This window comes from Enoplosus armatus, chromosome 24, assembly GCF_043641665.1.
Source record: "Enoplosus armatus isolate fEnoArm2 chromosome 24, fEnoArm2.hap1, whole genome shotgun sequence".
In the NCBI taxonomy this organism is placed as follows: Eukaryota; Metazoa; Chordata; class Actinopteri; order Centrarchiformes; family Enoplosidae; genus Enoplosus; species Enoplosus armatus.
In genome coordinates this window covers 9,721,692-9,829,767 of record NC_092203.1, presented here as the reverse complement: position 1 = coordinate 9,829,767, position 108,076 = coordinate 9,721,692, and the positions used below count along the sequence as shown (strand labels likewise).

The 108,076-nt window shown below is 41.0% G+C and overlaps 5 protein-coding genes across 8 annotated transcripts; 3 read left to right on the top strand and 2 right to left on the bottom strand.

The window, feature by feature from the left end:
* Positions 1-6,180: 6,180 nt before the first annotated feature.
* LOC139306629 (nuclear receptor subfamily 4 group A member 2-like) lies at positions 6,181-10,669 on the bottom strand. Its single transcript, XM_070930530.1, has 6 exons — positions 9,821-10,669; positions 8,676-8,805; positions 8,406-8,572; positions 8,096-8,286; positions 7,737-7,915; positions 6,181-6,428 (listed from the first exon to the last, which is right to left on the bottom strand). The coding sequence occupies exons 1-6, from the start codon at positions 10,667-10,669 to the stop codon at positions 6,181-6,183; spliced, it is 1,764 nt and encodes a 587-aa protein (XP_070786631.1).
* Positions 10,670-11,931: 1,262 nt separating this feature from the next.
* On the top strand, positions 11,932-30,953 carry gpd2 (glycerol-3-phosphate dehydrogenase 2 (mitochondrial)). The gene is made up of 17 exons (XM_070930629.1): positions 11,932-12,033; positions 15,107-15,213; positions 18,935-19,106; positions 19,554-19,678; positions 19,765-19,862; positions 20,014-20,177; positions 22,550-22,714; positions 22,816-22,960; positions 23,660-23,853; positions 24,276-24,410; positions 24,485-24,660; positions 25,867-25,998; positions 26,084-26,242; positions 26,898-27,010; positions 27,236-27,314; positions 27,401-27,499; positions 30,141-30,953. The coding sequence occupies exons 2-17, from the start codon at positions 15,112-15,114 to the stop codon at positions 30,264-30,266; spliced, it is 2,184 nt and encodes a 727-aa protein (XP_070786730.1). The 5' UTR covers positions 11,932-12,033; positions 15,107-15,111; the 3' UTR covers positions 30,267-30,953.
* Positions 30,954-42,852: 11,899 nt separating this feature from the next.
* On the bottom strand, positions 42,853-58,475 carry LOC139306797 (fibronectin type III domain-containing protein 4-like). Its single transcript, XM_070930751.1, has 7 exons — positions 58,391-58,475; positions 50,684-50,799; positions 46,496-46,597; positions 44,625-44,727; positions 43,942-44,031; positions 43,681-43,850; positions 42,853-42,894 (listed from the first exon to the last, which is right to left on the bottom strand). The coding sequence occupies exons 1-7, from the start codon at positions 58,470-58,472 to the stop codon at positions 42,853-42,855; spliced, it is 705 nt and encodes a 234-aa protein (XP_070786852.1). The 5' UTR covers positions 58,473-58,475.
* A 21,531-nt stretch (positions 58,476-80,006) lies between these two features.
* On the top strand, positions 80,007-88,900 carry LOC139306518 (poly(rC)-binding protein 3-like). Of its 4 annotated transcripts, none has more exons than XM_070930398.1 (12): positions 80,007-80,081; positions 80,219-80,242; positions 80,333-80,365; positions 80,458-80,574; positions 81,933-82,064; positions 82,402-82,530; positions 83,750-83,824; positions 85,474-85,515; positions 86,548-86,626; positions 87,126-87,178; positions 87,929-88,098; positions 88,846-88,900. In XM_070930398.1, the coding sequence occupies exons 1-12, from the start codon at positions 80,007-80,009 to the stop codon at positions 88,898-88,900; spliced, it is 984 nt and encodes a 327-aa protein (XP_070786499.1). The 4 variants fall into 4 exon arrangements, with proteins under 4 accessions (XP_070786499.1, XP_070786498.1, XP_070786497.1 ...); XM_070930397.1 differs by having other exon boundaries at positions 83,750-83,893; positions 86,551-86,626; XM_070930396.1 differs by having other exon boundaries at positions 83,750-83,893.
* An 11,087-nt stretch (positions 88,901-99,987) lies between these two features.
* Positions 99,988-100,779, top strand: LOC139306873 (leucine-rich repeat-containing protein 3-like). Its single transcript, XM_070930836.1, has one exon. The coding sequence runs from the start codon at positions 99,988-99,990 to the stop codon at positions 100,777-100,779; it is 792 nt and encodes a 263-aa protein (XP_070786937.1).
* The last annotated feature ends 7,297 nt before the right edge of the window (positions 100,780-108,076 follow it).

The window sequence follows — 108,076 nt, the reverse complement described above, 5'->3', positions numbered from 1 at the left end:
ATGTGGTTTGCAGACAGGAACACACTGATGATAATAAATTTATATTTTACCAATATTTCTGTGACATTTTACGGACATTTTACTAATATCTTAACCAATATCTTTCGGATCAAGTAAAAAACACTGGCTACTACAACCATCCTGTATAATAGAAAGTGGAAGATTAAGTATTAATTAATGTATTATGGTATATGGTACAGTTTATGCATTTCCCATTGCAGTGTTGTAGATAACTACTGGTTCTGTCTGTGTGGATATGTGTTAAATATTTAAACGTATACAGCTGTACTATATGAGGCTTTATTGCATGAGGTAGGGATGAAAACATGTAGTTTCTTTCTCTAAAATTCAGTTTTCACCCCACAAATGTTTTCCATTTATGGCCGTTTGTGAACTTTACCTGTCCATCACTCTTTACAGGAATGCAGAGCTGATCCAGGAGCCTTCAGAGGCCTGAGCTCATCGCACCAGGCCTTCGGCTCTGAATGTAAACGTCCTCATAATCCTCAAACAAGCCCCTGAGTCCTCCGGAGCCTATAGCTTCATCCCCTGAACCACTCATTCCTCTTCAAACACTACCCTCAGCATCTTTTTTTTTTTGGAAAGGGAGAGATAGTTTGCGATAGACGGATAATGGAAATCTTTTTCAAGTGTTGTGTTTCGTCCTCCTCCCCCTCGGAGGCCACAGATTACTTTTCTTTTACATCTTCCTCAGTGGTGAGACTGTAAACTATTTCTTTCTCCTGACAGTTTGGCAGCTTTTCTTGCCCTGGTCTTCTTCTTTGCAATAGCACAAGTTAAAAAAAGTCTTCATCTTTAGTCATTTTGTCAAGACAAGTCATTTATTTACATATACACATTTATATACATATACACATATAGAAAGATTGCAGGTGCAAATGCCAAAGAATAAAAATGGTCTTTGAGAGATGATCTAAATGTTTCATGGGTTATACTCTTGTAAGAGTATAAGTAGTATTAAAGTATTAGATGGTTCCATAATTTGATTTCATACATCTACTTACTTATTACAAGGAGTACTACGTCGCCTGTGAAAACAGTTGTATAATGTCTTGAGTGTGTAATGTCTACAAAGTGCGTAAATGCATTGTGGGAAATGTAGGATGCATTTTTTTTTTCAAACTGCCCTGCACAACAAGTCATGAGGATGCCAAAGCCCAGGAACAGGTAGGTATGTTGGATACCTTGTTGGGTGTGAACGCTAAGACAGCCACTCAAATACTGTCACACACACGTGATAGACGGTGAATTAACAGTGTAATGAGTCGGTGTTTAATTCGGCGTGTATCTGATTCACCAACAGGCGCTTATTTTGGTGAGAAATCTTAACTTTTGAAACGGTTCGCGTGTCATTCCCACGGCCTTCTCCCACTAAAATAGATCAGCTATCTAACGGAGGCTGGTAGCGAGTTTAGGCGACAAAATCCAAAATGTAAAGTTTGTACGCAAATGCAGTTTATCTTTATGGATTAAATTGATGCCGAAGTGACAAGAACACTGTCGACATATGACGGCTTTTATCTTGTGTTTCTAGAGTTCTGTGTTTTTACGCACACGTAAAGATTTGTTAATATGTCATATTTCTTAAAGGGAGTTTGGCGTAAAAAAATCACCGGAGAGGGCAGCGACCTTTAGTTTAATTCAAACTGCTATATGTATATATTTTTTTAACGTTTTGTCACCACTACAGAAACACAAGATAACTGCTAAAGTTTGATCAGGTTGTCTGACATTGACTGCTATTAGTTATTGGTTTGATAATGTGTGTATTCTCGCTGATCAGGCTAATTATTAGCTAATTGTACATATCTGGTCAGGCTAAAGCTAAAGCACTTTTTTCCTGTTTCATGGAATTGAAAAATCAATTATGACGCTCCAAAATCTCAGTAACTGAGCTTGTTATATTATATAAATAACAGAACAGCTAAATCTTAAATCATAATGGAGAGAAAAAAGGAACCCCAGATAAACTAGCCCTGCTAAATGCTAACTAGCCTAGCTTGGCAGGGTAGCAGAACCTGCCGCTTCTGTAACTTTAGCCTCTGACTCTCGTGGAAATCACATGATTTCATGTGGTTAAGCTACTTTTAAATCATATATAAAAAATGTATTCAATCAAACATTAATTTATTAGCTAGGTAATTAGTTCAAATGTACAATATAAAGAAGAAAAAACATTTTTTCTTCAGCTATCATCAGTAGCCCAGTTAGCGCTGGCTGTTTATAAATAGCTTGAAGCTAACTCTGCCAAAGAGCATTTGTTTAGGAAAGTAATCAGTGGATTTTGTATGAAAACAGATTAGTATTTTGTCAGGATGAAGGGTCCACTTAGCAACTCTTTCTCTAAATCTTCCTGTCATCGAAACAACAGACATTAATTGGAAGGGATTAGAGTTCCTTATTTCTGAGGGTAAATCCTTCAGGGAGTCTCTCGGTTACAACTGAAATTAGCATTCTCTGCTAACAGCTAACAGTCGTCTAAACACTTGAATCAGTGGTTTGGATTATTTCAGCCCCGAGACAAAGGACAGAATACACACAGGATCCCAGGCGAGGCATCAACAACCTGAAATATCCCACTTCAGTTTTTTAACCCCGATCCAGAGCTAATTTATTAACAGGAGTTTGGTAATACAGTGCGGAAGGGATTTATCTTATCATATTATTAGAACAATCCACAACAAGCTTCTTTAGATACACAGTTTCTACTGGGAATGCTTATTTAGTTTTTGCTAAATTAACTTTGCCTGGTCTTATACATGTAGGCTCATTCAGCTGACTTTAGTCTTTACAGTTTCAGGGATAAAAGTGCTGTAATTATTTGTTTTCTCAAGATAACAAGCTATTTTTTTCCCATTGCATTGAGTGCAGCTTCAAAGGATCAGCTCTCTGCGCTGTTATGTTGCTTTTACACTTGGCTGTTCACTGGTTTACATTATGGCTGTTGTGTAAGAAGATAGATGAAGTAGATAAAGACAGTATTCCCAAAATAAATCTTTTATAAGTCAAACGTCTGCAGCTCAATGAATACAATCATCTCAACATAAAGATATGTAACTCTGATCCATTTTAACTTCACTAAACCCACATTATGTTTGAGGAATGTGGTATTGATTACTGGATTACTCAGAGTCACGTTTAAAAGGAGTATTGATGATTGAAAAACCTTGAAATAATGACAGCAGTTTAAAATGATGATGAAGACGAAACAATTTACGGAGACCAGACAATAAAACTTTAAAAGCTGTAAGAGTTATTATAATTGAAAAATGATGGTTTTTGTTGGATCTTGCTTTTATGCTTCAAAAAAAAGCGAAATCCCCCGTTTCTCATATAAATATTACAATTGATTGAAGAGTTTGGCTATTTTTCTTCCAGTGGATGTTGAAATTTAAGCGATTTATTAGCTCAAATTTACAAGAATGGATCACTCAAATGTTGTGTGTGACTGCCAACAAACTAATTTATAGCTACAACAACTAGCATCTGATGGGTAATCTGTAATAATCTGTAATGGATTACACGTTGAAAGTAACCGGGGGTCCCTGCCTATAAATCCGTCTTGATGCTCGCGGTCTCTGGGCTGCCGGTGATAAGGGTTAAGCTGTATTGAAGCTGGATGGATGCAGAGATCAAAGTCGGCGGTCAGAGCCTCAGAAAAACCCCACAGGTCGTGCTCTCGAGATAAAATACTTGATGCTGCTGCGCGGCCACAACCAGCCCGAGGGCCAGGAGGCCTCAGGACCCCCCTCCCTCAAAAAAAACAACCTGTTTCTGGTGCAAGTTGTTGAGTCAATCAGCAAGACCTTAACGGGGTGAAGATAGGTCTCTGTCCCTCCTGTATTTTTGATATCTTTAATATATATTTCCTATCGGTGCCTGTGATCAATAGCAGTGTCGCACATTACAATAATGACTTGGCAAAAGTATGTGGACACCCGAGCATTACACCCGTATGGGCCTGCTGCTGTACCGTCCTCCACTCTTCTGGTTTCAGTCTTTCCACCAGATGTCGGTACAAAAAGTGAGGTCCAAAACTGACGTTGGCTCCCAGTCGGCGTTCCTGTTCATCTCAAAGATGTAGGCCGGTCAAGTTCTTCAGAAACAGGAAATGGCCGTCCCCGTTGCCAACGGTTGCCAGAGGTGGAAGCACACTATTGTCTTAATTGAATAATGTTCACTGGAACTAGCCCACACCATGAGAGACAGTGGGGGAGCACAAATACATTTTGGCCATATTGTGTAGGTCATATGTGATGATCTTTAGTAGTAGTATCACAGTACAGCTCCTTTAATATTACTGTAGGATATTTGAAAATATCTCTCCTACTGTTTGTTATACTCATATGATGTTATATGTATAATTTTATTTATGTATTTTTACTCCCTGTCACTCCTAATATTTCTATATATCACACTGGAGTCACTTAATGAAGTGTTAATATCCACACCAGTAGAACTGCTGTAGCAGCTAGCAGCGTAGCTCTGCTGTGAAATGTGTGATATTGTATTATACCCTCTCTCTGCCTGTCAATCACCATCATCATCAGAATAAATTGGACGTTTCTCCGATACTGTTATCGATCCATTTCTATCTCGGCCAAGCAGCATTGAACTCCGCCTCCACTATTGATCTGCAGGCCTATTAAAACCTCCTTGGGAACATCATCCTATTTTTTTTTTCATGTAAGACCTTTTTCAAGCTGTAAAATCAATTATTTCTGCCAGATAGAAGAAGAAGAAAGAACATGTGACATTGTTGCTGAGAGTACAAATCAGCTGGGGTGATTCATAATGATTTCATTTCTCCCTGTTGATCTGATTTATGATTTAACACAGAATCGACACATATTTAGGCTGCTGTTTTAAGAGGTTGTTGTGTTTTACCTCTGTGATCCGCAGCTGTGTGTTCATGTATTTCCCTTGTTTGACTTTTCCTTGTGCAGATGCTGCATTCAGGGGGCTTTTATCTTTACTAACAGCTGCAGAAACGGACTTCTTTAATGCCAGATCTAACCAAAGGGCTGCAGAAATGTCAGGCAGCCAGCGGCCATAAAACACACACACACACACACACACTTTTTAATCTTCATGTCTTGCAAAATGATGAATGAAATCTGTCAGCTGTTCTGCCTTGTTGAAAAACCTCTCTGTTATATATTGAGGGTTACTTTGACCTTTGACCTTGACACACACATGCATGCATATGGAAATATGTAAATTACGGCCCTTCTGACAGCAGTTTGTTTGTTTGTTAATTGCTCTCCAAACGTTGCAAAGTATTAATAAAAGAAAAGTGAGAAATATGAAAACTTTTAATGCAAAAGTTGCCTGTTTCTTACTCATATTTCAAATTTGTGTGTGTGTATGTTTTGTTTTTCAGAATCTAAAATGTGTTCAAAAGCAACTTTTTGTTTAAGTTTCAAGGTTTTATGTGACAGCATCAAACTATTTTATTTTGTTAAGCCTATGGCTGCAGCAGTTTTAAAAGGTGGTGACTTTTAGACCACCTGCATGCAAAGTTACCAATATTTGACTTTAAAATAATTACTTGAAAGAGGCTTTTTATGTCAGGAAATGAATGTTATAAAAGTATAAAAAATATATATAAAAGTTTTTGATTGATATTCACGAGGAATAAATACAATATAAATATAATAGAATAAAGGAAATTGAAAGTTAAAAAAATGAAAATAAAAACGTAAATGAATCCAAGTCCAGCAACAGTAACGGTCATTTATTTATTAAAACATGGACAGTGACAGTTTACTCTGAGAACACAACAGTCTACAGAATATTAATATATTAATCACTAATATATGTTGTGAAAAAACCTAAACATGATGGGACACTCGTATCAAAGCCGCCTCTAAACAGACTGAGAAACAAATGTACAATGTGTTGAACAGGCTCTTTACCTGCCAAACATATAAAAATAAGATAAAGTAGGATTATAAATGAATTCCTCCTCCTGCAGGCGGCGATAAAATTGGTCCTTTTGGTCACAATTCTTCTTGTTTTGAGCAAAATGCCATTTAATAACTCAGTGTTAGATTTTTAAATGTTTTTATATGCAGTGCACAGATGTCCAGCTGTTAAAGCAGGTCTAACAGTGCCATCGCTGAGTAAAAACGTCCCCATGTGTATTCTCTTACGTCTCTAAAATGGCAACGTGTCGAGGAATAACTTATCTATTATTGCAGGCGGCGGCACCAGATCCTCCAGCTTCAGATAGAAAATCCTCTGCAGGCCTTGGATGCACAGAGTGCGGAGTTCACGCAGCTTTTCCAAAAGTCTGGACAAGTGGTTGGACCAGCAGCTCGAGGCTCCCTCGGCGTCCTTCAGGCACTGGACGATGTTGTTCTGCAGCTCCTCCACCTTCTTCGGCTCCTTCAGTCCGTGTCGCTCTGCAGTAGATCCGTAAGGCAGATTTCAAACAACGATATTAGATAATAAATAAACACGCAAGAAATGTTTTAAGAGGCCAAATTACCCGCGAAACGTTTAAATGAACAGCATGCAGCTGGTGAGAGATTATAAATGCTGCGTTCACTGTAAACTCAGAGAGCGTCAGTCTGGCATTTAAAGGCTTTTATTTTGAAATAACAACAAAACTAGCCTGACACAAAAAGTTTAATCTATATTGATTGATTGGTTTTATTTATGGATTATCAGACAGAGAAAAAAAAACGTACTTATTATCTAACTCATTATTTAAACTGTTCAATACTTTTAGCTAACGATTTCAACTGTTTATTCATTACTTTTAGCTAGGCTATATTTCATAATTTACACAAAACGTTTAGCTAATTATTTGAATTGTTTATCCATCATTATTAGCTAACTATTTCAACTGTTTATCCATCATTATTCGCTAACTATTTCAACTGTTTATTCATCACTTTTAGCTTACTATTTCAATCATCTATTCATTCGTTTTAGCTAGCTATTGTAACCATTTATCCACTGGCTAAATAAGTTAGCTAACTTTTAACCCTTACTTGTAGCTAATAGTTTCAACCATTTATCTTTATCTATTACTTTAGCTAACTACTTCTAACATTTATCCATTACTTATAAGTTAGCTAACTTTTAACCATTACTTGTAGCTAACATTTTCAACCATTTGTCCATCACTTTTAGCTAGCCTATATGCCAACTGTTTATCCATTGCTTTTAGCTAACTATTCCAACCGTTTATCTATTACTTATATATTAGCTAACTTTATCCATTACTTTAAGCTTTTTCAAGCATATTTATTCATTAGCTTTAGCTAATTTAACTGTATATTCATGACTTTTCGCTCCTTATTTCAACCAACCTCTGCTAGCTTGCTAACAAGTGTTGTTGCACTCTAAATTGCAACCCAAAGCTAGTGTTCAGGTGTTACAGCTAACTCAATATGTGTGGTTTAAAAAAAACACAAAATAAGACACACAAATAAAAACTACTTCCTGTAGCAAATGTACACTAGTGAGTTGTGATGTGTCCTACGTGATGTCCAGCCCATAAACGTTACATGTTGTTTACAGCCAAGAAAAATGTAGTTCTTCTCACTTTGAGCTGCATCTCTCTGCATAATTTTATCTGAAACATGGTCCATTTTATTAATTATTTCTATAAAATTAAAGTGCATCAGTGCATCAGTTGGAAATGACCCTCAGTGTAGCCAGAAATCATGAAGTGAGAACGTAAGTGTCTTTGAGCGTCTCACCGGTGACCAGGGCGAGGGTGCATATGCAGGAGAAGGTGGATACATCCAGGTTCATCTTCTGCAGATTAGCGGAGAATTCAACAATGCTGTCAATCCACTCCCCAAAACCCCGCAGGCACTGGAGCCGGTGCCACACCGACCCATCGCAGAAGATCAGCTTTCCCTCCTCCGGGTTGGATCTGAAACAGTATGACAGCTTGCGCTAAAAGTATAAAGCTGAAAGGCAGAGGTGTGTTTAAACTGCCTGGTTACACTTTAATGCACAAGAGTGGTGCAGAGGAACCTGCTGACACAAACTGGGGTCTCTCCAGCTGTTAACTGGAGACAGAGACGGAGGAGTCCCCTTGTGTGTTCTTTACCTGTACGACAGCCGCAAAACAAAGAGCTCCAGGAACGCCGAGTAGAAGAGGAGGTCTTGGTCGTGTTTGGGCAGGGAGGTAAAGCCCGGGATCTTCTGTGCCCAACCTTGAATCACCTCCATCGACCTGGTCAGGAGGTCATAAAACTGCCGCACGTGCTGAGCGTCGTCTCCAATGGGGCTTCCTGGACTCTCCTTGACCTAGTGAAAGGTCACCAGTGGGGTTACGTAGAAAAGATACGATCAGTTCCGGCTCTAACATGTCTTACATTACTTCTCATTTAATGGTAAAGCAATAAAACAATGCTCACAGTTCTTACTTTGAAGTAGTCGAGGAGAGAAGGTGGAGGGTTCGATTCCACATGCGCCCTGATGAGGGCGCTCAGGAGGGTGCTAACAGGTGAAGACGAGTCCGGAGCAGCTTTAGGTTTGGACGGCAGGCGACCCCTTCGACCTTTCAGACCGTCTGTCCTCACCACTGCAGAGCATGAGGAGAAACCGGAGACAGCTTTTGTTTTACTGTTGAACTCAATTCACCACTTTCTGACCCCTAATGTCAGATTCAGACGTTTAAGGTTTACCTTCTTTGACCATTCCCATGGCAAGGCACTTCTGGAAGCGACAATATTGGCATCGGTTCCTCCTGCGTTTGTCCACATGGCAACTTTTGGCGGCCAAACACACGTACTTTGCTTTTTTTTGTACTGTGCGCTGCAAGAAAGAAAGAAACGGATTTAGATATTTTACAGAGAACAAAAATATAATATCTGCACTTTAAACAGATGCTTATCAGGCTGAGGTGATGCATAAAGGTTACTTTGACATCAGTTTAGTTCTGAACCTCCTTCCCATCATATCTTCTTTTAAATCTGTGTTAAATACGATGTTTTTTAAGGGTTGTTTGGTTTACCGCGCACAGAACTGTCCGGGTATCCAAAAGAGAATCTTTTTTGGACACATTCTTTGCTACCAATTTAAACGGTGTCTTGAAAGAGCATTAAAGCACAATATTGGTCTTTGAAGAACCAGTATTGTACTGTTCACTCTGGCAACAAAGAGGAGATAGTCTAATCTTCAGTCTTTTAGTCGTTTTTTGGTAGCTCCTCGACCCATTTTTTTGACTTAAGTCAAAAGCCTTAAATGGTCCTTTGAAAATTAACAGCAGCACTCCTGCTCCTGTGGGCCATCTGAGGCACTATAAGGCATTCAGCAGGCGGACAGGGCAGTCTGGGTAAATACAGGGTCGTGGTCATTCATAATCTGGAGAGTCGCCCCCGGGAATCGCCTTCAGAGAGAAGAAGGCGAATGTTTTTATTCATGGCACGTTGGTGGCCATTTTCATACAGGACATTTGCCCCTAACAGGCGTGGGTCAAGAGACGAAAACGTGCATCTGAAGCACAATGTCCAATTTGAGGCCGGTCAGGGGTCCCAGTGGGAGTTTTACATTGTAGCTCATTACTCGGAAGTTATGGTTTAATTGGCGACATTGCGGCCATTCAGTCTTTTCTATATGTGGAGAGAAAAGTGAATATATCCATTTTAATAAGTCTGGTATTTTTTATGAAAGCAGGATCAGATATTGTTACAGGTGACATGCACTTCTTTCAACTGCGTTCATTTCAACTTTTCAGGATAATAAAGCTCATCCGCTCTCAGCTGCCTGCAAATATCCAAGTTGAAATTGCAGTTTTTCACTTTGAACTGAATTTGCGTGAAGAACAAACCTTGAAGAAACCCTTGCAGCCCTCACATGTGCGCACTCCGTAGTGCTGGCAGGCTGCGTTATCACCGCACACCGCGCACAGCCCCTCCGTGCTCAGCGGTCCTCGAGTGGGAGCAGAAGTCTGGTAGTCCATGAAGTGGTGGCCGTGGGCGAGCTGGAGAGGGTGAGGAAATCCCACTCCGGACTGCTTTCCCAGCGCAGTAGAGCCCAAAACCCCGGGGCTGTCCAGCGGCTGGTGCGCCCCGGCTGCGTCCAGGTTCATGGACACATGGAGAGATCCGTCAAATTTCATTTGGCAGGCGGACAAACTCTGACCGCCGTGCTGCGCGTGTTTGAGGGAGAACAGCGAGAATCTGGATAGTGTGTTTTTCCTGTGCGCCGCCGCCAAATAGTCTTGTCGAAAACTGTACAGAGAGCTTGAGTCCTCCCATATGTGTCCCGGTGGAGTTTGGAAGTTGGATGTGATGGGGGTGTGAGGCGACGGAGACCGGTAATAATAAACGGAGCCCGGGGAGGAGATCAGCTCGTCGGACTGGTGCGGGTGATGCTGATTCGGCTGATACCGCGGACACCCGTGCGCATCCTCCACCTTGACGCACGAAAGCTCCCCCTGCACCGGCATTTGGAAGAGACACTGGGGCTTCACGTCGTACCCGGAGCCATAAGTGTCACCCAAAGGGCCAAAACTGGGACTCGACGTTGCAGCTGAGATTTCACTGTTAGTGAGGTCCATGCTGAACTTGACAAACTCCGGGGTGAGGAAGTCGCAGCTGCGCTCTCCGCCGGCACTCTGAGAGGCCGGGCTGGCTCCTTGTGGAGAGGAGCCGCACTGGGTCTGGACACACGGCATGGCCCCTGCAAACACGGGCATAATGCAGTCAGTCCAAAGTGGACAAAGTAGGCAGATGCATAGGTTATTGTGCTTGTATCCGATATTAAACAGTGTATGATTTCTTTTTAGTTTTTCCGCTCAAATTCCCACTTGTTGAAAGACAGATATCACCTTAAGACTTTTTAAAATCAGACTTAAACGACTTGGACATCTTTTGCAGTACGCAGAACAACAGCACAGAGAACAGACTTTATTACCTTAAAGATTCAGTTGTCTTATTTTCCAGAGGATGTTGTTGCCCGCTAGACTTCGCCTGGTATGAAACAAAAAAAACCCATCAAGGCATCACTTGCAAGCTTTATACTGACATGCAACCTTTGATTTATTCATAAATGAATGGAGAAAAAGTAGAATATGTAATACCTCAAACGTCCATCCAGTGCAGGAGGACAGTGACAAGTAATCCCATCTCTGCAGTGTTGCGTGTGGTTTTATTAAAGCTTTAGCTGCGACCAGAAAAGTCCACTCGCTGTCTGGAGAGCAAAGGAAATGACTGTTCACTTCTCCCACTCTTGGCTTGCAGACTGGCTGCCAGTGACACCGACAATGTGCTTTTGTTTACGTGGTGCGCACTAGTGTGCCAAACCCATTACGCACAAGCCACAGAGGGGCGGGGTGGTCTCTCTCTCTCTCTCTCTCTCTCTCTCTGTGTGTGGGCACAGAAAGTGGTTCATGTAATTTGGAAATAATGCATGTGGCCCACTTTCTTGCAGTTTGCATCTTATGTAAGGAATTTTATTGCGATTAAAAAAAACAAAAAACTATCAAACTTAGGGGCTCCTACACAAAGCAGATGTATTTTGACACTGATGTGGAATAAGATTCAAAGCTGAGACTTTAAAGATAAGGATCATCTCCAACAGCTGTTCTTTAATCTGTGGTTGATGAGCATCATTTTACATCTTAACACACATGTTTAGTGGAAAGAAAAACTATATAAATCAGTCAGTCTATTTATATGTTATAGGCTTTTATTTTTTCTCCATGCCTCCTGTGCTGAAAGTCAGAGAAAGCGACAGCTGGTGGCACTTCTCCCTCTTTATTATTATCCTGAAGGAGGAGGATGGAGGGGAGCCTGGCGTTGTGCAATCTTAGCCTCAGTTTACGTCAACAACGCGACACCGCCTCCGCTCGAACACTATTGGACGAGCGAAGCCGAGTGCTGCGGTCCGATTGGCTCTCCGCGGCGTCGCTCCGGCCTGCTCAGCTTCCTGGTTGTAGCTGTCAAACACAGACTGTGGTTTGGATAACAACCGATGTCCTCAGTCGCCGCCCTGCATCGCCCCGAGCGAGTTTTAATCAGCCACAAAACAAGAAATCTTGTAAGTGGGGAATGTCTGTTGTGTCGCCGGGTGTTTTTCGGACATTTTGAAATCGACCTGATAGATTGATAGCCCTGTGTTTTTTGGCAAAGAGCCAAAAAGCAGAGCAACATCTGCGAGTTGATATGCTAGTATGACAACGGAGGAATAACCTCTCCTCTGTTGTTATAGCTAAGGACATGCCAAGTTAACGTGTGTATTTTGGTTATTTAAAACCGTAAAAACAGCTAAATTCTTCCTACAACGTTAGCCTCTTCCTGTTCAGGTGAAACGTTGTAACTCGTCTTTTTTAAAGAGCTTATTCGTGACTGTTAAGACGACGCTTGTTGCTGACATTTTAATCCACAGCAAGATGTCAGTTTTAAAATATCAGCAGCTTCCTCTTGTGTGGTGATAGACAAGGGAACAATATATCAATACAGCGACCTGGCATCATAAATCAATATACCACCACCTGCTGTTTAAACGTTTAAAGCAGGCCTGCTGTGTGGGAATTTGTCAATGCTACTAACGGTTATTCCCAGTTTTCCTCAGGAATCACACAGGCCTTAAAAAGAGTAAAATGTCAATGGACCTTCGCCATGTGTCAGCCCACATTTCAGCCCACATTTCAGCCAGGAAACCCCCCCTCCTCCTCTGCTGACTCATAGTGAGTCTGCAGGCTGATGTAAGTTAAATGTGGTGGTGATATAAAGTGTGAAGGAGGAGAAATAGTTTAACTTTCTGGTGATGTCACTGGCTTTGACAGTTTTGTGTTTCAGCTGGCTAAACTACACCCCTCAGCAAGTTCCAGTCTAACGGGTTCCTCAGGGCTAATTATTGTCATATTTGGCCTTTATAGTCTTCAGTAATGAGCAGCCGGTGGTATGACACTGAGTAGGTCACAAAGTTGGATATTGACTGGAATATTTCAATACTAGTGTTGTACTTATTTTACTTTGAGAAATACAAACAAAAACCTATTTCATTTAACTAAAGAAGGCAAATAAAAATGTTAAATAGTCTAAACCAGGGCTTTGTATTGAACCTTGATACTGGAAATGTGTTACGTGTAAGAGTATGAATCAGCCACTGCAATATATCGGCCAATGTTAGGTTTATTGCAGCTATATTGTTACAGGTGTACATGTCGACTGATACAAGAGAGGAAGAGGGATTTCCAACACGTCACCTATTTTTGGTTGGTCCTAAAAACACACTGAGTTTTGATATTTAGCCCTGACAGAAGGGGATCTTTCATATTACTAGCTGGTATTTTGCATTGATAATTTCTTTATCAGGGTTTTCATTCTTAGGCCTTGAAACAGCATCTATCCAACTAGTACGGGATGTTAAAACTGTCGCAAATATACTCTGTGAGGGCTATAATTATATATAAGTCACACAATGGAGCTCACGGCATAAGCATCTAACATATGCAGTTGTGATATACTAGTTTCAGATCTGTGGGGAAGCTGTTGAAAGAGGCTAATTTGCCTGAACCAAGGTGCACTTTAGTAATCGGACATCCCACGATCCTGCTGTGACAAATACTTTTATGTTGTTTTATGTTCGTGCAGTTTAACAGTTGTATTCAATGACATATTGTTGTTTATAATTCGGTCCAAAGTTGGCAGTAAAAATATGACACTAATTATTTATGCTAATATTAGCTGCCACAATAGCATTGTACTGGTAATAGGTCATTCGTTACACCAAACTGCTTATTGACATTTGTGCCATCTGTAGCTGCGTTTTATTAAAATGCATCAGAATCTGCTTCAGCGTATGCCTCTCCCTGGAAACCTTTATTCAAAGTGCCCAAACTTTTTCGGGCTGCCCCTGGTGGGAACTGAGGTCCTCGCCCTGCCAGAGCTGGTATCATGTTCAGCTCGTTATGGCACACAGGGTCATTATGAAAAGTGCAAACAGTATCCCGGCAGTTGCTGCACATTTGCTGTATGCTAGTTTTAATGTCCATCTTAAACAAGATAATGCTGCAGAGTTTAATTGCTGTGTGGTGGTCTGTAAATGTAATTTTGTTCTCTTTATCCCACGTGACAGTAAACTGAATATTTTCAGGTTTGCATTTTCAAGGTGTCACCTTGAACATTTCTCACTATTTTCTGACAATTTATTGACCAAATGGTTAACCGAGATAATATTTGGTCTATAAATTGACAGAAGAAAGTAAAGAATGAGACCAGAATGGGCCAGTTTCGTGAAGCCCAAAGTGATTCAAATTACTTGTTTTGTGCGACTGTCAATAACAAAAAAGTCACAAATATACTTCCATACATGACAAAGAAAAGCTGCAAATCCTCACATTTGACAACCCGGAACACGGGAATGTTGCCAATTAATTTTCTGTCAATCGACTAATCGATTAAGGACTTTATAATTTTATGTGACTAATGATCTGCATGCATCTCACAGAACAGCCACGTATTAAAGCGCAGTGAGTGAAATGTGAAATGATTTCGCAAAAGGTGCAGCTAACATTCATTTTCATCATTGATGAATCTGTCAGTTATTTATTTTTCAACTGATCAATTTGTCTGATCATGCTGTGTTTTTTTTAAATGGCAAAAATAATCACAAACGCTCATCACAAGTTACCATAGCGAGTGTGGTGTCCTCAAAGGAAACAGAAATTATTATTTGTGATTATTTAATGAGCAGTTACCTTTCAAATGAGAAAAATAAGTCCTTTTTTCTCTATTTTATATAATTTTAAACAGAATACTTTAGGTTTTTGGACTGTTGGATGGACAAAACAAGACATTTGAAGACGATGAATTGATAATCGACAACGAAACTAATCCTTAGCTGTAGCTCTAGACTAAATAAATCTGAGTAATGAAAGTTTCTCCTTATTTTGTGCAACAGGTGACTTAAGCACAGCATTCCTCTCCATGTAAACTTTTCTCTTGAGGTCTTTTAGCCTGACACGCAGCTTTTTGGACCCTCCCAACACCCTTACTTACTCCCTCTCTCTCTCAGGCTTGCATGCCTCCTTCACATGATGAAGTCCGAGCCTTGTAACCCGGGTGGCCCTGCCTCATCTCCTAACTGAACTTTACTTTCTCTGCAGAGCCGATGGCGTTCAGGAAGGCTCTGAAACGGACGGCGGTCCTCGGCGGCGGGGCAGTCGCCGCGGTGTTTGGCCTGTCACAGCTGATCGAGTACAGGAAGACGCAGGTAAGTTGATGAAAGGTGTTTGTGTGCTGTAAGAGACGACACAGCAAAAAAATGCTTAGTTTGTTGTTGCATGAGCACAGTCTGCAAGAAACTATAATGGCCTCCTGTATATGCTGTTGAGATGCTTGTCCACCCTGCAGGTGTAAAATTAATGGACAAACTTTTAATACTGAAAGGTTTTGGGCATGACAACAGTACAATATTAGGAATAGCATTTCCTTTGGCCTGAAAACAGTCTACTAAGCAGGGAGGGACTGTCTCTCAGGGCATGTCCTATCTAGATGTAGGAATGTGCTTCTTATTGTCTGCAACGTGTGTTTTCTTTTTTTTTTTATTGCTGCATGGCGGCAACTGGATCCTGAACTGCTCAGAAATGATGATAAAATGAACACATTTCTTTTAAACAGCAGGTTTTTTACATAGTTTTAAAACTCGTATTGAGCTAATCACCTATTATTGTTTTTCTTCCACTTCCTGGTCCAATAAAATGTATCTTGTTCATGAATTCTTATTAAGGAATTGAGGACAGGAAGTGTGGCTGTTTTCCTATTTGGTTGATTTGAAAAGACATTTTTGGAAATACGCTTATTGCCTTCCTTGCTGAGAGTTAGATGAGAAGATTGATACCACTCTCATGTCTGTATGGAACGTAAGAAACTAAGCCAGCAGCCTGTTAGCTTATCATGAAGACTGGAACCAGTTGCCAGGCAGCCAGTCAGACTACAGGAAATTACTGGTCCCAGCCAAGAAATAGTACGGCCCCAGTAAATCAGCAAATTGTTGTTTTTACACTTTTATTTTAAACATAGGTGCAGAGCCAGGCTAGCTGTTTCCCCCTGTTTCCAGTCTTTGTGCTAAGATAACTGGCTGTAGCTTCATGCTTTGCGTACAGATATGAGAGTGGTATCAATCCTCTCAGCAAGAAGGCGAATAAACGTATTTTTCCAAAATGTAGAACGTTTCCTTTTAATCTGACGGGGGGGAAGTAGTTTCTCTTAGTGACCGTTGCCATGGCAACACAGCTATACATCACTTAGCTCCTCGCCAAATTCATTTATTTTGAAGAAGTTTATGAATAAAGAGGAAAAACCTGTGTTGTGAGCACTGAACATGCCACACCTCACGTTAAGAAACATGTTTTTACCTCCATTTTGTTGTAACATTATATGTAAATTAAGATTTTAGGTGCATTTAGTTGTGTTTTTTAATCTGCTTATATATGTATGTGTGTGTATATATATATATATATATAGTAAACAGCGACACTTAAATCTGACTGTCTCATTCTTGACAATGTAGATGGACGGCAGCATAAACTTGAGGAATGTAGACAAAGCAGGTTCTTCCAGAACAATAGGTTGTAATGGTAGTTGAGGTCCGGTGTTAGCGCCTCGCCTCATGACCACTGGCCTTGAAAGACACCAGTGTTTGTCTCACCGTCGAGCCTCGAAACTCATCCGCTGGGCATCTTCATGAACACTTAAATAACCGCACGGCTCGGGTCCATTTGAGATGGACAAGCAGCTGTGGTCTCCCTGACCTCTGACCCGACGTAGGCCTATTTTTAGGCGTGCCTCACATCTACATGCCAGACTTTATTTGACTGTACAACCTAATGTGAACTTTGTTTTGTGTCCTGGCGCGATAACGTCTTCTCTTGCCCACCGTCGTCCTCCCAACCAAGCATGGATTGGTAAGCAAGAAGTCGACCCTGATGAAATATAATTATTTTCACAATAGTTTGTAATCATGCATGCCTCTAATCCCAGTAATTGCAATGCTGATGAGATGAATGTCCGTCTTGTCTCCTTTAGCAAGGGCATATGGCTTGGTGAAGTTTTCAAGACAGCGGCCGATTGGCTATTAGCATGGGCCTTGCCGTGCCATTCACTGACTTAACTTGATTACGGTGGGGGGGGCACTTAATTCTGTGGCGGTGTTTGTCTGTATGCATCATCAAAAATAGACAATGATTATATCATCGCCTTGTTTGCGACTGCAGACCTAAATTACAAACGCCTGCTTCTATTTGCAAGTCAAATGCCACGTTTGCTTCAAAGCAGCTTGATGCAATCATTTAGCTTGAACTGCTAAATAGAAAAATGAATAAATATTTCATTAGAAGTGATCGTATCAGAGGGGAGCTGGGCTTTTTTATTGCAGTTGTGATTATTTCTTTAAATTCATTATTTGTGCTAATCAAACAATGGATATAAGTGATGTTAAAAGATGGGAATGTGCTTTATTTTGTTGGTTTTGTTGAGTTGAGCAGCATGTTGCAGCAGGTAGTAACGCTTAGCAAACTTTCCTTTGCTACTAATCACACAGTTTTTTTTAGCAACACTTCACTTGAAAAGGAGACATCATGAGCACGTTATAATCTCACTTTTAATGCCACGATCAGCAAACCACATTTGTGCTACATGTTGTTGCCATGTCACTTCTTGTGGTAAATTAGGCGTTGGTGGCACAAGTATTCAGATTGATTACTCAAGTAAAACTAGCAAAGGAAACATACTCTGTTGTAAACTATATTTTTTATTATATATAAAGATATTTAAGCATTTAAGCATTTTGCAGTGTTATATCATTAAATATCACATTATTATTGCTGCATCACTGTGTATGCAGCATTTTCATGTTGTAGCTAGTATTAGTATTAACTACTTTATATACTGTTGGGTAGTTTAATGTATAACAAGGCATCGTATTTTGTTAAGCAAAAGGTAACTTGTAACTATAGCTGTAACTATAAAACTGAACGTGTACTTAAGTACGGTACTTATGAGTAAATGTCATTAGTTACATTATATTGCTGTAATTAGGAACAGTTATTAGTTAACAGTAATTGCTTTTTCAATCTAATTTATAAATGTTTTGTTAATGAAAAATGTATATTAGTGTAACATTAAAGTAATCAATAAACTGTTGGTATATATTTTAAGTACTTATTTCTAGACGTGGACCGATAAATCAGCTCATACGGCACACAGTTTGTGGGTATCACCCAATATCGGCTGCCCTTCAGACGAGCCAAAGATATCTTGGTTGCAATTATTTTAAAAGAAATACAATAAAAACAAATAGGGCAAGTTAATCCCTCTCTCTTTCCCACGTTTCTTATCTGTATCTCAACTGTCGCGATCCAAAAAAGACCCAAAAATAAATATTAATGTAGATTATTATCAAAAAAGTTTGTCTATATAAAATAATACATTTTAAATTAGCTTTTTTAAACTCACCTATCGGGCTATATTAAACTATTTTATCCAATGAGGAATCGTGATTTCTTGATCGAAATCAGTGGACATCACTCATACCTGCTTCTGTACATGCATTATACTCCATCCATTATATCACAATAATGCATATCATAAGAAAGCGCACAACCGTATGTGTTACAGTAATCACGCCAAATCAATAATGTATTAAAATGATTGCACGTCATCATGCATTATGTCACATGGAATTTTATGCGGTGATTATAATGCAGGAATAATGCATGAACACATTACGCTGGGAACGTTTGCTGTGTGCTTATAATGTGTCAAAATGCACCTCAAGGAAAGTGTTGCTATATTTTCTGACATTTGTGTTGTTTTTACAGAGAATTTAACATAGAAACCTGTAGTTATGCATGATTTAGAGAATGCAAATTAATCTTTAACTCCTTTTAAAAAGGTTATTGCGCTCACTGTATTTGCGCTTGTGTCACATCCAGGCTCGGTTAGCCCACGTGGCAGCAGAAGCGGAGCTGAGGGTTCCCTTTGCGGACGATCTTCCCTCTCGACAGGCCCAGCTCTCGGCGCTGCAGAGCGCTGAGGAGTTTGACGTTCTGGTCGTGGGAGGAGGAGCCACGGGTGTAGGATGTGCCTTAGACGCCGTCACGCGCAGTAAGCTCACTCCAAAGTACACCACTTCTTATAGGATGCAACAGTTTTCAAGCTCTATAAGGGTCCTTATTGAGTCATGATTGAAAGAGGTCCCTTCAATCATCCTAATTAATATCATGATAGTGATTCAACACTATCAATACAACTTGCCTTTACTTGTTACAGTCAGGAGCAAACTCTCTGTGGACTTTTTCCCCCCCAAGTACAAGCTCACAGGCTACATCCCGACCCATCTGATTGGTGAAATATGTTGGTGCTGCCTGACAGACACTACTCAGGGACGGTTTTTGTCATTTTTACACACAAGAAGAGTTTTTGTGATTCAGTTGGGTCAGTGCAGCAATAATAATGCTGCATTTTCTCATTCTTAATAATTTTAAGCTTTTTAGACACATTAACAGCAAACTGTGCAGGTATGTTGACTCGTCCTTTGTCTTTTTTTCCCAGACCTCAAGACTGCTCTCGTAGAGAGAAGCGATTTCTCTTCGGGGACGAGCAGTCGGAGCACCAAGCTAATCCACGGTGGAGTCCGCTATCTCCAGAAGGCCATCATGCAGTTAGACTATGAACAGGTTCCTCTTCATCCTCTTGTTTTTCTATGGTTTTATTTTGTTGCTCTTCTTCATCGTCATTGCCTTGTTCTCTCTACTTGGAACAGTACATGATGGTGAAAGAGGCCCTCCACGAGCGAGCCAACCTCCTTGAGATTGCACCTCACCTTTCTGCGCCACTACCCATCATGCTTCCTGTTTACAAGTAAGTGTCCGACTCATACAATGTGGAAAACGGGAAATAGCACAAACAAGCAGGTGATAATTGGCATATTCTATCTGGATGGAAAAGAAGTGTCAAAAAAGTGATGAAAGGGTCTTCACTATCTAATTTAATCACTGTGTTCATTTCCAAGATGGTGGCAGTTGCCTTACTACTGGGCAGGGATTAAGATGTACGACTTGGTGGCTGGGATCCAGTGCCTGAAGAGCAGCTACGTCCTCAGTAAGAGCAAGGCCTTGGAGCTCTTCCCCATGCTGAAGAAGGACAAGCTGGTGGGAGCCATCGTCTACTATGACGGTGAGTCGAGGCTTCGTCATGCTTTGTTGTGTGCCCCTTTTTTTGCTTTAAATTTTTATATAGACTCTGGCATGTGTGGACAGTAATCTAAAAGGCACGCTTCGTTTGTTGATTCATTACTCATCTCTTTATTTTCTGTAAACACGAACAAGGCAGCTGAGTCAGTCTTGTTGCTCTTTCCCTTCCCACTGTTTTCTGTCTTGTTCCTCTGCAGTGGCAATTAATTGGATCATTTAGCGATTAACTGATGAACGTTAGTATGAACTATAAGAGCATGATATAACACAGATATTGCAGATAAACATCCACAAATCTGCTTAGAAATCATAGAAAAAAGACATTCTTTATAACTGCAGAACTTGAGAATCATCACGTTTTTAGGTTTTCTTCAGTATCAAAGTAATCCAGTGATAGTTGTCTGTACATCCATGGTAACATTGCAAACAGGAACGGCGAATAGCAGATTCGGCTGACCAAATGTAAACAAATATTAGATAAAAAAACATTTTACTTCTCAGTTTTACTTTGATATAAGCTGCATCAAGTTTCTTAAAGCTTTTACACCTCCTGAGCCAAACAGCTGGAGTCTGGTAGCTCTTTTTATATAAATCAATGAGCCCAGGGAACATTGCAAAAATTACAATTAACAATGCAAATGGGAAAAACTAGTTTCTCAAGCGAATTCTGGTTCAGAATAAATTGTCATATGATAGAAATTGTGTAAAAATTGCATGATCAAGACAGATGATTACAGCCTAAAATAGGCCTCAGATGTAAATCTTGCCCCGTGGCCTTCACATCTCCACTGGTGCCTAACAAAATGTGTTGACAGGCTGGTAGGATGCCCTCTCTTCCCCGTGGCAGTAAAGGTTGCGTGTTCCCTGGATGGGTACGGGGGAGAACCAAACATATGCTGAGTGTCCAGCTGAGTGTGAGGAGCTTCGTGCCGCGGGCATCCTTTCCTTTCCGCCACCGAAAATAACAACTTTGTGTCCGCGGGTGATGTGTCTGTTACTGTAGGCTTCACCGAGTATCAGCTCGTCATGTCTAATGTTTTTCACATCTGATGCTACTCAAAGAGGCTTTTAATTATTTATTATTTATGGTATGCAACAGTCAGACAAAATGAAATATCCATCAAAATAGGCTGCATTTTGAAGGATGTAACTTGAACATTGTCGTTCCAAAATGAATTTCCTGCAGTTTTAAAAACATAACTCCATGTTTCAGAAGCAATTAGCTATCTTGAGAGCTTAATTTCCATGACAGTAATATTTTATTATTTATGCTTTTTAGCTATTGCAGTGTGAATATTGATATATAACTGGATTTACTACAGGCTGGAAAAAGGGAAGAGCATGTTCTTGGTGCAAAGCAGCATATGTTTGACTTCCACAATCCCCACCCACCCCCCCACCTGCCATCATCTGCTCTGAGAGGGGGGGACGGGGCCGGGATGGTGGAGGGGTGGGGCGTCTTTTCTCCAATTATGCCGTCTGGAACAATCACGCCGGTGACATTTCGAAATCTGACCTTCTCTCCCGGCGGTGTAGAGCGCAGAGGAGCGTCGAAGACGGTCGGACCGGCTGAGAAACAGCTATTTCTCCCGCTGTCGTGGTTACTGCTGCTCCTCCTGCTGCCGCCACCAACAGCAAAGCCTCTTGTTCTCTCACAAACGACTTATTTTGAATTGTCTGGGTGGTACATTTGTTTATACGACCTGAATGAGCTGGGAAGTGAAGTATGTTAATGCTGCAGGTACAGCAGACATGTCTCTTCCTGCGGTGCTAACACTTAGCAGGAATTCCACAGACAAAACGGAGCATTTAGGGTAAGACACTTAGAGATATTTAAAACCAGTCGTCAATGATCCCTTCCTCTCCTGTCTGGAGTCAACATTTAAATTTACATTTGAGACATTCTTGACATTCATGTAACTTAATGTCTGTTTCCTCAGTACAACCCTGTAAGATTGAGTTGTAGGATATGAACAGGATGTCGTGGCTATGAGCCTCTGCTGTAAATATTTTGGCATTGATAGATGTAGATATGGCAACTTGCATAAACTCTGGTAACCTGTGCACGAAGGAATCCACAGGAAGCAGTAGAATAAAGCTTCCCTGTGATAATTCACAGAAATCAGGAGGGGAGCCGTCGAATGCAGAAACATGAGAATATTAAATATGCTAAATATGTGCACAAGTTTCTAGTTTATGCTAGGCATAAAGACAGGAAGTGGCTTGATAAATACGTCAGAACATAAAACAGAACATTAATGGGCCACATACATTATTAATAAAGAGTGCTGAACATGTGATCCTCCAACATAATGACATATTTAACAGCAATATAATAATGTAATGCTCCTTCAGGGCAGCACAATGACGCCCGTATGAACCTGGCCATCGGCCTCACTGCCGCCCGCTACGGTGCCACCATGGCCAACTACACCGAGGTGGTCCGCCTGCTGAAGACCAAAGACCCACAGACCGGCATGGAGAAGGTGTGCGGCGCCCGCTGCAGGGACGCCATCACAGGTGAGGCGTGCAGTTTGTCTTTGCAGGCGTTTTATATAAAATGTCCCAGCGGTCTTTTTAATTCGATGGATGTTTTGTCCATCGTCATTTTCCTCTCACAGGACAGGAATTCGATGTGAAGGCCAAGTGTGTGATCAACGCCACCGGACCGTTCACAGACTCGCTGAGGAAGATGGACAACCAGGAGACCCAAAACATCTGCCAGCCCAGCGCAGGTGTTCACATCGTCATCCCCGGCTACTACAGGTGCGACATTATCACGCACGTACATAATTTCAGTTGTGGAGATTTACTGCTCATCAGGTTTTTGGCATTTCCAATACATAAACTGTGTTCTCTCTCATTCTTATGTATAAACACTAAGCTGGCGAAACTATTATCTGACCTATACTCACATGCGTAGGATGGTTAAGATACAGCAGAGCAATAGAGTGGTTTTGTTGAAGTCAGGAGGTTTTAAAGTTCAGCGAAGCTTATTGAGCGAAACCCGAGGGAGCGTGAGCCCTTTGAACAGCGGCAGAAATGCCAACCACCTAATTCTCTTCCTCCCTTTCTCTCGTCTTCCTCCCGTCGCTACCTTCCCCCTCCCTGCCTCCTCTTCCTCCCTCATATCTGTGTTTTTCCATTTGTGCGTCTTTTCTCCTCAATTTGTCCCTCTCCTTCTCACTTTTTGGTGCTACCTTTTTTCTTTCTTTTCCTCTCCTCAACACTTCCTACTTTTCTTCACACTTCTTCTTCTGCTGCATTGTTTCCTCACCTCTTCTTCATTCATTGTTCTCTTGCAAAAATGAAATGGATTCAAATAGAAATTAAATTCTAACATTAAAGATAGTAACAAATCAGACATAATAACAATGCTACTCCTGCTACCCCTACTTCTTCTTTTACTACTCTACTACTATTTGCAATAATGATATTATTATTCCTGTATTTTCTGGCCCACAGCCCCGACAACATGGGTCTGCTCGATCCAGCAACAAGCGACGGTCGTGTCATCTTCTTCCTGCCCTGGGAGAAGATGACCATCGCCGGGACGACCGACACGCCCACCAACGTGACGGCCCACCCCATCCCAGGCGAGGAAGACATCAACTTCATCCTGAGTGAGGTCCGCAACTACCTCAGCCCTGACGTGGAAGGTACGGGAGTCTTCTCTTGTCCATTTTGAGGAGCATGTGGCGGGTTTTCTTTTAATATTATTTTAGAGATCGCCTGTCAATCAAACAGTTTGGTTTGTTTAAGTGTAAAGAGCTGACGTGAAACTGGAATTTCTGGAGGTAAGAAAACCTCATTCAAAATCTCATTGACATTTGTTATAATTTAAATAACTAAAAATCCAGCCTGGGAACTAAAGAGACTAAGTACGTAATACTACAATAACTTGGACAGACAGGAGGTGACGTCAGGATATAGCTCGCCATGCTAACTGCTCATTTTCCCCCAAATAATCCTACAACATAAAACACTTCTTCTTGCCTCACAAGTCTAAAAGCAAACATAAACTAGAGTGAAATGAAAATGCAAAAACAGCAACATGTGATGGTGTTTGTGTCGCCTGCAGTGCGGCGAGGAGACGTGTTGGCAGCGTGGAGCGGCATCCGTCCCCTGGTGACCGACCCCGACTCCAAAGACACTCAGTCCATCTGCAGAAACCACATCGTCAGCATCAGCGACAGTGGACTGGTCACCATCGCTGGTCAGTTGGGTTGTTAGGATGAAGTTACTGCACCAGAGCTGTGCGTTACTAAGCTGCACATTCTGTGTGTCCAGGTGGGAAGTGGACCACATACAGGTCCATGGCTGAAGAGACTCTGGACGCAGCCATCAAAGCCCACAGCCTCTCAGCCCAGCCCTGCAAGACTGTGGGCCTGATGCTGGAGGGGGCCAAGGGCTGGACGCCGACCCTCTACATCCGCCTGGTGCAGGACTACGGACTGGAGAATGAGGTATAACACATGCTACATCACAGACCTTATTGTGCCATGAAATAGCTCCAGTCTAGCACCACAAATGGTCATTTTTTACATTTCTGTTTGAGATACGTGTTGAACTGTTGAACTATTTCTTTAAGAGCAGCCTCAGCAGCACGGCGACGCGTAGAGAAGAAAGTAAACCTTTAACTAGCGAACTGTACGCAGGACCAGACACACACCTGTAACAGCAGACACATCCACCGTCTTCCTCAGCAGCAGCAGAGCTGACATTAAAGCCGCCGCTGTAACAACGCTGACATTTCTGCTACACAAAAGACTGAACACACGTTGGAATGCACTGTATGCTGTACAATTTATCAATGGCATTAAGTAAGGGCGCATTGATTTACATCAGCTACACGCCATCTTTCCAATAATTAGGCTGTGCGTTTTCATTAAATCCAATAGGACATTGTTTCATGAAGAAAAAGTACTCGTGCGCCGAGTGCCTCCAGTATACTTACTCCTCATTAGAGGCATTCTGCACCGGCTCTGCTGTTCTCTCGAATATTCCTAAAAGGTCACTGTTGATATTTGGACAGCGTTTGCCCTTTCACATGATCGGCAAGCCGACGATCTGAATAGCAAATAGCCGTCTTGTGGTCTGTAAACATGTGACACATCATTGACAAAGTGGCGCTAACGCTTATCGCTTAACTCGTAAGAGGTGAAATCGATCATGTGAATACCAACGGCTGCCGCTACGACCTGCGCCGTCTAACCTGCGATGATTATGTTCAAAATAAAGCTCAGTAGTTGCAGTTCCTTCTTTAATTATTAAGAAAATGTTGTACTGCTACCTTTGTTACAGTTGTTAATAATTAATATCGTTCGCACACGCTGCAGTCCCAAGAGGGTTAAATGACAAACTGGATTTGCAGCCATTTTTGTAGTTTTTAGTGTGGAGCTGAAACAATTAGTTGATCGATAGAAAATTAAATCTAACAATAGTTTGAGTCATTTTTCATGATATTAGCAGAAAGAGACGGCCCACCTTTATTGTGAAACACCACGAGAGACCCTTAATCTGTTGTTTTATTTTGAAAATGGAGAATTTCTCTTGTAAGGTCATGTGACCAATTAATGGACCATAGAGAGAGATAAAGCATGGTATAGTATTGTACAAAAAGATGATATAACTATAACTTATGGTTATTATTTGTGTATTTCCGTGCACAGGTCGCTCAGCACCTGGTCGCCACGTACGGAGGAAAGGCGTTTGATGTGGCCAAGATGGCTCAGGTCACCGGGCAAAGATGGCCCATCGTGGGGAAAAGACTGGTGTCCGAGTTCCCTTACATCGAGGGCGAGGTAAAGCGGTATTTCATGCAAACAATGAATTGCCTCAAAGGCTCAAATGCTCCAGGTGTAGCTTCATGTGAGTCTTCTCTCTCAGGTGCTGTACGCCATCAAGGAGTACGCCTGCACAGCCACTGACGTTATCGCCCGACGAACGCGTTTGGGCTTCTTGAACGTGCAGGCGGCGGATGAAGCCCTCCCTCGCATCGTCCAGATCATGGGCAAAGAGCTGGACTGGAGTCAGGAGCGCAAGACGGTGTGGTTTTATTTTTAACAGTTTATTTTTATTTTTCACCTTTTCATATCATTAGTTTGTGTCATATTTTAAACCTGTTGGGTTTACGTAAAGCTTTAATCCCTGGTGGGTCCTGAACTCCTGCCAGTGTTTCTTTTTCACACAATGGAAAGGTCCACACCCTTCATCCCTTTAGAGGAGACGCTCTGCTTGTATGAAAGAGATGAAGTGATACGTGTGCGTGAAAACTGAACTCTCAGCTATTTTAAGCCGTTATTGTTAACCAGCTCAGGGAAGTCTTCCAGCTGCACTGTAAAAACACATCTGCCACATTCAATACATGCTTTTAGTAAAGTTTCACTTGTTTCACAGCTGTTGTCTTTACTTTCTCAGTCTGTGTTATGTAGGTTTTATAGTACACAACCAAGATTTAAAACAATAACTGTGTGTGGTTTGTTACAGGGTTCAGTTGCAGCAAGCTTGTGATAATTCTTGTTTTTATTCACTTACATTTTACTGTATACTCACCTCAAAGACGTGTTTTCCAGCTGTACACATGTAACTCTAAAGGCTTCTTGAGGGACAACAAGTCACTGTGGAAATGCTCTTGTGTATATCTTAAATGGTTAAAGAGAAAATTGTGATCAGTAAAGTTGATCTCTTCTGTTTCCTTCAGGCGGAGCTCGAAGCAGCTCGTAAGTTTTTGTACCATGAGATGGGCTACAGGTCTCGTTCTGAGCAGCTGACCAAGACGTCTGAGATCAACCTGGACTACCAGGAAGTAATCAGGTAATTATTACACCTCCTTTAATTCAAAGACATGCAAATCGACAACCTTTTAGTTCAGTAGAATTCTGTAGATGAGCTTTAACAAACTGATATTCATCAATGAGTATTGTGAAGCCAGCTGTCAAGGACCGTTGCTGGTTATTCAGTTTTCCTAAATGCTGTAGAATCAAATGTAAAGAAGTGACAGTGTTCATAATAATAATAATAATGATATCTGTGTTACAGATACAAGAAGCGTTTCCATAAGTTTGACAATGAGAGTAAAGGATTCATCACCACTGTTGACGTGCAGCAAGTTCTGGAAGTGAGTTGCCGTTCATCCCGTCCGTCTTCCATCTTCACACACTTATCTTCATTATATGTTATTGCTCTTGTTTTTCTTCTCTGCAGAGCATCAACGTCCACATTGACGAAAATGCGCTCCACGAAATCCTGAATGAGGTGGACCTCAACAAGAACGGACAAGTTGAAATTGATGAATTCCTGCAGGTACGTAACAGCAGACAGTGAAGACATCTGATAACTGATAATATTTCACTTTTTAGGAACAAACAACAAACAAAGTTCAAGTATCTTAATATTTGACATTTCATTTTAAAGCTTAGCTGTGAAATGAGCGTCACAGTGTTTCCTCAAGTTTGTAGAAATACATAAATGCATCAAAAATTAGAATTTCAGCTGTAAATAAAAGTTGTTGCATAATAAGCTGACAGACTGCAAATACAACAAAATAAAATGAAATTTAGAAGTGGAGTGATGTTACATATTTCTTAAAAAAAATAAGGAAACATAGCAGAAAATATCTCATTCCAGTGCTACAGCTACAAAATTAAATTAATAAATCCTAACAAAACAAGTATTATGTGCACTCTTGTTGAGTACCAAAACCTTATTTTCCTGAAACAAGAGAACAATCTCAATGTCAGCTTGTCTCCAGTGGAGCTCAACAGGTTGGATTAACAGCTAATTAAAATAGTTAATCATCAGTCGAAGCCTGAATTAGGTCTTTGTTGTACTGACTTCTTAAGTCAAAGTCAACAAGAGGAAAAACATCCCGTTTCAACCAGCTTCCAATCGAAATATGTTCATTTTAGAAAAGTTTGAAACATGTTGATCTGCATTCGAAACTGACAGATTTTCTTCCCGCACTGGTAAATTATTTCACTTGTTAGAAGTAAATAGGACTTTTGGGGGAAATTACTTAATAAAAAGGATGTTTTTGCAGAAAAGACTGAATCCAAAACTAACTGACAATAAAAGTAAACCGTATCTGAGCGCACAAATACAGTTTGGTGTGTGTGATGAGAGGAACCATTAATGCCTCTGTCAGCACCAGCAGAACAAACAGGGCTGAGGACATGAAGGCTGGATAATAACGCCACACAGTCTTTTTTAGGTATTTGTTTGTCTATACATACTTCAGTATTAAGTGTTTTTATTTTGTAGATATTTATTAACAATCTCTGGAAATAGGGGAAGTAAAAGCATCAAAACATCAAGCGTTAAGCCTTTCTCTTGTCTCTTACTCAGATAAAAACAACACATTCCTCCTCATACGTACTATAATGTCCTCCTGCAACACAAACTACCGCATCGTTAAAAAAAAAGACCGTTGTCCACCTGCGACGTGAGGACGGAAACAGAAGGTGTGAAGTCTTAACTCGACGAGACGGAGCTAATTAGAAAGGAGACTCTGTCAGCGACTCGTGTAATGAGGCCTGAAGTGTGTCCGAGGCTCCGGCGTCCGTCCGCCGCTAAATTACTTTCTCACTTGAGTCCAGAAAAGAGTCATTACAGGAGAGCCCGATGACAGTCTGTGATTTAGTCTTCATTAGTGGGCCGAGGAAACAAGCTGCTGGACGGCAAGTCAGCTTTTTATTGTTGGCTCTGTGACACGATTGAGTGAAGTGTTGAATCATGTCTGTCATGTTTATTATGATGCTGAATGTCTGTTTCTGTTTATGTTCCTGACCTGCGCGTGGATGATTTAGGGACAACAAACAGGTAGTGTACATACGCAGCACTGATGAGATACCAGTACTGTAACCATCTCGAGGGGGGAGGATTCCTCTCACATTAACTCAAAACTTTATTAAGTCCTCTGGTGAACAAAGATGTGGCTGAAGGGGGAAAAAAAACATCCAAGAAATGTTAAAGCTGCACTAGGAAACGTCCTGGTTTTAAACTGAGTTACCTGAAAAGATAAATGTGGTGATATGAAGTATCTTTCTTTCTGTCAACAATGAATTCATTCTACTAACAAGTGCTGTTATATTATATATATATATTTTTTAAATAAAATGTTAAAAAAAACAGATTCAAACACAAAAATAAAAATACTTCTATATCATTAATGATGTATTTATTAGCAGCAGTCATGCTGGCTTGTGATTTAATTGTGCAGTAATCCCCAACTGGAAATAGTCCCCTACAAATTCACTATTAACTCCTGTTTGAGGAACGTTTGCTAAAAACTACAGTGTTTTTGAAAAACTATTCAAGACGGCAGCATGAAAATACAAAATCCTGCGACTAAAAAGGCGTCAGTATGCTTAAAAGTGATTTGTAACTTTCCAACTGAATGACGTGAGACAGGAAGCAGAGTTTGAAGTTTTCTCTCCGTCACTTTAACCGAGTGGGACACCATGTTTGTCCAGATTAGTTTCAAGCATACTGACGCCTTAACAGTGGAGTCGGTTTTAAGATTTAAATCTTCAGTAAGAAGGAAAACACTTTGTTTGTTTTGGTCTCAGTGGAATTTGTTGACAGTGAGAAGAATATGGAATAACACCTTTCTTCTTCTTTAAAAACTGCTAAATAAAAAACGCCTGAGACGCTTTGCAGCAAAGAAAACGCAACAGGCTGGAGGGTGAAGAGCGCTTTCATATTTTTCTGCTTGTAGACGGTAGAATCTGCACAAAATGGCCGCCTAGTTCAGCTTTAACACACAGAGAAACACGGTTGGTGTCGGTTTCATTGTCTGCCTGTTAAAGTCCGGGATGTGAAGGTGATCGGACGGCTGTGAAGCCATCCGTTGTGGGTATTTTCGTGGTCGTACAGGTAATTATTTCGACCTGAGTTTGGTTTGACAGGTTAACCTTTCACTGTTTACCATCTTCTCCGTTTCCAGCTGATGAGCGCCGTGAAGAAGGGACAAGTGTCGGACAGCCGTCTCGCCATTCTGATGAAATCTGCAGAGGAAACTCTGGATAACAGAGGGCCGGTGACGGTGGACCGGAGCGGGGGCGGAGTCTGAGACGAGGAGGGTTTCAGGGACGCCAAGAAAACCTTCAGCGACTGGTCCCTTTTAAAGGTGGTGATGACAAAAAAAAAACAAAAGCGCCTCATGCAAAGGGCGCTATTTGAATGACAATAATGCAATCAAGCACACGGCGGGGTGAATTTGGCCAAATCAAGTGCAGACCAGCGTCACTCCTGAGTGTTTTGGGTGAAATAGTATCTAATGATTGAGGCTGGGGTTTGTTTTTCATGAAGTCGGAGGGTAGATCTGTCTGTCTGTCTGTCTGTCTTCTCAACGTCAGGTGCCTCTGATATTACACAGCGCACAATGTTCACTGTTTTATATTTCGTCTTTTAAAACAAACCGTTTTAAATCATGACGTTATCTCTGTAGTTTCTGCAACACTCCTTTTTAAACTTTGTTCACTTTTAACATAAATCGACGCTGATTGTTGAGGAGACACTGTCCTCAATGCGATGCAGCTTTTTTTTTCAGGTTGTGCTTTATTTCACAGGTGCATTGTTTTCTAATAATTCCCTAAAAGTTTCCTGGAAAGAACTTTGTAACCTGGAACCAATCATAGAGACAACAGAGACAGTGTTCACACAACCTATAGAGTCTTTTCCTTGTCTGCTTCCTTTAGGAGAGTTACAGAAAACATTGAGACCACTCTTTATGTCTGCACGGTAAGTATGTAGCTGGAGACGCCTGTTTAGCTTAGCATAAAGACTGGAAACGGGGGGAAACAGCTAGCCTGGGAAGGGGGAACAAAAGGGAGCCAGGCTAGCTGTTTCCCTCTGTTTCCAGCCTTTGTGCTAAGCTAAGCTAACGAACGGGTGGTTGTCGCTACATATTTATCGTACAGACACGAGAGTGGTCTCGATCTTTTCTGTAACTATTCGTCAGAAAATTACAGATTCTTTCCAGGACACTTTGTATGAATCATTTAAGAAAGTATGGACCCCAAGAGTGAAGCCTCCCCGTGAGTTGTTTCTGATCTTTGCGTGTTACGAGCACAAGTCAGGTAATATTTAAAAGTCTTTGGAGCTGGTCTGGGATAAGTGTGGGAGGACTCTTCCTGTCTACTGTGTTTTCCATAAATTGCACTACCAGCAAACTACTGATACTGAGGTTTACATGATGAGGTTTCCAGCTTTAGCGTTACTGATCACTTATACTGTTCTACCCTTTGTATATTTTTAATGATTTATTCTCTTGTCCTCGCGTCACTGCAGCTGTTTACAGACAGAAATACATTTTAATAATAATGCGTCACAAAAACAGGATTTCTAAGGGACTATGGTATGTTTTTTGAGGTGGATCGCATGCTACGTGTTAACTCTATCTAAATAATGTAAAGCAAAATCTTTATTTTTACAACGCGTGTTTTGAAGTGGTTTTATTTCCGTGCTCGTGGTCGAGAGACGAGAGAAAAATGCTTTATTAACTAACGCACATGATAATATATAATCCTGCATGTTAATATGTGAGAAAAATAAGACTTCGGCGTGGGCATTTTGCATCGCATGTTTTATCTTCAGCTTTTTGTGGTTTTTAGGGGTGAGACTGAGAGGCGGTGCACTGTATGAATGTATGATATGTGCCTTGATGTGCCTCAAATACGACACTTCTACATTTACCCTCTTTTTCATGATGCCACACTCCATGTTAAAGAAACACAGGAAATTATGTAAAGATATTTAAGGAACTGTTGTTGTAAGGAATAGTATTTAAACTATATTGTATGTCATTTATTTTATAACAGAGATCTGTTGGAAGAGGCATGCCGCCATGTTGGAGAGGTTAATTTGACTCGTAAGCTTGTTTACTTATTTTATGATCTGATAGTTCCCATTTTAAAGCAAACATTTTCCAGTTTTAACATGTTTTATTTAGGCAGTTAACATTTAAAGCCCCTGAAAGTGTATTTTCTCAACATGAACACACTTTCTTCTGCCAAAGCTACATCAGTTTGTGTTACTGTACAGTGGAGTAGTATTTTTGTTTTAGTTTGAGCTCCTGTCTCTGGTTTAAAGTTAAAGAGAAAGAAGTGAAATCAAGTTTTCAGGGGCTTTAAGAACTTGATGAAAGAAATTGTTTCGTAGTTTGGTTTTAATGCAGAGCTGTTTTTGGATCAAACGCCAAAAACATGAAAAAACTCAGGCAACGTATCAGGACCAGTGTCAAAAAATGAAAGCAAGTCCTTTTTATTTTGTTTTTTGTAATGTGGCAGCTTAGAAAAGGCTCTGAAACAGCATCGTAACACCCGAAAACTGAAAAATAAATAGATTATTGATTGTTGTCATTCCTCCAACATGTCATCTTCCTCTTTACGGGCCTCTGTTGAAGGTTTTATATTGTAAAAGAAGTGTGTGTGTATGTGTGTGTGCAGACTGTGCTTCCTTATTGCCTTCATGTTATGATTTATATTCAGATTTTCTATGGACTTCTTCTTATGCAGTAAACAGAATCATTCCATAGGTTTCCTCCCATGTACCGTCACTGTCTCACTGTGTATCAGTGTGTGGTCACATGGGGGTTCGGCTACAATACCTCGACACCGAGGACCCTTCAAACTGCCACCGCCGGCCCGTCAAGGATAGCTCATGGGCAGCGCGACTTAAATCCCGATGTTTGATTGTCTTCTTTGGATGAAATTACAGCTTTATCCAGGCTCAAAGAGAATCATGTTCCTCGTTCTTTTCTTCTTTTACTGTAAGAATACTGCGAGTCAGTCTTCGGGTAAAAAAGAAAACGAAAGCAATTATCTAATTAAATGTATCTGGTTGCTCACAGAGCTTTGTGTTTTGGTTTTTTTTCTGTTTCTTGTGTCATTCATACCTGACGTCATCACTTTCAGGACAGAAAGACGTCGACATGTTAACTGTACGTAGATGTTTTTTTTCTTTTTCTTGTAAAATTACAAAAAAAGTGTAAAAATCACTTATTTCTAGTGCTGAAATAAGAGATTCATCCATTTTCATGATGATTGATGAAGCGCTTTAAATGCCAGCTTCTTAACTGTGAAGATTTAAGATAAATGTAATATCTTTGGGTTTTGGATTGTTTGTGGGACAAAAGAAGTCATTCAAAGATGTCGCTTTATCATATTCTTCTCATATTATTGACAGATGAATCTATATTTAAAATAATGATTAGTTGCAGCACTACTTGTTTGTAATGTCATGTGTTAATGTAGTTTCCACACATCATTTTACATAATTAAAAGTATAATTTATATTTCATTTGTAGGCTTTTGTTTGGCTTATTGTAGATTCGTGTTATGGCTTTATTGCTTTTTAGATATTTTGATGCATCGAAGTTATTTCTTTTCTAAAAAAACAAAATGGATTTGTAGGTTTTTAAATGAAGAAAAAGTTTGACAGTCTTGCTGAGAGTGAGATGAGAAGATTTATCATTTATCTCATATTGATTAGTGAGCTTTAGATGCTGATTTAGTTACCTTTGGACGGAGCCATGCTAGCTGTTTCCCCCTGCTTCAAGTCTTTATGCTAAGCTAAGCTAACGTCTCGTGGCTGCAGCTTTATATTTGCCGTACAGACGTGAGAGAAACAAGTTAACAAGTGCATTTCCCAAAATATTAATGAGCACTTTAAGGACTTTTTGTCCATGTTGAGTGAGATGAAGAAATAATGTCTCTTTTTCTCAAATAACCTTAATTTTACTTGAACTTAAACCTCTCACTGCTGACCTCTATTGTTCAGAGTGAAAACCAGCAGCCGTAACTTTAAGTTAACAGTTTATCTTTATATAATGATGCAGGTGGATTCAGTGTCATATTAGGTGTTACCTTTCTGTCGTAGCTGTAAAACATTGGGTCAGGTTGCACCTCCCTCAGATCGGTTCTCACAAAGATAGAAGTACATGAAGACACACACACACACACACTGAACTTCCTCCAGTCGGCTGCCTGCAAACTGGCTGAAAAACAGCCTTTTCTCCTGAAAGGTCACAGCGAGATTTGAATGACAGCTTTAAGTCCTGCGCTCATATTACAATCTCCAGTGCAGGCGTCCGCAGAGCGCCGCCTTCCTGGGAAAAGGCCGGGAGAACGGGGAAGCAATTAATTGTAATGAATAATTGGACAAATCTGGTTGGCATATGACCGCTAATGCTCTTTTCTTTTTCCTTTCTTTTTTTTTTTTTTTTTTTATTCCTCTGGAGGATTAGGACGGTGATGCCAGCCACGCGAGGTGTCTGCCTGCACACTAATTGAATAGGGTGAGGATGATGGGGGTGGTGGTGTCAGCTACTCTCCCTCCGTTTCTTCTTCTTCTCCGTTTGTTTTTGAGCAAATCACCCGGATTATGTTGCAAATGCAAACCAGACGTCCTGAGTTCAAATTCCCCCAGAAGAAATGCTTGATTGACCTCTAGAGAAATGTTTTTTTTATTCAATTATCATGTATTTCCTTCAGAGAACATAATCCCTACATGATGCTGCTTCAAAGCCAGGGAGCGAGTGTAGACACAGGAAATACACAAAAAAAACTTTGTGGACTAAAATGGACAAATTTAAGGAATTAAGCCTGAAAAAATATCTGAAAACGCTGCCAGGTTTTCCACTTTCAACGCTGCATTCACAGAGACGCTAGTAGTTTTGTAGCCGCCTTTTCTTTTCTCGTTGCAAAAAGCAAAAAAAAAGCTTGAAAGCTACATTTTTAGAGCTCGGCACAACAGGTAATGTCGTAATTTGTGTGCATGAGGAGTTTGACAGGGACCCAGGATACCTTTTACCCCCCCCACCGACTAATCCGGCCTTGTCTTGCATGCGGTGGCAGCGTTAGCACCGTCCCCAGCCCGGGAGCTCGAGTGCCACCGTCAGTAATTAGAAAGTGGTGAGTGGAAATGATCGGCCTTTCTCCTGGTTTCCACAAACACGTTTGTCGCGAAAAATAATTATGTTTTGATGAGTTTTAATTAGAACTGTGAGAAAGAGCGCTGGGACCAGACGGCCCCCACAACAACTCGGCAAACCCCTCACTTATTGTGCTAATAATTACGGTAAATAAGATGATAATTAACTGGAGAAATTAATCACATCGACCTCTTGCAAGCAAGTAAAAGTTCAAATATTGATATGGGAGAGGGCAGGTGAGGGAGGCGACTGATTTAATATCAGTATTTGGTGTTATTTGTGCCTTTAATTGCTAGTGAAAGTCATTAAATAAGGAGGTTGTTTTTGAAACATGAAGCGCTAAAAGTCAAAAACTGATTCTCCAGGGTCTCAGACTTTAAGGTATCCAGACGTGAGAGAAAGAGTCACGAAATGCGCGATGAACCCTGAAAAATCTCCACTTTATGGGGTGAAATAATGGTTCAAACCTTTCCAGGCCACTCTTGAACCTCCTCTGGCCGAACAAAAAGCTATTTTAAAAGGTGTCCTGACATTTACCTGGGTCACTCATGGCCCTTTGTGCCTATCTGTGTGTGGACAGGAAGCTCTTTCAGCTGCATTTCAATGGACACCTGCCAATCAACCCAAACAAGGCGAGAATCTTCCTCAAACCCGAAGAACACTTTACTTTATTCTGGTCACTGCACTGTTGTTATTCATCTTATTTTTATTTTTATTCTTATTTTAGCTTTTATATTCTACTCATTTGTTATCAAAACAATAGCACCTTCAGACCACAGCAAATTCCTTGTAATGTATGTTACTTGGCAATAAACAGTTTCTGATTCTGATTCTGATTCTGAAGAAGAGGAACAAGAACATCAATATATCAGTGAGATTCCTGTAAAACAGAGGCTGTTTGTGTCCAGACAGCAGCTACAGTGTGTTTCATGACGGCAGCCAACTCATTCTGATTCCTCCTACGCAGTGAAAGTCTTCATGAAGAGCTTCCTCATCTGCGTCTTCGTCAGATTGTGGTTCTGCCTGGCAACAAAGCTCCCTTTCACCCTGAGTCATTCCCTTGAATGTCGCTGGCTTTGTTTGAGTGGGCTGAGATATGAGATATATCAGCTCATGTGTACTGCAATTATTTTATTTTGTACTGTTTTGATCTGTTTTATTATTATTGTTGTTGGGTATTTTATTCCATTTTGTTCAAGGTTCGTACAGCCTTTTAAGAGTGAGATTCAAGCACTTTTCAAGGACTTTCTTGGCACCTAAACCAAAACTTTCCACCTACAGTAAATACTTATTTTACCAGCTGTTCATATTAAATTTGATTGTATGTTTTGATCATGATTACTTAATGTTTGCTGAGACAAATATGATCGTTTCATTTCAAATATTAAAAGATTTGTGATTGTGTGGATGAAACACCAGACTGTCAACATCCAAACTTTCAAGACTTTGTACAAGTTTTAAACATTCTTTAGATGTGTTGTGTCCATGGCACAAGGTGTTAGATGCTGCTTTGTATGTTTTGGAGACATGGGTTCAATCCCCATGAACGGTAACCATAAGTTTATGGTGTTGGATATGTTGTCAGTTGTTTTGAGGCTGTGGGTTCAATCCCCACTTAAAGCTGTCAGATGCCCAAAAGAGAAAGTGAAAAGCTCTAAGAAAGAAAGGTAAAGTAACACAGAGCTAATGGCTCAGTGTGTTGGGGAACTGACCATAAATGAAAAGGTTGGGAGTTCAATCCCACCTCTAATTTGAGAACTTTTAAGTGAGGTGTCAGTGAATTTATAAACCAAACACCTAAAGTGAAGACATAAAAGCGCCCGGAGAACTAGTTCAAATGCGAAGGGGCCTCGGTGGTGCGGTGGGTTTGTCTGTGACCGTAAGACATCGGCGTTGGAGCTGGTGCAGTGTCCGGTTCGAATCCCCTTCGTGGCTGGGACCTGGAGCGTCACGACACGGGTGGTTGCATGAGTGGTGGCACGGGCGGTGAAATCGGGAGGGGGCCGTGTCCCCTCCCGAACTTTCCAGAGATAGACACGGGGGGTTATGAGGAATGTATTTTTAAAAAATGTGCTTTGCAACATACATTGAAAAAATATGGCCACTCCCCCCCACTTCCTGTTTCAATCATTTTTAAATGAGAATTGGGTGCTGGAGCACATGCTGCAAACATTTGGGTAAGTGTGATTGCATTTCAATTTACATGGACAAACAAATAAGATTCAACGTGTAGTTCTTTCATTAACTTGGAAATCATGTCGGTATGCATACTCAACTAACCAGGAACTACATTTAGCTAAGTTAGCATGCTTTAATCCCACATGTTCTATTGTTTGGCTAAAGCTAACATGCTAAGCCTCAGAGGCCTTGGAATTCAAAGGAACTCATTTACTTGAAAATTCAGGTTCACAAACATGGAAATAGAAAATTAAGACTGACTTGGTTTAAAGAGGAGGATTATTTCTTAGCGTTTACTTTCAATACCAACACTTTCTATCAATCAGACAACAACTCAAGCAAACAACTTTGAAAACATATACTGCCGTGTTTTAGTGTGTAACGTCAAATTTAACAAGTGACGAGCACCTGCAGCCAATTACCTGGACGATTGATAGATAATCAACTACATGAACGTTAAAGAGATTACACTCGTCAAACAAATCAAGCAAATCAGTTCCTTTCAATTCCAACAGCCAACAAGTCAATAAGTTTGATAAACAGCAGAAAATATCACTTTGGAGCTTAGCATGTTAGCTTTAGCAGAACAATGGAACATGTGGGATTAAAACATGCTAACTTAGCTAAATCTAACTCCTGGTTAGCTCAGTATGCATGCTGACATCATTTACAAGTTGATGAAAGAACTACACATTCAATCTTATTTCTTTGCACATGTAAATCAATTGAAATGCAATCGCGCTCACCCAAATGTTTGCAGCATGTGCCCCCGTCCTCTTCGCCTCCAGGCAAAATGGCCGACTGTCAAACAGGAAATGGGAGAGTCCAATTCTATTTATACTGGGGGGGAACCCAGACTGTACTAAGTGGGGTAGAGGACAGTCATCTGTTATTTGAATGATTTATTGTTTTTGTGTGAAAATATTGTACATGTGGATGAATTAAAGAAGAATAACTTTGCAAATTGGAGCACCTTCTGAAATGAGGGCCATTTGTTCCCTTTCAGTCAGAGACACTCACCACTGTCTCCTCCAGACCCTTCAGGTCCTCTCTGGCCCGCTCGCTCTGTTCATTCAGCAGTCTGGACAGAAAACACCAACGTTTACAAAACACACGAAGCATTGCATCAGATACTCATCAACAGCCGAGCAGTCAGCAGCACCTACATGAGTTTCTGTAGCTTTGCATCCTTCCTCCACCCTCCATGACTCTCTCCTGCTCTAACAACAGACCCTGGTTTAGACTGAGAGAGGAAGACAAGTGGCAATCAATAAAAGGCACCGACAACGGGCAGAATTAGAGTTCTTTGGCTCCTTCTGTGGCTATTAATGAAGTCCCACATTTAAATAGGGCTGATCTTGACTCCTCAAAAACCCGAGAGTGGAAAGTGACTTTGAACCCACAAGTTCACGACTTACATGCAGCAGCTTCACTTCACACACACTCTTCTTCTCCTCAACAGTCTCTCTTTGAAAATCTCTTGAGTGGAAATCAGTTGTTAGGTCATTATCTACAATAATGTTGGAACTACTGCTAACATGCTTTACTTTCCTACTGATAGCATGACATACTACAGTAGACATGGATATTAATACAGTAGAGATAGCTGCCTTGCATTGCACTACTCTTTTGGAACTGATGGACTTGTTGCTGTGATCTCCTGAACGTTCGTGGTTGATTATCGATCAATCATCCAGGTGTTGTCCTCAAACCTTTTCAATTTCATTTTAAGTGTTCAAAACTGTGTTCAACCCCACTCTAACATTATATTCTGTAAAGCTGACGAGGGCCAGATTAACTAAATAATAAGATTCATAATTTACAAGTTAATGAAAGAACTACACACACACACATCTTATTTAACTTTTGGTTGTTGTCAGACGTCTGCTTGAATCCATGTGAATGCAACATAAGTCAGTCTTATGAGCCAACTCAATCAGCTCAGAGTGTTAAAAGACTGACCTGACGTTCACTGTTTGTGGGTTCGATCCCTCCTCCAGTCTGAGAATTTTTAAGTTGGATGTCGAAAGGAAAAAGTTAAAAACTCTAAGAAACAATACTGAAATAACACAGATCAAATGGCTCAGTGTGTTTGGAAACTGACCCTAAATGGAAAGGTTGTGAGTTCAATCCCTTCTCTAATTTGATAACTTTTAAGTCAGAAGTTATGGCCGCCTGTCAAACAGGAAGTAGAAGAATCCAATTTAGTTCATACAGGGGGGGTACAAAGTATTTTTATTGTTGTTGAACATTATTAGATTAAATCAGGGTGTTTGTTTACTATGTTCTTCATCTTAGCTTCGGGTGTTAGCATGCTGGCACGTGCTGAGGGGGACATGAATGCCATCCAGTAGATGTTGAGATATTTCACAGGATAAGTGCAAAAAAACCCAACTTTAATGGGAATTATAACACTTTCTTGTGGGTGGTGCGGCACTTTAACCTTGTCTAAAACGTCTGTAGTGATATTACCGTACAGATCATATTGCACCTTTTAAACCCAAGCCCCTCGTTCTCACCCGTCACCACTTAATGACTTCTTTAAATGTCACCACGGAGGGTGCCGTTATATACGTCGGATTAAAATCTCATTAACTCAGAATGAGATCCTCCTGCAGCTGCAGGTACCTTCGGTCCAACGACGGTGAAGGCAGCACAACATGAAAGAAGGGGACTCAGTCAGAAGCACTTGATCGATCTTCTTCCCTCAATGTTACCCCCCCCCTCTTGTCACAAACTCCCTCGGAGCATCAGAGACGATGACGAGCCCCGGGCAAGCTGTGATATTTCAGTCTGTCGGCGAGGGTGACCTGCCCTTTACATCACCTCTCGCTGAGGATTCCTCCACCCATCCTTCACTTCCTTTTTTCTTTCCTGCTGAAAAGAGGGGGGAAAGAAAGAGAAAAAGGCCAAAAACAAAGAACGCAGAAACATATTTTACGTTAAACTGTGAAGGTCAAAGAGTGCCGGCGGTGTCTGAGTTCCTGTGACCTCTGACCCTGGAAGCCCTGAAGCTGCAGCTCATGTTCACTGTGGGGTGAACGGTGACATTTGCTTCTATTCAAATGAAGCTGAAATATATGCATACCTCCTCCACTTCTAATGGCATTGTTGCTCATCTGTTTTCCTGCTGATCACCTCCACCTGCAGGGGAAACCTGTGCTCCTTCACTGTGATATATGCGAATACAGAGGGAGGGGGCATAGAGCCACAGCAGGCTGGGGATGGATGACCAGGGGAAATATATGGAGTGGAAGTGAAACATTAAATCAGGTGGTTCTTTTGCAGAGAATTTTCTACAAATTATTCCTAAGATATGTGATCCCTATTGGAACACATATACAGGACCATGTTTTTTTTATGTTAGATTCGTTGAGGATTAAAAACTCGTACTTCTTCTCCTTGGAGTCAGTAAAATCTCCCATGATACACATATTTCTACATTCGGTGTGACTTACACTTCCCGAGAATATCATTTTCTTCGATGTCGCGGGTAAACGTCTTTAAATCCGCTTAGATATCATAGCAAAAAAGACGCTCCTTGAGTGACTGCAGAACTTGCCTGAGAATCGTCACGTTTTGAAGTTTTCTTCAGTATCGCGGTAAATCAGTGAGAGTTGTCTCTACATACATGAGTGCATTGCAAAAAGGAACTGCTAATAGCTAATTCGGCATACTTTTGACGGTGCCACGTTTTAGCATGTTAACAGATACAGGCTAAAATTAACTTGAAGCCCTAAAGTGAAGCCCACAGCTAACTCACTGACATCATGGCAACGTCATACTTCCTGTTTACATCTCCCAAAGCCCCCAAATCGTAATAACCCCAAGAATTTAACCTCATATATCCCACTGACATTCAATCTCGATTATCTATCTATCTGTCTGTCTTCTTGCAGGACACAACCTGCATCTGATAGAGTTCAGGCGCCATCTGTTGTCCAAAAACCACATAATATAATGTCACAACATATTGACAGTCTGTTCATTTCTGCACAAACAAACATTCAGTTAACATCCAGCATCATGAGTATTATTGATATCATATAAGTCACATTGTTTTTCAAGGGAAAAGAAAACAAATCACTGTATTTCTGACACAACTTTCAATATCAACAACAGTTCTTTCATTTTTATTCAATACAGTCAGAAATTATCGTCAGACACTTAAACTCTTTGCTTATGTATTACTGATGTAATATGGAGCAAAACAGATAATAAAAACAATATGTTCTTACTTTAAATTAAGCATTTTCAGACATCATGATGGTGTGAGGGGTTTTTCAGAGACTTATCCAAACCAGGAAATTAGAGGTTTTGGCATAAAAATCACCATAATAGTTTGTAAATATTGTTCCCCCCCCCCCCAGTACATTCAAGAACGAGCTGTCAGTGATAATAACCTCATCATCATGTGTGTGCGCAAACTGCTCACTGCTGAAATCTTGCAGCAACATCGCTAACACTACGTTTGACAGGACAAGAAACAGTGTCGTGACCTCATTTTTTGTCACCGAGTGCAGCTTTAATTCTAGTTAATTTGCGTTTACACCTGTATTTTTATGAGAAGATGTTTAGATGTTGAATTGTTTCAACATAAAAAGTCTTTAAGACAACCTAAAGATATTAAAATCAGCAACAACTCTTCAGTTATATTGACAGAATTTGCTAAATAGGTCTGATTTCTGGAAGATTTTAATGCAGGCTGTGACGTAAGTCATAAACATCATCAGTTTTATGAGTGAACATTTCGTCATTATTTTAAGACTTGAACTCATAATAAAAAACAATATAAAGTGACCAAACAAATCAATTTAATGATGAAATTATGAGTTGATTTAATCAAACTGACACCATCATCTCATACTGTACATTCAAATATCTGTTACACTTAAATCACTTTTCAATTTGAACACTTTTTCTATGTACATGTTCTAATTACATATAATACACTCCTTCAGATGTTAGTACTGTACATCTGATTATTGATTAGGAGACGAAAAGTGAATGATGAGGTGAAGAAAAACGTATAAATCGAGTCACTCTCAAACCAAAAGTTGTGATTCTGAAGTTACGTTTGATAGCAAATGTCAACAAAAACGCCCTGAACACCAACATAAAGGCGACATCCTCTCGACACACAGACCTTTTTGCAATTAATTTGAGGCGGACGGGACTTTGCCGACATGCTGGCAAATATTCACAATTCGAGAAACCGACATTTGTTTGTACAACAGGGGAACGAGCTTTGCTGCAGTTCAAAGTGCGTCGTGTTGTTCTGAAGTCCTCCACTTGAGTTCATTCATGCTGCAGGAGGCCAGTGATGCTGCAGTCTTCTGCCACTAGAGGGCAGCAGTCGTCCACTTCCTCCTCACTTTCCGCTTAATTAGATTTGTATGGACTGCTTCTTACTTGCCCATATTTTACAATAAATCAGACTCTCAGCCAGGTCTATAAATTATCTATTTGTCATGATAATCCCTCCGAAAGTGGCTCGCTCCACCCGTCCCGCGCTGTATGTCCCAAAAACCAACATCCACACTCTCTAGACTCTGATGATGCTGATGGAGGAGGAGGCTCTGTGGAGCTGGAAGAGAGAACACACATGAGTCATAAACAGAGAGGGATATCGCATATGTGAACGTGACTCATACACAGGAAGGCATGCGAGTGTGTGGGCCGCGTTCACATGCAGCGCCACGTGCCTGTCAAAGATTTACGAACTAATCAATGACCGGTGAATGTGCGAGAGTCTGACATTTAATGCACAAGTCTAGAAGCTCCCAGTGGGCGAAGCTAAAAATGTCAGAAATTTGAGATAATTCTCACTGTGAGGAGGAAGACGAGGGTCTCCTTGTTATCCAGGCAACCAGACATGAAATTAAGCATCTCGTTCTTGTTGTTGTTTTAAACTCATCGCTGCCAAAACAAGTTTTTAATAAATACTATTTCAACTTGATCCCGTCAACTTTAAAGCTGCTTAATAGAATACAGTATAAGAGGAAAACGCACTGAAGAAATTCCTTTGAGACGCAGCCCATTCATAATCTAAGTGTGGGAGAAGTTTGCCCTCAGAGCTCTCTTGCAGGATAAAGAGCAACAAAGTCCAAGCAGGGAGCAGGATGAGAACACCTTTCATCAGTGTATTTGTCGTGTGTCTTATTGAACCTGTTGACTGCTCCAGTCTACCCTCTCCCTCTCTCTCTGTTTCCAGCCTGGTTGTTTTATATTTAGCCATGATGGCAGCAGCTCCGGTTGCTAGGAGATGCTCTGATGCAACTACAAAGGCTCTTCAGAAGAAACAAAATACTCCTGGTACCCAAAGAATGATCGTGCATTATGGAGAAGAGCTGAAACAAAATGGAGGCGTCACCCTGCTGCTGCGTACGGCTCCGTTGTGGTAGATGGGCGAGCTGCCGGCTGAGGCGTTGTTGTAGTAGGAGGAGGTGGCGCGGACCAGCGGCCTCTTGGTTTTGTCCTTGGTGCTGCTGGAGTCGTTGTCTTTTATGATGTCGTACTGTCGGCAGAACAGGGCGATGACGGCTGAGGTGGAGGGAAAGTAAAGACAACGTCAGACACGCGCAAGAAAAGCAGATATTCTTACACTTACACACACACACTCATCCAGGCTGACCTGCCCACAGCAGCAGCACAGTGGTGATAATGAGCAGCTCTCCTGTCTGTAAGTGAGGAGTCATGCCCAGACCCTCCATCGCCGGCTCATCTGAGGACAAGTAAGCACTCAAACTTTATTAACAAGGACGAAAAAGAAGTCAATCCACACTAAAACCGAGCCAGTGCTAGCCGTTTCCCCCTGTTTCCAGTCTTTACGCTAAGCTAAGCTAACCGGCTGCTGGTTGTAGCTTCATACAGACGGGAGCGTCTGTTCTCCAGCTCTATATCATCTTAATATTAGGCACATTTATGTTCTCATCATCCACCTACAGACGTTACACTAAACTTATAATGAACCTACGGCCGCAAGTTTTCTTGACATCGATGTCTCCGCAGCGGCTGTATTTAAAATGTCCATCTCCCTTTGTACTACAAAGACAGCAGTTACATGAAAGTGGCATCGATCTTCTCCTCTAACTCTCAGCAAGAACGCCTGCAAGCTTTAATGATTTATTAGCTTTGTTAGCAAGGTCAAGAGGGCGGTTGTTCTGTCTTTTTGTAGTCAACAGGGAAAGAATTAGATTGATGGAGGTCGAACCTTCTGTGTATTTTTAATACTTTTCCTGCTTTTTCCTCTTTAAAAAAAAATCTAATTTCAAGTGATTAGTTGTGAGTCGTGTGTGTGTACGTGGGTTTATTTACGGTGGTCCAGGACTCCGGCTGGATAATGGTCACTCCTCTCCAGAGTCCTGAAGTGGACGGCCCGGCTGGGTTGGCTGTCACCATGCGGCCCAACAGACTGCACCTAAACACCCCCCCCCCCCCCCCCCCAAAAGAAGACAGAGGTCTTTAGGTGAAAGTGTGCCATACTCCTTATATTTTTTAAAGGAAATACTGAAGCTAACATGGAGCCATTTCATCACATTTTCTTCTTCTAATTCTGATTTACAGCTGAACACAAAACACGGAGTACACTCCCCGCTGACATTAACGGAGGATTATGTAACGATGACAAGAAACTGGCTCGCGAGGGTATATTTAGCGTGAAAATGGTGCTTTGGTTTTTGGCCGGGATCCTGAATGATCGTTGGAGGACGAACAGTAGACGCAGACTGCTTGGAAGATAACGGGGGGTGTAGATTTGAGCTAAAGGCTAATTTGGGGACCTTCTTTGGGACCCAAAATTGATGCTGCTTGCAAGAAATGAAAAAAACAAAGTCTGATGGTGCGTTTCTCATTCAAACAGAACATTGAGATATTTCCAGCAGCTACAGTTTGATAACAGAAAATGTGAAGTTCAACAATCACACAGGGAGAGAAATCCATCACAGAGGCACAATTACATCCACAAGAGGTCTCAGCCGCCGCTGTCTCCGCCTACACATCCAACCCAAAGGTTGAATGAGTTTTCTGTGGAGGTTGCTGCAGGTCGTTTGAGAAAAATGACTAACCAAGGCACTTCCTCACAAAATAAGTCCTTGAATTAATCTAAAAGTATGCAAAGGTTTGTCCTAAGTTGCAAATTCGGTCTCTGCAAACTGTCCTTGAGCAAAAACACCAAGCCCTAAACTACTAATCCTCTCACTCTGGACAATGATACAACTCTTCACCAAACTCCATAGGGAAATTCTCTTCTTTTTGTACCTCTCTTCTACAGGAAGGTCAGAGGTGGAAAGTCCAAATGTCAGCGCTCCCGGTGCTGGCGAGGCTTCTGTGCATTGCTCAATGACACTTCTGCAGGACATCTGCTTGCTGACGAGCACATTTAACCGAGTCCTCCAATTGAAGGACAATCTGTATCAGTCTATTAAGCTGTAATGGATTATGAAAAGTTTAATAGAGTCATGATAATGGAGTCACATTAGATACTCCTCCTTCAGAGAGTTGCTGTAGTTTGAGCTGCAGTTTGATTTATGAAACTTATTTATGAGCTATAATAACTAATAGATAAACCTTAAATAAAGTGTCTGTTAATTATCCACTGACATGAGGTTAATAAAATAAGAGCTCATTTCTAAAATGCAATTCATCATCAATGAAGTTCTGTAGAAAGTAAAATAAGTCCACTTGCTAGCTTTTTCCAGAGCTTTCAACATTTATAACAATGAATAAATGGTTTATAACACTTATAATTGTTTATGGATGTGTTTAAATCTACTGAAGACGTGTGAGTATATACAATGATGATTTTATAATGTGTTATAGAGCATTAATTAACTGTTTATACACCAGTTATGATCCTTAAATCTGTAAACAACTACATTACATAGTATTACAGTGCATTTTAAACCATCTAGTCATCGTCTATAAATGCCAATAACTACATTACAGTGTGTTATAAACGGTTAATTAGGGGCTGCTTATAAATGCTAATATTAGGGGGTAAAATAAATGAGTTCTGCTTGATTAATTATCATAACACATGTTTATTAATGAGTCATTAGCGCATTAACTTTTGCAAATGGCTGCAGTCTGAATGATCTAGTTATTAGCGCGAACGTTTATCCTTTATTAACCATTAATTAAGTCGCAGCTTATAAACCTGCAGGTGTGTGTGTGTGTGTGTGTGTCACCTGGACGCTGTAGTGTGTGTCCTCGTCCAGGTCCCACAGCACACACAAGCGGCTGGACGTGTTCACCTCTCGGATGGAGCGCTGCATCAGACCGTCCTGCCTCTGCAGACAAACACATGAATATTCACACTCATGCTCACACACTTAACATGTAACATGGAGGGAATTTAAATCGATGCATTTGTGTGAGTGTGACTCAAAGAGGCCGGGCTGTAAAAGGGTTAAGATAACCTCACGAAACACCATCATGCCCAATTTAGCCGCAGAATTAATTTGTTGAATCTATTCATCGTTATTTCTAGATTTAAAGACGTAATAAATGCAAATACAATCCCTGCTGTAACAAGCAGATTCTCCTCATATAAATTCAACTCAAACACTTCACTGTCCCACCGGGGGAAATTAGGTCTGCAGGCAAGGTAACGCCAGAAATCATCATTTGGAGGAAACAGAGAAACACATGTAGAGGCAGCGATACTCTGACTGCAGAGTCATTCCATGCATTGTTCATATCAAAATGCTGCTTATAGCCACTTATTTCTAGACAGGAATTACGAAAACAACAGCAGGAATCTTTAAAGTCGGAGTTTACAGCGGATGCTCAGTTGACTCTTTGTGAGTCGAGCCTGAAGCATCTGAGTGATCTTTCTTTGCACTTGAATCAAGCAATTTACACAGAGAAGACTTTCTAAAATCCATAATCACGTCTTGACATTGAAATCTAAAAGGGTTAACACCTGCCGAGCACTCCATTTATCTTCACAACGTGCTTTGTTCTGCTGTGTAAAAGTCTACCCAGCCAACGGTGGGTGTTAAAGTCTAAAGCTTTTGAATGAAGTTCCCCCGGTAAGTAAATGTGTCTGTTCAGCACTAAAAGCTGAAGAAGAGTCAATAAATAGACGGCTGGCAGGACGCTCGAGGCTCTCCAGATGTCTGAATCACCAGAGACTCAGCAGAGTCCAAGTGGTGTCTCCGCCTCGTCTGGCAGCACTCAAACATCACAATATATAAAATCTTTAAAGGGTTCAACTTAATCAATACTGAGCGACAACTGGCATTACCAAATCATGTGTCGTCTACTTTTAATACACGTGATACTTGTTGTATTTCCGTTATTACTACAAAAGAGCATTTACTGAATTTTAATCAATAACGAGAAGTATTAATATATCAAATGCCTTTTGCGGAGGAGGTGAAGCACTTTTTTTCAGCCCTGAGTCATGCCTGCCAGGTAACGGCAGGCCGCAGGCAAAAAAAAAGACTTGCTGCTGCTCTTTTAGCTCAATAGCTGCAAGTGGCAACATTTGATTTTTGCCTCTGTTTCATTATATTTTTCTTAATAAATGCCACTTTTTTAAGATTCCCTTTAAAGTTTTCCAGAGGCCTTATATGGGAGGAGTGTAGTGATTATATCAAACTGAAACTGATCAAATTTGGTGGAAAATACGCCATTTACCTTTGATGCAATGTCACTCATAAGGCAGGTGAATTGTAATGAGACAATTCAATTATTTTACTATAATGATGAACTTGTTAAATGAAAGGTTTTGCAGGTTTGTGGCACTTTCCCCAAAGAAAAGATCAGCGTGTCCTGTTTCCTTTTCAGTCGGGTAGATTTTAGCTTTTAGCTTGGTTAGTTATGGTTCGGCTGAGACAAGCTGATGCCGCTGAGACTTTTAAAAAAAGGTCGTAACCTCAGTAAAATGTGTCTCCAGAGCGGACTGACCCTGGAGTGTACAGGTGAAGACAAAGTTTGGTTACAGAGCTATTTTTAAGTCGGCGGCCTAATGCATTTGAGCAGTGAAGTGCAGCAGATAAACAAATCTCTTCTCTCTTCTTGTCACAGGCTGACAGTTTTCCTCTAGCAGCAGGTTAAGAAACCTCAGAGCACGCCTACAGTTTAAAACAGACACTATCTGCAGGCGCAGCATGGATTTATTTGATCAACGTCCACCCACACATACACATCAATCATCAATTAGCCTTGTGTTTGGGATAGTTTGGGATTTATGAATCAGAATAAGGATTATTAGGAGTTTGTGTGTGTCAGATATACAATCTCAAATTGGGTTACTTCCTCTCTGTGTGTGTGTTTGAAAGCGCTGTTGCATAATGTGTGAATCTCGGCAGCCGGAGCTCTGGGATTTGGAACAACTTCAGATGAGCGAAGAAACTCTTTGTCTGAGCAGATTCGCTCGTCCTGCTTCTCCTTCACAAACAGAAGGCTCAGCTTGTTACTGAAAGATAGTGTATATGAAGTAATCTCCTAAAGCAGACGGCATGTGGGTCCAAATCAAGCTTAAAGCCTGACATGGGATCACTGTTGAGTGCAGCACCTTTTATATAACCGCATTTCTTGAGATTCCTCCGCCCTTTTGTACGTTTACACCCTCATCCAGAGCAACTTTTGATGACTAACAGTAGAAAAAAAGGAGCTCAGTAGATAAAACCTCCTGCATGGATACCCGCTGCATATCTACCTGCTCCCATCACCTCCCCTATTAATATTTGAGCAAGGTTTTTACATAAGTGCTTTCTGAGGTTATGGCAGGAAATGTTTTACATCCCCATCCTCTGTTTTCTTGAAAATGCCACAAGGTTGATGGATTCTGAGTCAGACGTGAGGAGACTTAAAGAAAAAAAAGGAAAAGGAGTTGTTTGGCATCGCCGCCGCTGTGGATGTTCCTCCTGTGAGACGAGTCCCAGCCAAATAATTTCCACTAATGGAGACAACTCCCCCTCAGAGCTCAGCTAATGTCTGATTCTCCCTTTGCCAAACGGTGGGTGGTAAAAACTGATTAGAATGAACCAAGCTGAGAAACAGCCTGGGTTTCAAGAGATGTGAGACGGACAAGATGTGGTGATATATGTGGAGAATTAAATGAGAGTGGCTCTAGTGGCTCCCAAACAAGGGGTACAGGGTGTAGTGGCGGGGGGGGGGCATCCAATTTGAAAAATGATAAATTAGAAATGATATCCACATAGCCAGCAACAGTTAGCTAAAGGGAATTGCTTGAAATAATTAGCTTAAGTAGTGTACAAATGGTTGAAATATTAGCTAAAAGTAATGGATAAAATGTTAAGCTAGTTAGCTAACAGTAATGGATAAAAGGTTGAAATAGTTAGCTTAAACTAAGTGGTTGAAATAGTTAACTGTAATGGATAAAAGGTTGAAATAGTTAAAAATAATAGATAAAAGGTTGAAATAGTTAAAAATAATAGATAAATGGTTGAAATAGTTAAAAAATAATAGATAAATGGTTCAAGCAGTTAGCTAAAAGTAATGGATAAAATGTTAAGCTAGTTAGCTAACAGTAATGGATAAAAGGCTGAAATAGTTAGCTTAAACTAAGTGGTTGAAATAGTTAACTATAATGGATGAATGGCTGAGGTAGTTAGCTAAAGGTAATGGATAAATGGTAGTAATGGATAAAATGTTAAGCTAGTTAGCTAACAGTAATGAGTAAATGGTTGAAATAATTAGTTAAAAATAGATATATAAAGTCATGTATATGCAGTGAAATAGCTAAAACTATTGGATACAATACTAATTGGATACTTGCTGGAAACTTTTGTAATCAGGAGATTTGCTTTTCATTTAAAACTACCCGGGTCAACCAGCACCAATCCTTGACATTAACAAGCCTTTCAACAAGTTAAATGTTCATGAGCAAATCCCCTTGACATTCCCAAACTTTTAAAAGGAGACACCCCTCGTGATTCAAAGTGTCTTCGGGGTAAAATGCCGACTGCCCGCTGGCCTCGGGAATGACGCAGCGTTTTAAAAAAAATCCCTGTGGACAGCAGGACGAGAATCCACTCCTCGAGAGATGAAGACGACCACAAAAAATACATAATTCAACTTTGGAAAAGCTGTGCTATAGCCCTGAGCCTGGCAGCGATCCAACTTTTCTGGGCATTCAATTCATAATTTATATCCCTTCAATTTGTATCCCTTCAAAATTAATTGGCCTTTGAACAAATGAGCGTGCGGAGACAGAAAGGGTTACATCAGGGTAAATCTGACACGAGGCAGATTGACTGAGTCTAATGAGCAGCCTGACAAATTATTTTTCAAGCTTTTTGGGGATTAAACCAATTAAGAAAAATCAATCTTTGAGCTCAGATGCCATGCATGCTGATAGTAAATATTCACACACACACAGTCATGATACTACTTCACTGTACCTGCTGTGAGATGGCGTATCCAATGACAGTGTCTCCCTGAGGGACGTTCCAGGTCACCATGGCCGAGTGCGCCCTGAGCTGGGTCACCGATACATTCACCGGGGCTGCTGGCACGGCTGTTAACACACACACACACACACACACACATTTTTATTACTTCTTACGGACGGTCAGTTACACACTTTATAGTCTACACATCTAGTTTGCAAAGCATTCATGTCCTGCTGCAGCAAAGAAAACACAAAGACAACAGGAAACCTTGTTTCAACCCTGAAGCCAAATCAAAACAAAGAAATTCATAAAAGATTTCAAGTTCTCAGGAAAATTAATACATTAAAGATGAATAAACTGACATGAATAATGCACATCAGCCCCTGGCTTCTCCTAAAGACTGTTTTAACAAGTTTAACAAGTCTTTCTTCCATGTTATTGTTGCATTTTGTTTTATTTATCATGTCCTTCTATATATCTTACTTGTTGAGGCGTATATTGAATAAAATTGACTTGCCTGTCCTTGTGGAACAGGAAATCAGAGAAAGTCAAAGCACAAAATGGCTAATTGAACATCTGCAACTCAGCTACCAAGATACTCGTTTCATGCCACAAAGTATTGCTAATTGTCTAATCAAGTGGTTCCCAAACTGTGGGTCGGTGAAATACAATCTGCTACACCAAACTGTGTTGTTTTTTTCTGTCTTTTTGTCTAAATGTAGCTTAGATTACCAGTTTCCCCCTGTTTCCAGTCTTTATGCTAAGCTAAGCTAATCGGCTGCAGCTATGGTTGTAAATCCAGTTTTTGTTTGTATCTGATTGAGGAAAAACTTTCAATAAAATGTAAAAAATATGATAGAAACTCCTTCAAACCTGAACCTTAAACACTTGCATTGATGCTGTGGATATCTGAAGGGGCTAATAAACAAATCTCCTCCAGGTCTTTGAGTGTCCTGGTCTCCAGCTGGACGTCCTGAACACATCAACAAACACTAATACTCCATCATGTACACGTGTGTTTTAGTCAGTGTCTGTCCAACTGTCCTTCAGCAAGACACTTCTCTGTCAATGTGAGTTGCTGTGGATTAAAGTGTCCACACACACACTGTACTTACTCACTTGATGGCGCTTATATTAACGATTCTCTGGGGGCCGGTTAAAACTGATGGGAAGTCATGAAGTGTTCGTTGAGAGAGTGGGATTTTCTTTATGTCACTAGATCATCAGTAGAAGCTGTGACCTCCGCTGAGAGGGAGGCAAAGAGAACGTAAACAAAAGAGAAAACTATGGATTTTGTTTTTGTTTTTTCATGAGGAAAACAGCTGGAATCAGGACGGAGGGAAATGAAAACGAGAAGAAATAAAGGGTTACGGAAAGAGAGAAAGAGGGGAACTGGAAGCTTTTGCAAAAGCTGAACAGATGGAAAGAAAAAGAAAGAAACTGTCTGCAAAATACAAAGAAGGACAGAAAGAAAGACAAAGACGGACAGAGAGAGACAGGAAAACTGAATAAGACAGAAAGACAGCAAGAATGAAAGAAAACAAGACAAAGAAAGAGGTAAAAGAGAGGCAAATAGACGGGAAGGAAGCCAAAAATTTTACAATAAATGAAACAAAAAGACAGAAAGAAAAAGACAAAACGGAAAGACGGGCACAACAAGGCAGAAAGACAAAAAAATAAAGACACCATGAGACACGAAGAAGACAGAGAAGAACAGGCCTCCTCCATGACTTCCTCTTACTGATGATTTAACATCTAATGGAATCAATAACTGGATTTTTACTGCGAGTCAGGAGCTACTGATGACTTCACTTCATCCGCTCCAACTTCTTCTTCTTCTCCTTCTTTTAGTGCAGGACGAGAATAGCGCTCCGTATTTCTCATCAACTTCTCTGGCTGCAGAAAGCAATTAATATGTGCCCACTGGACGAGTGTGTGTTTGTGTGTGTGTGTGTGTGTGTGTGTGTGTGTGTGTGTGTTTCCATGTGTTTCATATAAAAAAAGAAAAACACCATCAGAAGGGAAAAGGAGTCGGTGCTGCAGCCAATTAGGACATCAAGGCTAAAAAAAGGACATTAAGATGCTGAAGTTTTGCATTAAAGTCACACTTTTTCAAATTAGCTTCTCATTTTATCATGAAAACAAAGCCGTCTTGTTTGGAGAGGCGTCAACCGAAACATAAAAATGACAGCAGCATCGCCTCCCCAGAAACAAAGAAAACTAATTTCCAGGCTGCTGGAGGCGGCAGCAGCGACACCAACTCTCCGAACAGACTCCGTGGAGTATGACCGTGAATGTCAAGCTCTATCTCAAGCTAACAAGCTAACCACAGCTCATTATGCAAGCCACAACTTCCCCCGCCGGCCTGCCTGCCTGCCAAAAACTGGTCCGCAGTCATTAAAAGGAAGGGTCCGCGGACTTTCCTTCAATCTGCCTCTGCTTGTGATGTCCTACATTTCCCAGAATGCCCTTTGACAGCACACAGGGAAGGTGTGTGAACCTGTTGCACTCAGCATGTGTAGGTGGAGTGAATGAAAGCAGAGAGTCTTTTCAGTCGAGAAAAAAAAAAAGAGCAATATTTGAGTCCACCCCAGCTGTGGCTGCAATGCATTCTGGTCTATTTCCTGATACTGTGGGCGTAGAAACCTGTTCTGTGATAAAGTCTCTGTAGAATTACTGAACGTCTTGATCTTTGTAAGGAATTGACTCCAAACCGCATGTTTAATCGCTGAATTCTTCCATTTTCTCAGATTAAACTGTGCACTATGTGGCCAAAAGTGTGTGGACACCCAAACGTTGCACCCACAAGTGTTTGTTGAACACTTTCCTCTAAAGCCAGTTAAGGATTTGCTCCCATTCAGCTATAAGAGCATTCATGCATTCATAAGACGGCGCATTAGGGCCATCGTAGGAAAAAACTACTGAATGATAAAACTTTATAATCTCACATCTTCCACAAACACGATATTGTCCAGAATATCATCCACGTACGCATGTCCACATACTTTTGGCAACGAGGTGCATCTACACGACGCCACACACTCTTTAGGAAAAACAAACATTTGTATATACAGTAAAAACATGCAGAAAATCCCATCCTCCACCTACACACACTCCACAGAGGAAAACACATTCAAAACCATGTTGTCTTGTCTCTGCCAATGACAGCCAAGATCCCACCCCCCGAACTCCCATCACATTACGGCTGCTAAATCCCGACCGCTTTCATCTGCCAGGGCTGCGATGGAGTGCACACGCGGTGAATAGACTTCTGCAATGACATTATACACACCAGGAGAGGAGATGAGAGGGGAGGCTTAGATAGAGTCAGGAAGACGAAGAAGAGACGGAGATGAGAGAGAGGAGGATGAGAGACGACAGGAAAATGACAGAACAAGGGATGAAGATGAAAGATAAAGAGGGAGCAATTATCTCGGGCAGATATCAAGAGGTGGCGAGTGAATTTTCAATCTTTTTGGTTTTGAGAGAAAAGACAGACGAAGGGCAAAGTGAGACGGATGGACGGAGAGGGGGGGGGGGGGGGTGGGGGGGGGTCAATGATGGAGGAGAGGGTGGAGGGAGAACAGGGAGTAGGAGGAGGAGTAGAGTGTAGATATTGATTAAATGATGAAATATAGCAGCTCAGGTGGATGTAAGAGAGCACACACACACATCATCATCATCATCATTGCATGCCCTTGTTTGTCCTTCATATTTTAGGCTGCTTTGTCCAAATTATTTATTCATGCCCAATTTATAATTCATTAAACATCTCAGGATGCATTTAGCTTCTTCTCAGGTCGATAATTGTTCTGTACGAAGCCAATTTTGGGATTCTGAAGTTTCTCCTCTTCGCTGAAATCACGATGTACAATATTCACCATCACGTAACATCAACATAACGGTTTCACTCATCCCTCAGCCCTCTTATTGAAAGAAAAAATGTTTAAAAAAAGAGTTTTAGTACTCGATAACTTCAATAAACTACGTCAATATTTCCAGAAAGGGTCCATTTTAACAAGCAAGACAAGAGTGGGAGGTTCTCCTACTGTCCACACTAAAACTTAAGAGTTAAAGTTCAGTGGTATGTTTGACCTGCAAAACATGATTCATTCATTCACACTCAGTTCACTTTTTTAGTGACTGATTACTTGAAAAACACTTGATACTACTGCTCTTTAAAAAACAAGATAGTCCTTTCCTTTAACATCTTGAGCCTTCTGCCAGTGTGGTGATATCATTTCAACTGTTTCACTGTGTCAACACCTCTTATCTAGGACTAACAGGAACAAACAGGAACAGGTGGATTAACCATGCTGCAGTGACAAAAGTTAAATTATAATTCAAAGAAGAAGAAGAAGAAGAAGAAGAAGAAGAGAGGAACCAGGATTTACTTTTGAGGATTTCCCACACACACAGACACACACACAGCCGGTGTTTTGATCTTTCAAGACAAAGCTCTGTTCATGTATTCTACTACGAGACGGACGAAAGCCTCCAAACGTACATTTCTTGCAGCACTACAATGACTGCGTCTCCGCAGAGACACAAACAACCGCGGGCCTCGTGACAGCTGCTGTTTACATCGTAGAGTCGTCTGTGACGTACGCCTCGGCCAGGACAGCCGCCCGTAAATCACAGCAAAGTAACAGTTTGCTGATAGACTCAGACAGTCTAATCTGGCTAATGGCTCCCCACCACTCTCTGAGACGGACGGACGGACCGGTGTGTGTGTGTGTGTGTGTGTTTGAGATACAGTAAAGACCTGCGCCTGCTGGTAAACATACAGTAAGAAAAGGCTCCCCACCCCTCCTACGTAAAACCAAGACCACGGATTCAAAGAGACGCACTCGTTTTGTGTCAAAACAATTGTTTTGTGTCCCTTTGCAGTCATTTTGTTTCATGTAATCATTTAGCATCTTTATATGGTCATTTTGTCTCTCTTTGTAGTTGTTTTGTGTCGTTTTACTGTTATTTTGTGTCACTTTATAGTTGTTTTGCGTCTCTTTGTGGTCGTTTTGTGTCTCTTTGTGGTTGTTTTTTGTCTCTGTGGTCATTTTGCATCTCTTTGCGGTGTTTTATTTATCGTTATGGTAATTTTTTGTCTCTTTGTAGTCGATTTGTCTCTTTGTAGTTGTGTTCCGTATCTTTGTAGTGGTTATGTGCCTCTTTGCGGTGTTTTATTTATCGTTATGGTAATTTTTTGTCTCTTTGTAGTCGATTTGTCTCTTTGTAGTTGTGTTCCGTATCTTTGTAGTGGTTATGTGCCTCTTTGTGGTGTTTTATTTATCGTTATGGTTATTTTGTGCCTCTTTGTAGTCTCTTTGTAGTCGTATTGAGCCTCTTTGTGGTCATTTGATTGATTTTCCAACAAGAAATGTTTACAATCATTTCACACTGGGGCTCTGGCCCCGGGGCCCGAGGGGTCAGACCGATTCAGAAGAATGATTATATAAAGAAAAGACGTGCTAGATAAGAGTTTCAATTCCTGTGTAACTTTCTGTGAGTCAACTGAAAGTTGCAAGTCGTTTTATGATTAATGACCTCATTATGCAACAACATTTTTGAAGTGGACCCAAATGTCGGCAATTAGCCGAGAATTTTAATTCGACCTCGGTCGGACAAGTTGAGTCACGTCCCACAAGAAGCCATCAAACTGAGTTCTGCTGAATTCTTGAGCAGAAACAACTGAAACAACCAAAGTAGAAGAAAGCCGAAAAAAGGAGACAGGGATCTGAGCGAGCAAAGAGAATAAATAACAATCAACAATGAGCACAGCAGTGATACGAAGCAGCAGAGCAGAAAGAGAGTCTTCTCTGCATGAATAAAGAAGCTCCTTCTTAATAAAGACCTCCTGTGGCCGCAGTTGGTGCATTTTCATGATCCCCTTCATGCTGCAAATGTTCCTTCTTTTGAGCTTTTTTCTAAAAAAAAAACCTCGTGGAAGCTTTTCATCTAATTCCACGTTTTTTTATCTGAGAGCAGCGAGATGCAACACAGACGTCCAAGCAGACGAAAATGTGTCTTCTTGAGATTCGTTCTTGACCGTAGTAACAGCAAGTCTTACAGCAGAGGGGGTACAGTAGTCGTTAGGGGACAGAACCCGGGATAATGTGAAAAAGTTGCTGCCTTTTTGGAGATTTGGTGCGCATTAACGCTGGAAAACGCAGACTTACGTAGAAAATACAGGCGCAAAATACATCGTCTGAGCCCTAAAACCTAATTTTTTTCTCAAGGAAATCAATTTGTCTTAAACAATAATAACAACAAAAGGCACCACATTCAATAAAAACTAACCACGTCACCATGAACTACCACTAGATGATCTGAAACACATGAAACTGCTTATAAGAGGAACATGACAGAACTGTAAATCCTGCAACTGAAAGCTCTGGAACAGCTACTAAATGGACCTCAACCGTGAGACTTGTTTTGCACAATCACATCGTTTTCCGGAGGTTTGTGTTTGAACTGAACAGGTTGTTTTTCGTGAATGAAAATCCTCGTTTAAACCCGATGGCAGCAGGACGCAGATGTTTACGTTTAAGTCATGAGCGGAGAAGACGAGGGCCACGTGGGGGAAACATAAAAAGCCACACTTCATTGGCTAAATCAATACGCAGCCTCGTAAACGCAGATTAGCTCCCTCTTGGCAATCAGCTGAGGAGAGGCACGCTGACTTTGTTTCGTTTGCTTTGATTTTAACCTTGTGTGAAGATAAAGAGATGAAGAGATCTGACGAGCGGTTTGGATGATTTAAGTGCCTCTGCGTTCCTGCTACAGCTAATTAAACAGGCCAGAGAGCACGAGAGAGGGATTGCTTTGAAATTCAATCCCCTGATAGACATTCACTTAAGGTTTTGACAGTTTTATGACAGCTGTTTGTCTCATTGAGCCCCCCCCCAAATCACCCCAAATCAAACAGACGAAGCAACACGTTGATGTACAGCTGTGCTTAAAGCTGTTGTTGTAGATCAGTCTTCAAGGCAAGCACCTTCTTATTTTCATACAGTGTGTGAGTTTATGAATATTTGGAGGGTTTTTAGCCCTTTGACATCCTGTTTTGTTCCCTCTTTAGTAGCTTGCACTGAGGACCATAATTTTGTCCCTTTTTTGTCCAAAATACAGTATAAATATCTGCATTTTCTCATGTCTATGCTTCATATTGATTAAAGATTTTCTGAGGATGAAAACCAAGAAATACAAATGACTATATGTGAAGAAATGAAGGAAACTAGGAGAATTTCCTTTGTTTTTTGTTGTTTTAATGTCTGATGATCTCCAAAAGAATAAAATGTTCTTCCGTCGTCGTCAGAAACACCTGAACGTTCACCTCACCTGCCTCTCCTGCCATCATACTGCTATTACAGCCTATTAATTCTGTTATTTCTGTTAATATTAAACAGAAACGATCATTCCTCTTGTCATCAGTCAGCTTATATTTGTTCTCCGACGAGAGAGAAATAAAAAACAGATGTAACACAGGTTCATGATGTATTTCAGAATTGTTTGATGAGATAAATGTTGTGTTTTTCTAATGCAGTTTTGCACGTGTGCTCATATTTGATTCTGCTTGTATTTGATGCCAATAAGGCACCTTTGACACACACACACATATCTCATTATCCTGGTGCATGATTATCTGGATTAGACCAGCTGTTTGCAGCTGGAAGTCAGCAGTTATCTTTGATGCATTCACATTTTAAACAGACTCACTTGCTCCGACCATCCCCGGTGTTTGCCAGCAGGCCAGCAGCAGCAGCAGCAGCCCGAGGTCCAGGTGAGGAGACGCGGTCATAACCTTCTCTGTCTCCGCGCACACACGCGCACACCTCTGGCTCTTCAGCACGCCTCCTGCTCTTCCTTCAACCCCCCTCCCCCCCTTTAACTCTCCTGCGTTTTACTGGAAGTTTCCCCACAGGGTCACCACTGTTCCCACACCATCTCCACCTCCTTCCCCTTACAGCCGGAGCCCGCTTCCTCTCCTGCGTCTTTTATCCCCAACTTGCACAAAGTAGGTCAGTAGGTATGCAGCTGCGAATTCAAATATGCTGAATGAATATGAAGCGACACTTCTCGGTCCCTTCGCCGGGGTGTCAGACGCGCAGCGGAGCCCGCATATTCCCGCAGGAGCCTGGGGAGAAGCTAACAGGTAGTTCGACCCTCTCCGCCACTTGTCCTCGGCTCTGCTTGTGTCTAGCGGGCTCAATTTTGCGTCAAACAGCCAGCTGGAGACGCATAAACCCGCCTCTCTCCGCTGCAGGTGGAAGGTCGCGGACAGGCTCAGGCGGGTCCGGCTCTCATTTCAGCGAAGAAGAAGCCAGAAACATCCGCGTTGTTTGAGGATTTCGCTGAATAAGGAGGGAGAGGAGGACAATAGGGGGATAATTCGGCACCCGAGGAGGCGCAGGAGCGCAAAGGTGGTCCGCCTCATCCGGAGGGCTGCTTTAATCTGACAGATTATGGGAAGCCCGCAGGATCAGAAAATGTCTGTCTGCAGGAGCTTCGTGGTAACTCCTCCAGCCAAGCACGCGCACACAAAACACACATAAACACAGCGGGAGGAGGCATGGACCTCCTTCAGCACTGACGTTACAAGTAGCTGTCACTACACGGAGGATGGAGGAGGAGGAGGAGGAGGAGGAAGCAGGGAGGGAGAGGATGGCTGTGCGCATTTCATCACTGTGAATGACCTGCAGGTTGTCGGTGATCAACACTCTCTGGTGGCAACTGTTGATCATGTAATCAGATTACAGCATTGGATTAAAATAATACACAGGGTATTCAGATCCTTTACTTCAGTAAAAGTACTAATACCACACTGTAAAAATACTCCAATACAACTGAAAATGTTACTCAAAATGTAATCAGGAAAATGTACTTTTACTGTATGTACTGTTATACTATTATATATTACATCATTAGATTATTATTACTCATTAATATCTGCTGTAGTTGGAGGTGGAGCTCGTTTTGTATCAATCTGCTGATTATTACTTTAACAGTCCAAACCTCAACAGTATTTCTGCAGTATTTGTACAAACTGGAGTAGTTTAGTTTATAAAAAACAAGTTGAGTAAATGTACTTAGTTACATTCCACCACTGTCCAGTTTACCATGTGACAGCGCTGAAATTGAAATAAGTACTTTGTTAAGGGTGAGGGGACCTTCGTTGTCATGGTTACAACAACAAGAACTACTCCGTAAAGCAAAAACACTGGATCCTACAGTTAGACCCTCATGAGACCACCATATATAATGTTTCTGTTTATTTACTAACTAACAATTGTAATGCAGGACTTTTACTTATAATGGAGTATTGTTACATGGTTGTAGAAGTACTTTTACTTCAGTTATTAGCCATGCTAGCAGCGTCGCTCCATGGATGATCCACCACGTTGGACCAGACCGAAATATCTCAACTGTTGGATGGATTTTGTCCCGACGTTCATGGTCCCCAGAGGATGAATCCTACTGAGTTTAGTGATCCCCTGACTTTTCATCTAGCGCCACCAGCAGGTCAAACATGTCACTGTTTCGGTGAAATATCCACTTGACGTGTTCATCGTTCCCAGATGATGAATCCCAATGACTTTGGTGACTTTTCCTCTGGCGGCGTCATCAGAAAGCAGCGATAAAACAAGTAAAGGAAATCCCCATGGTAACACTACAAGGTGGAGTTGAAGCAGAAGAGGGCAAATTATCTTCAGCTCATTATATTTATCCTGACAACTCAGCCGTGGCAGCCACGTATCTGTAAAAAAGGGATAAAGCGTGTTGACCTTGCTTGTAAAATCGGCTCCCGACCTTCTGCAAAGCCTTTTCTATGGTGTAAACTGGCATTTGTCCCAGATGTGGTGTCAAAATAAAATACCTGTTTAATAAAGTCACTGTTTCAAAGCCGTGGGGCAGCAGTGACAGTTTTCACCCGTCATTAATCTTTGGTTGAAGCTATCGATTTAGCCGCTGATTTATTTTTACCCATTTTTAGCGCAGCACCAGTCGTTTCACTGCAAAGTCACACAGTTTGACATTTCTGACATTACGTATTGATTCAAGATCAAAAGGCAGTTTTGGCTCTTGAGGTTCTGGGATCAGATGGCACCAAAGTGTCTTAACAACCTTCAAAGAGGCCGAAGTAGAAAGCTGAAAGTACACTTTCACCTCGAATGAAGCACAGCAGATTCTTCATCCTTGTCAAATGAAAGTCAGATGTCTGTGTGGATTTTGTCAGTAAATGTTGTCTGCATATATTAAAAATGTGGGTATTAAATACTCCTGTCAGATAAATGAGTGCTGCATCCAGAGAGACTCAGAAAAAAAAGACATTTAAGGTTTAATGAATGCAGACTTTGTAATGTTTTTATTTTGATATTAAAGGGTCTTTTTCTGTTGATCGGTGTCTAAAAAGCAAAACAAGAGAACAATAAAAACACGAAAACTATAATTAATCAACGTGGAAAAGTCTCACAAAAAGACAAACAATTTGAACAGCGTCATTTTTGAAATCATCCAATAATACCAGAAGCTTTCGAGAAGCTTTATGTCTTTGTTTGCAAGTCTATGGGGTCACAGATGTAGGGAATAAAATAAATGATCCAGACATAAAACCAGTGTTTTCTTTTGTGGATGGGAGCTCAGCTCATCTGCTCAGGACGCCTCCCTGTGGCAGTTATTTTGACCAACTGGGAGAAGACAAAAGCCGGGGAGATCAAGAACATGCCGGAGGGTCTAAATATCCCATCTGGTCCGGGAACGCCTCGGGATCCCCCGGAAAAAGCTGAATCATCCGCTGGAGAAAAATGACTTTTCTGCTCCACAGAGGCCGAGAGCAGCATGTAGAGAAGCAGAAGAAGATGCTGCAGCACAACTTACACAGTGCAGATCATTATTATTGTTTTTATATGCTATTTTCATGCTGTAGTTTTGTTCTGAGATGTTTAAATCCTGGTTCAACCATGTAAAACACTAAATAAAGTATTATTATCATTATTAACACAGCTTTCTTCTCCATTTCAACTAAGTAAGTAACTAAGAATAAGTTTTGACGATTTACACTCCAGAGTCCATTGAGATTAAATATAGCTGTCTGTAACTCTGCTTATACGTTAATATAATAAATTAAGATGATTGTTACTGAGAGTTAGCTGGGTTTGTTTTCTCCACTGTGATTGGATGAATGGATGGAAAACGTCCATTAACATCTACTAACTTGCCAGCAGCCCAGCCTGGATGTTCCACATTGTGCTTACGTTTAATTTCTCAGTTAAAACATCTGATCATCAGCCCCGAAACATCCCTTTATTACAGCTGTAGTTGTTAAAGTTCAGCTTGATGAGCTGTGCTTCCTCTCTATCGGCTCCCAGGAGGACTTCTTGGCAGAAATCAAGTTTTACTCTCTTGTTTATCGCAGTATGCTAATGTGTTTCTGCTGTATGATGAGAAAAAGCCCCGAAGTCGAGACGCAGAGTGAAAGGATTAACGTTTGCCGACACAATGCAGGATAAATGATGATGGGAGCTTCTTTGACTTTCTTTGCCATTTGATTCGTCTTTGATATTTTAGTCAATTTCTGGAGTTTATTTTGAGTCAGGCTCAAAATTCAAGCTCTAGATGTCAACGAGAACTTTAAGATCTAATTTTTCTGAACTGATACTGTGTTAAAGCTGATTATCAACATTTTCTACGAAGGATTTGATCATTTTTTTTAAAGGTTTTGTTGATTTATGTTGAGTTTAGTCTTTGTGATCTGATGATGATTCCCTCCTTTTATTGATTTTAAAGGCTGTAAGTGATCATTCGCATGTTTTATTATCTGTATATGTGACACCGGATTAAACTGTATCTCCACATCCTGATGAAGACAGATGCCAGAGACAGGATCCCGTTTACTTCTGTGTACCGACTCTCTCCACCAAGGGGAGCTAGCAGCCTGCAGAACATCATTTGTCCTTTGGCAATGCCAAGATTATGAGTCAACTTCAGATCATGGCTTCCTCCAGCAGAGCACACATATAATCCAGTACAGGCCCAGTGAAACGAGGCCAGGCCACATCACCATGCGTAGATTTACAGTAGAATAACCTTATTAACCTTATTAAACAACATGAGCGATCCACATTCAGAGATTGAGACGCTTCAAAACAGTGAGATGCACCAGTGTTTATTTATTTTAATAGTTTAATATCTTAAAGGACCAATTATAAACCAATATGGGTCTTTGAAGGCTGATTCTGATGTCTGTATTCTTATTAAATGCAGAGTATTTGTCATGTTCATGTCTTGGCAAACAGGGAACAACCAACACACCACTACATTTTACCTGAACGCAGCTCTTTCAGGTGCATCAGCAGCTTCTCACCCGACAACATGTATCCAATCAGAGAGGAAACTACGAGACGTTACAGCCTCGACACACGAGTTTAGAACAAGAGTGCTAATGCTAGGAGCTCTGTGAGACTGAGACACTGTTGTGCTAAATGCTAATGCTAGCAGGTTTAATGTTCACCATCTTGGTTTAGTGTGTTGGCATACACATCTGCTCAAAGCCACAAATGTCGACCTCATGGCAGCACTAGAGGAGAAGTCAGGGGTCACCCTCTGAGGAGCAGGAATTAAACTAATACAGCACATTAACATGAGTTATGAGTTAATAATATATGCACAAAATCATGTTTATTTAACAAACTTCCTGAGCTGTCCTGAAACAGTAACTTTAAAAAAAAACAAATTAATGAAAATATGTCCCCGTTAAAGAAGCACTGAGCTGCAGGGGTCATCCCTATTTTCCACAGCCGAGTGGTTTATTCTACCTTACAGTATCCCTCAGAGATGTGACAGCAAATTAAAACGCATAACGACGACAATGGCAAGAATTACAAATCACAAACGCTCCCTGCTGAGGTCGGACGGTTTAATTCTCAATGTTTTAATTTAAAGACTGTCCTGATGTGACTTCTGGACTTGTCTTTCCTGCTATTTGTCTCGTATTTCACACATTTATGCATGAAAACCGCTGGATCTTCACTGGAGGGGGAGGAGAAATGCTTGAAATTACAAGTCTCACTAATTAGATATTTTTTAATTTAATTCTTTGCTAATGATGAAAGGCAGCCATGCATGGGCTCAGAGAGCAGCTCCACATATGGTGCTGCAGCCATGAGGAATGTGTGGCCACGTCCATCCTGCAGGAGGCTTTTACATAATCTGGGCGGAAGAAAGAAGAAATAACAGTGAAGCGTTGGTAGTTGACAAAAGGAAGTAATCAGACACTAACAATAACCCTTAATTTCTTCTGTGTCTGTTATCTTTCTGGCATAAACGTATTTTCTTTTCATCACATTTAGTGGGTTTGGTTCTTTATTCGGACTCTGATGAGGTGGACAAGATAATGCTGTTAAATAAAGCCTTATATTAAAAGTAAGTTGTTTATTTATGGAGTAAAGTGATCTATGGAAGAATTTGAAACCTGCAGTGTTAATATTCACGTTTTTCCTTGATTTTGTAGGTCCATTGCTACATTCCTTGGCAAAACAGCCACAGAGAGACTCAAAATCACTTCAAAAAGACATAAAAATGACCGTAAAGAGACGCACAATTACCACATTTTAGCACAACTCCGCTGAACTTCTGCTTCATTAACTTCATAAACTACTTCACTCGAGTGACTCTCCATCATCCATCCACATATACACACTCTTATATCCCAAATCTGTTCAAATCTACGTTTAATACCCAAATCCAGGATTTCCTCATATAGATTCTGATTAAAAATCCTTAAATCTGCCTGAACACTAAATTCTCATTTGAACATCGAACTTGTTTCACACACATTCAGCCTAACCCTAACCAACAGCTCCTTGCCTTTCTATGCTTGTGAGCTTGTGGTCCTCACAAGTATAGAACAACAAGGCCCTTGCATACACTATACAGACACTCAGACACACACACACACACATGCAAACAGTGACACTTCCAGTATATTCAGGGCATCAAGGCTTCAGTCCTACTGACACCCAGGGGAACTTGTGTCCTTTGTCAAAGCAACTGGTTCTGCCACACTGGCAGCTTCAGCTAGGAGGCAGCCAGTGTGTGTGTGTGTGTGTGTGTGTGTGTGTGTGTGTGTGCGGATGAGAGACAGTTAGTATGAAAGAGAGAGAGAAATCACTATAAGTGTGTGTTCTGTATGATCAGTGAGCGTAGCGGGCGGCCATGCTACAGCAACATCTACGAGACTTCATCTGCATGAAATCCAAAAGGCTAAAAGCACTCACAGTCACACTCAAACCGCTTGATTGACAGGCGGTCTCTAGCAACAAGCACAGCTACGAGTGCTTAGCAACAAGGACAGAGACAAGATGTATCAGCACTTAATCTGTCATCTGGAGAAAGGCGTCTTTTCCCAGCAGGAACTGCAGCCAAAAAATGATTGCTTTAAGTCGGAAACCTCCACAATCAGTTACAGAAACGCTGTTAATTTGGAGCTGTGGAGCCAGGCTTTCATTATTATCAAATTATTGTATTTTCATCCACTATATCCTTCAGATTTCAAGACTTAATATCTTCCTATTAAGATTTTATGACTGACAAAATATTACAAATGAGACAACACACACTGACGCTACAGGAGAGCTGCTCCATGTTTCACAGATCGAGATAATCCTCAAACCAGCTATTTATTGCGACCCAAGATGATTAAGCTCCCTCCAGTTCTTCAGTTCATAATTTTTCCTTTTGCCGAGCGATAGAAAAAAGAAATGGCTGGTAGATAATGAGCACGCAGTGTCAAACAGTGTGAGATAATGGATAAAAATAGCTGGACAGACCACCGAAAACACTTGTATCTGTGGTCCTGACGCAAACGATATGGCAGACTGTAAACAGCTTCCATTTATGAGCAAGTCAGTGGAATCAAATCTTAATTAATCCATTAATTTAAACCTTTATTTGTGTCTCGTTGTATTGAGTTTACGCAACAAGTCCTGCAATTTGACAAAAAACTGGTTCAAGATCGCAGTCGTGGTGAAAAGAAAACGTTTCGGAAAACGGGATGCAAACTGCTGTTTTACAGCGTTCCTATTTAAGGTTTTCAATAACCTTCATTAAATAATGAATCCTGGGGCTAAAACGATTGTCTATTAATTGATTAGTTGATCACCAAAAAATAATCTGCAACTTCAAACAAAAATGCCAAACGTCATCTGCGAGCTTCTCAAACGTGAGGATTGCTTGTTGCTTTTTTTTAGTCGGACAAATATTTTACAGACCAAGCAATTAATTGGGAAAATAATCAGCAGATTAATGGATGATTCAATCTTTATTTCTATGTATAATGCCCAACTGATTCTCTGCACTACATTTTACCTTCCTAAAAAAAACAACTAATAACCTAAAATCTTGTGTTCATTCATTTATTTACATCTAATAAACTGTGCGTCTACTGTATGAATTTACAGAACATCTGCAGCTTTTAGATATTTAATAAATGCAGTCTGGCTGTTTCAGTCGACTCCACTTCGACTCGAGGCCCCCGAGGTCGTCTCGAGTGTTTGTGCGTTACGGGCCCTCTAACTTTGCTAGCGTCAAAAACTGTCTTCCTGAGGTTTCAGCGATGTTCCTCCATGTGTGTGCGAGTGCGTCTCGTCTCCAGCCTCTGGCCTGGTCAGGTCCGATTTCTATCACTGCACTCTTTTGGACGGGCTAAGAAAATGGTTTGCTCTGCCGCTGCAATGCACCAGTCGTCCATTTGTTCATCTATCTATCCACTTATGAGCTCGCGTATCTTCCCATTCGCTCGTTTATACGTCCATCTGTCCATCATCATCAGCCCTCTTGTGTTGTAAATCATCTCCATCCCAGATGTGTATTCTTGCACCGCCTGCCCTGCAGTTACCGTACCCATAATCCCCTGGCTCATATCACTATAGTTCAGCACATGGTTGCCCTGCTCATCATCCTCATCTGATTTCACAGCTGTATGTGCCCGGCATCTTAACATGTCAGATCTCATCGCGTGGTACGAGTTTAAATCCTATCGGGATTGTTCCAGGGGAGCCCATGTGTCGATGCATTGTGTTGATTAAAATAGATTTCCTTCATACAGTATTTGTTGTTGTTCAGTCCTGTATTACCACCGAGGTAATCCTCGGATTGAAGTAGACACCCTGAGAAAGATTCAACACCTCTGTGCGTCTACGTAGGCAACAACATTAATCAACAAATACGGCGTTATTAAAGCTGAATAAGTCAGGATTTGTATGTAAACTGCAACAGTTTCATCAGCGTAAATCACATACATGATTCTTCAGAGAGGTGGAAAGGTACCAGTAGCAGGCTAAAAGAAATCAGCATCAGCCACTAAAACAGGAAAAGCCTATGTTAGAGATTTTGTCTATAAAAACAATACATTTAGATGATGAGAAAGGATTAGGATTGAGGATTTAGTAAACCGTCGAATGTTGAAAGTAAGACATTGTCTATTGTTATTGTTATTGGAATGACAGAATTCCTTTAAAACGGTGAGGTTTCTCCACTGTGGTTTTGGTTGCTCTTTCCTTATTTTAAGAGAGGTAACTGAGTCAACGGTGGCTGTTAACATGATTAACAGTTTTTGACCAAATCACTGCAGGGAGAGGCGAGTGATCTGCAGCATCAAGGTCAAGAAAAGGAAAGTTTCAAGTGGAACAACTTTTATTAGACATATTGTCCAAATCTCTACAGAAAATCAAAGTTAATATTTCATTTATCCCCCTCCAGAAGACAGCCTGTTGGATTAATATGGGAAATAAACATCCCTCCATGACTCATCAATGTGTAATACGCTGTCTCTTGTGTGTGATGTGTTTTCTTTGGTGGCCCTAGAAAAACTAAACTTCCTTCCTCACAAATAAATCTTATTGTACCTTGTGTCTTGCATCTGCACAGTACAGTATCTTGTGTTTTTGTACACCGACAAAGCAAGAACACAGTGTTTGAGCCCAGAGGAGTCAGACACAGTCAAAGTTCCTCACCAAACAGAAGTCTATTCATCATCGGTTTTTGCCAGGAGGCAATGTGTAACCATTACTGGCTGCATTGACCACATCAGTGGAGAGGGTCAGGCGATATTTTCCATTAGGAGCACGAGTTGCTTTGTGTGGAGAAGCTTTGGAGTTGAGGGCGAAGGCTTTCAGACCATGCAGAACACTTTCGGGAGGTTTATTGTTCCCACAGCACAAGAGTGCTTTGGTTATGGCTGTCGGGGATAAACCCTCAACATAAAAGAAGATGGTTCGACATTATCAAACGGAAAAGGGTTCAAAGAGGCTTCCATACTTCTTTTTGGATTACGGTTTATTTATGTTTAAGTTTAGCTTCCTTTCTGTGTGTTTATTTACGTTCTGCTTTTACACTCATTTCCAGGCAGAGCATTATGGCTTTTTTCATTTGAATGTGTTCACGAAAATCTTTAGTTTCACGTCTTCATGCACTTTATGACGTCAACAACACAACGTACAAACTACGCCTTTTCTATCTAGCTGTAATCTGCTGAACCCTTAATCTTTCTCTGAGACCATTTACTTTTGGCTTCTGTTGAGTTTTGTTGTCAAAATGACAGGGCCAATGTAGAATAGCAGCTTCCAAATAAACACCATCACTTTACAGATTTAAGCAGCCAGACTGCAGGAACTGAAGATATAAGATTAAAACTTTCTGACATTTTCAACAGAAGACAAACTTTGCTGTCTTATCTTGTCTGAGAGCTGTTTTATTCTTCTGCCTGCTCTTTCTAATCATTTATTTCATCACTTATCTGTTGGAATGACGAGCAGCGGTGGCGTGATTACAGAAGCAAGCTTGTGCCCAAAGCATTATGGGCTTGAATCTCAGATGAAACGATGGGGTAAAGGGAAATGAATTAAATCAACAGTCACCATTCTGGAAAACTATGGCACCACCAACATACATCTCTACAGAGTAAAAGACGGAAAGGGAGGTGCAAAATGTATTAGTTATTAAAGGATAAAATGCCCTAACCCTTATATACATATCCTAGGGGAAAGTATTTTTCAGTGCCAATGCCGATGACAAATCGTAAATGTTACTGTTGCTTTAATGTTTTATGTGTCAGAGTCCTTGACACTATGCTCATGAAGAGGACAGCCCCAAAGTAAGAATTATCACTTTCTCTGGAGTATTTAAACAGCCCTTAATCACAGTTACAACCTCAAAGGGCTTTACAACAGCCACATTATGAAACAATAAATTCCAACAAAGACAACACTACACTAACAAACAGAAAAAACTCCAAACAAAATCTCATTGAGAAAAAATATGGAAATGGCAGAAAAGAGATATCCACATATGGATTATGAGATCCATATGTGTAAAACATTTGGATCACCAATTTGATCCAAACGTTCGTCAAATGATCAATATAGAAATGACACCAGCTCTCAGTCATTTCTGACAAGAGATATTTGTGCTTAGCTGCAGTTTCTTTTTATTGGGATTGGGAATTTAGCAACACCTATAACTTAATTTTGTATTTGGATGCCTCTGGGATAAAGCAGTGGGACTCAGTTTATCAGAAATATAACATTGAGTATCATCAGCGTAGAAGTGAAGTTTAAAGCAAAAGGACGTAGATACAGAAAAGCAGCAGGCCCAGGATAGTGCCTTGTGGTACACCAAAGTTTAAGGTCATGTTCTGGATCTTCTACACATTTTCTCATAAACAGGACCAAATCATGCTGGCAGAGATCCTCAAACATCAATGTAGATGTAAAGCTGCAGTCCTGTTAAATAATCGGATCAGTGATGATGACGGAAACCTAATAAAAGCAAATAGTTTTTGGACTGATACCCACTAAGTTGGCTGGCTATGGCCCAGTTCTCTGGCAGTCAATGGTTACATGCATGGAACATCAACATTGATTGCAGAGGAAAGTCAAATAGCTCAAAGCCAATATGCTTTTTTTTAACCTTCTACTTGTAAACTTGCTTTTCTGGTTTTCCACTTCAGTTACACTTTTAAGACAAATGTATGGAACAACTTATTCCTGTAATATGACCCATTCCGATATGATTTGACCTCCCAAAAGATTTTCCCACATTTCTGAGACTTTTGCTCTATAGAATACACCTCTACATATTTTAGGAAATTCCAGAAATTCAGTAGGAATTTTCATACACTTTTTTTTCACACTGCGTGGATACTAATGGGGTCAACTCAGCCCTGTCCTGCATCCATCAACAATCAGTTGGATTGACTGCCACTGTGATCTCCCTCACTCTCTCCTTCACGCCCTTCTGCCTCCATTAGGACCCTGGCACCCTGATCGGACACATGGGTGGCTATGAGGACAGGCTCTGGCAGGGAGGGGGGTGGGTAATGGGGTGGGGGGGGGATCTGTGCATGCTGGATCAGCCTGGGTTCATCACCTTGCTGGAGGCCATGGGCGGGGGGTTAGTCAATTTATAGGGCCCTGAGAGCTGCCCCAGACCTTAGTGTGCCCATAATCTGCCATCTTGGTCCTAAACTCCCAGACTGCACCTCCCTTCTCCTCATCAGGAGCTTCCCCACATCTTAAACGGTAAGCAGTTTGACCTTTGACCTTGACCACTGCCATTAAACAAGACTTATCTTAAGCCCGATGTAGAAATATTTAGCTCACAAATACTGTTGATTTATTAAGTAGAGAATTATTTATGATTTCAGTTTTTCACTTAGATGGCTTATTATGGCACTCTAAGCCATTAACACTGCTCCATCAAACAACTTTTGACAGATTATATGTCATTTCTCAAAGGACTGAGGGCAGAACGCATTTAGCACTAATAAGGATTAGACTTTACTCAATTATACAAGAATGTTATGTAAACTACTTTTTTTTCCCAGTGCTGCCACCAGTCTTGGTTTTGGGTTTTGAAGGTGAGCCAACAGTGTCGTGCGAATATAAAGCAGATTTCCTTTGACGTGGCGCTCTATTTTGCCCCGCACACTCTTCCTTTTATGATTCAATGTGGAGCAAATTTAATGCTCTATTTGTAGTTTATCCCATGGGCCATTTTACAGTCGGATGGGTAGGTAAAGGCATGGTTGCCACTTTGTTGTATAGGTACAAAAATTAAAAGCACATGCATATTGGGAGCCTCATTACAGAGCTTTTATTTTGTTTGATATCGGGCTTTAAGACTGGATTTTGCATGGAGAGCATCTGTGCTACATGAAAACAATTAACAATGAGGGGAAACACGTTCTTCATTGTCTGCGTTGCCCCTAATCCAGACAGCATAACCCCACTGTTTGCTTTTCTCTGGCAGCTTCTTTTAAACGTTCTGCTGCTGCCGTCCAACCCTAATAATGTCAGATTAAGCTCTGCACACAACTGTCCATCTGACATGAGGGCTGGATTTGTGCTGGATTGGAAAATCTGGATGGGAAGCCTCCAAAGCTCTGTAATTCTGCACATACACACTCACAGATAGACACACTAACGCACCCGCACACAGAAGCAGATTAAAAAGCAGAGGACCAGAGAGGGTATGCATGTCGCAGAGTGTGTCTGGGCTCTGGTGGGGTTGTGTGCATGTTTAAGTGTGCGTTTGGTTTGACCTCTACTTCTCTGAGGTGTTTGGTTGCATCAAGTCCAAAAAGTTCCTCAACTGTCCTGAGTCACTTAAGCACTTTGGCAGCCGAACCTCGGTGCGTTTTAAATCTAAGACAGGCATTACTTGAACACGGGTTATTTTTGTGTCGATTGTTATCAACAATGACAAGGACGATAGCTTGGTGGATTTCAGGGGTGCTCGACCCTCCCCTGGGACAGACGAGCGCCCCGGAGGCTACAACTCTGATTCAGACCACCTCATCCCCAGACATGCCCCCACGGTGCCCGCGTGCCTCAATGGGCATGGCCCCCTTTTGTTGCAGCAGAGTTAAGGGGGGGGGCGGCTGACAGGGCGGTGGGTGATGGTCACCCAGATTACGCCTCATCATACGGCCTATTTACACTTGACACCAAACAGTATGGCAAACAGAGTATCGCACCGCGGCAACAAAAACTGCGCTCACTGAGGATGCCAGTCGGTTTCGTTTCATCATATAATTTCGACAACTGTCACGTGTTCCTCTGGTCGCTCATGTGACCCGGTGGTACGGACCAATAGGGTGGCACAGTTTGTCCTGGGCAGAGCAAAAGGAAGAGGGGGGAAAAAAAATAATTTTCCCTTTGCGATTTTTAATCTTGCAACGCCGAAAGTGGTCGTCATCTACTGTATCCTGCGCTACATAAAGGTAAACTCTCTTTTTATGGCTCTTGCGAAGAATCCTTTGGTAAATCTTAGGAGGCCACAGTGTGCTTTAGCATTTTGTCTAATAATGGTAGTATTCAAATGCATAAATTATTTTTTATTTTTTAGAGAAAATGAACATGGTTTTTGGAGCATCAAACTGTTGAAAACTTGCATGAAATACAGGTCCATGCTGAGTTGGGTGATGCCATTCAATAATTAATTAACTTGACGACTTAACCACAGTCAAGAAGAATCATTCTCCTGATAATGAGCTGTACGACTTACTGACTCGTTATCTAATTTGCTTATTTGACGTAGATCAAGTTAACATTTTCAGAAGTTATCTGCAGCGCGCCCAAATAAGGTGACTGCATGCAGTGTGGAAATATTTTTGGTTTCCCCCAGAGAATAGTCAATTTTATGGTCAGTCGATTTCGCTTGGGTCTCTTGATTATCATTGTTTGGATGGTTATTGTCTTGGCTTAGATTCAAGCATGAGCGATTTTACTGTTGAAGAATTAGCCCCGAATGAGGAACATGAAACAAATGAAGAACTGCTGTTTATCTACTGCTAACTATGAAGCCGGACTGACCTTTTTCACTATAGCATTGATAACGTAACATGATGGAATTGATACATCACCACCCCCCCCCCCCCAAGATCATTATTCCAATTATCGTCACACTGATATTAGCGCTGCTGATGGCCTTATTTTCGGCTAGTCATAGACCAAAAATGTCACTCGTGATTACTTCAAAAGCTAATCGCTGCATTCGACTTGAATACGCCGATGAATAACTCCTTTGTTTGGGTAAAAAGCTTGTCGTTTGGCAGCGAGATCAGCAGTGAAAGTATGTAGGTGACAACACTAAAATAGAGCGACGACTGAAAACGGATTTTGGAAGGATCGACAACAACGATCAGCTAAAAGAGGGGAACCAAAAGAAAAAGGGGACGTGCTTTTTGACCCGTTCTGCATGACTGCTCGGCGAAAGCTTCGCGTATGGAAGCCATGACTTTGTGACAAGCAGTGATCTCACATTACAAATTGTGGCAAATCTAAAATGGCCGACTTAACGCTCAGCTCTTAGCGCCGCATTCACAGCACAACATGGTGTGCCTGCATTGTAAAGCCCTTTACACTGTGCCACTGCCAGCGTCGACTCACTGGGACCCCCACTCCCTCCACACTCGGGACTATTTTAAGCCAGCACATAGTACTCTGTGAGGTACTTTTAAAGCTACTTGGTGATAGTTGGTCCCCGTGTCTTCTTTGCTCGTTGCGTTCTCTGATTTGACTGGTTGTGGTGAGGATGTGGTGGCCAGAGTTTTGATTGTGATTTAGGCTGAGCTATCAGGATGCTGGGCTGCTGATGTGGGCTGACAGCTCTTGAGAGCACTGTCATAGTGGCGTATAGGAAGGCCGATGGGGTAGACGCACCCCCACCACCACCACCACCACCACTCCGCCGCACCGCACCACATACAACAAAAGCCTGCGCCAGACGAGACAAGAGCTGCTCATATACCAGTAAACTGAGGGCGAAATCCTCGGGACTCAGTGCAACTCCTCTGGATTTCTTCTACTCGATCTGCCTACAGTTACTACTTCTGACAGGAGCGACCATCGCCAGCAATTATTTATCATCCTTTTCTTCCCCTCCCTTGCTCCTCAGAGTCTTCATTCCAGTTGCCCATCACAAACTTTGTCTCTAAGAGGGTTTCGCTCTCCAAACGAAAGAGACAAACGGTCCTGAAAGTGAGAAGTTCTTCCATGTGGAACTGACGCTTTGAGCCGATCTTGTGAAAACATATGGATCAAAGAGGTCACCCTCTGTGCTCCCCCTCTGCTGCCCTATATGCACACTAATTTCCCTTTTGTCCTCCCTTAATTGGAGCACAAACATGTACGTCCCCCCAGTCATGGCTCTAACATATTGGCTACATTACAAGTAAACCTTTTCTTTTGGTCCAGTTGACTTGCAGCTGCATAAATCTGCAGTTCAGTGTTGCTGTATTGCTTGTTGTGTTCTGTTACTCTTAATGACAAGTGTAAGAAATCATTCTCCAATAGTTGCATGAGGATTTGCAATACGACAACACAGTAAAATATAGTTATCACTATATTTAAGCATTGGACAACATGGAAAAGATATGGTGCACCCACATTTGGCTGTATATCAGTGGGAATGAGTAAAATGGATTAGTAATGTTTTGAAAGGTGCTTGTATTTGCAGAGAAACTGGATTAAAAAAGCTCTCTAACAGCGTCTGGAATGGCAAATATAAAGAATCATAGAGGTATCAGTGGATTCTTCACCAATTTCTACTTCTTTACCGTCTCTAGAAGCAAGTTATTTGATAGCTGTACACACAGTTTGGCCCTTTTACCTTGAAAATGACCTTGTCTCACTGCATTTAACCAAAACGTGTCCTCTTAAACTTTCTGAGACACCATCCTTCACTGATTTGCCAAACTGGACAACAAGAAAAGGCTGATTACACATCTCACATTTACACTACGACGTCATTCAACAGCTTGAGAATGCAGCTGTTTAAAGTTAGCTGTTAAAGGTCAAAGAGCTCCTTTCATGGCATCTGAACAGTGCAGAGAAACTTAGTTTGGGATTCATTAGGACTATTTTTTAAAAGGGCAAGACTGCTTAGCACGAGGAGTAAGTAAGAGTCCCTGAACTGGCGTTCCTCCAATGCAAAACATCAGTACGTTGTTGCAATTAAAAAGCCAATTTCAGTGAGTTTACTCTGTCCATTTATTTGAAAAACACAAGGATCCCACATGAAATCTATTGTTCGATATTGCTGCAAATGAAAAGACTTTGCTCTTGAAGTGCAGCTTCATTCTGACGGGCTGTGCTGTACAGTCATGGAGGGTTTTATATCAAAACGTTATAATGACATATCTGTAGATACGTGGATTAGGGCGGAACAGATGACAGGAGCTTTGGCCTAGATTAGACTGCCGGCCGTCCATTTAATGATTTTCTTTACAGGATTTCAGATGTCTCTGTCTGTCTGTCTGTCTGTCTGTCAGCTGTTTTTATTGACAATGTGACTGCGTGACTCAGTGGTGATTGTGTGGGAACATAATGATACGAAAACTTAGTTGAAGTTACACGCTGCAAACGCATTCAATCAACCTGGTATTAAAAAATATATCTAAATCTTGGGATGTCTTCTCATATGACGACATCAAAACAATAAAACATGCGCAGAGATCGAAATTCAAAAGAAGTGTAAATTAAAATTTCTATTATTTTTAGTTGTTTTTTTGGGGGGGGTTTCAGTGGATAGTTTGCTTCACATCGTTGTCTAAATTTACCCTGATGAGGATCTGATGGAATCACTGAATCCTAGTTCATTTAAAAAATGCTCAGATTTTTTCTGATTGCAAAAAAAATATATTTTTGAAACACTTTGCGAACTCAGACGACTCCGGACAGCCTGATGTGGATTCATGTCAAAAGGGGGCCAAAGAAAGTTGATGGTCACTTAGCGGTGCAGTGGCTCTCGGCCTGGAGTGCAGGGCAGAGTGAGGGGGGCGTCCAGCTTTATATGCAGTGAGTGCTGTAATGAGATGCCTCCATATCTGCAGCGAAGAACAAAGAGGCGGATAAAAACATGTAATCCTAAACAGGCAGTTTTTGTGCCTTTAAACGCAGAAGAAAATGGTTTGAAGGAGCTAAAAGCATCAGTCTGATCAATCATCGAAGCCTGGATCTTAAAAAAGGCTCTTTCACATGCCAAATATCTCCCTTAACTTTGCTTTTTCATCCTTTTGCGAGTGTTTGTGCATTATTTACACCCCAGTGGCTCTGCATAAGAGCGGCATCTCCCCATTGTTAGCGTATAAAGAAGGACCAAGAGATAAAAAGAAAAGAGACCCTTAGATTCAAGTTCTTCAAGAGCAATGCACAAGTCTTTTCTGTGGCGAGCGCTGAGCAGACGCAGGATGAGATGGGAGGCGAGGGGGTGGTGGTGGTGGTGGTGGTGGTTCGGGGGGGGGGAGCCATTTTGTGCACTGCGTTGTCCAGCCGAGCGTAAAGCGTGATTAATTCAATAGCCGCCATAGAGGAGGAGGCTAGCAGCACTGCAACACCGAGCATGACCCACTTTCCCCATCAGATGTCATGAAATATTCCCTGCCATCCCTCTCTGTGGTTCTCATTCCCCCCTCTCACTTCCTGCCTGATTAACAGAGACACAGGGGAGGGAAACTACTAAATCAATGCACGATCAGTAGAAGTGGCCACAGAGAGATTTCAATCAGGAAATGTGTTCAAAATATTTGCTTTCAGGTGGATGTTTGAGCTTTTAAATGCAGAGAGACCTTAAAATAAAAAACTGGCTATTTGCTGGAAGGTTTTAGCCCATTGGGGCAAATGATTCACGGGGCCTTGACCTAATTCTATTATGCTACAGGATGTATGAGCAAAAATACAGTCTGGGAGGACGACTATTCAAACGCAGCTCTTAACACTGACCTCGTTCATCTCTGAGGTCCAACAGACTCGTCTTTGTTGACCTAAATCTCGTGGACTATCCCAGTCTCAATCACGGCGAAGGAAGCTGCTCATTATTGTGCAAGAGTGGAGACAGGAAGTAGGTACAGGCCTCAACGTTTCTCAAGTATAAATGAGAACATACTAATGTACTAATGTTATTTAGTGAAACTTTCATAAAGAAATCTTGGATTGGAAGTCTTAAACTCTTCTTTAAGCACCCAAAACCTCAATCTGTAGTCTTGAAGGAGGATGAACGCGGTGCCATCCATCACCAACGTTAGCTTGAATCCCGTCGTCAATCTTGGAGATTTTTTTTTTTCCTTTTTTCGTCATCCCCCCTCCCCCCCCCCACCACCTCGTGCCTCTGGAGAGGACCTGCACCGCTGGCTTGGGTCTTAAACCCGGATTAAGGCTTTTTATGTAATCTGGTCTCCTCTGGGAGATTGGAGAGACAGCTGGCAACAGAATCCCTGTCCTTATCTCTCGAACCTCCCCTGGCCTCCAACCAGCACATCCCTCAGCTCTCAGCTCCGCATGCAGCGCAGATTAGAGGAGGGACGGCTTCTGGAGCCAGTGGTTGACGGTACAGTCATGTTATTGTCGACGTATCTGCGGGTTTACTCTCAAAGTAGAAACACACTATTTTAATATATTAATCTCTGGAGTCCAGGTTTATTTCTGTCTTTGTTTAGCACCTTTTGAAGTCTCCTTTCCCCACATGCAGCTGGTAGTCAGCTGTACAAATCTTTAGTGATAATTACTCAAAATACTCTTATAGAGCAGTTCAAGGTTGTAAAAAAATGTTGTTTTACTATTAATACACACAAACACTGCAGAAGAATGTAAGAAATTAAACTATAATACAGTCTATTTACATGTAAAGTGATTTTATCTCAAATTTTTGAGTGCCAATGTGTTTTCCCAGCATCTTTAATATGAATTTTGTTTGTTCCCGTCACTTTTTATCATAGTCAACTGAATATCTTTGGGTTTTGGACAAAAGTAGACATTTGAATACTTTAGGAAATCGTGATCAGTATATTTTCTGGCATCTTATACACAAAACAATCGATTACTCAAGAAAATGATCAACCAGTCAACAATATACATACACCTTCCCTACACTTCCTACTTGAGCTGAAACTGTTAAATTGTCTCTGTTTTATATCACAGTAAACTGAATATCTAACATTTTAATCGTGAACCGATTGCTGCATTCACATTAAAGTAAAACTCCAAGCTAAGGGCTTTAAGCTTCTCCTGTGCGGTTCATACGAGAATAAAACACACGCTAAGACGGCTTTTAGGGAACTCGTTGTGCAGCGGTCGCAATCAAAGTTAACAACATGGTAAACGTTGTTTTATATGTTATTAAAGCATTTACTGGATGTTTTCCTGCCGTGTAATGTTGCAGTTGGACTATCTTCTCATATTCCCGCCGTAGACTGAGTGTGTATAGCTCTGTATAGCCGACCTGAGGGATCCATCCGGGGGAATTAAGCTGTTAAATTAGGCTCCCATTGTGTCGGTGATGACGGCCTCAACAGGGTGACACAAAGGTCAAGCAGCTCAAGAGACAATCCTTCCACATGATAACCCGGACCGAAGCATCTACACCTTTTCATTTCTAATATCTCTTTTCACTCGGAACGACTGCCGAGACCATAACTGTAAATCCCATCAGCTAATTAGCGATGGGTCAGGGGAGGGAGGACGATTTCATTTCCATTTCCACGTAGCAACAATGCCTCTGATTGGCAGACGGTGACTCTATCTGTCTCTTCAGTCAAGGTCAGCTGCTTCAGGAGCTTTTTCTTTCCACATATTGTCTTTTAGCTGCTGCTGAAGAAGGAGAAATATTGTTTATATCTCTATTTTTCTTGGTACAGAACAAAAATGACATTTTCAGGGCTGATTTCTAACTCCTGACAGTTCATTTGATCTCCCTGCTCCCGCTCTGAGCCCTCTGCCTGGTATAATCGATCCAATTCCATTCATTTGTTTTTTGTCTTCTTTCATTTGTCATAATTTGAGAAGGTAAGCTCCTCATGTACAATCATTATATCCACTTAAAGTCTCTAAATGTGTTTCTCCTTGAATTTAAAAGGATAATTTATTCAAATTTAGTAACAGTCATTTAAATTTAGCTGTTTTTGTCATCATTATCTAAAGCTGGGTGATCTGATTCTCTCTAAAATCTCACAATATAAATGCTTCTGCAGTTTAAAGACGTTTCTGGTTGATTTATTAACAGAAAAATCAGCTCTGCCTGCAGAGCATGAGGGGCTGGCGTCCACCGTCAGGACTGCAGCGCCCTCTCGTGGCCGCTCTCCTAACTGACGTCTGGCTTGAGTCATTACATCACTTGTCAGCCAGAATTAGATGGGTTCCAGCTGAAATGGGCTTGATAAAAATAAATACGGCGCTCAACGTTTGATGGCTCATCTCATCTCGTGACTGAAGAGACATATGCTGACCTACATTTCAACGGCTTTTATCGCAAACTGTTGCGTGCTGCAGCTCGTTCTTTCTTTGAAAATGTTTGTAATATTTACATCCTACAATGACTTTTATCGTCTTGTGACTTCTTTCCCCCGGGGGTAAACAGCAGATGCTGGGCCCCAGTTTACCCCGTTTTCTCCCTCTGTCCGTGCAGTTTTTACTGTACTAAAATACTACCAGGCCTCAGGTTTGCTGTGCAGTAAATAGATTTACAATACTAGTGGAGGAATATGCAACGTATAAGCACAAAACTGTCCCTAAAACTACATTTTAGGACCCTCTTTCAGACAGAGCATCAAGGTCAACAAAACAAGCAACACTGAGTTGATCTACTAACAAGTACTGTGTGTGTACTAAATACATCAATCCCACGTACACCGTCCTGCTGTCAGAAATACTCACTAGAACATGGAGCGTGTATTAATCCGCAGCTGAAAATAGTCCCCGACAAATCCGCTTCTTACTCCTGTTTCAGAAACGTTTATTAAAAACGACAGTGACCAGCTGTTTCAGGAAACTGCGGTGCCTTTTTTAAGGATGAGAGGACATTCGTGAGTTTACGTATTCAGTGAGAACAAACGGGCTTGAGGCCGAGAGCCACGGACAAGGCAGGGAAGTCAGAAAGTACTAAACGACAGTCTTTGGCGTTTTTTTTTTTCATGGGATTTGTTGACAAAAACATATAGAACATAACTAGCCTCGTCCGTATTGTTTATGTAAGTTGATATTGTGCTTTGGTGAACCAGGAGCTCTCGGTTGTGTTCTTTAATCATACTCCAGTCGTCCTACACACTTAAATTTAATGTCACTATGAAGTCTTATCAGTATGCTGCTTTTTGCCACCTGGTCGCTAAATATCAAACTATTCGAATAAGGTACTTTACTATATTTTCATTACTGACTCAACAGGTATGTCTTTATTTCTTTTATCTGGCAGGTGACCGGTTGGCTGACTCCACCATCACACTCGCGTTGGCCCTTGAACTCCTCTCTCACGTGACCACGCCCCTTCCTTCACATCCAATCCCGACATGGAGCCCATCAAGGTCCAATCAGAAGGTGGACTGAATGTGACCCTCACCATCAGGCTGCTGATGCACGGCAAGGTAGGAAAACACAAAAGAATGAATCCAATTTCCTGTAACTTTCTTGCTCTAGTTTTATTTCCATTTATCTGTCAAAAGAAATTAGACCCCCGTGGCACAAATACACCTAACGTTGTTTTATTTGTGTGTTTCTGCAGGAGGTTGGAAGCATCATAGGAAAGGTATTTATCACAAACACAACAAGCAGACCATGTAAAGCATCATAACGCCTGTGGGAAATACACAATAACGTTCCTTTTCCTCACTTCCAGAAAGGAGAAACGGTGAAGAAAATGCGAGAAGATGTAAGTAGAGCTGCTCTGCAAATATTAACACTCCAAAAATGTGTTTTTAACTCCTAATCATGTATTTTTTTGTTGCTTTTCTTGCTCTGCAGAGTGGTGCCCGAATCAACATCTCAGAGGGGAACTGCCCTGAGCGGATAGTCACCATCACCGGGCCGACAGATGCTATTTTCAAGGCCTTTGCCATGATAGCCTACAAGTTTGAGGAGGTATAACATTCATCATCTAAACACTGCAAAGTCTGCTTTTACAGTATTTCATATATTGCACAAGTACCACATTATACTGAGTCAACAGCACTAAAAATACTCCATTAAAAATTCCTGCATATAGAATGTGAGTTAAAGTATGCAAGTATAATCAGGAAAATGTACTCAAGTAGTACTCAATGCAGAAAAATGTCCTCTGGGACTGTTATACTATTATATATTATACCATTGGATTATTATTACTCATGCATTCATGTAAAAGCATAATTTTCTCCATTAATCGATTGATTGTTTGATTGGTAAACATTAAGAAAATAGTGAGAAATGCCGTCACAGTGTCCAAACCTCACGATTATTAACAATAAATTAAAGTAATCTAAAGGAAAATCTTCATATTTGAGAAGCTGGAACAATGAAATGCTTCAATCCTGTAGTTTAAAGTCAATATTTTATAAGCTCTGCACAAAAATCTTAATCTGTAAAGTAACTAAAGCTGCAGTAGAGTACAAGTACCTCATATTTGTACTTAAGCACAGTACTTGAGTGAATGTACTTAGTTACACGCCACCTCTATGCTTGAGTGTCTGTACTGACTCGTATCCAAATGGAATACAAAGCAGGCTTGGCCCCGTTATGTAGGACAGAAATGTGCTGATCTAACCTTGCAGCACCCTTTGAAAGTGGGCCAGTACTGTGTTTTGATTTGGGTGCCGTATCAGCACGCTTCCAGCCGGACCAAGCCAAAGAGTCTCTGCTACCACATGACAGATAAACCTGACTCTAATCATTTATAATCAATATATAATCGAGTGTTTATAACATTACAAAAGGGACATTTTTAATGTGAAGTATTTCCTAAAAGAGAGTGAATATTGAATTTACGGAGACTCAAAATGAACGATAATGTTGCGTAAAGATGTGTAAATAAGCAGCTGGCTGCCAACAAGCACATCAACTTAAAAGGTGATGACATGCGAGTGTTCACAGCTTCTTGCTTTCAAGTGGCCAAAAAATCAGTTAATGCAGATTGAAATATTCTTTAAAGCCATTAAATCTCAAATATTGAGAGGGCAAGTGCTCTTCAGTGCATAGCATACAATGAAAATACTCATGTACAAGTACCTCAAAAAGTATAGTACGTGACTAAATGTCAAAAAAGATGCCAACATATAGTAGTGATGGGAGGTCTGAAGAGCTACTTGAAGGTAGTTTTTGTGGCCCAACATATAAAATATCTTCTGTTTGACATCCGAGAGAGAGTTTTCTACAGTTTCCACTGATGCAGGATTCATGCATGAAGGTCACCGCTGCACGTTCAGTTCTGTCTGACGATGAAACCTTGTCTTTCCTCCCCTCAGGACATAATCAACTCTATGAGCAACAGTCCAGCCACCAGTAAACCCCCTGTAACCCTGAGGCTCGTTGTCCCGGCCAGCCAGTGTGGCTCGCTCATTGGCAAAGGAGGCTCCAAAATCAAAGAAATGAGAGAGGTAGAGTATCAGGAAAACTCTCCCTCTATTCTAATGATCATATGAATTAAGATACTACCAGCTTTTATATGAAATGCTCCAGTTTTGGAGGGATTTCACCGACAACAGCACTGAATTTTAAGGGTGCAGCCATGAGATATTTATTTTTCATATAGTCAACTTTCTAAATCCTATATTTATGGTCCTATATTTATGGTTCATATAGTCTCTATTTAAGCTTTAAATCCTGCATAATCCCCAATATGCAAAACTCAGAGCTGTTTTTGCTGCTCTGGAAATTTGCTCCATTTGAAGTTCAAGTGAATTCAGATTTAATAAATATCCTTCTGACCTTCAGTCCACAGGAGCTCAGGTCCAGGTTGCAGGCGACATGCTCCCCAACTCCACCGAGAGAGCAGTGACAATCTCAGGGGCCCCAGAAGCCATCATCCAGTGTGTCAAACAGATATGTGTGGTGATGCTTGAGGTACAATCGGGAGGGGAAAACGAAGGAAACGTTATTCATACTTAACATATCTTGTGATTGAAACACCTGATATGGAAGATAAAGTGGTTTTCTTACAGTTATAATCCTCAAGATTTCAGTCCTGGTGTATTTAGCCAACTGCACTGGTGTATCTGTTTGCAGTGCAGCCAAACAAACTCATTATTTTAATAAAGAAGCCCGTCAATAATTAGCCCTTTTCCATCTTGCGCATGAGCAAAATCACAAACACCAACAATGGGTTACGTGCTGCATCATTTCCTGTGAATCTTTCTGTGTGCGAAGGCAATCTGAATCCTGCACGGGAATGGCGGACCCCGCCAATAAAAAAAAAAAAAAAAGATGAAAACGGCAACTAGCAAAAACAGGGTTTGATGTGATGAAAATCTTACGGATTATAACTTTAACACAGCTCGGAGTTTGATCTGCTGTATCCTGCTAGTGAATTTCTGTGTTATCTGCTGCTAATATCATTTCATAACTGATGTATCTGATTGTGTTTTTTTTTGTGGTTTGATGTCTTGGTTTGCTGGGAAGCTACCCTTCATTCAAACACATTTGGCCTCCTAACTAGCTACAAATGCAGCAGAAACTAGCGATACTGGCTTGTCAGAATTAGGATTATGTGATTTAATGTATCTTGCAGGGTAAAAAAAAGCCTAACCACAACTATTTGTTCAGGTCATCAGCCGACTCTCCTCAACATACAAGTCATAATGCTTTGGATCAAAGGGCTACACACTTTGTAGTTGTCTCTCTTTTTCTTGCACCATTAATTTTAACTATCTGCACAGCCAGTTCTCCATTGGGCCTTCATGATGGCACCAGCCATGGATACTAGGAGATATGTGACATGACTGTAAGTCTCTAGAATATGGACTTGAAAAAGATGTTTATAAATACAGTATGTACAGTAGAGTCATCATTATCCAGTTGAAAGTGATGTTCCAGGTAAATCCAAGTTTAGTTGTGCACTGAACCACGATTTGGACATTTTATGTCAGCATGAACACACAGTGAAGAGCACTTTTGTGTGAGTGTCACAGGTTGTCTTCCCTAAGGCACTGTCCCTCTTGGTCTCACTTTATGCAACTTCTTTCTTTCTTTCTCTCTTTTTTTATTTCTTTCTTTCTGCTCTAACACTCTCTCCACATCTCACCCTTCTTCTTCCCCCCACTCTCTCCTCCTTTGCTCTCCTCAGTCCCCACCGAAAGGTGCCACCATCCCCTACCGCCCCAAGCCTGCCTCCACCCCTGTCATTTTTTCAGGTGGCCAGGTAAGAGCAGACCCTCTGGGGGCGTCCACAGCCAACCTCAGCCTCTTACTGCAGCACCAGCCACTGCCTGTTAGTGTCGCACCAGGTTTTACTCACTTTTCCTCCCTTCCTCACTGCCCCCACCCGTCCCCCGACTAGCATGAAACCATCACTGCTGTTTACTGTGCCCTCACTGTCATCCATCACCCGCAGCCACTCAAACCAGAACTGGGACAAATGTAGTCGTTGACGGAGAATCAACTTGCCTTTTAATTGATGAGAACAGAAGCAGCGAGTCTCAAGTCAAAATATAGAAAAGCTCTAAAGACTGATAAAAACCTTTTCATTCATTCACTTTGGCCTTCATGATGTTGGGCTGCCATCATGCTAGTTAACTTTGACAGAAACAACCTGGATCACGATAACAGAGCTACATCTGTGAGACTTAGCAGACACAACACACTGATCATGTTCAGGTGAGTTTACTCACACAGCAAGTCGATGCAAACAGAGCCAGGCAGGACAGCAACAGGTGAACACACAGCAACACAGCAGCAGTCAGGTGATCTGCAAAGGAAGGAAGTCAGTCGCCAACTAGTGGACTGGGTGTGAATGACAGGAGATCAACAAAACTCAAGAGTTTAACAGTTTACTTTCATATAAAACTAAAGAAATTCAGCTAATATTCCCATTTGAAAAGTTGAATTTTTAGCAGTTTTGCTTTAAAAATGATGAATATCGAGTCTTTCATCTCTTCTCTAATCTCTATACTTGAGATTCTTACCCCTTAACATTTAGTTTTCTCCTTATATTTCCCCTTAAGTAGCTTTAAGGTCAGAAAAATCACCAAAACCCCCCCAAAATAATCACTTTACTATCACATAAGACAAAGAAAATCTGTACAATTAAGAAGCTGGAAACAGATCATTCTTGGCATTGTGGCTGATAAATGACTTGATCATCAACTTATCAATTATGAAAATGATTACAGATGAACAGCCCTACATGCTTCATATTACCTTATAGCTCTAAACTGAGATTCTCATCAATTAACAGGAAAGCTGACAGTTAAGCAGTAAAACATTAACATATTTCCATTAAATTCTAGTTGGGACATTATTGGGAAAGCAACAAAACACCTAAATCCAGGGGTCTATTGTGAGTTTCCTGAGCTGACCCCATGCAGAGCCTTGACATGTTATTTATTTCTGGTCGCAGCGTCGCTCTGGTTGCTGTCCTGGCCGATGAAAATGAAATCTAGCTCAGTTCTGACCTCTGTGGCCCCTATAAAGCACACATCCAGCAGGTCAAGTCACATTACTCCTCTCAGGGCCGCTCCTCTGGTTTCCTCCACACCCTCCCCGTCACCTCCCCGCTGTCTGAGTTGTCCCTTATTGATTTAGTTCAACTGGATCTGATTGATGAATAGTAGGAGAACATGACAGGGAGTCCATAGTGCATGACTGTCTTGAAATGTGGATAAAACTATAGCTTGAAAGATTTAAAAAAAAATATGAGTTTATAGAGAGCTTGAGTTGTAGAAATGTCATTTTTTTAAAAGTTAATATTTTGTTGTAGCGACTTGTCAGAAATTGATTTAGTACAGTGTGTGTTTTGTTTTTATTCTGATGATTTAAGATAAAAATAAGCTCTTCCTCTCATGTTTGCAGGCTTACACCATTCAAGGACAGTACGCCATCCCACATCCAGATGTGAGTGCCGACCCCCTCTCTCTTATTTCTGTCTTTGCTCTCTTTCCACCCATATTAATATTAATCGTTAATATTAATACAGCTTTTTTTCTGATATGTATTTCCTATATTTTCTAACTTTTCTGACTCCCTGCCCTTTGTTTGGCATTAAACCTCATGGGGCTTGGCCTGAAGAAGTTCCCAGATTTGGCTGGAAATATTGTCCTCAAGGGACCTTCAAAACTTTTTCGAGTTATTTCCTCCTTTTAAAGCAGCTGGTGGCTTCACTTTACTTCTTTATGACATGAAGATAAACCCGAGACCTGGAACTTGCCTGATAAAGGCACAAACATTGTGCTGCTTTTATATGTATTCAATATTTTCTCGGCAAAATGTAATGCAGTTCTGAGCCGGGACCATTTTGGAAACTCTTCTTTGTTGGTGCGTTCTAAGGAAATCTGACATTCAGGACTGAAATGTCAGTTGCCAAAAAACGTTTCATTCACAAACGTGTGTTGCTGGAAAGTCAGAACATCATTTTCAGCCAAAACAGATGCAGTTTACGTTGTTGGAAGCTGTTAACTTAACGTTTATCATGTCGACTGAAGAAATATGCAGATTTAAGAGTCATTATTTCTGTAAACAACCTCTGCAACTCATCCATGCTCTGCACTTTTATAGAAGATGACGTCCTCGTTCTTACTCCCACCTACAAAGCTCTGATTGGCTCGGTTGTTTTTCCAATCTGACCTATTAGAATCACTGAGGATCTGGCGACACGTTAAAGCCCGCTGCACGTGGTCACACTTCACCAAAACAGAACTCAGGCCAAGTCCTATATGAGCCTCTTCTTCTCTTCTTCCTCCTCCTCCTCCTCCTCCTCCTCTCTCTCTCTCGGTCTTTGTCCTTTCCTGTCTGTGTTGCTACTTCTCCTCAGATCCTGTCTCGACTCTTGTAGCATTTCGGACAGACCTGTGTGTGTCTGTGTGTGTGCGCGAGTATGTTTTTAACGATGACCTCATAGCTCTGCTGTCCTCCTCCTCCCCCCCTCAGCAGTTGAGCAAGCTCCACCAGTTGGCTATGCAGCAAACCCCCTTTACCCCCCTCGGACAGACCACCCCTGCCTTCCCCGGTACGTACCCACCTACACGACGACCACCCTCTTTACCAAAGCTCCTTCTCTCGTTTTTACCTGTAGAGACAAACACATTCTCTTCCTCCTTTATTCTCTCTTTCTCTTCTTTTCCTGTCTCTGTCCTTTCTCTTGTTCTTCTTCTTCGTCGTTCTCCTCCTAATGGTCTCTGTGGTGCACTGCCATTGACATGGCCTGCTGGTGGTCTGCTCTTGTTGATGTTGAGGTTTCTTTTGTTCTTTGGTTTGGTTTTCCCTTAGTATCCTTTTTTTTTTTTAATGATGCAGTTACCTCAGATTTTTCCCATTTAGAGAGTAGAACTCAAATGGTCAGTGTATAATAGTTACACAGTGTATGTAGGCTCTGTTCAGGGCCGAGCCAGACTGCTACTGGTCAATAGTCTCCAGGACTACAGTTCATCAATGTTCCAAACTCTATTTTATGTCCTCTTCCTTCCTTCCCTCCTCTCTTTCCGTCTGCCTCCTGTGTTTAGCAGCAGGTTTGGATGCCAGTAACCAGGCCAGTACTCATGAACTCACCATTCCCAATGATGTGAGTACATTTGTCATGATGTGCAAAATGTCCGCGTGTGACGATGACGAAGTGTTTGTTTCTGTTTAATTCACAATGAAAGATTTGTCTTTTAAAAACTGACGGGGGCGTCCATTTTTAAATTATAAACAGGTTTCATTTTGCCTCCAGCACCACAAGTATTTAAAGACAACAGTGACTCAGAGATGCTGCTGCACTTATTCAGCGGTTTTGATCATCTGTGGCCACTTTGTGCTAATTTGTCGCTGCCAATGTACCATAGCTTAAAAGTCAAATTTAAAAACATTATGACAACTTTTCAGAAAATCCACGAAGGTTAACGCGACATTACGATCGTATTTCCTTCTTGAAAATTTAAGTCCATTCTCAGAGAGATTAGACTGATGAATTCTGAATTGATTGTTTAAATTATAAATCAAATTCCCCAAATAGCCCCAGGAGAGAGAAACAAAGCACGACCACTGGTCAGGAACAAACCGCTCAAAAAGCAAAGCGCACACTCATAAATGTTGTTGGACCACAATGTCAAAAACTCTTGACTATTGAGATCTCCTCCTCCACAGCAGAGATACAGTTCAGGTGGCTTAATGTGCTTAATGAAAAAGAAGTATTTAAGTTGTAGCTGAAAGGCTGACAATGGCTGGTTTGCACTCACATGCATCATAGCGAATCCATGTCCCGTCAAACACAGCGGCAGATGAAAGTGTGTGTATGTGTGTCTCTTTCATGGCCATCCTATTTTCTTCCCAGCTAATAGGCTGCATAATCGGACGCCAGGGAACCAAAATCAACGAGATCCGTCAGATGTCTGGGGCGCAGATCAAAATTGCTAACGCTATGGAAGGGTCATCGGAGCGCCAGATCACCATCACAGGGACCCCCGCCAACATCAGCCTGGCCCAGTACCTCATCAACGCAAGGTCAGAACTCGATTGGCTGCTGAAGTCTCATTATTCATTCATGGCACCGTGAAAGCTACGACGTGGATGTGTCTTTTCTGAAATAGCAAAGTGTCCAATTAGTTTCTCTCACTTTGTCTGGTTGTTGCAGAAGCACTTGTTCCTCATCTTAATGAGCATAAAACAACAACAACAACTTTCCATTATTCCCTGCTGCACTCGCTCCCCCAGCCTCTCTCATTTGTTGTGATTTAATATTGAAAAGGACATTTATGGGAAACTCGCTGATTCGCTTTCCTGCCGAGAGTTAGATGAGACTCTCTCATGTCTGCGTGGTTAGCTTAGCTTAGCATAAAGACTGGAAACAAGGGGAAACAGCTAGCTTGGCTTTTTCCAAGGTAACAAAATCCTCCTACCAGCACCTCTAAACTCACTGATTAACACGTTTGATCCGAACAAAATACAAATACAAAATTTGCTGTTTTACTGGGGGCCACGTGCAGGATTATTTCTTGGCCGGGGGTAGTGACTTTGAGGGTATTTACACTTTGGTTTTACCTGTATCACAGAGGATAATTCTAGTAGTTGCAGTGGCTTCTCAGATGTTATAGAGGGAAATTATTTTATGTTAAAAAACTAGGGTTTTACAAATGCATTCCAGTATCAATGTTCTGAGAGAAACATGTTTGACCCATATTTGAGGTTTGAACGTATACTGCTTTTTGGAAATGAGAGAAGAGAAATGATTGCTCAATGATCCTCCTTCAGGTTCAGAGACGTGGCGGCCATGTGGAACGACCCATCTTCCATGACCACATCCTGAGATCCCTGACTGGCTCCTCCGTTTGGCCCTTTCCAATGACTGACTACCGCAGACAACCCTGATGAAGCCCTTCGGACTCTGGCTCTGGCTCTCCGAAAAAAAAAAAAAACCCTGGCCACCTTCCCGCCCTGGTTCAAAGTTGTTTATACGTCAGGGAGGGTTGGGCGCTCATTTTCATTTCAGAGAGCCAGGTAAAATCTAAAAAAAATAATAACAAAAAAGAAATTCTCTGTTGATTAGGTTTTTTAGAGAACTGTTGAAGCATGTTGAATGTTTATTAGGAACAACTTGTGTTAAATCTTTCTTTCTTTTTCTCTCTATCTATTGCTTTCGCTCTCTCTCTCTCTCTCTCTCTCTCTCTCTCTCTGTCAGTGCTGCGTCATAGAACATCATTTAAAATAAAAAAGTACTCGTAAAAGATTGAAAACTTTTTGTAGAACGTAGTTATTTGCATATTACAGCTGCTCAGTGATGCTATCGGCAGAGTGTGTGGTGGGATGTAGCCAAATTTATCAAATTTTGATAATATATTTTGAAAAGAAAAAAAATTGGACTGTTCTGCTTTTGTCCTAATTTGCATCTTTGTCTACTTACAAATCCAGTCTCTACCCATGACTCTTTGCTGCATCACATGACCCTTTTAAGCCAATGGTATCACTCCTCGAGCCTCCCTTCTCATGTTAATTTCCTATATTTACATTATTGCTTATATTGCATGTGTTCAGTGTTGTATCGTTGTGTATTTGAGTAAACCTGTTCAGTGTACGTGCTCCCACAAATGTTATTATTATATCTTTGCGCTCCCGTTCTTTTTCCGCAAACTTTTTCAGCATTTTTGGCCACTCACGTCTAGTCCTACTCCCTGCCCAAATGAGAAACTTTCCGACATAGCCTCCTTCTATCAACACCGATTATTAGTATATAGATGCATGAATGGGAATTAGTGAAAAATCAGTGGCTAAAACACTAACTGAAAATTTAAATGATTGTTTACTAACTTATTATTATACTGTATTTGTTTTGTACAAGGACTATTGTGACTTAGCACATTAGTCAACTACGCGGCGCTCATGCAATAGACTATTCAACACTTTACTCTGGACTGCCTCTGATGTGGGAGGAATTAGTTGGACTTAAAAGCCAAGTGTTGCGTCCAAACCTTTCGGCTTCCTTCCTTTGTCTCGGAAAATATTCGCTTGTCTGCTGGTAAAAAAAAATTGTGGGGTTTTTTTTTTTTTGGGGGGGGGGGGGTCTTTTGAGAGAAAAACAAGGGGAAGAAGCCGACTCTTCTCGGCAAAGAGGCCTAAACGTTTGGACGAAGCCGAATGGTATTTTTTGGGCCAAGGAATGTTCAGGGGTTCATTGGGGGGAACCCACGGGGGCCTGGGCGGACGTGACCACTCAGTCTCTTTTTCAAGATTGTTCATCTTGTCATGTTCTTTTTGTTGTCATACGGTTGATTTGACGCATTAGGTTTGAATGTCTTTTTATTGTCATGACTATGTCAGCAACTTACTTGTTTTTATTTAAAAAAAAAAAAAGGACAGGTTGGATGACAATTCCTGCTTCACTGGTTTTCAGTAAAACCAGCATGTATTTATTTATGGTGTGGTGATGCACATATGACTTTTTGTTTGTCGATCACGACACTTAAGCTAAGTTAGTTTTGTTGTATTGTATTTAATTTGAGAGGGAGGTGTGGATGATATTTGGTATGATTCAGTATTTCAACCATCCCTCACGTATTCTACTCATAAGGATGCTCTAAATACTATTGGACAGCTTGAGTCATCTCATTTCTGAGCTTCAGCTGAGCTCAATTAAGTTTTGACACATACAAACAGCTGTTGAATGTTATTGTCGAATCACATTATCTACAGTCCAACACAGCAACATTCTGCATTTTCAGTGTCTCAATTTCTACATACATACCACTACTTTTGTTTCCAAGGAAAAGTTTGACATCTAGGAAAATATTTTTGCCAAGGGTTAGACGAGAAGATTGATACCACTCTTATTTGTATGCTAAATATGGAGCTACCACCATCAGCTGGTTAGCGTAGCTTAGCATAAAGAAAGGAAACACGGGGAAACAAGAAGAAATCAGTTTATCAGCACCTAAAACTTGTTGTAACATCTAGTTTGTTTAATGATGGTTAGCAATTTCCCCTTGTTTTCAATCTTCATGCTATGCTAAGCTAAGTTAAGCTAACTGCTAACTGTCCCGGCTGTAGTTTCATATTCAGCTGAAAGCTATCTAAGCAAATTAAACTCTGTGAGGGCTTAAAATATGAAGAAATAACATCTTGCACTATGTGTCTATGTCCAGACCAGTCGCCTAGCAACCAGTAGAGACTCCAGTTAGTTAGTGGTCCTGACCGGGAAATAGTCTGACACTTAAACGCCCAGTGATTTTACATATAACATATTAATGGTAGGTGGATTTTGTTACCTTTGGACCGAGCCGGGCTAGCTGTTTCCCCCTGTTTCCAGTCTTAATGCTAAGCTAAGTTAGCCAGCTGCTAGCAGTAGCTTCATATCTGGCATACAGAAATGAGAGTGGAATCAAACTACTCATTTAACTCTCAGCAAGAAAGCAAATAAGCGTATTTCCCAAAATGTCGAACTTTTCCTTTAACTTTAAGCGCTTTGATGACATAAATGTGATTATGTAAATGGACCAAATGCTGTATCACTATACTGAACCATGCATAGTCAATGATTATTCTGCAATAATTCTTACATTTTGATGTGAACTCAAGTAGTAGTGCTAGCATTGAAATTATGAATTTGTGTTTCTCTTTATTTTGAGTTGTCATAGCTTGTACTTCAATGGGAACGTTTGTCAAATGAAGAAACTGAAATTATGTTTTTTTGGCAAACTTTTTTTTGAGAACAGTTAGCTAATACCTAAGAGGGCATTCTTTCCCTACAGTATTGTACCAGTAAAGAACATCCTCAAGGGTATGGCTTTTATACAACTGTTATCATTGCATGTGTACCATTGAAATGTCTGCTTCAAATTAGTACACATATGTAAGAATTAAAAACAGAAAAACGAGGATTGCTAATGCTTATTAGCACAGTTGGCGCGTCCATTTGACAAAGATCTTGTTGTGTAATTTGATCGCTAAGCAGGAATATTGAGTTGTAAGTGATGGCAGTGTGATTTTAATAACATCAATATTCATGTGTTACTCAGTGTTTGAACTGTATTTACATTTGTGTATATGGCTGAGTATACTACGACTTTGAAACAAACTGCAACTAATGCAATAATAGGGTGCAATGTGCAATTATTTATTCAGTTATTTCCTTATTAGCATAGATACAGGAGAGCTGTGTAGCTTGTCGAAGAATCTTTTGAGTTTTATCCACTTTCCATGTGGCAGCAACAGCAGGAAAAAAAGAATGACTAGACATGTTTTGTTTTTTTTGTTTTTCAGCTTTTGTTTGTGTGTATTGCAGTTTGGGGAAAAAAAGTGATAGAACTTCGTAACTATTTTCGATTGATTTATTTGCTATGTGCAGATCTATATTAGTTGTGAGTAATTACATAGGTTTTAATTTCAAAGTGTTGGTAAGTATAAAAACAAATAAAGTTTCATTTTTTCTTTCTGTGACTTGTTTTTCTCTGGTTTCTCTTTGCTGCACATTAAAGCCTGGTGAACCATGAGCCGACGAGGGCCTACGTCGAGAACAAATCCCCCCCGGGGAGATTTTGATAGTTATTGAATACAGCTAATTATTGTATGGCAAAGTGATTATGGTAATTAGGTGATGAGGTTTAAATGGGAACCTCATCCATCCTATTTCTAAAAAGATAGCTGTGTGATTTTGCTGGAACAAACATTAAAATCAGATTAAATAAAAGGCAATTAAATATTAGCAGTGATACAATTAAGCGTGCAGCATGCTTATTGTTTAGAGCAGCGGTGGTAAAAGAAAGGTTCAGGGACCTCCTGAGGTCTTACAGGAGTTTCGTGGAGGTCCGCAGTAAAATTAGGAGTAATTATCATTTCTTATAATTATAACCATTAACTGTAATTTTAATTTAATTTGTCCTAATTAAAGAATGACTAAGGATGACTATTCTAATCATAGGTTGCTCTCTCACCACTTATTTCACCAGCTACAGTACAGACAGTTGGGTAATTTAATAATTAATCAAAGAGAAAAGAGAAGGATAATAAAGTAACAGTGAGACGTGTTAAGCTTAATTTGTGCTTGGTTCTGAACTCCAAACAATACTTTATTAAATCATCCTTATAAATTTGATGACATTAAATTGACATAAGTGTAAAATCGTGTATCTATGTGGGTGAGTCATATACATATAAGTGTCTGATATTGTGTATTTAATTAGCCAGTTTTCCTTCCAAATATAGCACAAATTTCATTTCCATTTAAAAGCAGTGATTTCTTTTTCCAACACTGAAATGTGGAACATGTATTTCCTTTGTTTTTACATGTTGCTATGCTGCGACTACAGGTTCACCTGCCCCTGGTTCCTTTCTTTCTTTTCTCTACAAATTGGTCATATTTTTGACACTTTTAACCAACTTACTGGCCAAATTTCCGCAGCCACACAAACGCACACATGTTCAGAGGGCAGCAACAGACAGACAGACGGTAAGAGCCAAAGGTTTCTCCCCTCTGCAGCCAAAGACTCATTTCAACATCTTGATACGAGCTGGCACGCCTTGGAACCTGCAAATTGCTTTGCCAGAGTGGATGTTGAACATCCAGACCTCAGGCAGTGATTCAGAGGCTTTTTCCCCCTCCAGAGCATGTGATACACCACCTTCTGCGCTATTACATTTTGCTCCTGCGCAGGAACTTTGCAGATAAATTGCAGCCACTTTCACTTTCTTTAGCCGTGCTAATATGACTTGAAGCTGGCAGCTGTGAGCGTTAAAGAGGTGAAACGTTCATCTCAACCTCAGGAGATACTTTGTTCTGTGGCTGGATTTGTTCAAAGGCTGGGGAGACCCTCAAGGACAGAAACCTGGTCTTATTATATGATGTGTGGAAGAGCAGTGAAACCATGTGTAATGGCCAGAAAACCACTGAGTTTATCTAAACAGAACATCGATGGCTTAAAGTCTGGTGAGATTTTGAAGTTTTAGCGAACCGGATAAGGGTTTCTGGGTTCAAGGCTGGATTCAAGGGTAGATAAAGAATATTTTGGTGAGAGCCAAGAAGCTGTCTGAGAAGTTGACGGGTAGGCAGGCCATAATCGTTGGCAGAGATCCATTGCAGGGCTTTGCAGTGTGTGTCAGAGTTTAACGGGTTGCCCCTGCAGCTGACCGTGAACCTGACGGAGGAATCAAGTGCTGTCACACAGTCATGACAAATGTATTCATAGTTACCATTAAAAAATAGACGGTAGTCACGGAGTGCTTTGCAAAGAAAAGGATATTCATTTATATTAAAAACAGAATACATGTCAGCAGTAAAGCGTGGAATAAAAGAAGGTGGTGAAGTTGCTTCCGAAGTAGCGACATCCCCACGGTTATTATATCAGCCACCAGTTTTAATTCATTATTTTAATGATTCTCAACACTACGAGAAGCCTCAGCTGCCATGGTTACGTAGAGGAAATGTAGAGAATTCAGGACACATTTAACACTGACCCAAAATCTGAAAGTGAGGTGATTTAAACTGCTGAATGGTTCATCAGGTTTCTACAAAATCTGATCTTTAATTCTTTAACTTTAACGTTAGAGGTGCCTGGAGCAGAATTTCATACTAAATGATCTGATGCTTCTTGCTGAAATTAACCATCGCCAGATAAGAACATCTGTAATCTCCCATTACGCTCATCGACAGTGTTTTCATACGTCCAATGCTTGGTTAGGGAAATCTCGTGGTTCTGATAAATAAACTGTAAAAGTCAGTCCACCACCCTGACCTCCACGTCCTCACTCTCTACATGGAGGGAACACTACTTCCTGCATTGACACTGAGTGTTGGCAGTGGACGTACATTGTGAGGAGCAGAATATGGATGTAATTCCTAGAGTTACTGGGACGTTTTTGTGCTCATCTTTTGTACAGATGATTCAACCGGGGGGGGGGTCATGTCCATTCAAGTGCTCCCGCTGCCAGCAACCTAATACTCTCTTTGCAGAAAATGAACTAGACTGCCCAAAATAACTCCCTCCACATCACAACTGTATTATCCAGTTATTCATGTACAGAATGAGGTGACATCCAGCTCCTCAGTTACAGTACATCAGACAAGACACCTGACCTGACAGCCAATAATCAGATAATCTGCTGCACTTAAAAAAAGACACATCCGTCCTTTGTTGTGGCCTATCCAACCACACGCCGGGGCAAGGGCGGGCAAAATCCTGGGAATGTAACCCCCGAACGCTCTGACGAGAGAGGACATCAACAAATCAAGTGTCCGAAAACACTGCGCACCAGACTGTGCTCTCCTCAGTCCTTTACCTTCAATAACGGTTCAATAAGGGTTTGTCCGACTGGGCTCGTCCAAAGCGTAAAGGCCCCTGTGTTGGCTTGGCATGAAAGTTGGAACGGGTCCAGGGTATCACTCAGCATTGCTGTAAGCTGCTTACAGACAACCTTCTCCATAATGCGAAGGACTGATGTCAAAGCAACGAGGGAGACAAATCTAAAAGATGCCGCAAATGTCTTGAAGTGTGAGGAGTCTCCTGAGTTCGGACACGGGGGGGGGGGGGGTGTTAAAACATGCTGTGTCCTCCCTCGTGAGCAGAGTGAGCAAAATCCAATGTCAGACAGTCTCTGCAGCGGGGAAGCATTATCAAATGACCTGAGCGTGGCTTCGAAGAGGTCAATACACACTGTAGGGCAGCACAGTGCTGCTTTCAGAGAGTGACGTCGCAATGTCATCTGTAACAAACAAGGCAGGAAGTGCAGGCGGGACAGAATGAGATCTGTTCACATGATATCTCATGAATTGCGTTATGACAGAATCGCTCAGTCTATAACGCCCACCCGACAAAGGTTGCCTAAATTGGCTCAGCTCCATATCATTGTGATCTTGTGCAGGAGTTTGAATTTATTTAAGACGGCGTACCGAGCAGGAATTTTGCCAGGAGCCCGACAAGATGAGTAAGGGTGTAAAACAAATGCCTTGGCAAGTTTGAAGTAGCTTAAACACCGGAGAATGTGAAGTAAATCTTTCACCCTGATCCCCCAGGAGCAGGAGGAACACTGGCGTTGGGCTGTTTTGATATTTACGAGTGCGCTTTCTGATTTTTTGGATGTCGTCACACTAAAGCAAACTCGCGCACGCTCCACTAGTCAATATAATCAATGATTCTGCCTTTCAGCGAAATTGACAGGGCTGAACGCTGCGCATTTAATCACACAGATGCTTCGCAAAGCGCTGGCCGCGTTCAGGTGGTCTTTAGGTCACGGCGATACAGCTGGGAGTGCCTTCAAAAGGTGTTTCGTCAGCGTGGGTGTGAAGGGCTCGGTTATTGAAGTCCTCCCATCACGGCAGGACAATAGTAATCAATGTTTATGAAGAATGACAAACAATTAGTCGCTGAGGAGAATAAAAAACGGGCTCCTGTGGGTTGTTAAGGAAGATAAGAAGCCTTTTATTACATTTGAATGTGGGACAGGGATGTAATTGATGACTTGTGATGACTAAACTCTTGCTTTCTATCTCAATTATATCATATTAGTGGCTGTTATATAACAAGACTGTATCTGCATGGAGATTTATACATTTTGCATGAATATGATAAGGCAACATCTAACTTACAGTGCATGCATGTTTAAAGAGATTTACTATATCTTCCTCTTTAATGCCACACTAAGTGCTCGTCACTCCGCACATTATAGTTAACTTTCTTTCAGTGTGCATCAAGCTAACACAGACAGGGATGAAAATATAAATTAAATTAAATGCGCAAAGGAGGTTTGGATGTCATTCAAAGGTGCAAGTGAGCATGAAATTTAAATGTGATACATCAGTGGGCGCAGTGGAAGGAGCAGATACTGCAGGTGATGGAGTATACCACACAATAGGGCACTGACAAAAATTCATTTCCAATCCAATCATTGAGAGAGTTTAGAGTAAACACCAGAGATTACCTTGCATGTCCATCATAAGTTACTAAAAGCCCAAAGTTTTCTCACAACTTTTCTCCTGTTCAGCATTTAAAAAAAAAAAAAACCCTATTTAATTATATATTTTCCAGAAATATTTGGTGGTTACAGTGGTGGACAAAGTCTTAACATCTTTTACTTCTTTACTTGGCTTTCTGGTGGAGAGTGTGATGATTTCGCTTAGCTTAGCATATGCTAACGATAACAAAATCCACACTCCGGCAACTTTAAAGTTTATATCTACAAGTATAAAAACAACAATAGTAATTCTCAGCCAGACGATTAACTGTAAAATGGCAGACTGTCATTTTAACTCTCCGGTTTTTGTTCGGATTCAACAAATGAGATATAAAAGGGTTAATTAGGAGCTTCAGAGGTGCTGGTCGGTGGATTTCGGCGAGCTGTTTCCAGTCTTAATGCTAAGCTAAGCTAACCGGCTGCTGGAGGTAGCTTCATATTTAGCGTAGCGACGTGAGAGTGGTATCGATCTTATCATCGAACTCTCAGCACGTCAAACTATTCCTTTAAGTGAAAGTAGCAGCACAGCGATGCAAAAATACTTCTCATTGTAAATCTGTCATGCTGACAAACAGTTAAATTACTTTGTATTATATTATTGCAGTATTACTACTGATGCAGTACTAATTTGAATTATTTTATATACTGTTACTGGTACTTTAATCCCAAGATGATCCCACAGGAAAAGCAGGCTATAAGTAAATTACATTCCTGTCCTGATTGATTATCAATCATCATTATATTATTTATTAATTCTGCTGTTTATGGAATAATTCAGCACTATAACCTTATAATACAGAGGGGGGGGGCGGGATACTGCCCTTACTTGAACATGTTGTGATTGGATGATAATCAGTTGGGAATGATAAAGTTTGAGGCTCTGTATATGGGGGGTTAATGGCTCGCGGGTCCAGCAGGGATCCCTTTTAACGGAGCGAGAGGGAGACTTGGGACCACAGCGGTGCACCGCTGCGCCTCTGCGCACATCCAGCGACAGACACACAGCTGCTGCAAACCTGCACCGGCGGCAGGATCTGGACTCCTGAACCGGCTTTATTCTCTGTGTTTGACGTTTGTTTGCAAAGGATGTTTTTCTCGACGTTATTTATTCCCGGATGTCTCATCAAGTAAAAGAATCTCCCCCCCCCCGGACTGCGCGGAGGTCTGAGCCGGACGGAGGGGCGCTATCAGGTATGATGGGACTTAAACAGGCCTGACATGGGAACTCACTTTTTACACTCCGGAGTTTAAATCTGCATTTTAAAAGACGCGAAAACATCTCGGACTTTAATTCGTTATTTCGTTATTCAAGGAGGGAAAAAAAACAAATGAGCTGTTTAATGAAGATGTTTTCAGAATATCAGTGAGGGAACTTCTGTCTGTCTAAAGTTGTTTTGTACGGCTGCAGCTGTTTATTTTCACCATCGATTCATCTGTTGATTACTTTCTTGATTGATTCATCAATTAATCGTTTGGACTGTAGACTGAACGAGCCCAAAGTGTATTACCAGAGAAGACCATGAAAACCAGCAGAACCAGTTCCAATTTAATACCAATTTATGGCAATTTTGCTTAAAAAATAACTTAATTGACAATCAAATGTGTTAATTGATAATCTAATGTTTAATTTTCTGGAAAGACTAATTGATTAATTGACAAATGTTCTTGCTCTTGTGGTTTTATCTCCCTTATTCCCAAAATAATAGGTTTACAATTGCTCTATCCTATTTTCTTTTATTTAATTGCCTGTATCGTATATAATATTCTTATATAGGACTTGTGCTGTGTGTTACTCTGCCTTTTGCACGTCCAATAATCCAACAGAGACATCGTTTTACTGAGACATTTGTCTTATCAATATTAATATCATTCTGCTCCTGCAGAAAACAGAAAGTATTTCTGAACGACTTGTTTGACATTCATCATCTTGACAAAAGAGCCGTCCTCTGTATTGTTATCTGCCACCCAGTGCATTGTGTCCTATAGTCGCTTTCATTCCCATTCTGACCTTCACTGCTCTCACATACATTACTGTTAATCTTATAGAGTACAGACATTTTTTTAATTTAATCACAAATCACTGTTTCAAAGTTCATCTGCTGCATATTGATGAGCCCACACCTTCTTTAATGGCTACTCATTTTCTCACAGGGACGCATCTTGAGTGAAGGGACCCATCCTACAGCAACATGCTATTATCATGATAATGTTGAACTTCACTAGCGTCACCTGAGAGGAAGAAGGCATCTGAAAAGAGGAAATGGTTTTGAAAATTGAAAATTCACCGAATATGTGCTGGAAGACGATGGGAGCAGAACGTTAACAACATAAAAACGATGGAGGAAGTTAGAGGGGATGAAATTGCTCTTCAAATTCACATCATCGGGTTTTAAGAGCAGTTTTGAAGAGCAAAGCACCAACTTTAGAATTGGTAGGTGACATTCCTGATTTCTCTCTGTCTTTTTTTATCTCTTTCTCAATTACAGGTTTCCACGAAGACGTGTCCTCCCACCCTGAAGACACAGTTATGACTGTCAAAACGTCCCCGTTCTCCTCAGCGGCGCTGCCCTTCGAGGTCTCATTTAGTTAGCATGCAAACCTTTGGACATTTGCTCCTTTTGTGTTGGTTCAGGGCGCGGTTTTCCGTAACTGTCGAGGTAAATGGTGAGCGATAACGTCTGAGTCTGAGACACTCCCCTTCATTCATCTGAATGAGGCCGTTACGGCGATGCAGCAGGGATGCCAACGCAAAAGCAGAAAAATAACTGCCACCGTGATAACTTTCCAGAGCTGTAAAATCCTGTCAGTGAATATCATAAACAACTGTACAGCGTTTTGCCGTCTGATAAGCCTTTAAATTCACGGATCTATTATTGAAACTGGACTTCCTGGATTGTATTTCATGTCAAGTGAAACACCCTAAAAATGCAACCCGTTGCGTTGTTTTAACGCCCACTAATGGGGGCCTCTCAAAGGTGCAGGTCATCCATAAAACCTCCTTCCTGTGGTTCTCCTTTGTTTGTGGGAACGTTGTGGCTTCTGTCGGTGATTATGACTGCGTGTGCTTGCCCTAAGATCTGTCACTGCACTGACAGGAACGGTGTGGTGGTGCAGTGCACCTCGCACAACTTGGAGAACATCCCGCCGAACTTGCCCAAAGACACCGTCGTTCTCTTGCTTTCGTCTAACCAGATCAGACACATCCCAAAGGAGGCCTTCACGGACCTGCACCGCCTCAGGGAACTGGACTTATCTCACAACGCCATTGAGAGCGTGGAGGTCGGTGCCTTTCAAGGAATTTCCGAGAGCCTGCGGACCTTGGATCTTTCAAACAACCACCTCAGCAGCCTCCCAAAGGACACCTTCGCCAAGCTCCACGCCCGCGTCCGCCTATCCCACAACCCCTGGCACTGCGAGTGCTCTCTGCAGGAGGTGCTGCGGGAGCTGAGGCTCGACCCCGAGACTGTGAACGAGGTCAGCTGCTACACGTCAGTGCAGGAGGAGTACGTGGGACAACCGGTGATCCAAGTCTTGGACTCGGGGATCAACTTTTGCAATTTCCACCACAAGACGACAGACGTGGCCATGTTCGTGGCCATGTTCTGCTGGTTCTCCATGGTGACAGCTTACATCATTTACTACATCAAACACAACCAGGAGGATGCCAGGAGGCACATGGAGTACCTCAAGTCCCTGCCCAGCACTTCCCACATTAGCAAGGACTACGACACAGCCAGCAGCGTGTTTTAGTGTGAGAAACGATGCAGCTGTGCCAACAAATACAGATGAAAGTGTACCAATGAATATGTTTACGGCGTGTAAGGAATACTGATGAGTGACCGCTTTGCAGTGAGTGATAAAACTACACTGCACAAGGTACAAGTAGCTCCGGACTACAAAATAAAATGAATCAGCTTCTTAAAACAGAAACCTCTAATGTGAAACATTTAAAGGTTTCAGCAGTCTCCTTCCATGATAACAAAAGGCAGCAAATCATTATTTTTCTCTCAGATGTTTATGTATAATGCATAAAAAGCATCTCGAAGGGAAACTTTCCCCAACACCCCAAACAGTTTTGCATATTGTGATGTGGTTTAAGAGTTCATCCGCCGAGTGAGGCGAACCTGAGAGCCACTTTAGTGTCAGTCAGAGTTTGGTGAAATGAGGAGCCTGAAAAAGAAAAGGGGGACACTTTTAAGTGTAAAGTTGTTTTTGTGAGAGCGTAAAGTTTTATGATTTATTTTAAAAAGTAAATCCTGACTGGGGACTTGTATTGTCTGTATTTAAAAACCCATAAAGGATCTAAGCCAGTAGTACAGATCTGCTGGCACTGATGCACTCCTTATATTTCAGGTGCAACTGCAGCCAAGAGTTAAATTTCACGCTTGAACACTTGTCACCTCACTTCATGTTTTGCTTCAAAAAGGTAATAACTTTTGTCACTTTTGAGACCGAAAAATCAATCAATTCCTGTCACAGACTACGACAAACAGCTCCGTTGAGATTTTTCCTTCCGCCGCACGATCGTGCAGGTTTTTTATTAACTGCACATTTCTCAAGTTGATGATAGTAGAAAGTAGTTTTGTGAAATTCCTACATGCAGTTATAAGATGACGTGAATGAGACAGATTTTGGGTTTATCTTAGGACGGTCTCCTCATTAAGAGGTTTCTTTAGTTCACTTTGTGATTTAGAATAATACAACTGGTGTATTTCTAATTAAAAACTTGACTACTACTACTACCTTTGTTTATTCAAGTCAGTTTTCTAGGGGTTGTATTTACACTGAGCTGCCTTTTCATGTCGCTCAGTAAGTCAGATACAGCTGCTATCTCAAGACTGTGCTGCGGTTCTTTTCTTTTTTCTCCCCTTTCTTCTTTGGACAATAAAACCAAACAAAACTTAAAATCCATCAGAATCCTGCTCCTTCTTCCCTTCAGGTGGAGCAGAAATGGTAAGCATCAGTGAAGTGATGAATCTGTGTTTGTTAGATTTGAATCCTGCGTCAAATTCTGTGTTTTTTGTGGTCATTGCTGCCACAGCCACTAAGCCAGTAAATACGCCACCTCTTACAATCCTCGATGAACACATTCCTCTCAATGAGATCTTGTTATTTGTCCCTCCAGATTACTATGAAAAATACCCACATCTCCAAATATGGAACCCATATATCTTCAGCTGCATAGATCTGGATGACGCAGAATATTAATACGTGTCTCGCAACCTAAGAATAGTTTCGTCCCACTAACAGTTCAAATCCATAAATCTAATGAGCCTGTGAAAGGGGGCCGCTCACTTCGCATCTCACTACAGTATTCATTCATATCAGAGATGTCCAAACTCATTTGTGAGTTTTGGATCACAACAAAGTCAAATGCTCTGTAACAGTGGAATAACAATTCTGTTGTGTAAGAAGTCTCAGTCAAACAAATCAATTCTTTCCCATCTCAGAGTCAGAGAACACGAGGAACAAATACATTTACTGAGAAATATCTCTGCCTCAGGTTCATTTCAACCGTGACTTTGACAGTGAACTGTTTTTAATGAAATGTTGGCATCAAAACAGCTCTGAATAAAAACAAGTTCTCAATGTATTCGTCGTCCAATCAGTTTAATCCTTTGAGTCGCCAACAAATGTAGGCTAAGCTTATTCAAAAGTTCAGTGTATTTGTGAAGTATTTGCGAGAGGGATAATACACGCCAGGTCTGGTTTGAGAGAAGTGGCCGACACGCGTAAAATGTCACGTAGGTTGGGATCAGCAGACAGAGAACGTCTGCTCACACAATTACGTGGAGCCGAACAAGCTCAGCATTTTCTTTGCAAATGTTTGCATTTCTGGGAACCTGCCTTTATCCAGCTGCCAATAAAAGTTCACAAGAGAGAGCTGCTGACATCAGCGGCGCAACTCGGGTTCATGACTTCACGCAGCGCAGAGAAATGTAAGGAGCTGGGCTTCGTTTGAGGCCGATGTGTTTGGGTGAGAACCAAAGAAGCCAAATCTGCATCGGTTCCCACTGCAGCGATGATCCCCGAACTGATTTATATAATCATGTAAATAACAGTTTAATGAAGAATGCTCGTCTATTTACTGTATTTTATAAACAACATTGTGGCCCCTCTTCTAGCTTCTAACGCTGACCTTGTTGTCTCAAAAACTCGACCTCTCTCTCCTCTCAAACGGTCACAACATTAATTACAGTCCACAGTACTTTGTCTTACAAGTCCCAAGGGCTGTGGCGTTCATCCTAATGAATTGAATATTATTAATTAGCCGGATACAGTTGAGGTCAGTGTGTCTCTCTAAGTTTAAGTTCAGAGAAACGAGCGGCACTTCATTAGCGCGACATAAGCACCAGGAGAAATGGCCTGCATCGATAAAACAGCTTCCCTCAACCCTTGGGCAGAGCTCCAGTCCATCTCTCATAATGGACTGTTCGCTAATCCCCCCCACCCCCACCCTTTGTTACTGTCAAGTTCTCCATTATAGTATGCCACATACGCAGTTTACGATGATGGCGGCTGCGGATTTACTATCGAAAGAAGTCGGTTCTTGATTTCAGACAGAAGTAGGCGAAGAAAGACTAATTTGTGGACACAGCTGTTGATTTTGCCAGATTAAATGAGTATAAAAGGCCAGCAGAGCTCCATCTAAACTCTTGCTTGCTTGACATTGGTACACAATTTAGACTTATTCTGTAGCTGAATTTCAGTCTTCGTTGCCCCCGATGTTGGTCTTGGACCGATACTTCAAAATCATGGCTCCAGTAATGTGGAGTACACGTCGGGGAGGGAACACACTCATTTTGTAAATGACTTGCTCCTCGAACTGACCACGAATTACAGCCCTCCAGGCTGTTGAATAATCAGGTGCCCATATTGCTGATCAAGCAGAATGTACATTAAAGATATGTATAGTATGCGTGCACTGAGAGATATGCACAAATATAAAAAGTACACTAATGATGGTTGCCATGTCTTCCTCTTGGTTAGCTGTGAAGCCACACCAGGAAGTTCTGGATCTGGATGTTTTCACCCAGATAAGGAACCTGAAGAAACAAACTGTTCATTTTATTAATGTTGTATTATTCAGTACTCCTATTTACTCAAATCCATGGAAGTGACATTGATGTATGATACGCATTTGCCAGCTTCAAAAGGGGAGAACAGCATTCCTTTATGGAGATTCACCACAATGTTGTGCGCATTAGCTGAAGGCCATTCTGTGTCTTCACCCAAAAACAATGACCTTCAGTAAAATACAAAATGTCAAGAGGCAAATGTGTATGCATAGTAGTTTTAGTTTCTCACTTATTGCAGGGTTAGGGCTCCTTTCAAGGTAAATTCATTGAGTGTTTAATGAATTCAATTCAAAAATATATTATTTTCTGTCACCAAGGGACCTATATTAAGCGTACTTCCAAAATGGGTGGTTTTGTTTAATCTTCTGCAACAAATTTAATAGGAGGCCTTGAGTTTGATTCCCGTACTGGCCAGTCATTAAGCTCTTTAAACTATTTCCACTGCACCTGTGCCAACCAGTGACATCCAAAACTGGTTTTATTCTGGATCAAACTTTGTACTGTACTTCGAAAATTGGTTCACCTTTGCTCTCTTGACGTGACCACGTGGCCTAATGGACAAAGTGTCTGACTTCGGATCAGAAAACTGAAGGTTAGAGTCCCTTCGTGGATGAAAGCTTTATCCTGATTGGTGGAAAACTGGGAAAGTATGAGCTGCGGCTGTCACATCATTTAAACTTCATTTAGGAACATACAGTGTAGCGTCTCATTAAAAAACTGATTAATAAATGTTCAGATGTCACTGGAGAAGTCTGAAACATTATTTCTTATTTAATAAATATCAAGTAGAAGGTTACTCGAGATGAAAACACTGTCAAAGACTTTTGCTTTTCACCCACATTTTAAATGAAACCAGACAGAAAAATCTGTATTTTAATTTCTATTTTCTAACTCAGTTCCAGTCCAGCTCACAGTTTATAAGAAAAACAAATGTCACACTGGCTTCTTACAGCGCTCATCCACACACACACACACACACACACACACACACACGCTCGTACACCTCACCTTTATCGGTCAGAGCTGATGCGTGACGCAGCACCTTCACGGATCACTGTTCGAGGTTCAAACGCCTGCAGAAGAGACAGAGACGGAGACGGATATTTATACTGAGGTGTCTTTAAGTCGTGACCTCTCTGTCTTTTTCACAATCTCCTAACCTTGTATTATTTTCTAAACCAAGAACATTCAAAGCTGTTTACGATACAGTGCTATATAGTTACAATAGTGATGAGCAATACTAATGTTTTTATTTGTATTTTATTGTGTAATACATAGTTTTATTTTGTTTGACGCATCTTTCACCATGTGTCCAAGTTTCTGTACCAAGAGTAAAATAACTGAGCAAATGTTTAAGTTGAAAGAAAATTGCTGAATATATAAACTGAGTACAGTTTTATTGCTGGTGATATTACTCCAAGTGAGGCGATGGCATGCTGACAGCACAGCTTGTTTTACTCTCCAAGGAAGAATTTAATTTCCCCCTCCTGTCGGCCGGGGGAATAAGGTTAAATTTATCCATGTAAATTAATGTAACTGAGCTGAGGCATATCTATCATCTAGTTTTTCAGTACAAATTGATGCTCACTAGCTCTGTAACTTGAATGTAATGTATGAGAGGCACAAACTGTGTATATTTTGACATGTTGGGAAATACACTAGAGTTAAGAATACCACCAATACCACTCTGGTGTGTGCATTATGGAGTATGGAGCTACAGCCAGGAGACAGTTAGCCTAGCATAGAATAAAAACAGACAGCAGGGGTAAACAGCTAGCATAAAACATGCCTACCACGACCCCTAAAGCTTAATTAATACCTTGTTTGTTTAAAACGTACACAAACAAATATGTAAAAACAACAAGTTACTGTCATTATTGGCTGTTGTTAGCTGTTAGCTAGGATGTTCTGGTAGCTCAGCAGGGCATTACATTGATGTAAACCTGATTTAAATCTGACCTGAACCCCTTTGTCAAATTAATTTTCTGTCTTTCTGGTCTGTTCACTAAAGAAGAAATATATATAATATAAATATATTTTTAAGGAAAGGAAAAATAGCTGTTAGGCAACATTTTTTCACTTGATGTGTAACTTTAGCTGAACAACAGAATGTTTGCTTAACGTCAGAACGTTAGATAAACAGAACGTTAGATAAACAGCAGAACGTTAGATAAACAGCAGAACGTTAGATAAACAACAGAACGTTAGCTAAACAACAGAACGTTAGATAAACAACAGAACGTTAGATAAACAACAGAACGTTAGATCAACAACAGAACGTTAGATAAACAACAGAACGTTAGATAAACAGCAGAACGTTAGATAAACAGCAGAACGTTAGATCAACAACAGAACTTTAGCTAAACATCAGAATGTTTGCTAAACAACAGAACGTTAGATAAACAGCAGAACATTAGATAAACAGCAGAACGTTAGATAAACAACAGAATGTTAGATAAACAACAGAATGTTAGATAAACAACAGAACGTTAGATAAACAGCAGAACGTTAGATAAACAGCAGAACGTTAGCTAAACATCAGAATGTTTGCTAAACAACAGAATGTTAGCTAAACAACAGAACGTTAGATAAACAGCAGAACGTTAGATAAACAACAGAATGTTAGCTAAACAACAGAACGTTAGATCAACAACAGAACTTTAGCTAAACATCAGAATGTTTGCTAAACAACAGAACGTTAGCTAAACAACAGAACGTTAGATAAACAGCAGAACGTTAGATAAACAACAGAATGTTAGATAAACAGCAGAACGTTAGATCAACAACAGAACTTTAGCTAAACAACAGAACGTTAGATAAACAACAGAATGTTAGCTAAACAACAGAATGTTAGCTAAACAACAGAACGTTAGATAAACAGCAGAACGTTAGATCAACAACAGAACTTTAGCTAAACATCAGAATGTTAGATAAACAACAGAACGTGAGCTAAACATCAGAACGTTAGCTAAACATCAGAACGTTAGCTAAACAACAGAATGTTAGCTAAACAACAGAACGTTAGCGTGTAGCATTTAAAGAGCTCCAATGACATTTATAAATGGTTCACTTTGAAAGTAAATTTCGCTAATTCCACAATACAAGTAGCTTTAAAAATGTCATGAAAACAGACTCGCCATCTACAGTTTCAGTGACTTTTCGTTTTCTTACTTTACCATTGACTTAGCTAACATGCTGTAAGCTAAAGTGGATACTGTGTACTGACTCCCATAGGCTCTGTGTGAAGTTAATTAAGGTAATTAGTCTAATGGAGTGTGTCCCAGCGGAGTCCTCCATGCTAGCAGTCCTACAGTGTTGTAGCAGCTCTGCTCTCGCACACCTGATCCAATTAAGGTCTCATGAAAATGTGTCTCCATTAGGTACATGTTCCACATGCTTATTATTACAAGCATTGAACGAGTTGGAGTTTGGTCTCTTCCCCCACAACTTCTCCCTTTCAAAGATTTGACACAAACACACATACAGATGAGATGTTTCTGGGCTTTCTGGAGACGTTCATTTTCACTGAAATTGTTTCTGAAGACGGGCAACAATGGGCTGAACATATAGACGCATGATGACACATGAGTGGAGAAACAAACAAAGCCCCGCAATGAAAACAAACCTGTTGTTAGGATATTCGTGGAGCACATAATGTCTCCTGGTGACTGTCTGTTCTCCAAAATTGCCCAGCGAGTGCATGCTAATGAGACAGGCCTCGAACTTAGGATGCATCCTCAAACACGAAGATTGTGAGTGAGTGAGCGCCGTCTGTCACCACATTTCTTTTCCTATTCAGGATGCATTCTCCGCCATTAAGAAGCAGACACAGATTAAAAAGGAGACACAAACAAAGAAAAGCAGACACTACACATTGCGACAAACAAGGTGAGAGGTTCCCAGTGAGGGGTCTTTCAATTTCGGATGCAGTCTTGGAGGAAGATGCTGTGTTTAGGGTTTATAGAAGA

Bases quoted from the DNA above. Each gene is read 5' to 3' on its own strand.
- gpd2 (XM_070930629.1), top strand. From the start codon at position 15,112: ATGGCGTTCAGGAAGGCTCTGAAACGGACGGCGGTCCTCGGCGGCGGG. The intron at 19,863-20,013 runs GTAAGTGTCCGA...TTCATTTCCAAG, and splicing joins ATCATGCTTCCTGTTTACAA to ATGGTGGCAGTTGCCTTACT. The intron at 26,243-26,897 runs GTGTGGTTTTAT...TGTTTCCTTCAG, and splicing joins GGAGTCAGGAGCGCAAGACG to GCGGAGCTCGAAGCAGCTCG.
- LOC139306797 (XM_070930751.1), bottom strand. From the start codon at position 58,472: ATGACCGCGTCTCCTCACCTGGACCTCGGGCTGCTGCTGCTGCTGCTG. The intron at 44,728-46,495 runs GTGACACACACA...GGGGGTGTTTAG, and splicing joins ACACACACTACAGCGTCCAG to GTGCAGTCTGTTGGGCCGCA. The intron at 42,895-43,680 runs GTGACGCCTCCA...TCTCTCTTCCAG, and splicing joins GAGCCGTACGCAGCAGCAGG to CTCCACAGAGCCTCCTCCTC.
- LOC139306873 (XM_070930836.1), top strand. From the start codon at position 99,988: ATGGGGGCCTCTCAAAGGTGCAGGTCATCCATAAAACCTCCTTCCTGT.
- LOC139306629 (XM_070930530.1), bottom strand. From the start codon at position 10,669: ATGCCGTGTGTCCAGACCCAGTGCGGCTCCTCTCCACAAGGAGCCAGC. The intron at 8,573-8,675 runs GTAAACCTTAAA...CATGCTCTGCAG, and splicing joins CATGGGAATGGTCAAAGAAG to TGGTGAGGACAGACGGTCTG. The intron at 7,916-8,095 runs GTAAAGAACACA...ATACTGTTTCAG, and splicing joins GTTTTGCGGCTGTCGTACAG to ATCCAACCCGGAGGAGGGAA.
- LOC139306518 (XM_070930395.1), top strand. From the start codon at position 80,007: ATGGAGCCCATCAAGGTCCAATCAGAAGGTGGACTGAATGTGACCCTC. The intron at 87,179-87,928 runs GTGAGTACATTT...TTTTCTTCCCAG, and splicing joins AACTCACCATTCCCAATGAT to CTAATAGGCTGCATAATCGG. The intron at 88,099-88,845 runs GTCAGAACTCGA...ATCCTCCTTCAG, and splicing joins CAGTACCTCATCAACGCAAG to GTTCAGAGACGTGGCGGCCA.